Source organism: Pan troglodytes, chromosome 8 (assembly GCF_028858775.2).
Source record: "Pan troglodytes isolate AG18354 chromosome 8, NHGRI_mPanTro3-v2.0_pri, whole genome shotgun sequence".
NCBI lineage: Eukaryota > Metazoa > Chordata > Mammalia > Primates > Hominidae > Pan > Pan troglodytes.
Window position 1 is genome coordinate 55249999 of NC_072406.2, and position 144179 is coordinate 55394177.

The 144179-nt window shown below is 40.3% G+C and overlaps 3 protein-coding genes and 1 pseudogene across 10 annotated transcripts; 2 read left to right on the forward strand and 2 right to left on the reverse strand.

The window, feature by feature from the left end:
- Positions 1–23846: 23846 nt before the first annotated feature.
- On the reverse strand, positions 23847–57093 carry LOC450411 (zinc finger protein 37A-like; annotated as a pseudogene).
- Positions 57094–59615: 2522 nt separating this feature from the next.
- LOC107966912 (FXYD domain-containing ion transport regulator 6-like) lies at positions 59616–60050 on the forward strand. Its single transcript, XM_054659473.2, has one exon. The coding sequence runs from the start codon at positions 59760–59762 to the stop codon at positions 60045–60047; it is 288 nt and encodes a 95-aa protein (XP_054515448.1). The 5' UTR covers positions 59616–59759; the 3' UTR covers positions 60048–60050.
- A 10940-nt stretch (positions 60051–70990) lies between these two features.
- Positions 70991–71888, forward strand: LOC450412 (eukaryotic translation initiation factor 3 subunit L-like). Its single transcript, XM_054660069.2, has one exon. It carries the CDS (start codon positions 71007–71009, stop codon positions 71790–71792), a length of 786 nt encoding a protein of 261 aa, XP_054516044.2. The 5' UTR covers positions 70991–71006; the 3' UTR covers positions 71793–71888.
- Positions 71889–96575: 24687 nt separating this feature from the next.
- On the reverse strand, positions 96576–143322 carry ZNF33B (zinc finger protein 33B). Of its 8 annotated transcripts, none has more exons than XM_063781708.1 (5): positions 142769–143307; positions 141217–141269; positions 136571–136720; positions 136210–136305; positions 96576–99045 (listed from the first exon to the last, which is right to left on the reverse strand). In XM_063781708.1, the coding sequence occupies exon 5, from the start codon at positions 98957–98959 to the stop codon at positions 96959–96961; it is 2001 nt and encodes a 666-aa protein (XP_063637778.1). In that variant the 5' UTR covers positions 98960–99045; positions 136210–136305; positions 136571–136720; positions 141217–141269; positions 142769–143307; the 3' UTR covers positions 96576–96958. The 8 variants fall into 8 exon arrangements, with proteins under 8 accessions (XP_063637778.1, XP_063637774.1, XP_063637775.1 ...); XM_063781704.1 differs by having other exon boundaries at positions 136576–136720; positions 142769–143041; XM_063781705.1 differs by having other exon boundaries at positions 96576–99042; positions 136576–136720; positions 142769–142883.
- Between the last annotated feature and the right edge of the window lie 857 nt (positions 143323–144179).

A 144179-nucleotide genomic window follows, 5' to 3' on the forward strand; every position in this document is an offset into this window, starting at 1 on the left:
CTGCACCCCCTCATTATTATTTTGAAGAAAATGACTTTCAAGATCTTTCTTTTCCAGAGGACACTGGGCGAAAAGTAGTTGCCCCAGTGACTGTTTGAGCAGCACCTCAAGCGACTGCTCTTAGTTCTATTCAGGCAGGAATTCAGCAAGCTAGACGAGAGGGTGATTTAGAGGCTTGGCAGTTCCCTGTTAGAATACACCACCCCCAGATCAACAGGGAAATATTATAGCTACATTTGAGCCTTTTCCTTTTAAATTACTCAAAGAATTTAAACAAGCTATAAATCAGTATGGACCAGGTTCTCCTTTTGTAATGGGACTGTTAAAGAATGTTGCTGTTTCCAGCTGGATGATTCCTACTGACTGGGATGCTCTTACTCGAGCTTGTCTAACTCCTGCTCAGTTCTTACAATTTAAAACTTGGTGGGCAGATGAAACTTCCATTCAGGCTGCTTGCAATGCCCAGGCCCAACCTCAAATTAGTATAACTGCAGACCAACTTTTGGGGGTTGGCAACTGGGCTAGTTTAGATGCCCAAGGGGTCATGCAGGATGATGCCACAGAGCAGCTTAACAGAGTGTGCATTAAAGCTTGGGAAAAAAATCACTACAGGTGTAGAACAATACCCTTCCTTTAGTGCTATAAAACAGGGACCAAGAGAACCATACCTTGATTTTATAGCTCGGTTACAGGAGTCTTCTTAAAAAGATGATTGCAGATTCGGCTGCTCAGGACATAGTGTTGCAGTTATTATATTTCAGCAATGCTAATCCCAATTGCCAGGCTGCTCTGCAACCTGTCAGAGGGAAAGCACATTTAGTTGATTATATCAAGGCCTGTGATGGTATCGGAGGTAATCTGCAAAAAGCTACTTTGTTGGCACAGGCAATGGCAGGACTGAGAGTGGACAAAGGAAATACTCCATTTCCTGGAGCTTGTTTTAACTATGGGAAGCATGGTCATACTAAAAAAGAATATAGAAAAAATCAGCGAGCCAGGCTGCCAGATAGGGGAAAAAAGAAAACTGCTGAGTCTGAAATATGTCCAAAATGTAAAAAAGGAAAACATTGGGTTAATCATTGTCACTCTTAAGTTTGATAAAGTAGGGAACCCGATTTTGGGAAATGCCATGAGGGGCCCTTCCTGGGCCCCATTCTAAACCGGGGCATTTCCAGCTCAGGCCATTCCCTCACCCCTGTACAATGTCTGTCACCCACCACAGCCAGTAGTGCCACAGTAGATTTATATTGCACAAAAGCTGTGAGCCTTCTGCCTGGGGAACCCCCACAAAAGATCCCAACAGAAGTCTGTAGACTCTTGCCAGCGGGGACAATAGGATTACTTTTAGGAAAGTCTAGTTTAAGTTTAAAAGGGGCACAAGGCCGGGCGCGGTGGCTCACGCCTGTAATCCCAGCACTTTGGGAGGCCGAGGCGGGCGAATCACAAGGTCAGGAGATCGAGACCATCCTGGCTAACACAGTGAAACCCCGTCTCTACTAAAAAATACAAAAAATTAACCAGGTGTCGTGGCGGGTGCATGTGGTCCCAGCTACTTGGGAGGCTGAGGCAGGAGAATGGCGTGAACCCGGGAGGTGGAGCTTGCAGTGAGCTGAGATCGCGCCACTGCACTCCAGCCTGGGCGACAGACCGAGACTCTGTCTCAAAAAAAAAGGGGGGGGGGCACAAATACATACAGGAGTCATTGATTCAGATTACAATGGGGAAATCCACATTGTTATATCTACTTCTGTTGCCTGGAAAGCAGAGCTAGGAGAGCGCATAGTACAGCTCATGATTGTGCCGTATGTGGTAATGGGAAAAAGTGAAATTAAATGAACAGGAGGATTTGGAAGCACGAATGAACAAGGCAAAGCAGCTTATTGGGTAAATCAAATTACTGATACACGTCCTACCTGTGACATAACTATTCAGGGAAAGAAATTTAAAGGTTTGGCAGATACAGGAGCGGACATTTCAATCATTTCTCTACAGCAGTGGCCATCCGTGTGGCCAATTCAACCCACTAAATTTAACATAGTTGGAAATGGTAAAGCCCCTGAAGTATATCAGAGTAGTTATATTTTGCATTGTGAAGGGCCCGATGAAAAACATGGGACTATTCAACAAATTATAACTTCTGTACCTATAAATTTATGGGGAAGAGATTTATTACAACAATGGGGAGCACAAGTTCTAATTCCAGAACAGTTATATAGCCTTCAAAGTCAACATATGATGCATGAAATGGCGTATGTCCCTGGTATGGGACTAGAAAAAAATTTGCAAGGTTTGAAAAGTTTCCACCAAAGATTAGGATATCATTTTTGCTGGTGGCCATTGTTAAGCCTCCAGAACCTATACCTTTAAAATGGTTAACAGATAAGCCAATTTGGATAGAACAATGGCTGCTAAGTAAAGAGAAACTGGAGGCTTTAGAGAAATTAGTTACTGAACAATTAGAAAATGGGCACATAGCTCCAACATTTTCCCATGGGAATTCACCAGGGTTTTTTGTTTGTTTGTTTATTTGTTTCATAATTAAGAAAAAATCAGGTAAGTGGAGAATGTTAACTGACTTAAGAGCCATCAATTCAGTTATACAACCTATGGGAGCATTACAGACAGGATTGCCACCTTCTGCTATAATTCCAAAAAATTGGCCTTTAATAGTCATAGATTTAAAAGACTGTTTCTTTACTATCCCTTTAGCTGAGCAAGACTGTGAACGGTTTGCATTTACAATTCCTGCAGTAAACAAACTGCAGCCTGCTAAGTGTTATCATTGCAAAGTGTTGCCACAGGGCATGTTAAACAGTCCCACTATTTGCCTGACGTATGTGGGGCAAGCAATTGAACCTACTCGTAAAAAATTTTCACAGTGTTACATTATTCACTATATGGATGGTATACTTTGTGCTGCCCCCACTGGAGAAATATTACTTCAATGTTATGATCACTTGCAAAAATCGATTCCTTGCACTGGTTTAATTATAGCTCCTGACAAAATTCAGACTACTACTCCTTAATCCTACTAGGAGACCTTAGTAAATGTCACTACCACTGTGTCACAGAAAGTAACCATTCATAGGGATCAACTAAAAACATTAAATGACTTTCAAAAATTACTAGGGGACATTAATTGGATACGACCTGCTCTAGGCATTCCTATCCATGCCATCAGTAACCTGTTTTCTATCCTTAGAGGAAATCCTAGTCTCACTAGCCCTCGGCAATTAATGATGGAGGCTGAGGCAGAGTTACAACTGATTGAGAAGCAAGTCCATAAAGCTCAAATAAATAGAATAGATCCAGAGAAGACTAGATTTGCTAATTTTTTCAACTCTGCATTCACCTACTGGTGTTATTGTCCGAGAACAGGACTTAGTAGAGTGGCTTTTTCTTCCACATACTAATTCATGGACTCTAACTCCTTATTTAGATCAAATCACTACTATGATAGGGATTGGGAGAACTCAGATTGTTAAATTACATGAATATGATCCTGGAAAAATTATTGTCCCTCTCATGAAGGCACAAATAAAGCAAGCTTTTATAAATAGTCTTACTTGGCAAACCCATTTAGCTGACTTTGTGGGTGTTCTCAATAATCATTTTCCTAAAATGAAGCTGTTTCAGTTTTTGAAATTAACTAATTGGATTCTCCCCAAAATAACTAAATTTAAACCAATTAAAAGTGCTGAGAATGTTTTTACAGAAGGGTCTAGTAATGGTAAAGCTTCTTATTTTGGATCAAAATGTAAAGTTTTTCAGACGCTGTATACTTCAGCTCAAAAAGCAGAGTTTGTAGCTGTAATTGAGGTATTGACTGCTTTTGATATGCCTATTAATGTGATTTCTGATTCTTCATACGTGGTTCATTCCACACAGTTAATTGAAAATGCTCAGTTACGATTTCATACAGAAGAAAAACTGATGACTTTATTTACCCAGTTGCAAACAGCAGTTAGAAGTAGAATGCACCGATTTTACATCACTCACATAAGGGCTCATACACATCTTCCAGGATCTTTGACTGAAGGGAATCAAATGGCTGATCGCCTAGTTGCTACTGCAATATCTAATGCTAGACACTTTCACAGTTTAACCCATGTTAATGCCTCTGGTCTCAAACACAGATACAGCATTACCTGGAAAGAAGCTAAAGCTATTATCCAGCGATGCCCAACTTGCCAAGTGGTACATTCCTCATCTTTTACAGGAGGAGTTAATCCTAGAGGACTGGAACCTATCTCTTTTGGCAAATGGATGTCACACATGTTCCCTCGTTTGGGAGACTAGCTTATGTACATGTATGTGTGGACACCTTTTCTCACTTTGTCTGGGCTACATGCCAAACAGGAGAGTCTTCTGCCTGTGTTAAATGTCACCTTTGCAGTGTTTTGCAGTGATGGGCATTCCAGCTTCCATTAAAACAGATAATGCCCCAGGCTATACTAGCCAAGCTCTAGCTACATTTTTCTCTATGTGGAATATTAAGCACATTACTGGCATCCCATACAATTCTCAAGGACAAGCCATAGTGGAAAGAATGAATCTCTCCCTAAAACAGCAGTCACAAAAGCAGAAAGGGGGAGACAGAAAATATGGAACCCTACAGATGCAACTGAACCTAGGATTATTAATTTTAAATTTTTTGAGCCTGTCCAAAGGCCAGATGTTATCAGCAGCTGAACAGCATCTACAGAAACCAGCTGCAAACACAGAAACAGAACAACTGATTTGGTGGAGAGATCCAATAACAAAAAGTTGGGAAATAGGTAAAATAATAAGTTGAGGTAGAGGTTATGCTTGTATTTCTCCAGGCCAAAATCAACAGCTGATTTGGATACCATCAAGACACTTGAAACCTTATCATGAGCCAGATCCCAAGGAAGAGATTCCAGGAGGATCCCAAGGACCACCCCCACCCCCCCACCGCCATTGCAGCCATGTCGAGGCTGATGCTAAGGAGGACCCCAACTGTCATGAGCAACACCTGTCGAGCACAGCCACCCACCTGGGGGCAGATCAAGAAGCTGTCACAGATGGTGGAAGAAAACCTGAGGAAAGCGGGACAACCAGTAACAATGAGTAATTTAGTGGTAGCTGTGATAGTGACAATCACCACTGCCATGAGTATTCTTTCAATAAGGGCTGACAAAGAGAACAGTTATACTTACTGGGCATATTTATCAATCTTGGCTGGCAATAATGCCTGGATGCAATCACTCTGACACAGTTACACACGCTTTCTGATCTCAGTATTTACCATAATAAATCTGCTCCTATAAATGAGGCATACCACCTTCAAAAACCTATTTGTAAACAAAATGGAACCTCACCAGAAATAATGAACATACTTGTTAAGGAAGATAGCACTGCAGAACAGGCAGAGGTGCTGCACAATGATTCCTATGGAATCATTATTGATTGGTCTCCTAAGAGGATGTTTAGCTTGAATTGCATTTCTGAGTCTGTGTGCCACTGCCACAGTATGCTCAGATGATCGGAAAAAAAAAATGGTCAGATGGTAGAAATGATAAGAAGTATGGCAAAAGTTCCTATTATCTGGAACCATGGTGGGATAGTGGCATCTCAACCTCAAATGATATGGCCCGCTCTAGAAGCTAAACATAGGGATGTGTGGAAACTATTAATAGCTCTTAATAAGATCAAAATTTGGGAAAAAATAAAAAAGCATCCAGAAAGACACTCTACAAACTTGTCTTTGGATATTGCAAAATTAAAGACAAATATTTAAAGCATCCCAGGCACACCTGACCTTAATGACAGGAACTGGAGTGCTTGAAGGAGTTACAGACAAATTAGCAGCCAGTAACCCATTAAAATGGATAAAAACACTTGGAAGTGCTGTGATTTCAATGATGATTGTGCTTTTAATCTGTGTTGGTTGTCTTTGTATAGTCAGCAGATGTGGATCCTGACTCCTGCTAGAAGTAGCTCACCGTGACAAAGCTGCCCTTGCTTTTATCAATTTGCAACTCAGAGAAGGGGGACATGTTGGGAGCAGGCCCCCCAAAATCTGGCCATAAACTGGCCACAAAACTGGCCACACACAAAATCTCTGCAGCATTGTAACATGTTCATAATGGCCATTATGCCCACGCTGGAAGTTGGTGGGTTTACAGGAATGAGGGCAAGGAATACCTGGCCCGCTGAGGGCAGAAAACCGCTTAAAGGCATTCTTAAGCCACTGACAGTAGCATGAGTGATCTGTGCCTTAAGGACATGCTCCTGCTGTAGTTAACTAGCCCAACATATTCCTTTAATTTGGCCCATCCCTTCATTTCCCATAAGGGATACTTTCAGTTAATTTAATATCTATAGAAACAATGCTAATGACTGGTTTACTGTTAATAAATACATGTGTAATTCTCTGTTCGGGGCTCTCAGCTCTGAAGGCTGTGAGACCCCTGATTTCCCACTTGGCACCTCTATATTTCTGTGTGTGTGTCTTTAATTCCTCTAGTGCTGCTGGGTTAGGGTCTCCCTGACCGATCTGGTCTTGGCAAGGGCTTAATTTATCCCTAAGTCCAATCTAGCTGTTTATCTATATCCTCATAAACTACTAAAACACCTGTTGTGGGTTGTGCATGGTGGTCATGCCTGTAATCCCAGCACTTTGGGGGGCTGAGGTGGTGAGTTGAGATTGTGCCACTGCACTCCAGCCTGGGCAACAAGAGTGAAATCTGTTTCAAATAAATAAATAAATAAATAAATAAACACCTGTTGTGAAATCTTAGGGAAATGTGCCTGGCTCTGGCTTCTCCCTGCTTGGGTTTTTCAAATTATGACAAGATAAGAGGCAGTGATTTCAAGGAAAGAAAACTATCTCACAGTCTATTTTGTTTCTTTCTTTTTGGTTTTTTTTTTTTTTTTTTTTTTTTGAGACGGAATCACACTCTGTCACCCAGGCTGGAGTGCAATGGTATGATCTTGGCTCACTGCAACCTCTGCTTCCCAGGTTCAAGTGATTCTCCTGCCTCAGCCTCCCGAGTAGCTGGGATTACAGGTGCCCGCTACCACACCTGGCTAATTTTTGTACTTTTAGTAGAGACGAATTTTCACCATAGTTGGCCAAGCTGGTCTTGAGCTCCTGACTTCAGGTGATCTCCCCACCTCAGCCTCCCAAATTGCTGAGATTACAGGCATGAGCCACCGCTCGCCCAGCTCAGTTTTAGTCTCCCCTTGAGAAAAACAGTTTTATAGATATATTCTCACTCAGCTGATCCTTTCTCATTTCTTGAGGAACATTTCTGGTATTAGTTTTTACCACAGTAAATCTGCTACAGTGACTGAGCCCCCAGCCAATATGAACTGTATAGGCACATCCATTGTTTTCCACTGTGCAGTGTCCCATGAACCAAAGGGTGAAAATTGTGCCTGAGTGACAAATTTGAAAGCCTAATCTAGTACTCCAAAAGTTTTATACTCCATTCATGTGATAGAAAAGATCCCTAGTGAGAATGTAGAGATAATATGAAAAATGTAGAGATAATGTGAAAAAAAATAATAACAGGTCCATTGTTAAAAATTTCCCACACAAATTTTAAAGTATAAAATGCCTGGCAAGAAAATGTTTAAAGGGAAATGACACATGTGGAATTCAAATCACTCTCGGAGCACTTACAGCCTCTCTCAGTCGGTACGGTGAGCTAGATACCCTAACAAACAATTTGTTTCCTTCCTAAATTTCAAATGATATTAGTGACTGATTTTATTATAATAGTCACAGGCAGTGTGAGCCAGAATTATTTCCATACGTTCTGTTAAAATTTGTGGCATTCCGATCCTTTTTTCCCCTGGATCTGCTTTTATTGTTGTTCTTTTTGTTTTGGAAATGGGGAGTGTGTGAAAGTCAATAAAGCTGTTGAATTTGTCTCCTGTACGTTTAGCATCCAAGCCGCTCAAAACTGCCCCAGGTGTGAAGGAGTGAGAAGGGATTTGCATTTCTGCCTTTCTTTTTAACTTTCCATGTGTCTGCTGTCAAATCTTCATATGCTATTTCCCACACCTCCCATTTGGAAAATTCCTGTATAAATCCATCATTTTACTAAATGCATTGTTTTAGAACTGAACTGACCCAGCACTACATATGTTGTAGAATCTGGACAACTTCCAGCCACCTTCTTACCTCTGATTCTTGAGTCTGGTATTCAGCTGGGTGGTGCTGCATACAAGACTTGGTTTAAACCATGGGGGGTACTTTAAACCACACCCATGGCATTGGGTTCACTGCTGGAAACATTAAAGAATTTAAGATTCTACTATGCGATTTTTGAATTTTTTCAACTTCATCCAAGCGGACATAGGTAATTGATGTGCAGAAACATTTCAGAAATTAGGTCAGCAGACATTCAGTTGTCCAGGGGTGCCACCCATGTGGGCTGTGCTGGATACTCAAGCCATGTGTATTCATTAGGTCCTTTGGGGCTTGACCCCTTGTTGAGAAGCTGACGCAGCATTAGACAACTATAATGAAAAAGAACTAATGCATAATATACTGTGTCATGAATCTGTGGGTCACATTATTCCAAAATATGTATTTTATAATTGTATTTGACTGTGAGAGAAATTAATGTACCCATGGATGAGTATATACTGATTAAAACAATAAGAAACAGACTATAAGTTTATTTTTTGATTATGTGATTTTTTAAAACGGGAAAGTCACTGGTTACATCATATAATTTTAAACTTTATATCACAGAAGGTAGTAAGAAGTTCTAGTATCATTTGTTTCTCACAGACGCTGAGTTCTTGCTAAATACATTATGATACAACTTTTAACAAAAACATTACTGCAAATACATAGTAATGCAAATCTCAGTTAAAAAATAAATCTCTGAATACTATGATCAAAACACTGACAATTTCAGAGCTGATTCTATACCTCAAAGAGGTTTGATGACTAGAAAACTTAATTGCAATAAAAGACACTTCCATATCCCTGTTGACCTCTGTGTCTCCTCTTTCCCCTATCTCTGCTCAGAGGCGCCATATGGACCATGGTTCTCACGGCAGCCCTAAGGCAGTCACAGGTAGAGGCTCCCTCTAGGGCACTACAATTCCCATCCTTGGAGCGTGTGGCCAGTCTTGGGCAGCTCCAGACCCAAGCTGACCTCACTTACTGTTGCCAGGGAAAGGCCCTGTTTGTGGACTTCTTGCTGCAAGGGGTGGCTCGCAGTGCATGTGATTCCTCCCATCAGGCAAACTGGCCATACTCTGCAGATGGTAAACTGCATGTCCAGGGAGCATAGGCCAAGGGTATTCACATGGAGCTTAAGTTGAAGCCCTGGCCAAGCTCTTAGTGTCTCCCATTCTTGACTGGACAACAGAGCAATGAAGGGCTCCTTCCTGACAGTTCATAAATGTTCCTTCAAACCACAGTGAGATTTTGCTACTAACACTATGTCTTCGTTTTCTGAAAATGACCTGTGTGTTTCTTTTCATAGACTTCACAATCAGGAGAGAACAGATAATTAGGGTGGGTTGGGTCAGGTGCAGTTCTTTCCAGAGATGAGACTGGGGACCAGATATGCCTCCTTACTCTTCAAAATCAACCTCATATAAAACATCAACTTCCTGTCTTTAGATGAACTCAATATGTAGTGTGGAGCTGTTTCTCCCTGGTCCTACTAGCCTCAACTTGGTTTAGCCCTTAAATATTCATTGAAATGATTACCATATCTTTCCAGTGAGTCCCCCAGGCCTTCCAGATTATCCAAAAGATTAATCCTCATAAATACAGACCATCACCTTGAAATAATGGCTTCCATCCAATTCTGTCTGGTTTCAGAAGTGCTGGTGCCTTATCTTTTAGGTCAAGTGCAGACCCCCTGCCACAATTTCAAGACCTCCTACAGCCCATGCCCACCCTGTGTATCCTAGATCCACAGTGCCGGCTGCCAGGGGGACCTGGGACTCAAGGAAGGACACAGCAACCTTTTTAAAGATGTGGCTAAAGGAAATTCCTGATTCAGAAACAAAATGATAAAAGAAGGGAATAACATCAGGGATGAAGAAAAATAGAAATAATAAAAGCATGGATAAATATGATAGGCTAGACTTCTTGAGTTTTTCTAAACTGTGTTTGATGATTGAAGCAAAAATTTCTCCACGGTCTGATATAGTTCTTCATGCATGTAAATTATGTTGTAAATTGAGAAGGAGAAATGGGCCTATATGGAGGTGAGGATCCTGCACATCACATGGCAGAATGTGGACACCAGTGGGCTGCAACAAGTGACGTGCATAAAATGTCACACCTGAAGTAATGGTCTAGAGAAACCCATAGATTCTAAAACAGTATAGATAAACCAAACTGGAATTTAAAAAAATATTATCTTGCTGAGACCAGCAGCCGGGGAAACCCTAACCCAGCAGCACTAGAGGAATTGGAGACACACACACAGAAATATAGAGGTGCCAAGTGGGAAATCAGGGGTCTCACAGCCTTCAGAGCTGAGAATCCTGAACAAATATTTACTCAGGTATTTATTAACAGCAAGCCAGTTATTAGCATTGTTTCTATAGATATTAAATTAACTAAAAGTATCCCTTATGGGAAACGAAGGGATGGGCCACATTAAAGGAATATGTTGGGCTAGTTAACTGAAGCAGGAGCATGTCCTTAAGGCACAGATCGCTCATGCTATTGTTTGTGACTTAAGAATGCCTTTAAGTGGTTTTCTGCCCTGGGTGGGCCAGATGTTCCTTGCCCTCATTCCAGTAAACCCGCCACCTTCCAGCGTGGGCGTTATGGCCATTATGAACATGTTACAGTGCTGCACAGATTTTGTTTATGGTCAGTTTTGGGGCCAGTTTATGGCCATATTTTGGGTGGGGTGGCCTGTTCCCAACATGTCTCCCTTCTTTGATTTGCAAATCAATAAAAGCAAAGGCAGCTGCGTCATGGTGAGCTACTTCTCACAGGAGTCAGGATCTACATCTGCAGACTATACAAAGACAAATGACACAGATTAAAAGCACAATCATCATAAAAATTACAGAGCTTCCAAGTGTTTTTATCCATTTTAATGGGTTAATAGCTGCTAATCTGTCTGCAGCTCCTTTCAGCACTCCAGTTCTTGGCATTAAGGCCAGGCATGCCTGGGATGCTTTAAATATTTGTTCTTTTAATTTTGCAATATCCAAAAACAAGTTTGTAGAGTGTCCTTTTAGATGCTTTTCTATTCTTCCCCCAATTTTGATCTTATTAAGAGCTATTAATAGTTTCCACAAATCCTTAATGTTTAGCTCCTACAGCAGGCCATATCATTTGAGGTTGAGGTGCCACTATACTGCCATGGTTCCAGATAATAAGAACTCTTGCTGTACTTCTTATTATGTCTACCATCTGACCATTTTGTTCAGATTAGCTGAACATAGTGTGGCCGTGGCACACAGACTGAGAGGTGCAATTTATGCTAAATATCCCCTTAGGGGACCAATCAATAATGATTCCATAGGAATCATTGTGCCGCACCTCTGTCTGTTCTGCAATGCAATCTTCCTAAGCAAGTACATTCATTTTTTCTGGCCAGGTTCAATTTTGTTTACAAATAGGTTTTTTAGGGCGATATGCCTCAATTATAGGAGCAGATTTATTATGGTAAATCCAGAGATCAGAAAGCATGTGTAACTGTGTCATAGAGTGATTATATCCAGGCATTATTGCCAGCCAAGATTGATAAATATGCCCAATAAGTATGGTTGTTCCCTGTGTCAGCCCTTACTGAAGGAATACTCATGGCAGTGGTGATCATCACTATCATAGCTACCATTAAATTACTCATTGTGACTGGTTGTTCCACTTTCCTCAGGTTTTCTTTTATCATCAGTGACAGCTTCTTGATCTGTCCCCAGGTGGGTGGCTGTGTTTGACGGGTATTGCTCATGACAGTTGAAGTCCTCCTCAGCATCAGTATCAACCTGGCTGCAATGGGGGGGTGGTCCTCGGGATCCTCCTGGAATCTCTTCCTTGGCATCTGGCTTATGATAAGGTTTCAGGTATTTTGATGGTACCTAAATCAGCTGTTGATTTTGGCCTGGAGAAACAGAAGGATAACCTCTACCCCAAGTTATTATTTTACCTGTTTCCCAACTTTTTGTTATTGAATCTCTCCACCAAATCAGTTGTTCTGCTCCTGTCTTTGCAGCTGGTTTCTGTAGATGCTGTTCAGCTCCTGATAACATCTGGCCTTTGGGCAGGCTCAAAAAATTTAAAGTTAATAATGCTAGATTCAATTGTGTATGGACTGTCCTGTAATCCCTATTTCTCCCCCTTTTTTTTGTCATCAGTTGTTTATCTGTATAATATCATAACTGAGCATTTTCAATTAACTCTGTGGAATGAACCACATATGAAGAATCAGAAATCACATTAATAGGCATAACAAAAGCAGCCAATATCTCGATTACAGCTACAAGCTTTGCTTTTTATAGGGCATCTGAATAACTTTACTTTTTTGAGCCAGAATAAGAAGCTTTACTATTACTAGACCCATCTGTGAAACAATGAAAACACTTAGCAGGCTGCAGGTTGTTTACTGCAGGAATTATACATGCAAACCACTTACAGGCTTGCTCAGCTAAAGGGATAGTAAAGAACTGAACTGATGGCTCTTAAGTCAGTTAACATTCTCCATTTACCTGATTTTTTCTTAATTACAAAAACTGGAGAATTCCAAGGGGAAAATTTTGGAGCAGTGTGCCCATTTTCTAATTGTTCAGTAACTCATTTCTCCAAAACCTCTAGTTTCTCTTAACTTAGCGGCTACTGTTCTATCCAAATTGGCTTATCTGTTAACCATTTTAAAGGTATAGGTTCTGGAGGCTTAACAATGGCCACCAGCAAAAATGATATCCTAATCTTTGGTGGGATCTTTGTCTTTCCACTTGAAGCAGTTCTTTCAAATCTTGCAAATTTTTTTCTAGTCCCATGCCAGGGACATACCCCATTTCATGCATTGTATGTTGACTTTGAGGGCTATATAATTGTTCTGGAATTAGAACTTGTGCTCCCCATTGTTCTAATAAATCTCTCCCACATACATTTATAGGTACAGAAGTTATAATTTGTTGAATAGTCCCAGGTTGTCCATTGGGCCCTTCACAGTGCAAAATATAACTACTTTGATATACTTCAGGGGCTTTACCAACTCCAACTATGTTAAATTTAGTGGGTTGAATTGGTCACGCGGACAGCCAGTGCTGTAGAGAAATGATTGAAATGTCCACTGCTGTATCTACCAAACCTTTAAATTTCTTTCCCTGAATGGTTATTTCACAGGTAGGACATTTATCAGTGATTTTATTTACACAATAAACTGCTTTGCATTGTTTATTTGTGCTTCCAAATCCTCCTGTTCATTTAATTTCACTTTTTCTCATTCCCACATATGGCACAATCAGGAGCTGTGCTATGTGCTCTCCTGGCTCTGCTTTCCAGGGAACAAAAGTAGATATAACAATGTGAATTTCCCCATTGTAATCTGAATCAATGACTCCCGTATGTATTTGTATCCCTTTTAAACTTAGACCTTTCAAAAAGTAATCCTATTGTCCCTGCTGGCAAGGGTACACAGAATCCTGTTGGGACCTTTTGCGGGGGTTCCCCAGGCAGAAGGCTCACAGCTTTTGTGCAGCATAAATCTACTGCGGCACTACCGGCTGTGGTGGGTGACAGACATTGCACAGGGGTGAGGGAATGGCCTGAGCTGGAAATGCCCCAGTTTAGAATGAGGCCCGGGATGGGCCCCTCATGGCATTTCCTGAAATCAGGTTCCCATCTTTATCAAACTTAGAGTGACACTGATTAGCCCAGTGTTTTCCTTTTTTACATTTTGGACATATTTCAGACTCAGCAGTTTTCTTTTTTCCCCTATCTGGTGGCCTGATTTGCTGATTATTTCTCCATTCTTTTTTAGTATGAATAGCTTGTTTAAATTCTTTGAGTAATTTAAAAAGAAAAAGCTCAAATGTAGCGACAATATTTCCCTGTTGAACTAGGGGGTGTATTCTAACAGGGAACTGCCAAGTCTCTAAATCACCCTCTCGCCTAGCTTGCTGAATTTCTCCCTGAATAGAACTAAAAGCCGTCGCTTGAGGCGCTGCTCAGTCACTGGGGCAGCTACTTTTTACCCAGTGTCCTCAGAAAAGAAAGATCTGGAGGGTCATTTTCTTCAAAATAATAATGAGGGGGTGCAGAATGGTGGGGATGAACCTCTCCCTCCTTTGCCACTTTAGCTTTAGCTGGTAAATAAACATGCTTTGTAACCTCTTCTGTTACTTCGTTATACTCTCCTTCCTCCTCCTCATCAGTGTGAAAAAGTTCCAAGGTGGAATGAACCAGACCCCACACTTGTCCCATTGGTACCCTGATGCTTCTGAGCTCCCCTTCTTACTCACCACAGGGATTGCTTAATTCCACATTCTCCAACCATCGCTCCAGCAACCCTTCAACCTGGATTCGAGCCCCCACGATAGACACCACTTGCCAAGACCAGCTCAGTTGGGGAGACCCTAACCCAGCAGCACTAGAGCAATTAAAGACACACACACAGAAATATAGAGGTGTCAAGTGGGAAATCAGGGGTTTCTCAGCCTTCAGAGCTGAGAGCCATGAACAGAGATTTACTCACATATTTATTAACAGCAAACCAGTCATTAGCATTGCTTCTATAGATATTAAATTAACTAAAAGTATCCCTTATGGGAAACGAAGGGATGGGCCAAATTAAAGGAATAGGTTGGGCTAGTTAACTACAGCAGGAGCATGTCCTTAAGGTACAGATCACTCATGCTATTGTTTGTGGCTTAAGACTGCCTTTAAGCAGTTTTCCACCCTGGGCGGGCCAGCTGTTCCTTGCCCTCATTCCGGTAAACCCACAAACTTCCAGCGTGGGCATTATGGCCATCATGAACATGTCACAGTACTGCAGAGATTTTGTTTATGGCCAGTTTTGTGGCCAGTTTATGGCCAGATTTTGGGGGGCCTGTTCCCAACACCCATCATATACCAGCAGTGCACTTAGAGAAATGCACCACCTGAATGAGCTGTGTAACACTAGGAAAGCACATCTTTAGTTGGAACATTACTGGTTTCACTTAAAACCAAGTATCAGACACATTATATACACACTTTGTTTTCTGTTTTTCATGTCTAACATTCGTATATTAGCATTAAAGAGAGAAATACAATTTGAGTGCTTGTCATCAGTGAAGAAAGTGATTGGCGTAATTGAAAAGATGAAAAGAGCAGACATTCTGAGGGTCCTCAATCGATCTTACTGATTTTTAAAGGATTCTAGGGCTTGAATGTCTCAAACTAGTCCAAAAAAAGCCAACAGCAAGACCCATACAACTATAAATCTCACTAGATACATCCCCTATTCCATGAACATGAGAGGAGATGAACATTATCAGCCTTGCCCAATTTCTCAGCTTACATTTATTTGGGGGTCAATCCAATACCGTTATATGAATTATTTGGAAATTGGAATATTTGAGCAAAAATGTTTACTTTTTGCACTTGAAAATACAAAAAGATATAGACATAGAGTTCATCTTTATTAGAGAATACCGAAAATCCCTTCAAGTCCAAGTTTTGAAATCCCCAGTTGACTGTTTGGCAGAATGGCTCATTGTCAGGTAGAACTCTTTTCTAGGGCCCAAACTACATTGCTTAGATACAATGCAAAGAGACATAGGCCAACCCCATCTTTCCAGCTCATTCGTTATCAGCAAAAAGCTTCGGCCTGGGCTCCAGTTATGGTTATAGTTGGCTTCACAGGTGTGCGAACTGTCATCTGGGTGATCACAGGGTGATGACAGGGCTGCTGCATGTTGCTCTGGAGGTTTTTCACTGCACAGTGAACTGCCCGATCACAGCAGCCTTAGACAAAACTGGATAACATAGTTCTTAATGTTTTCTTCCTCATTGAGCATCCCCTGATCTGAGAGGCTGTGAGGCAAGTTTTTACAAGACAAAGATATTAGCTGAGAGGATCAAGTAGAGCAAATGCATTGTTGCTGAACACCAGGGGTTTGGCCTAGGTGTGGTTGCTCACTGCACAGAAAGCCAGTCACTAAGATGAGTATTGCCAGGGAAGAAGAGATTTATTGTGGATGCTGTCAGTCTAACCGTCAAATCCGTCTCTCTCCCAACTAAAGTTAGGAGTTTATATAGACAGGAATTAAGGGGAGTAAGGAATATGATCAACAGGCAGCAGGTGGTTAGATGAGAGGTCTAGCATCTCATTGTAACCACCTGTGGGAAAACAGGAACGGGAGAGAAGGAAGAGGAGTCAACTGGCAACAGCTCTCCTTGTCCAGTTGTGGTGATCTGTAAAGTTTCAGTTCCATGAAACTATGTGGGAGTCCTAATGATCAGTTTATTGAGAAAGAAACTCAGATGACAAATGTTAAATTTCTCAACCTTTAAGACTGGGAGGTCAATCCTATACTTTGGATATTTTTGCCTGCTTAAATCTGATGTTGCATTGTAATTCCCAGTGCTGGAGGTAGGTCCTGGTGGGAGGTGATCATGGGGATGGAACCCTCATATGGCTTAGTGCTGTCTTCCTGATACTGAATTCTCCCAAGATCTGGTCATCTAAAAGAATCTGGCACATCCCCCAACTCCCTCTCTCTTGCTCCTGCTTTGCCTTCTGCTATGACTGAAAGTTGAGGCTTCACCAGAAGCCGAGTAGATGCCAGCACCATGCTTCCTGCAAAGCCTGCAGAACCTGAGCCAATTAAACTTCTTTCCTTTATAACCTCTTTACTTTGTATTACCCAGTCTCAGGTATTTCTTTACAGCAATGCAAGAATGGTTTGACAGTCAATTTCTATGTTTATTCCCCTCAAAAAAGGCCTCCATAAATATCAACTGCATAGGAAAATTGAGCTGGTTTCAAGATCAGAAATTTGGCCCATATTAATAGTGGTTGAGACTTTATGTTTACAATTATTACTTCTGTTCATTTTACCATCTCCTCTTCCTCCATGCAGCAGGGGCATGTTGCAAATCACACACTCCAAAAAATTAAACACAGGACATTCCAAAAATTAGCATTGGTATTGAAAACAATCCCCCAAATCAGGCTTATTTGCCATTCGTATTTTTTCTGTAGTGAACTTTTCATACCAATCTTTCACCAATTTTCTTTTTGGGATTTTTCTTCTATTCTTATCCAAAGCTGTTTTACAAGTACTTTTTTCAGTCCATAACTCACCTTTCCATTTCCTTAATTGTGTGCTTTAAGAACACAAGTTTTGAATTTAACAAAATCTAATTTATCAAAGTTTAAAGTGAGTACATCGTTTTTATTACTTTAAGTGAATTAAATTTGTGTATATTCCATATTTGTATTGTCCATAGAGAAATCATCACCTAACTCAAACCTACAAAAATTTTCTGTTTTTCTTCTATAAGTTTTAACTTTGAGCTCTTGTATTTAGATCTATGATGAGTTGAGGCCTTATATATGCTTTGGGGAGTCAAAGTTAACACCACATTTTGAAGATGTGTCTTTCCCCTTGGATTTCATTGGCACATTTGCTGAAAATGTCCCAAGCACCTCATGGGGTATGGCTGTGGTTCTGGACTCATGTATTCACAATTGTTTTGAATATTCACATAAATTTATAATCCACTGTCAAATTTTAATTCAGGTGGTGTTTAATTAATAGAACAATTTGAGGAAAACTGACATCTCAAAAATAGTTTTCTTGCCTATTTTGGCCCTATTTCTGCCATACACATTTTGGAAAACTTTTTCCAGTACTAAGAATAAATATTGGAAGCTTTATTGAAATTGTATTAAATTTACAGAAACATTTAAAGAAAACTGATATTAATAATGGTCTTCCTAATCATTGAAATTTTTACTTTAATTTTTTTGGATACATACTAGGTGTATACATCTATGGGGTACATGATATATTGATACAGGCTTGCAATGTCTAATAATCACATCAGGGTAAATGGGATATCCATAACCTCAAGCATTTATCCTTTGTGTTACAAACAATTCAATTATACCTTAAAAATGTACAATTATTATTGACTGTAGTAACCTTGTTGTCCTATCAAATACTAGGTCTTAGTCATTCTACCTTTTTGTGCCCATTAACATTCCCCAATTCCCCCTCATCATGCCCCCACTACCTTTCCCAGCCTCTGGTAAACATTCTTCTACTCTCTATCTCTAGAAGTTCAGTTGTTTTCATCTTTAGCTCCAATAAATAAGTCAGAACATGTGATGTCTGTCTTGCTGTGCCTGGCTTATTTCACTTAATGATCTGTAGTTCCATCTATAATGTTGCAAATGACAGGATCTCATTCTTTTTTATGGCTGAATAGTACTCCGTTGTGTATACGTACCATATTTTATTTATCCGTTCATCTGCTGATGGACACTTGGATTGCTTCCAAATCTTGGCTATTGCGAGTAGTGCTACAGTAAACATGGTGCAGATTTATCTTCAATATACTGATTTCCTTTCTTTGGGGTATATACCTACCAGTGGAATTGCTGGATTGTATGGTAGCTCTATTTTTAGTTTTTGAGGTACCTACAAACTGTTCTCCATAGTGGTTGTACTAATATACACTTCCAGAGTGCACGAGGGCTCCCTTTTCTCCACATCCTCTTCAGCATTTGTTGTTACCTGTCTTTTGGACAGAAGATATTTTAACTGGGGTGAGATGATATCTCATTGTAGTTTTGATTTGCATTTCTCTAATGGATCAATGATGTTGAGTACCTTTTCATATGCCTGTTTGCCATTTGTATGTCTTCTTTCGAGAAATGCCTATTCAGATTTTTGTCCAGTTTTCAGATTAATTTTTTTTCTATAGAATTGTTATAGTTCCTGATATAGTTATAGTTACAGCTCCTGATATAGCTAGTGATATAGTTTGGATATTTGTCCCTGCCCAAATCTCATTTTGAGATGTAATCCTCAGCATTAAAGGTGGGTCTTGGTGGAAGGTATTTTCGTCAAGGGGGAGGATCCCTCATTAATTGATGCTGTCCTTTCATCAACGCCCATATTTCTGCCATATGCATTTTGGAAAAGTTTTTCCACTGTTAAGAATAAATATTGGGAGTTTTATTGAAATATTAAATTTATAGAAACTGCTATTATTTTAATAATGAGTCTTCAAACATTGAAATTATTTTTAAATTTTTGTGGGTACAAATAGGTGTATATGTTTATGGGGGTACATGAGATATTTTGATACAGTCATGAAATGTATATGAACACATCAGGGTAAATGGGGTATCCCTGACCTCAAGCAACCCTCACAAGACCTGAGTACTCACAAGATCTGGTTAAGTGTGTGGCACCTCCCTCCCCCTCTCTTTGCCCTTGCTCCTGCCATGTGAGATACTTATTCCCCTTTTGCCTTCCACAATGGTTGGAAGCTTCCTGACGCCTCCCTACAAGCTGATCAGATGTTAGCACCATGCTTCCTGTACAGCCTGCAAAACTGTGAGCCAATTAAACCTCTTCTTTATAAATTACCCAGTCTCACATATTTCTTTATAGTACTTTAAGAATGGCCTAATACAGATGGATAGTTTGCAAATATTCTTTCCCATTCTATGGGTTGTCTCTTCACTTTGTTGTTTCCTTTGCAATACAGGTTTTTAACTTGATGTGATCCCACTTGTCCACTTTTGCTTTGGTTGCCTGTTTGTCAGGTATTACACAAAAAATCTTTGCCCACTCCAATGTCCTGGAGAGATTCCCCAATGTTTTCTTTTAGCTGTTTCATAGTTTGAGGTCTTAGATTTAACTTTTTAATTAATTTTGATTTTTGTATATGTTAAGAGATAGGGGTCTAGTTTCATTCTTCTGCATACGGATATCCAGCTTTCCCAGCACCAGTTATTAAAGACACTATCTTTACCCCAATGTATGTTCTTCATAACTTTGTCAAAAGTGAGTTCACTGTAGATGTATGAATTTGTTTCTGGGTTGTCTATTCTGTTCCTATGTGTCTGTTTTTATGCCAGTATCATGCTGTTTTTGTTACTGTAGCTCTGTAGAATAATTCGAAGTCAGGTAATATGATCCCTCCAGTTTGATTCCTTTTGCTCAGGATAACTCTGACTATTCTAGGTCTTTTGTGGTTTCCATATAAATTTTAGGGTTGTGTTTTCTATTTCTTTGAAGAATGTTAAAGTTTTCTGGATATTGCACAGTTTGTCCATTAACTTGCTGAGCAACATCTTTTTTTTTTTCTTTTTTCCTGAGACAGGGTCTCACTCTGTCTTCCAGGCTGGAGTGCAGTGGCATGATCACAGCTCGATGCAGTCTCAATCTCCCAGGCTCAAGTGATCCTCCCACCTCTCTGCCTCCTGAGTATCTCAGATGACAGGTGCATGCCACCACGCCTGGCTAATTTTTATATTTTTTGTAGAGACAGTTTTGCCATGTTGCCTGGGCTGGTCTCAAACTCCTGGGCTCAAGCAACCCACCCACCTCGACCTCTTAACATGCTAGAATTACAGACATGAGCCACTGAGCCCAGCCAGAGTATTTTCTTTCTGTTAGGTACATGAAATGATTCAGGCTCATCTTCTTTTTCTCCCAATCTCCGACTAGGAATCATCCCTGGTCCCCTTTTTTGTGGATAGTATTTAGGAAATAATAACTTGGCAGTTGGTGTGTTTACTGTTACTGAGCTGTCACTGCATTTATGTCCTCTCGGTAGAATGAATCACAAAATATATGTATATGGGCACACCCAACAATTTCTCTATTGTTCCTATGTATTTAAAAGATATGAGTTCTATTCTAATCCCACACTCCAGGTTTTCTAGCTCTCCTCATTCCTATTTCTACAGATACCTTCTCTAACAGGGAGAAACCTTGCCATCATCATTCTCAACATATTTGCTCAGTGGTACCAATCTCTTAACAATGCTGCCCATCTGCTCCCCGTCCCTTCCACACCTCACCCTCAGCCCTCTTGGTGCCAGCAGACACATAGCCACAACTCCTCTCATCCCACAATGCAGGTCTAACTCCTCCACTCTGGGAAGGGAAGGCAAAAGAGACACATAAAAACTCAAAGAGGGGAATCAAAAGAAAGAGGAAGGGAAGGCCACGTTGATTTTTTAAAAAATAATAAATCATCTTTTGATTGCCCTAATAAACATCTCTTGGTGATGATACAGTTTATGGATATGACTAGACTTTTTTTTTCAATTTTAGGATTTTGCATCTAAATCTATGAGACTTTGGTCTATAGCTTTATGTTTTTTGTTTGTTTGTTTTATTGGTTTTGGTATCAAGGTTGCACTGGCCTGAAAAACTGAATTGGAAAAGTTCCAACTTTTTTCTTCTAGAAGAGTTTATAAAAGCCTGGTATGCTTTATTTATTAAATATTTGGAATAACTTCAGTGAAGCCATCTGTCCTAGACTTTTCTTTCTAAGCAAGTTTTTGAATATTCCACTCAGATATTGTTTGCAGTTGTGACAAGGCACAATGAATCTCTGGTATGACCTTGTTTCCAGGGCTTTTACTGATGGCATATTCATGAAAGGACCAACCCACTGGCACTTCCTAAGGTCTAATCATTTCTCCTCCATATTGCAAAATGCAAAACAAAACAAAAATCCTACTTGTTTTCTTCTCAAATTAGCTTTTCAGCCTCCTGCCCTATGCAGCATGAGATATCTAGAAATTTCTTGAGAAATTATATGTGTTTGAAGCCCCTAATGTATCCATTTTTTTAATTGCAGTCTTGATTGTTCTCCTGGTTTCTGGTCCCCCCCATGCCTTCCCCTGACCGCCAGGGTATGGCCCTCTGCCTGAACCAAGTTCAGTATTCAGGTTCTTCCCTATAGCCAGAAGTGGAAAGGGTCCCCAGAGCAAAGAGCTGCATTCTGTGCATGTGCTTTCTGGGATTTACCACTCTCTAGAATTTTGCTCCTTTAGTTCTCTTTGCTTCTATAGCAATAAGTTGCATTTAAATATTTTTTGTAATTTTATAGTTGTCCTCAATCAGTCCATTCTGCTGCCGACTACTATACCTTACCCAATAGCAAAATCTATTTTTTTTTTTGAAAGTGTCTGTCACTCAGGCTGGAGTGCAGTGGCATGATCTCAGCTCAATGAAACCTCCACCTCCCAGGTTCAAGTGATCCTCCCACCTCAGCCTCTCTAGTAGCCAGGACTACAGATGTGTGCCATCATGCCTGGCTAATTTTTGTATTTTTAGTAGAGACAGGGTTTCATCATGTTGGCCAGGCTGGTCTGGAATTCCTGACCTCAGGTCTTGCCCACCTCAGCCTCCCAAAGTACTGGGATTACAGGTGCAAGCCACCATGCTCAGCCTATTTGTGCTTTTTCAAAGCCCCATATTTAAGTTATATCTCCATATACATTTTAAAAAGTTATATCACCTATGAAAAATGTATTTCACTTTGGAGAGAAATAGAGTTGGGTACAATAAGTCACTCACAGCAGAATGTCCTGGCTTATGTGTTGGACATCTGCTAGGGCAGAAACCACCAGAAATCTGGACCCACTCTCTTCTACTAATCCTCTTAAGCTGCATACAAGGCAAGTTGACTTGCCCCCTTGATCCACCATTCTGAGACGGGTCACCCGAAATTGGTCTGCCCCAGGATTATTCAAAAATCCTGCTGGTGGGCTCCTGTCCTATGGCCCCAGATTAAGGGTCTCTTTCTTCCTGGACATACAAAAGCACTCTTGCTTATGGTTCCCTTTGCTAAAAACTCTTCCCTTATTTTACATATGGCTAAGCAATAAATCTTTGACCTAGTTATAGTCATTGGCTCCAGCGTGGCATCTTTTCAAGTGTCAGAAAACAGCAGTCTTGACAATGAACTGAACTGGATATAAGCAAAGTAAAATGCTATTTCTCAATAAAAACCTTTTTTTGCGTGGTGGCTCACACCTGTAATCCCAGCACTTTAGGAGGCCGAGGCGGGCAGATCACGAGGTCAGGAGATCGAGACCATGGTGAAACCCTGTCTCCACTAAAAATACAAAAAATTAGTCAGGTGTGGTGGCAGGCGCCTGTAGTCCCAGCTACTTGGGAGGCTGAGGAAGGAGAATGGTATGAACCCAGGAGGCGGAGCTTGCAGTGAGCCGAGATCATGCCACTGCACTCCAGCCTGGGTGGCAGAATGAGACTCTGTCTCAAAAAACAAAAAAAACAAAAAAAACCTTTTCTCTACATTTTCTTAAATTGCTAGATATCCTGCAATTCAACACCTCTGGTCTATATTAAATTTAGATTTTAACCTAAAATGTCCACACATTGGATACAGTTAAAAATACTTCCTCTACTATCTGATGTTCACTAAGAAGGTACTTCTTATTACATATACTCTATAAAATATAACCTCATAGTAAATGCTTTCCTATAGTTTGTGCATTTTCTGTGGCCTCTTGACTTCACACAGAATGATTTTCCACATTCATTACATCCATAGGGTTTCTGTCTTATATGAGTTCTGTGGTGAACAATTAGGGCTCACTTCTGGTGAAAGGTTTTCCCACATTCATTACACCCAAAAAGTTTCTCCCCTGTGTGTCTTCTCAGATATTCTGTGAAACTGTGGTAGTAGCAAAAAAAAATGCATCCCTTCTCAACTTAGGGATGCTGAGCCAGGTTTCACCCTGTGTGAACTCTCTGATGTTTACTGAGGTGTGGCATTGAGCAAAATGTTTCCTATATTCATTCACCAATAAGTGTTTTTCACTTTTAGTTTTTAAACATAATCTATGGCCCAAATCCCAGAATAATGTTTTCCTGCATTCCATATCTTCATATTGTTTTTTCCCTCTTTAAGTTCTCTTCTCTACTGTGAGAACTGACTTCAGGGCAAAGGTGTTCTCATTATCATTATATTAACAGATTTCTCTCACCCTTTATGTTCTCTGCTCTACAAAGTTCTGACTTCACCCAGAGTAATTTCCCTCACTTACTACATTTATAGGGTTTCACCTCAAGTGTGTTCTGTGATGTACAGTTAGTTTTGACTCAATAATAATTTTCCACAAACATTACATTCATAGGGTTTCTCCCCTTTGTATGTTCTATGATGTGCAATGAGTTTTGACTTCACACAGAATGATTTTCCATATTCATTACATCCATAGGGTTTCTGTCTTATATGAGTTCTCTGGTGAACAATTAGGGCCGACTTCTGATGGAAGGTTTTCCCACATTCATTACATCCAAAAGGTTTCTCCCCTGTGTGTCTTCTCAGATGTTCTGTGAAACTGTAGTAGCAGCAGAAAAATTTTCCACATTGAATACATTCATAAGATTTCCCATCTGTGTGTTCTTAGATGTTTAGTAAGGGTTGACTTCTCAGAGAATGACTTCCCACATTCATTACATTCATAAGGTTTTTCTCCTGTGTGAATTCTCTGATGTTTAATGAGGTCGGATTTTCCAAGAAAGGTGTTCCCACATGCATAGCATTCATAGGGCTTCTCCCCTGTGTGTTTTCTGATGCACAGTTAGAACTGACTTAAACGAGGTTTTCCCACATTCATGACATTCATATGATTTCTCCCCGCGTGTGTTCTCTGATGTTGAGTAAGGGATGACTTTTCACTGAAGGATTTCTCCATTCATGACATCTGTAAGGTCTCTCCCCTGTGTGAATTCTTTGATTTCTAATGAGGTCTGAATTCTTATAGAAGGTCTTCCCACATCCATGACATTCATAGGGTTTTCCCTGTGTGTGTTCTCTGATGTCTTGTGTGGGCTGACTTCTGGGTGAAGGTTTTTCCACATTCATGATATTCATAAGGTTTTTCCCCTGGATGTGTTCTCTGTTGTAAATGAAGGGCTAATTTTTCACTGAAAAAGGTTCCACATTCATTATATTCAATAATATTGCTAATTGAGTGGGTTCTCGGAATTAGAGTGGGATTTAAATTCTGGCTGAATGGGTAAACATTCTGATGTTCAAAGAGAATGGATTCCTCAAAGATACTTTCTCCACATTCATTACATTCATAGTGGTTCTCTCTTGGATGTGTTTGCTGATGAGTAATAAAAAATGACATATAACAGGTTTTCCCATGTTCAGTATATTTGCATGTTTTCTGTCCTGTGTAAGCTCTCTTATGTACAAGGAAGAGTGAATTCTCAGGGAAAGCTTTCCCACATTCATTGTATTCAAAAGGTTGCTCCCAATTTTTAATCTTCTGATGCCAAATGAGGTCTTCATTCAGCCAGAAGCTGTTCCCATTTTTATTATATTCAGAAGGTTCCTCTTCAAAATGAATTATTTCATGCTTTCATCACAGAAACATTTTCCACCTTTGTTAAACTCATTGAACTTCGTTCTTGAATAGTTTCTACTGGTATTAATTAATTCTGAAATACAGAGTGACAAGAAAGATTAGTTGACAAGGATATGTAAGAGAAATAAAGTTAGCATTATGTTTGAAGGCTCAGTTTAAGCCATTATCTCCTCACACCTACATTATGACAACAATGTGCACACTTCCAGTCTTATACCTCTTTTCAACTCAACACAGCAGCAACAAATCAAATTTCTAAAAGTTCTAATTCATAGATAATCCTATAATCCAGGCTCCAATTCTGTGTGTTGTTGTTGTTTTTGAGACAGAGTCTTCCTCTGTCACCCAGGCTGGAGTGTAGTGGCATGATCTCAGCTCACTGCAACCTCCTCTTCCTGGGTTCAAGCGATTCTCATGCCTCAACCTCCCAAGTAGCTGGGACTACAGGCATGCATCACCACGCTCAGCTAGTTTTTATGTTTTTAGTAGAGACAGGATTTTGCAATGTTAGCCAGGCTGGTCTCAAACTCCTGGCCTCAAGCAATTCACCCACATTGGCCTTCAAAAGGGCTAGGATTACAGACATGAGCCACTGCATCTGGCTTAATTGTTTTTCTAGCTCTGATTCACTAGGAATAAAAATATACAACAATAAGAGTGAAATCAATGAGTGAACAAGTCATCGTTGCCACAGGAACAGGCTTATGGTTCTATTCCGGCTATGGGATTTGCCCTTTATTCCATCAACTGTACTATATTATACTGAGTCCAATGTTCCAAGAACAAACACTTTTTTTTTAACAAGGTATCACTGAAGTAGACATATCTTTACGTTTAGATTCAGATTAGAACCAAGCCATTCCTTTACAAGTCTATAATGAATGTAATTCACTCTAGGTAAATTCATCTGTTTGTCCCTCATAAATTGCTCGTTCCCATCATAATTTTATACTGATTTTTTTTCATTGTCAGCTTACAGTCTAACAATGTTTTTAAAAAGTTGCCTTCCCAAATTTTCCCACCACTTCCAGGTTCATTTACTAAAAAACATGAAAGGACCATTTGTATAATTCATTTAAGCACAAACATCAGCTGGATTGCTATAACAATATTCTTTGTTAAACACTGAATTTTAAAATATTTCATGCAGTTCTGTTTTCGTTCACCAACTATGTTCCTGGCAGCCATTACTTTACCTATGATTTTCTCTCAGTGCCCTACATAGATATTTATATCATGGTACCTAATAAATAATGTTTATCAGAATTACCCAGAGAGCTTTTTCAAACACAAATTTTTTCAGGCTTCACGCTGAAATCATTACTGTTTGAATGTTTAATTTTAATTTTAAATGCCTTTTATATTTTAGAGACAGAATCTTGCTCTGTCACCCAGGCTGCAGTGCAATGGCACAAACACAGCTCACTGCAGCCTCTTCCTGGGTTAAAGCAAGACTCTCAGCTCAGCTCCCCAGTAGCTGAGATCACAAAAATCAGCCAGGCATGGGACTGCATGTGTGTGCCACCATGCCTGGCTAATTTTTTAAGTTTTGACAGAGATAGGGTCTCCCCGTGTTGACCAAGCTGGTCTCAAATTCCTGGGCTCAAGAGATTCTCCCACCTCAGCCTCCCAAATTGCTGGGATTACAGGCATGAACCACTGGGAACAGGCTATTTTAAAATAATTCTGTAAAAAAATGTGAATATGGTAGAATGCTAACGAATGAGCAACTCCAAAAAGCATGTATAGAAAAACATATTTAATATTTTATAGAAGGAGGGATGCTCTTGAATGGGAAGACCACACGAGGGAGCTTTCCAGGGGTGCTGAAAAACACTCTATATATTCATCTCAATGATGGATACATGAGTGTCTCATATATATATATATATATATATATATATATATATATACACATACACATATATATTTAATTTTATTAAGCTGTGACTTAACTATATAATTTATACCACAATTAAAAAAAAAAAAGATGTGTGTATGGAAGTGATACTGGGAGATGCCGGGTGATTCAGAGTCACTGGATATTTGGGTCATGTCAACATGTTACTTCCAAAGGTCTAGAGCCTCTAAAATATGATTCCTGAAGAACATTTCAATGGTCTTATTATCTGAACTTACCCTTTGTGATCTGCCTACCTTTAAATTCCATCTGGCACTAACCCACCCAGATGACTCTGGCTTCGAAATTTTTCCTCTAATATCCATGGCTCCTTGCCTGTCTCCAATTTGAGGATCACTTCTGGTTTAGGAATGCAATACCCTGTGAATGATGCAATACCCTGTGAATGAGAATTATATTACTTCTGACAAACTGGGTGGGTTTCCATGAAGGAGGAAGACAGTATACCCCAAACAGTATACACACACACACACACACACCTCATTTAATCCTGTCATGGGGCAGAGGAAAATATTCTTTCTGGTATCCAAAAGGGATACATTGTCTCTGACCTCTAAATTTCAAAGCTAAATGTTATATTTTACAAAATTTCCACAAGTTTCTATTGATAAGAAAGGACATGCATTCTGGCCTTCTACATGGGAAACAATTCCTACCTACCTACTGAGACAAGGTGGCTGTAGTTCTCCAGCATCACATTCCTGTACAGGGTCCTCTGAGCAGGGTCCAGATGCTGCCACTCCTCTTGAGTGAAGCCCATAGTCACATCCCTAAATGACACTGATCCCTGGAAAATCACAGTTCTGCTCAGTCTGATGCAATAAGAATCAGCTGATGTGAGAAAAGATGTTTAGGGACTAATTCTTACCATTTTTGTTGTTGAAAATTAAATAGAAAATGTTATAAAGGGCCTCCATGATATATGTTGTTTTATGTTACACATTGTGGGTAAAAGATCATAGCAGAAATATCCTGTTGGTGCATTAATTACTTGATGCAAAAGTATTTAGTACCTACGTGTGCCTAGAGCTTTCTTAGTTTCTGAGTATTCCAATTTGAATACAAGAGTCTTCCTTACAAGAGAGGAACATATCTTCTCATAAGGAAACATACATACAGAGACATATCTACCACAGGACTTAAAGGACTCACACCACAGATATGTGCAACACAGATGGATCATAAAAGTGTTCTGGGCAAATTCATGTGAGAGTGTGTCAACATATTAGACTTCACTGAACTGATAAAACTTCAGTTCCTTTGCAAACATATAACAAAAACTTAAGAAAAGGTTAAAAACCTGAAAAAATATGTGGCAAGTCAATGGAATTGCTTAACAGGATAAGAGCATGTCTTACCTGTGATGAGATAAAGGTTGCAGAGGCATGAGAGATGAGGGAGACTAGGAAATACTTTTGGCTTTAATCCTGTTAGTGTTCTCCAAATATTTATCACTCATCTAATCCATAAAAATGTTTAGCAACTACTAGTTTAGTTTATATTTATTTATAAAGTAAATAAAATATAGTCCACATATAAGGAAAGCTTAATTTTGTTCTCATTTTTTAGATAAAAATATAAATAGGCATGCTGATAGTTTCCTCCCATGCCCTAAAGGACTGGCAGTATATGACATAAACACAATAATCTTGCACACTTCCTTTAGGCCATAGGCTCCCTGCTCTCCCAACTCCAAGTCATTGATGCAAATAGCAGAAGTTGATGGTGAACTGAAAATACACACCTGAATCCCTGTAACATAATTCAGTTTTCACTCAGGAAGCAATGCCACCAAAGTACAGTGGAGACTGTGCTGGAGAGCAGCATTAGAGGTAGATTGTCTATATTAAGGGGCAGCAGTGGAGATGTGGAAGAGGGAATTCACTAAGCAAAGGAAGAGAGGAAGGGCTACTTCCAGAGGGCCTGTATAGGGGCCTTAGAAGGTCTGGAAATTAGAACCAGGAGGTTGGGTGTTGGGGGAGGTAGAGTACAGAGTGACAATAAGACACATGCAGGCCATGCAGCTCTTGGAATGTCTTCATGTCATGGAAGTGAGCATGTCCAGTGGAAGGTTACAGAGATGATTCTGAAGCTTGGGAGAGACTTAAGGTCTGGAGTTCAAGACCAGCCTGGCCAACATGGTGAAACCCCGTCTCTACTAAAAATACAAAAAATAGCCATGCATGGCAGGGATGCCTGTAATCCCAGCTACTCAGGAGGCTGAGGCAGGAGAACCTCTTGAATCCGGGAGGTGGAGGTTGCAGTGAGCCAAGATCGTGCCACTGAACTCCAGCCTGGGTAACAGGGTGAGACTCCATCTCAAAAATATATATATGTCAGAGAAGAAAAAAACAGCGTTCCAAAATCAATGTTAATATTTGCCTAACTGTGAAAACAAAACAAATACTCTGTGAACACTACTAGAAAATAAAATAGGCCAGGTGTGGAGGCTCACGCCTGTAATCCCAGCACTTTGGTAGGCCAAGGCGGGAGGCTCACGAGGTTAGGAGTTCAAGACCAGCCTGGTCAACATGGTGAAACCCCTTCTTTACTAAAAATACAAAAATTAGCCAGGCGTGGTGGCAGGTACCTGTAATCCCAGCTACTCAGGAGGCTAAGACAGGAGAATCACTTGAAAATCCAGGAGGCAGATGTTGCAGTGAGTCAAGATCGCACCACTGTACTCCAGCCTGGGCAAAAAGAGTGAAACTCTGACAAAAAAAAAAAAAAAGAAAGAAAGAAAAAAGAAAAAGAAAAAGAAAGAAAGAAAGAAAGAATACAAAATGGATGTAAAATGCAGAATTGTACAAATCTAAATGTATAAAATTGCACAAATTATCAAAATAAAAACTTGAAGAAGAGTTAATAAAAGAATAGTTTCTAAAATATAAATAAATCTAGAAGATAAATTCCATTCTACAATGAATTCTAGAAGAAAAAAAGCTAAAGAGAGACTTTTTGGGGGGGGAATGAGGGCAATCAAGAGCACTGTGTACGTTATAGCCCATTTATGCCTGAGGTTACAATTTTATTAATTTTTGCAATCAGACCTTGAAATGACCTTAAGCAGTAAGATATAAATAACCCCCACAGGCTTAGCGTTCCAATAATGGAACACTAGGTATAAATGGGTTAGGGAATTCAGAATGGCAAGCACAAACCCAGGACAGGAGAAGCTTGGCAAAGACCTGAAAAGACCCTAAGGTTTTACTTCTGGCTAATCTCTATGCTCGGTTCAAGCAAGTAGTGAAGACTAAGATGAAGTTCTTTTTATTATTATTATTATTATTATTATTATTATACTTTAAGTTTAGGGAACATGTGCACAATGTGCAGATTAGTTACATATGTATACATGTGCCATGCTGGTGCACTGCACCCACTAACTCATCATCTAACATTAGGTATATCTCCCAATGCTATCCCTCAACCCTCCCCCAAACCCACAACAGGCCCCAGAGTGTGATGTTCCCCTTCCTGTGTCCATGTGTTCTCATTGTTCAATTCCCACCTATGAGTGAGAATATGCGGTGTTTGGTTTTTTGTTCTTGCGATAGTTTACTGAGAATGAAGATTTCCAATTTCATCCATGTCCCTACAAAGGACATGAACTCATCATTTTTTATGGCTGCATAGTATTCCATGGTGTATATGGGCCACATTTTCTTAATCCAGTCTATTATTGTTGGACATTTGGGTTGGTTCCAAGTCTTTGCTATTGTGAATAATGCCGCAATAAACATACGTGTGCATGTGTCTTTATAGCAGCATGATTTATAATCCTTTGGGTATATACCCAGTAATGGGATGGCTGGGTCAAATGGTATTTCTAGTTCTAGATCCCTGAGGAATCGCCACACTGACTTCCACAATGGTTGAACTAGTTTACAGTCCCACCAACAATGTAAAAGTGTTCCTATTTCTCCACATCCTCTCCAGCACCTGTCGTTTCCTGACTTTTTAATGATTGCCATTCTAACTGGTGTGAGATGGTAACTCACTGTGGTTTTGATTTGCATTTCTCTGATGGCCACTGATGGTGAGCATTTTTTCATGTGTTTTTTGGCTGCATAAATGTCTTCTTTTGAGAAGTGTCTGTTCATGTCCTTCACCCACATTTTGATAGGGTTGTTTGTTTTTTTCTTGTAAATTTGTTTGAGTTCACTGTAGAATCTGGATATTAACCCTTTGTCAGATGACTAGGTTGCGAAAATTTTCTCCATTTTGCAGGTTGCCTGTTCACTCTGATGGTAGTTTCTTTTGCTGTGCAGAAACTCTTTAGTTTAATTAGATCCCATTTGTCAATTTTGGCTTTTGTTGCCATTGCTTTTGGTGTTTTAGACATGAAGTCCTTGCCCATGCCTATGTCCTGAATGGTAATGCCTAGGTTTTCTTCTAGGGTTTTTATGGTTTTAGGTCTAACATGTAAGTCTTTAATCCATCTTGAATTGATTTTTGTATAAGGTGTAAGGAAGGGATCCAGTTTCAGCTTACTACATATGGCTAGCCAGTTTTCCCAGCACCATTTATTAAATAGGGAATCCTTTCCCCATTGCTTGTTTTTCTCAGGTTTTTCAAAGATCAGATAGTTGTAGATATGCAGCGATATTCCTGAGAGCTCTATTCTGTTCCGTTGATCTATATCTGTTTTGGTACCAGTACCATGCTGTTTTGGTTACTGTAGTCTTGTAGTATAGTTTGAAGTCAGGTAGTGTGATGCCTCCAGCTTTGTTCTTTGGCTTAGGATTGACTTGGCAATGCGGGCTCTTTTTTGGTTCCATATGAACTTTAAAGTAGTTTTTTCCAATTCTGTGAAGAAAGTCATTGGTAGCTTGATGGGGATGGCATTGAATCTGTAAATTACCTTGGGCAGTATGGCCATTTTCATGATATTGATTCTTCCTACCCATGAGCATGGAATGTTCTTCCATTTGTTTGTATCCTGTTTTATTTCACTGAGCAGTGGTTTGTAGTTCTCCTTGAAGAGGTCCTTCACATCCCTTGTAAGTTGGATTCCTAGGTATTTTATTCTCTTTGAAGCAATTGTGAATGGGAGTTCACTCATGATTTGGCTCTCTGTTTGTCTGTTGTTGGTGTATAAGAATGCTTGTGATTTTTGTACATTGATTTTGTATCCTGAGACTTGGCTGAAGTTGCTTATCAGCTTAAGGAGATTTTGGGCTGCAACGATGGGGTTTTCTGGATATACAATCATGTCGTCTGCCAACAGGGACAATTTGACTTCTTCTTTTCCTAATTGAATACACTTTATTTCCTTCTCCTGCCTAATTGCCCTGGCCAGAACTTCCAATACTATGTTGAATAGGAGTGGTGAGAGAGGGCATCCTTGTCTTGTGCTGATTTTCAAAGGGAATGCTTCCAGTTTTTGCCCATTCAGTATGATATTGGCTGTGGGTTTGTCATAGATAGCTCTTATTATTTTGAGATACGTCCCATCAATACCTAATTTATTGAGAGTTTTTAGCATGAAGCATTGTTGAATTTTGTCAAAGGCCTTTTCTGCATCTATTGAGATAATCATGTGGTTTTTGTCTTTGGTTCTGTTTATATGCTGGATTACATTTATTGATTTGCATATATTGAACCAACCTTGCATCCCAGGGATGAAGCCCACTTGATCATGGTGGATAAGCTTTTTGATGTGCTGCTGGATTTGGTTTGCCAGTATTTTATTGAGGATTTTTGCATCATTGTTCATCAAGGATATTGGTCTAAAATGCTCTTTTTTTGTTGTGTCTCTGCCAGGCTTTGGTATCAGGATGAGGATGGCCTCATAAAATGAGTTAGGGAGGATTCCTTCTTTTTCTATTGATTGGAATAGTTTCAGAAGGAATGGTACCAGCTCCTCCTTGTACCTCTGGTAGAATTTGGCTGTGAATCCATCTGGTCCTGGACTCTTTTTCGTTGGTAAGCTATTGATTATTGCCACATTTTCAGCTCCTGTTATTGGTATATTCAGAGATTCAACTTCTTCCTGGTTTAGTCTTGGGAAAGTGTATGTGTTGAGGAATTTATCCATTTCTTCTAGATTTTCTAGTTTATTTGCGTAGAGGTGTTTTTAGTATTCTTTGATGGTAGTTTGTATTTCTGTGGGATCTCTGGTGATATCCCCTTTACCATTTTTTATTGTGTCTATTTGATTCTTCTCTTTTTCTTTATTAGTCTTGCTGGTGGTTTATCAATTTTGTTGACCCTTTCAAAAAACCAGCTCCTGGATCCATTAATTTTTTGAAGGGTTTTTTGTGTCTCTATTTCCTTCAGTTCTGCTCTGATTTTAGTTATTTCTTGCCTTCTGCTAGCTTTTGAATGTGTTTGCTCTTGCTTTCCTACTTCTTTTAATTGTGATGTTAGGGTGTCAATTTTAGATCTTTCCTGCTTTCTCTTGTGGGCATGTAGTGCTATAAATTTCCCTCTACACACTGCTTTGAATGCGTCCCAGAGATTCTGGTGTGTGGTGTCTTTGTTCTCATTGGTTTCAAAGAACATCTTTATTTCTGCCTTCATTTTGTTATGTACCCAGTAGTCATTCAGGGGCAGGTTGTTCAGTTTCCATGTAGTTGAGCGGTTTTGAGTGGGATTCTTAACCCTGAGTTCTAGTTTGATTGCACTGTGGTCTGAGAGATAGTCTGTTATAATTTCTGTTCTTTTACGTTTGCTGAGGAGAGCTTTACTTCCAAGTATGTGGTCAATTTTGGAATAGGTGTGGTGTGGTGCTGAAAAAAATGTATATTCTGTTGATTTGGGGTGGAGAGTTCTGTAGATGTGTATTAGGTCCGCTTGGTGCAGAGCTGAGTTCAATTCCTGGGTATCCTTGTTGACTTTCTGTCTCATTGATCTGTCTAATGTTGACAGTGGGGTGTTAAAGTCTCCCATTATTAATGTGTGGGAGTCTAAGTCTCTTTGTAGGTCACTCAGGACTTGCTTTATGAATCTTGGTGCTCCTGTATTGGGTGCATATATATTTAGGATAGTTAGCTCTTCTTGTTGAATTGATCCCTTTACCATTATGTAATGGCCTTCTTTGTCTCTTTTGATCTTTGTTGGTTTAAAGTCTGTTTGATCCGAGACTAGGATTGCAACCCATCTTTTTTTGCTTTTCATTTGCTTGGTAGATCTTCCTCCATCCTTTTATTTTGAGCCTATGTGTGTCTCTGCATGTGAGATGGGTTTCCTGAATACAGCACACTGATGGGTCTTGACTCTTTATCCAATTTGACAGTCTGTGTCTTTTAATTGGAGCATTTAGTCCATTTACATTTAAAGTTAATATTGTTATGTGTGAATTTGATCCTGTCATTATGATGTTAGCTGGTGATTTTGATCGTTAGTTGATGCAGTTCCTTCTTAGTCTCGATGGTCTTTATATTTTGGCATGATTTTGCAGTGGCTGGTACCGGTTGTTCCTTTCCATGTTTAGCACTTCCTTCAGGAGCTCTTGTAGGGCATGCCTGGTGGTGACAAAATCTCTGAGCATTTGCTTGTCTGTAAAGTATTTTATTTCTCCTTCACTTATGAAGTTTAGTTTGGCTGGATATGAAATTCTGGGTTGAAAATTCTTTTCTTTAAGAATGTTGAATATTGGCCCCCACTCTCTTCTAGCTTGTAGGGTTTCTGCCGAGAGATCTGCTGTTAGTCTGATGGGCTTCCCTTTGAGGGTAACCTGACCTTTCTCTCTGGCTGCCCTTAACATTTTTTCCTTCATTTCAACTTTGGTGAATCTGACAATTATGTGTCTTGGAGTTGCTCTTCTCGAGGAGTATCTTTGTGGTGTTCTCTGTATTTCCTGAATCTGAATGTTGGCCTGCCTTGCTAGATTGGGGAAGTTCTCCTGGATAATATCCTGCAGAGTGTTTTCCAACTTGGTTCCATTCTCCCCGTCACTTTCAGGTACACCAGTCAGACGTAGATTTGGTCTTTTCACATAGTCCCATATTTCTTGGAGGCTTTGCTCATTTCTTTTTATTCTTTTTTCTCTAAACTTCCCTTCTCACTTCATTTCATTCATTTCATCTTCCATCGCTGATACCCTTTCTTCCAGTTGATCGCATCAGCTCCTGAGGCTTCTGCATTCTTCACGTAGTTCCCCAGGCTTGGTTTCCAGCTCCATCAGCTCCTTTAAGCACTTCTCTGTATTGGTTATTCTAGTTATACATTCTTCTAATTTTTTTTCAAAGTTTTCAACTTCTTTGCCTTTGGTTTGAATGTCCTCCCATAGCTTGGAGTAATTTGATCGTGTGAAGTCTTCTTCTCTCAGCTCATCAAAGTCATTCTCCGTCCAGCTTTGTTCCGTTGCTGGTGAAGAACTGCGTTCCTTTGGAGGAGAAGAGGCGCTCTGCTTTTTAGAGTTTCCAGTTTTTCTGCTCTGTTTTTTCCCCATGTTTGTGGTTTTATCTACTTTTGGTCTTTGATGATGGTGATGTACAGATGGGTTTTTGGTGTGGATGTCCTTTCTGTTTGTTAGTTTTTCTTCTAACAGACAGGACCCTCATCTGCAGGTCTGTTGGAGTACCTGGCCGTGTGAGGTGTCAGTCTGCCCCTGCTGGGGGGTGCCTCCCAGTTAGGCTGCTCAGGGGTCAGGGGTCAGGGACGCACTTGAGGAGGCAGTCTGCCCATTCTCAGATCTCCAGCTGCATGCTGGGAGAACCACTGCTCTCTTCAAAGCTGTCAGACAGGGACATTTAAGTCTGCAGATGTTACTGCTGTCCTTTTGTCTGTGCCCTGACCCAGAGGTGAAGCCTACAGAGGCAGGCAGGCCTCCTTGAGCTGTGGTGGGCTCCACCCAGTTCGAGCTTCCCAGCTGCTTTGCCCCTCCCCCAGCCTCGCTGCTGCCTTGCAGTTTGATCTCAGACCGCTGTGCTAGCAATCAGTGAGACTCCGTGGGCATAGGACCCTCCGAGCCAGGTGTAGGATACAGTTTCCTCATGCGCAGTTTTTTAAGCCCGTCGGAAAAGCGCAGTATTCGGTTGGGAGTGACCCGATTTTCCAGGTGCCATCTGCCACCCCTTTCTTTGACTAGGAAAGGGAACTCCCTGACCCCTTATGCTTCCCAAGTGAGGCAATGCCTCGCCCTGCTTCGGCTCACGCACGGTGTATGCACCCACTGACCTGCACCCACTGTCTGGCACTCCCTAGTGAGATGAACCCGGTACCTCAGATGGAAATGCAGAAATCACCCATCTTCTGCCTTGCTCACACTGGGAGCTGTAGACCGGAGCTGTTCCTATTCAGCCATCTTGGCTCCTCCCCTCAGTACAGTGGACTAAGATGAAGTTCTAAATGGACCAGGCTAAGTGCTTAAAAAGTGCCCCAGGACAGAGCCAATTTGCAAATAATAAGAAAGGGGTTTTGTTGTATTTTTGTTTTAGTTTTTTGTTTTTTCTTTTTCTTTTCCTTTTTCTTTTTTGTTTGGTGGTGGTTGTTTGAAACCTGGTCTTCCAGGAAAAATGCCTGTTAAAACACTACCTGAACACAAGCTAAAGAGAGAGAATTCAGTGACCACACATAAGACTGCAAAAAAAAGTTTGAAAAATTCATAAAAACAAATGGATACTGAAGACTTCAGTAATTAAGAACAGCAAAGTCTAGAGAAGAATGAGAAAGTGATTTCTAAAGTTACTAAATTATAATATTAAAATACCCAGTTTCAACAGGAACAAGAAAATCACAAAGCATACAAAGAAACTGGAAGTGTTGTCCAATCAAAGGAAAAATAGAAATTGACAGATATATCCCAGAGGCAAACCAAACATAACACTTCTTAAACAAAGACTTTAAATCAACTGTCTTAAATATGCTCAAAAGCTAAAAGAAAACATACGAGCACCAGAGAGAACCATGAAACAACTTATAAACCAAATATCAATAAAGAGATTGAAATTATAAAAAAGCACCAAATAGACATTCTAAAACTAAAAAGTACCATAATTGAAATAATGAATTCACCAGAGGAGTTCAACAGCAGATTTGGGAATGCCAAAAATAATCTGTGAATTTAAGTATAAGACTATTGAAATTATCAAGTCTGAGAATCAGAGCAAAAAAGAATTAAGAAAAATAAATGGAACCCAAAGCACCTATGGGACACCATCAAGCTGACCAGCAAAAACATTATGGGAAATGTAGAAGAATACAAGAGAGAGAAGGAAATAGAGTATTTGCCGAAAAGCCAAAATTAAACTCCCTAAATTTGGTGAAAGACACAAATCTACACATCCAGGAAGCACAATAAACTCAAAATAAACTCAAATACATCCACCAAGTCATGTTATAAGCAAACAGTCATAAAAAAAAATGACAGAGAATCAAATGCAAAGGAGAAGCAATTTGTCATATACAAAAGAACCTCAAAAAGATCATCAGCAGAAACCTTGGAGGTTAGAAGGCACTGGATTGATATATTCAAAGTGCTGAAAGAAAAAGCTGTCAGCTGAGAATTCTATGCATGGGAAACATGCTTGTCAATAATGAGGACATTCCCAGATGAATACAAGCTAAGGGAGTGTGTTTTTTACCAGATCTACTCTGCAAGGAATGCTAAAGGGAATCCTTTGGGTTGAAATGTGATTCACGACAAACAAGGGAACTGTCAAAAGATTATAAGCCAAGTTTTCATCTGGATTTGGTCTTAAAAGAGAAATTAGGATTAAATAAATAAGAAAAATGGCAGAGATTGGCAGAGTGGATAAATTTCTTCAAATAATGCATACAAAAATGTAATTAGAATGAATAAGATCAAGTATTTGATAGTACAACAGGGTGACTATAGTCAACAATTTTTTTTATTATACTTTAAGTTCTGGGGTACACTTGCAGAACATGCAGGTTTGTTACATAGGTATACATGTGCCATGGTGGTTTGCTGCACCCATCAACCCATCATCTACATAAGGTATTTCTGCTAATGTTATCTCTCCCCTACCCCACCACCCTCCAACAGGCCCTGGTGTGAGATGTTCCCCTCCCTGTGTCCATGTGTTCTCATTGTCCCACTTATGAATGAGAACATGCAATGTTTGGTTTTCTGTTCTTGTGTTAGTTTGCTGAGAATGATGGTTTCCACCATCATCCATGTCCCGGCAAAAAACATGAACTCATCCTTTTTTATGGCTGCATAGTATTCCATGGTGTATATGTACCACATTTTCTTTATCCAGTCTATCATTGATGAGCATTTAGGTTCGTTCCAAGTCTTTGCTATTGTGAATAGTGCCACAAAAAAATACATATGCAAGTGTCCTTATAGTAGAATGATTTATAATCCTTTGGGTATATTCCTAGTAATGGGATTGCTGGGTCAAATGGTATTTCTGGTTCTAGATTCTTGAGGAATCACCACACTGTCTTCCACAATGGTTGAACTAATTTACACTCCCACCAACAGTATAAAATCATTCTTATTTCTCCACATCCTCTCCAGCATCTGTTGTTTCCTGACTTTTTAATGCTTGCCATTCTAAATGGTGGGAGGTGGTATCTCATTGTGGTTTTGATTTGCATTTCTCTAATGACCAGCGATGATGAGCTTTTTTTCATATATTTGTTGGCCACATAAATGTCTTCTTTTGAGAAGCGTCTGTTCATATCCTTCACCCACTTTTTGATGGGGTTGTTTTTTTCTTGTAAATTTGTTTAAGTTCTTTGTAGATTCTGGATATTAAACCTATGTCAGATGGATAGATTGCAAAAATTTTCTCTCATTCTGTAGGTTACCTGTTCACTCTGATGATAGTTTCTTTTGCTGTGCAGAAGCTCTTTAGTTTAATTAGATCCCATTTGTCAATTTTGGCTCTTGTTGCCATTGCTTTTGGTGTTTTAGTCATGAAGTCTTTGCCCACACCTATGTCCTGAATGATATTGTCTGGGTTTTCTTCTAGGGTTTTTATGGTTTTAGGTCTTACATTTAAGTCTTTAATCCATCTTGAATTAATTTTTGTATACGGTGTAAGGAGAGGGTCCAGTTTCAGTTTTCTGCATATGGCTAGCCAGTTTTCCCAACACCATTTATTAAATAGGGAATCAATTTCCCATTGCTTGTTTTTGTCAGGTCTGCCAAAGATCAGATGGTTGTAGACGTGTGGTGTTATTCCTGAGGCCTCTGTTCTATTCCATTGATCTATATATCTGTTTTGGTACCAGTACCATGCTGTTTTGGTTACTGTAGCATTGTAGTATAGTTTGAAGTCAGGTAGTGTGATGCCTCCAGCTTTGTTCTTTTTGCTTAGAATTGTCTTGGCTATCTGGGCTCTTTTTTGGTTCCATATGAAATTTAAAGTAGTTTTTTCTAATTCTGTGAAGGATGTTAATGGTAACTTGATGGGGATAGCATTGAACCTATAAATTACTTTGCAGTATGCCCATTTTCATGATACTGATTCTTCCTATCCATAAGCATGGAATGTTTTTCCATTTGTGTGTGTCCTCTCTTATTTCCTTGAGCAGTGTTTTGTAGTTCTCCTTGAAGAGGTCCTTCACATCCTGTGTAAGCTGTATTTCAAGGTATTTAATTTTGTTTGTAGAAATTGTGAATGGGAGTTCACTCATGATTTGGCTCTCTGTTTGTCTATTATTGGTGTATAGGAATGGTTGTGATTTTTGCACAATGATTTTGTATCCTGAGAGTTTTCTGAAGTTGCTTATCAGCTTTAGGAGATTTTAGGCTGATACGATGGAGTTTTCTATATATACAGTCATGTCATCTGCAAACAGAGACAATTTGACTTCCTCTTTTCCTATCTGAATACCCTTTATTTCTTTCTGTTGCCTGAATGCCCTGGCCAGAACTTCCAATATCATGTTGAATAGGAGTGGTAAGAGAGGGCATCCTTGTCTTGTGCTGATTTTCAAAGGGAATGCTTCCAGTTTTTGCCCATTCAGTATATTGGCTGTGGATTTGTCATAAATAGCTCTTATTATTTTGAGATACATTCCATCAATACCTAGTTTTTTTGAGAGTTTTTAGCATGAAGGGGTGTTTAATTTTGTCAAAGGCCTTTTCTGCACCTATTGAGATATTCATGTGGTTTTTTTCATTGGTTCTGTGTATGTGATGGATTATGTTTATTGATTTGCCTATATTGAACCAGCCTTGCATCCAAGGGATGAAGCCAACTTGATTGTGGTGGATAAGCTTTTTGATGTGCTGCTGGATTTGGTTTGACAGTATTTTATTGAGGATTTTTGCATAGATGTTCTTCAGGGATATTGGTCTGAAATTTTCTTTTTTTGTTGTGTCCCTGCAAGGTTTTGTATCAGGACGATGCTAGCCTCATAAAATGAGTTAGAGAGGATTCCCTCTTTTTCTATTACTTGGAATAGTTTCAGAGGGAATGGTATCAGCTCCTCTTTGTACCTCTGGTAGTATCTGGCTGTGAATCCGTCTGGTCCTAGACCTTTTTTGGTTGGTAGGCTATTACTGCCTCAATTTCAGAATTTGTTATTGGTCTATTCAGGGATTTGACTTCTTCCTGCTTTAGACTTGGGAGGGTGTATGTGTCCAAGAATCTATCCATTTCTTCTAGATTTTCTAGTTTATTTGCATAGAGGTGTTTATAGTATTATCTGACGGTAGTTTGTATTTCTGTGGGATCAGTACTGATAGCCCATTTATCATTTTTTTATTGCATCTATTTGAGATTCTTCTCTCTTTTCTTCTTTATTCTTCTGGCTATTCTATTTTGTTGATCTTTTCAAAAAACCAGCTCCTGGATTCATTGATTTTTTTAAGGGTTTTTCGTATCTCTATCTCCATCAGTTCTGCTCTGATCTTAGTTATTTCCTGTCTTCTGCTAGCTTTTGAATTTGTTTGCTCTTGCTTCTCTAGTTCTTTTAATTATGATTTTAGGGTGTCTATTTTACGTCTTTCCTGCTTTCTGTTGTGGGCATTTAGTGCTACAAATTTCCCTCTAGACACTACTTTAAATGTGTCCCAGAGATTCTGGTACGTTGTGTCTTTGTTCTCATTGGTTTCAAATAACTTCTTTATTTCTGCCTTAATTTCATTATTTACCCAGCAGTCATTCAGGAGCAGGTAGTTCAGTTTTCATGTAATTGTGCAGTTTTGAGTGAGATTCTTAATCCTGATTTCTAATTTGATTGCACTGTGTTCTGAGAGACTGTTATGATTTCCATTCTTTTGCATTTGCTGAGGAGTGTTTTACTTCCAATTATGTGGTCAATTTTAGAATAAATATGTTGTGGTGCTGAGAATAATATATATTCTGTTGATTTGGGTGGGAGAGTTCTGTAGATGTCTCTTAGGTCTGCTTGGTCCAGAGCTGAGTTAACATTCTGAATATCCTTGTTAATTTTCTGTCTTGTTGAACTGTCTAATATTGACAGTGGGCTAAGTCTCCCACTATTATTGTGTGGGAGTCTAAGTGTCTTTGTAGGTCTCTAAGAACTTGCTTTATGAATCTGGGTGCTCCTGTATTGAGTGCATATATATTTAGGATAGTTAGCTCTTCTTGTTGCATTGATCCCTTTACCATTATGTAATGCCCTTCTTTGTCTCTTTTGATCTTCATTGTTTTAAAGCCTGTTTTATCAGAGACTAAGATTGTAACCCCTGCTTTTTTTGCTTTCCATTTGCTTGGTAAATATTCCTCCATCCCTTTATTTTGATGTGTGTCTTTGCACATGAGATGGGTCTCCTGAATACAGCACACTGATGGGTGTTGACTCTTTATCCAATTTGCCAGTCTGTGTCTTTTAATTGGGGCATTTAGCCCATTTACATTTAAGGTTAATATTGTTATATGTGAATTTGATCCTGTCATTATGATGCTAGCTGGTTATTTTGCCCATTAGTAGATGCAGGTTTTTCATAGTGTCAATGGTCTTTACAATTTGGTATGTTGTTGCAGTGGCTGGTACTGGTTGTTCCTTTTCACGGTTAGTGCTTCCTTCAGGAACTCTTGTAAGGCAGGCCTGGTGGTGACAAAATCTCTCAGAATTTGCTTGTCTGTAAAGGATTTTATTTCTCCTTCGCTTATGAAGCTTAGTTTGGCTGGAAATGAAATTCTGGGTTGAAAATTCTTTTAAGAATGTTGAATATTGGCACCCACTCTTTTCTGGCTTGTAGGGTTTCTGCAGGGAGATCTGCTGTTAGTCTGCTGGGCTTCTCTTTGTGGGTGACCTGACCTTTCTCTTTTGCTGCCCTTAAAATTTTTTCCGTCATTTCAACTTTGCTGAATCTGACGATTATGTGTCTTGGGGTTGCTCTTTTCAAGGAGTATCTTTGTGGTATTCTCTGTATTTCCTGAATTTGAATGTTGGCCTCTCTTGCTAGGTTGGGAAAGTTCTCCTCGATAATATCCTGAAGGGTGTTTTCCAACTTGGTTCAATTCTCCCCATCACTTTCAGGTACACCAATCAAACATAGATTTGGTCTTTTCACATAGTCCCATATTTCTTGGAAGCTTTGTTCATTCCTTTTTGTTCTTTTTTCTGTAATCTTGTCTTCTCACTTTATTTCATTAATCTGATCTTCAATCTCTTATATCCTTTCTTCTGCTTGATCGAGTCAGCTATTGATACTTGTGTATGCTTCATGAAGTTCTCGTGCTGTGTTTTTCAGCTCCATCAGGTGATCTATGTTCTTCTCTAAACTGGTTATTCTAGTTAGCAATATGTCTAATCTTTTTTCAATGTTCTTAGCTTCCTTGCATTGGGATAGAACATGCTCCTTTAGCTTGGAGTAGTTAGTTATTACCTACCTTCTGAAGCCTACTTCTGTCAATTTGTCAAACTCATTCTCCATCCTGTTTTCTTCCCTTGCTGGCAAGGAGTTGTGATCCTTTGGAGGAGAATAGGCATTCTGGTTTTTGGAATTTTCAGCCTTTTGCAGTGGTTTCTCCCCATCTTCATGGATTTCCTTACCTTTGGTGTTTGATGTTGGTGACCTTCAGATGGGGTCTCTGAGTGGATGTCCTTTTTGTTGATGTTGATGTTATTCCTTTCTGTTTGTTAGTTTTCCTTCTAACAGTCAGGCCCCTCTGCTGCAAGTCTGCTGGAGTTTGCTGGAGTTTCACTCCAGACCCTCTTTGCCTGGGTATCACCAGCAGAGGCTGCCGAACAGCAAAGATTGCTGCCTGTTCCTTCCTCTAGAAGCTTTGTCCCAGAGGGTCACCTGCCAGAGGCCAGCTGGAGCTCTCCTGTATGAGGTGTCTGTTGGCCCCTACTGGAAGGTGTCTCCCAGTCCGGAGACACGGGACTCCATTTGAGGAGGCAGTCTGACCTTTAGCAGAGCTTGAACGCTGTGCTAGGAGATCTGCTGCTCTCTTCAGAGCCATCAGGAAGCAACCTTTAAGTCTGCTGAAACTGTGCCCACAGCCGCCCCTTCCCCCAGGTGCTCTATCCCAGGGAGATGGGGCTTTTATCTATAAGCCCCTGACTGGGGATGCTGCCTTTTTTGTCAGAGATGCCCTGCCCAGAGAGGAGGAATCTAGAGAGGCAGTCTCAGCCTTGCTGAGCTGTGGTGTGTTCCACCCAGTTCAATCTTCCAGGCAGCTTTGTTTACACTGTGAGGTTAAAACTGCCTACTCAAGCCTCAGCCATGGCAGACGGCCCTCCTCCCACCAGGTTCGAGTATCCCAGGTTGAGCTCAGACTGCTGGGCTGGCAGTGAGAATTTCAAGCCAGTGGATCTTAGCTTGCTGGGCTCCGTGGGGGTAGGACCTGCCGAGCCAGGCCACTGGCTCCTGGCTTCAGCCCCCTTTCCAGGGGAGTGAATGGTTCTGTCTCACTGGTGTTCCAGGCACCACTGGGGTATGAAAAAAAAGCTCCTGCAGCTAGCTTGGTGTCTGCCCAAACGGCTGCCCAGTTTTGTGCTTGAAACCCAGGCCCTGGTGGCATAGGCACCAGAGGGAATCTCCTGGTCTGCAGGTTGTGAAGAGTGTGTGAAAAGTGCAGTATCTGGGCCAGAGTGCACCATTCCTCATGGCTCAGTCCCTAATGGCTTCCCTTGGCTAGGAGAGGGAGTTCCCAGACCCGTTGCACTTCCTGGGTGAGACGACGCCCCATCCTGCTTCGGCTCACCCTCCATGGGCTGCACTGACTGTCCCACTGGTCCCAGTGAGATGACCCAAGTACCTCAGTTGAAAATGCAGAAATCACCCGCATTCTGCGTCAATCTCTCTGGGAGCTGCAGACCAGAGCTGTTCCTATTCGGCCATCTTGACACAAATCCCAAAAATAATTTATTGTACATTTTAAAATAAGAGTATAATTTGATTGTAACATAAAGAAAGGATAAGTGCTGTAGGTGATGGATACCCCACTCACTCTGATGTGATTTTACACATTGTAGGCCTATATCAAAATATCTCATGTATATAAATCACATAAATATATATACTCACTATGTATCCATAAAAATTAAAAACAGAAAATAAGGGGAACAAAAGAAAAAGATCTAACCATAAGCTGTCTCCAAGAAACTCATAGTAGATCCAAAGCCAGTAAGCTGAATGTGAAAAGATGAAGAAAGATATTTATGCAAATAATAACCAAAAGAGTGCTGGGTAGCTACACTAATACTAGAAAAACAAAAAACAACAACAACAAAAAACAGACTTTAAGTAAAAAACTGTTATAAGAGACAAAGAAGGACATTATACAACTGGAAAAGTGTTAATAAAAAAATCAATTGCAAACATACGTAGATCAAAGAAAATAGAACCAAACATATAAAGCAAACACTGACAGATTTAAATGAAGAAATGCAGAGTTCGGTAATAATAGTTGGACACTTCATTGCTGTGCTTTCATTAATGGATAGAATATCCAGACAGAAGATCAGTAAGAAAACAGAGTATTTGAATAATGGTATAAACCAAGTAGGCCTAAGAGAAGTATGTGGAATACTCTACCTACCAATAGCAAAATATGCATTATTCTCAAGTGCACAAGAAACATTCTACAGGGAAGCCCACAGATTAGGGCACAAAATAAATCTCAGTAAATTTAAAAAGACTGAAATAATAAAAAAAATATATATTTTCTGACCATAATAGGATAAAGCTAGAAATCAGTAATAGAAAAAAATTTTTAACGTGGATATTAAAGTTTAATGATCAAATAAGAAAGCACAAAGGAAATTTAAAAATACTTAGAAACAGGTGAAAAAGTAAAGAGACTGTATCACAACTTATGGGATGCAGCCAAGAATATGCCTATAAGGAGATTTATAGCAATAAATGCCTATTTTCAAAAAGAAAGAAATCAATAACTTTACACCTTCAGCAACTAGCAAAGAAGGATCAAACTAAACCCAAAGCTAGCAGAAGGAAGGATATAATACATATTACAGCAAAGATAAGTGAACAGAAAATAGAAAACTACAGAGAACCAAAAAATCCAAAAGCTGATTCCTTAAATAGAACAAAATTCATAAGCTTTTAGCTAGATTGACTAAAGAAAAAAAATTCAAAGGACTAAAATCAGCAATGAAAGTGACATTACAAAAAAAATGGGTTATAAGAGAATACTATGAACAACTGTACACTAATAAATTAAGTAACTCAATGAAATAGACACATTTCCTAGAAGCACACACATTACTAAAACTGACTCAAGAAGAAATAGAAAATCTCAACATACTTATAACAAGTAAAGAGATATATCAGCAATTTTTTTAAAAAACTGCCCAAGGGAAAAAAATCCAGCGTAAGATGGCTTCACTGGTCAATTCTATCAAATTAAAGAAGTAATACTAATCTTCCTCAAACATTTCCAAAAATTAGAAGGGAATACTTCCTAACTAATTCCCATGAGTTTTATAATGCCGGCCAGCATTATCTTGATACCAAAGCCAAAAAAAGACTTCACAGGAAAATAAAATTACAGGCTAATATCCCTTATGAATACAGATGTAAAAAATTATAAAATACTAGCAAACAAAATTTGGCAGCATATTAAAAACATTACATACTATGACCAAGTTGGATCTATCCCAGGAATGCAAGAGTGGTTCAATATAAGAAAATTAATCAGTGTAAGACACCACATTAATAAAACAAATGAATAAACACGTGATCATATCAATGATGCAGAAAAAAATACAAAACCTAATACCATTCAAGGATAATAAAACTCAGAAAACAGAGGAAAGGAAGCAAAGTTCTTCAACATAATAAAGTGCATATATAAAAAACTCACAGGTAACATACTCCATAGTGAAAGACTGAAACATCCCCTCTAAGATCATGAACAGGCAAAGGATAGTGCTTTCACCACTGCAATTCAACACTGTATTAAAAGTTCTAGCCAGAGCAAATAGGCAAGAAAAAGAAATAAAAGACATTCAAATTGAAAGGCAGAAGTAAAACTACTCTATTTGCAGATAACATTATTTAGCAAATAATCCACAAAAAAACTATGAGCTAACAAATGGTTTCGGCGAAGTTGCAGAGTACAAAATCAACACATAACAATTAGGTTTTTTGTAAAAAAAAATACTCCAACGATGAACCATCCAAAAGGAAATTCAGAAAATAATCCCATTTATGATAGTATCCAGTAGAATAAAATACTTAGTGTTATGGTCTGAATGTTTGTGCCCTTCACAACTTCATATGTTGAAATCTAATACCATTGCAATAGTATGAAGAGGCATGGCCTTTAGGAGGTGATTAGGAAGCTCTGCCTTCCTTCATGAATGAGATAAGTGTCCTTATAACTTAATGGACAAAGTAGTGGCTTCACAACCTGGAGAGACAGGTTTAGATACTGTGCTGCCAATAAGCAGAAATTTTATTTTTGATAAGCTTACATAAAGTAATAATGTTTTTCCAAAAATAAGACTTTGTCAAATGGCCCCTTTTAACTTCTAAAATTTTTTAATACATCAAATCTGATTTGAATATTTAATATAGCAAGTATGGATAATTCCAGGAGGATGGTGATCTAAGGGATCAAACCAGAGCTGAGGAGACAGGTAGCACTGGCAGGTTTAAGAGATTAGATACAGGCTGGGCGCAGTGGCTCATGCCTGTAATCCCAACACTTTGGGAGGCCAAGGCGGGCAGATCACCTAAGGTTGGGAGTTCGAGAACAGCCTGACCAACATGGAGAAACCCCATCTCTACTAAAAATACAAAAGTATCCAGTCATGGTGGCACATGCCTCTAATCCCAGCTACTTCAGAGGCTGAGGTAGGAGAATCACTTGAACCCAGAAGGTGGAGGTTGCAGTGAGCTGAGATCATGCCATTGCACTCTGGCCTGGGCACCAAGAGTGAAACTCCATCTCAAAAAAAAAAAAAAAAAAAAAAAGACTGGATACAAACAGGGAGAAGGAGCAAATAAATATTGTGGATAATGATATAGCCTGGTTTCTCACTATTGGAGAAAGAAGTTACAAAGATGGAAAACAGAAAGGCTATGGGGTTAAGATTGAAACTGGGAAATGTCTATGTAAACTCATTGTTTAAAAAATATGTATAGACAGACCAATACAAAAATAAGTGTACACATGTGTATTTCTATGTATGTGTATGTACACATACATACATGTATTTCCTATCTCTGTCAATTGAGAGGGTCTGAGGCAGTGACAGCCTCTAGCAATGAGCACCCAGATCTTGGTTTTTAAATTCCATCCTCCGCTAGAAAGAACAATGTCCTTTGGAGAAATGGCTGATGGCAAAGGTAGTGCAGGAAAAGGACAAGATGGGCCAGGCATATCTGTTGTGCCACAGAGTAATTACTCAAAAATTGATGTGGGAAGCAGGCTGAAAATGGAATAGGTAATTCCAAAATTCCATCCCAAACTAAAGCAACAGTTAAGCTGGAAAAACAAAAAAAACCCTCTCAGCATCAAGCTTTTCAGAATTCTCCAATCTAATTAAAAACCTAGTAAACCCAGAACATTTCTGGTGTGGCTTGCTGATGCCTGTGCCAAAGTGGACAGTATGCACTTTGTTTTCAGAGAACTGTAGTTGTGTGTTTTGATCTGTCTATGCGGGCTCTCTGAAGAAGTGGCTCACAGGCTTGTCTTTGTTTTGCCTGCCTTGGAACTTTCTCAGGGCTAGTCTTCCAGGAAGTGCTAGTTGAAAGCATTTAAAGGCAATTATCTGGCCTCAGCAGCCAGATGAGAAAAGCAGCAGATGGACTGATAAAACTGGGAGTGGAAAAACTGGGAAGGAAATACATGGGGGCCGGGGTGGGGATAAGGGGTTTGAAAAGCTCCTGCATAAACCAGGGAATTGAGGTCATGTGCAAGGCCAGGGCAATATGCACGCTCACAAAAAACCTGAGAGGAACCTAAGCTTTCAGTCTGGTTGACCTTCAGGCTCAGTGTAAGCAGGAAGTAAAGCTTTACACAGAGATGTAAATGGCCTGGCAAACCATTACAAGAGCGCCCTAAAACAGGGCCAATATGCAAAGACCAGAATAGTTTTTGTTTTGTTTTGGCTTTGGGCAATTAAAGAAATCTCTGTCAGATCACAAACTGACCACTAAACTAAGGGAACAGAGGTTTCTGTGACCATGTACAACAAAGAACTTTACAAAAATAGTTTTGAAAAGTCACAAAATAAACAAACAATGCAAAATAAACAGCAACAACAAATTCTGGGGAAAAGAATATGATTTCTAGAATTAACACATTTTAATATTCAAAATGTTCAGTTTTCAATAAAAAATTATGAGGAATGCAAAGAAGATAATATGACCCACAGACACACAGAAAAAAGAAATGAATAAAAGCTGTCCTCAAAGACACCTTTGTTATTGGTCTTACTAGATAAAGAATTTAAATCAACTGTTCTAAATGTGCACAAAAAGCTAAATGAAACCAGACAAAGAACTAACAGAAAACAGGTGAGTGATGCCCTGCCAAATATAAAATATTAATATACAGAACAAAATTACAAAAATGTAATTAGGAATGTCTGGAGCTGACAAGTACAAAAACTAAATTTTTTTAAAATCAGTCAAAGGATTTAATAAAAGATTGCAGCTCAAAGAGAACAAAGAATCAGCAAAATTGAAGACACTGATGGAGATTACTCATTCTGTGGAGCAGAGAAAAAGAATGGTGAAAAATGGACAGTGCCTAAGAGATCCATGAGACAACATCAAGCATACCAACAAGTTAATAACAAGAGTTGCTAATGAAGAGGAGAAAAGGGAACCAAAAAATATCTGAAGAAATAATGTCTGAAGACCTTCCAAACTGATGAAAGACATGAATCTCTATGCCCAAGACTCTCAAGAAACTATAATTAGGATAAGCTCAAAGAACTTCAAACTGAGAGAAATAATAAATTGTCACAAGACAAAGAATCTCAAAAGTAGCAAGAGATAAGGGACTAACCATGTACAAAGGATCTGAAATAAGATTAACAGCCAGACTTTTATTAGGAACCATGAAGGCCAGAGGCAGTAGGATAATGGCACCTTTCAAGTGCCAAAAGAAAAAATATATATATCAAAAATTCTACATTTGGCAAAACTGCCTTTCAAAAATGAAAGAGAAATTAAAACATTCCTAGATCAACAGAATCTGAGAGAATTTATTAGTACTAGATCTGTCCTACAAGAAATGCAAAAGGAAGTCCTTAAAGTTGAAACCAAAGGACATTAGACAGTAACTCCAATCGAAACACACAAAAAATTCAAATGGTAAAAGTAACTACTGTAAGTAAATGCAAAAGCCAGTCTTATTGTATTCTTGGCTTTTATGTTCTCTCTTTTTTCTATATGATTTAAAAGACAAATACATAAAACAATAATTATAAATCTATGGTAATGTGCACGCTATTTATGAAGGCATAAAATGAGACAATAAGAAGACAAAGGACAGGGACAAAGCCGTATAGGAGGAGAGTTTTTACATAATATTAAGGCTTAGTTAGTATTAATGCAAGCTAGATTGTTATAAATTCAAGATGCTAATTGCAATTCCAAGTATTAACACTAGGTAAATAATGACTACAAAGAAATACAAAAGGAATTAAAATGGCACATTAGAAAAAAACAAACACAAAAGAAGGCATACACAGAAAAACTGAAAACAAAAAAGATGTAATACGTATGGAAAACAAATAGCAAAATGGTATAAGTCCTTTATCAGTTTATAATTTACTCTAAATGTAAATAAACTAAACTCCCAACTAAAAGACAGAAATTGGCAAAATAGGCTGGGCATGGTGGCTCACACCTGTAATCCCAGCACTTTGGGAGGCTGAGGTGGGCGGATCACGAGGTCAGGAGTTTGAGACCAGCCTGACCAATACAGTGAAACCCCGTCTCTACTAAAAAAAAAAAAAAAAAAAAAAAAAAAAAAAAAAAAAATTAGCCAGGTGTAGTGGTGTACACCTGTAATCCCAGCTACTCGGGAGGCTGAGGCAGAAGAATTACTTGAACACTGGAGGCGGAGGTTGCAGACAGTCAAGATCGCACCACTGCACTCCAGCCTGGGTGATGCAGTAAGACTCTGTCTCAAAAAAAAATAAAATAAAATAAAAATAAAAATAAAAATAAATTGGCAAAATAAATACAAATATATGATCCAGGTATATACTGTCTACAAGACACTCTCTTTAGATACAAACACACAACACAATAGGTTGAAATTGAAATGACAGAAGAGGATAGTAACCTAAAGAATGCCAGGGTGGCTATACTGAGACAAAAGAGACTTTAAATCAAAAATTGTTACAAGAGAAAAACACTACATATTGATTAAAAAAAAAAAAAACTCAGTCTACAAAGAAGACATAGTAACAGAAATAGAAATAAATCATCCTGAAGTTTACATAGAATTTCAAGGGATCTCAACTAGCCAAAATAATCTTGAAAACCCATGCATGTATGGTAAAATGATTTTCAACAAAGTTGTCAAGAACAGTCAATAGGGAAAGGACAATTTTTCTAACAAATAGTGTTGGTAAAACTGGATAGCCACATGCAAAACAAAACAAAAACAAAAAAATTAACTCAAAATGAATCAAAGACCTAAATCTAAGAACTAAAGGTACAAAACTCATGGCAGAACACATAGGAGAATGGATTCGTGTGGCAATGTTTTCTTGGATATAATACCAAAAACCACAGGCAACAGAAATAAAAATAAATTGGACTACATCAAACTTAAAAATTGTGCATCAAAGGACACAGTTAACTGAATGAAAAGACAACCAACACAACAGGAGGAAATATTTGCAATTCATGTATCTGATGAGGAATTAATATAAAAAATATATAAAGAACCCCTACAACTCAAAACAAACAAAATAACCTGATTCAAAGATGGACAAAGGATTTGAACAGACATTTCTCCATTAAAGATATATAAATGGTCAGCAAGCTTATGAAAATATGCTCAACATCACTGATCATTAGGGAAATACAAATCAAAACCACAGTGAAAAATTACCATACACCCATTACAATGGCTGCTATCAAAACAACAAAAGAAAATAACGAGTGTTGGCAAGGATATGGAGAAATCAGAATCCTGTGTACTGAGGATGGGACTGTAAAATGGTGCACCTTCTGTAGAAAACAGGTCGGTGTTTCCTCAAGAAATTAAAAATAGAATTACCATAGGTTCCAGCCATACCACTTCTGAGTATATAACCAAAAGAACTGAAAGAAGGATCTCAAAGAATAGTTGTACCCCATGTTCACAGTAGCATTATTCACAACAGTTAAAAGGAGGAAGGAACCCAAATGTCCACTGACAGATGAATGAATAAACAAAACATGGGTACAATGAAATATCATTCAACATCAGAAAGGAGATAAATTCTGACACATGCTACAACACTGAGGAAGCTTGAGGACATTACGCTAGGTGAAATAAGCCGGTCACAATAAGACAAATACTGTATGATTTCACTTATATGAGATATAGCAAAAATAGTGAAACTCATAGAAACAGAAAGTAGGATGGTGGTTGCCAGGGGCAAGGAGGAGGGGAAAATGGGGAGTTATTGTTTAATGGGTAGAGAATTTCAATTTCCCAAGGTGAAAAAATTCTGGTGATTAGATGTACAATATGAATATACTTAACACTGCTTCTGAACTGTACATCCAAAAATAGTTAAGATTGCTAAAGCAAAAAACTAACAATAAATAAAGATGCCTGCTTTGGCCACATATATTCAACACTGTACTAAAAATTTCAGCCAGAGCAATTAGGCCAAGTAAATAAATAAATAAACCCAAATTAGAAAGAAAGAAATGAAATAGTTTTGTTTGCAGATGACATGATCTTATATGCAGAAAATACTAAAGAATCCACAAAGAAACTACTAGAAGTAGGAAACAAATTCAGCAAAATTACAAGATACAAGATCAACACTCAAAAATTATTTGTGTACTCATTACAATGAGCAGTCAAAAAGCAAATTAACAATTCCACTTACAATAGCATTTAAACAAAAGAAATTTTAGGCTTGTGGGCCATCACAGTCTCTACTGCAACCAGTCAACTCTGCCCTCGTAGTGTGAAAGTACCCACAGGCTACACATAAATACATGAGTATGGCTGAGTCCCGATAAAACTTTATAGACACTGAAGTCTGAATTTCATATAATTTACGATAGCATTTAAATGAATAACTATTTAATAAATTTAAGCAAGGATATGCAACACTTGTACACTGAAAACTACAAAATATTAATGAAGGAAAGAAGACCTAGGGAAAAAAAATCTTATGTTCATTGATTATAAGATTTAATATTAAGATAACACTCCCCAAAGTGTTATCACCCACTCTAATACTTACCCAATCCAATACTTATCAAAAACTCAACATACTTTTTTGCAGAAATAGAAAAGCTAACTAAAAATTCCTATGGATTGCAAAGCACCCTGCTGTGGAAAACTGTCGGTTTCACAATAAATTAAATGTAAAATTACCATATCACCCAGCAATTTCACTTGTAGGTATATACCCAAAACAATTGAAAGCATGTATTCAAACAAATATTTGTACATGAATGCTCATAGGAGCACTCTCCACAATAGCGAAACACAGGATGACCCCCAATGTCCATCAACAGATGAATGGATAAACAAAAGGTGATATATCCATATAATAGAATATTGTTCAGTCATAAAAAGGGACAAAGTACTGATATACAACTACAACATAAATGGGTCTTGAAAACATTATTCTAAGTGAGAGATCAGACACAAATTGTATGATTCCATTCATATGCCATATCCAAAATAGGCCAATCTATAAAGACAGAAAGGAGATTATTGGTTGTTAGGGGCTGGGAGCACAGGGGGGAAAAGGGAGCAACTGCTTATTAAGTTACAATACTGCTTATTAAGGGTGCTGTGTTTCCTTTTGGTGTGATGAAAATATTCCAGAAATAAATGGTGGTTATGGTTGTACAACATTGTGAATGTACTAAAGTCACTGAATTCTATACTTTAAAATGGCTTGTGAATTTCATGTGATGTGTGTTTTACCACAATTTTTTTTTTTAGGTAGAATCCCTCGAAAGTTATTGCAAATATTCCAGTTCTGCCCAGTCTCTAAGGCTGTCACAAAGCCTGCCACATCCTAACAACCCATGATCACCCTAGCCTACCAGGACGGTTTCTTTAAACAACCATGAGTCCTAATGCTACACAATTCATTGGATTTTTTTTTTTTTTTTTTTTTTTTTCCTAAGACGGAGTCTCACTCTGTTGCCCAGGCTGGAGCGCAGTGGCACAATCTCGGCTCACTGCAACCTCCGCCTCCTGGGTTCAAGTGATACTCCTGCCTCAGCCTCCTGACTAGCTGGGATTACAGGCACGCACCACCATGCCCAGCTAATTTTTGTAATTTTAGTAGAGACAGGGTTTCACCATGTTGGTCAGGCTGGTCTCGAACTCCTGACCTCATGATCCACCCGCCTCAGCCTTCCAAAGTGCTGGGATTACAGGCGTGAGCCAATGTGCCCGACCTATTTGAATTTTTTAATCATATACTTTCTTTTGCTATCTGTTAAGTTTTCCCCTGGACTGCACATGAATTACTCACTTTGTTGTACTACTTTTTTAAGTACCTGCAAGACTGTCATCAGAAGTTTCACAATGTCACCTAATAAAGCCCACCAACAAACTGTTTTATGTTCCAGTTTCACAACTGTAAGATCACAAGATCTGCATTCACCTATATGACATTTTTGTCTTACTCTTCATCAACTCTCTATCAGAAATCAGCAAACATTTTCTGTAAAGAGTCACACAGTAAATATTTTAGGCTTGTAGGCCATTACAGTCTCTGCTGCAACCAGTCAACTCTGCCTTTGTAGTGTGAAAGTACCAACAGGCAATACATAAATACATGAGTATAGCTGAGTCCCAATAAAACTTCATAGACAGTGAAGTCTGAATTTCATACAATTTCCAAGCAAAATAATACTCTTGGTTTTTTTCCCTCAGCCACCTAAAAGTATAAAAACCATCCTTCATTTGTGGACCATAAAAAAACAGACAGTAGGCTGCATTTGACCCATGAACTGTAATGTGACCTCTCCTCTATATTTTCCAGGATGTTATTTCTACTTTTATATGAATGTATAGACATTTTTTAAACCTCAATAATTACTTTTAAGTAAAACTGTGAAAAAATAAACAACTTACCTGGGATGTGATCATATTCCACTAGTGTTGGCAGAGCAGAGAAAACCGAGAGGGTGTAGCTTACAAATAAGAAAAGAACATGAGAAATGTCACTTGCCTAAAAAGGTCCACCTCCCAGCTGGCAAAACATCTCTAAAAGGGAGATACTCACACGTCCATGCATGACTCTGGCATGGTTATGTACTGCTTGGACACATTAGTTTTCAAATGTGAAAACATTTGGTTTTCTACTGACTTATAAACAACTTATGCTGTACTCTAACAGAGTATGCAAACCAATATATTAAACTAATTAAGCAAGTTAGGAAAAGCCAAAGAATGGAACATAATACTTTCATTAAAACTGATGCTAAACAAAAATACTCAGGTTTTAATCTTTATTATAAACCAGAGAATCCCAACAAGGTTTTGAAAAAAGTGATGTATTTTTCAGCCCAGTTTTTTTTTGTTTGCTTTTTTGAGACAGAGTCCTGCCCTGTCACCCAGGCTGGAGTGCAATGGCACAGTCTTGGCTCACTGCAACCTCTGCCTCCTGGGTTCAGGTGATTCTCCTGCCTCAGCCTCCCAAGTAGCTGGGACTACAGGTGCGCACCACCACGTCGGGCTAATTTTTTGTATTTTTAGTAAAGACGGGGTTTCACCATGTTGGTCAGGCTGGTCTCGAACTCCTGACCTCGTGATCGGCCGGCCTCAGCCTCCCAAAGTGCTGTGATTACAGGCGTGAGCCACTGCGCCCGGCAGAGCCCAGTTTTTTTGGAAGGAAAACGAACTTGCTCTAACTTGGTTTCAGGTTCTCAAAACCATCTTTGGATTTTAAAAAGCAAACGGATTTTTTCTTACTCTGTTGTCAATGCAGCAAACACCTGCCTGAGTCCTCAAGCGACTCAGTGTCTGTTCTTGACTCTGCCACAACAAAATGTGTCAATGTCAACAGTCACCCCACCCCATCTTTTAAATAAAGCCGAAATAGATAACTTACAGACCTTTCTTGCGGCTGCACCTCTGATTCTGTAACATCAAGATGGGGGCATCCGTACATCTCTAGTTGTGCTGCAATATGCCAGCAGCTCAATATCTAGAACGAGCGAGTAACGAATCCAGGCATGGAGGGTGCTGTCCTCCACTTGGCTGCTAAGCTCGGCCCTCCGCATGATGCCTTCACAACTCCCCAAGAAGCGGTGCTGTCTGCTCCTTCGGCCTTGCCCTCCTCTGCCGCCACATCTGAATGGGCACAAATCTCCCACCATCACCCAGCCTGTGGGAGTCTGGACAGGACACAAATCGAGCCTCTGCTCCTCCCATCCGTGCTCTAGATCTCTAATGAGGTCTCGGCCCAACAGGTCCGATGTCCTCCTAGGAGGGCCCCTGCACCTTCACCCCCCCTTTCCCTTCTCACCCCACAACAGATGTTTTGCTCCAAGACAGCTGGGCCTAAGCCCTTCAGTTCGAATCCTCATCCAAGACTGAAAGCTCCTACATCTTCCTGTCACTTTAGCCACAAGCTGCACCGTCTGGAAATGCCCACTGCTACTAGGGACACAGGCGAGGCCGGACAGTGCCGGAGGACCCGGGGTGCCTCCCTCCACGTGCGCGGCCTCACAGGTCAGTGGAAACAAGAAATCCCCCAATCCACAGCCACGATGACTTCAAAATACTTCCTGACGGCATCAGGCCATGAAGCTGCGACCTGCGAGGACACAGCAAGCGGGGTGACGCTGAGCAGAGGCTTGGTGTGGAGTCCGCGCCCGCAGGGTCCCTCCCCGCCCCGCGGGTGCTTCCCGCCCCCTCGCTCGCCTCTGCGTCGCAGTGACAACGCGGGGATGCCGACCACAGGTGGTTGGAAGGAGACAGCGAGATTCTGAGGGGAAAGAATAAGGAGAGAAGCAGCATCTTTTGGGCAGAAGGCCCGTTTCCGCGCGGTCCTGCCGAGGCCTCCGGGCATCCTTCACCTCAGGGGAGAGAAAATCCAACCTTACTTGTCACAGGCGCGGGACCTGCGTTCCCTTCGGGAGCAGAAGAACCAGGGCAGGATTAGGACGCAGGCCAGGCGGCAAAGCCGCTCCCTCTCTCCCACCTCCAGGACAAGCGGCACCTCCAGTCCACCCTCGCTCCAGCCCTCCGGTACTCTACCCTCGGCATCCTCTGCCCCGACGCAGGGAGATGCCGGGAGCCCTCCCTACCAGGCTGCACCGGAGAAAAACAAACCTGGAGCCACACCGCGCACATGCGCAGAAAGCCCAAAGCGGCTCCCGCGACCGGGGCCAAAAAGTGCACATTACATTTCCTACAAGTCCTCGCGCCGCTCCCTTAGAAAGTGCACGCTACATTTCCCACAAGCCCTCGCGCCGCTCCCTGAGAAAGTGAAGACTACATTTCCCAGAAGTCCTCGCGCCGCTCCTTTAGAAACGGCCTGAGGTTTCAGCCCCGTTCGGTAGTTAGTTCCCAGATGCACCGAGTGCAATACTGCAATTTTATTCGTTAGCTGAAATAAATTATGAGTATTTAAATTACACAGGTTTCTTATGAATTACATCTCCCTGATTTGGCTGTCCTCAACACTTCCTCGTTTGGCAGAATTCAGGAGTGGAATTTCTCCAGACACGGTCGGTTCCTGTGGCCCCGCTGCGCCGCGGCGGCACCACCTCCACTTGCACCTGTGGCTCCACTTGCTTGGTTCTGGTCCACTGGACGCTCACCCTGAGAAAACACGCTGGACATGAGCATTACAGCCTGTACACTGTTGTAAAGATAACTCGGAATTGCTCTTCAAATTTTATTTGTTAAACCACGTAATACCATCTTTTATGACAAACCTGCATTTTCCATTCTTCAGGAGTATGTTGGATCTCTTGATCAAAATAACTTTTTGTTCACTGACAGAGGTAACACAGGAGTGGAAAACTAAAAAACGTAGGTTCTCACTTATAAGTGGGAGCTAAGCTATGAGTACGCAGAGGCATACAGAGTGATACAATGGACTTTAGAGACTCAGAAGGGGGCTGGTGGGAAGGAGGCCGGAGATTTAAAAAACTACACATGGCCAGGCGCAGTGGCTCATGCCTGTAATCTCAGCACTTTGGGAGGCGGAGGCGGGAGTCAGGAGTTCAAGACAAGCCTAGCCAACATGGTGAAACCACGTCTCTACTAAAAATACAAAATTAGCTGGGCGTGGTGGCACACATTTGCAGTCTCAGCTATTTGGGAGGCTGAGGCAGGGGAATTGCTTGAACCCGAGAGGTGGAGGTTGCAGTGAGCCGAAATCGCGTCATTGCACTCCGGCCTGGGCAACAAGAGTGAAACTCAGTTTCAAAAAAACAAAACAAAACAAAAAACTACACATTAGGTACAGTGTACACTACTCGGGTGACAGGTGCACTAAGATCTCAAAATTCACCATTTTATAATTCATCCATAACCAAAAACCAATTGTACTCCAACAGCTATTGAAGTTTAAGTTAAAAATAAAAAATAAATGTCCACTGACCAAAACAGAAGCATTTTTCTCCATTTCTATTCCTTTTTTTTTTTTTTTTTTTTTTTTGAGACGGAGTCTCACTCTGTTACCCAGGCTGGAGTGCAGTGGCACAATCTCAACTCCCTGCAAACTCTGCCTCCTGGGTTCAAGCGAATCTCCTGCCTCAGTCTCCCGAGTACCTGGGACTACAGACGTACACCACCAAGCCTGGCTAATTTTTTTGTATTTTTAGTAGAAACGGGGTTTCACCATGTTGGCCAGGATGGTCTCGATCTCTTGACCTCGTGATCCGCCCGCCTCGGCCTCCCAAAGTGCTGGGATTAGAGGAGTGAGCCACCGCGCCCGGCTTCTATTCCCTTCTTTACCACTACTGATGATAATCCCACTTGTTCCCATGCTGGAAAAGCATTTAGTACCATCCACGTAAAAGAGTCAGTTTATTCAAGGGATGAGATGTATTTCAGAAGACATCATGGCAAGTACAGTAATGATTATCATTTCAAGTCACAATTTATTTTCCTGCTCATGATTTTTTTTCTTTCTTTTCCTTTTTCTTTTCTTTTCTTTCTTTTTTTTTTTTTTTTTTTTTTTTTTTTGAGGGAGTCTCACTGTCACCCAGGCTGGAGTGCAGTAGCATGGTCTTGGCTCACTGCAACCTCCGCCTCCTGGGTTCAAGCGATTCTCCTGCCTCAGCGTCCCAAGTAGCTGGTACTACAGGCTTGTACCACCACACCTGGCTAATTTTTGTAATTTTAGTAGAGACAGGGCTTCACTATGTTGGCCAGGCTGGTTGTGAACTCCTGACCTCGTGATCTGCCCGCCTTGGCCTCCCAAAGTGCTGGGATTACAGACATGAGCCACGGCACCCGGCCTAATGTTTTTCCATTTTAAGAACAGTCTTGACACTTGTGAATATTCCATTTTTTTTTTTTTTCAGACCAGGTCTCATTCTGTCTCCCAGGCTGGAGTGCAGTGGCATGATCTCGGGTCACTGCAACCTCCGCCTCCAAGATTCAAGTGATTCTCCTGCCTCAGCCTCCCCAGTAGCTGGGATTACAGGCACATGCCACCATGTCTGGCTAATTTTTCATATTTTCAGTAGAGACAAGTTTTCACCATATTGGCCAGGCTGGTCTCGAATTCCTGACCTCAAGTGATCCACCCGCCTCAGCCTCCCAAAGTGCTGGGATTACAGGTGTGAGCCACCTTGCCCAGCCTCCATTATTTCTTTAATGGTTCAGGTTCCATTATGCCATGGATTATTTCAGTAACATTGTTTTCTCTTTCAATTTGTATAATCCTATCCCTAAAGAGATTGAAAACTATGAACATGCCACTCCCAGCCTCCTTGGGACTTGACACATCCTCCTGGGATCATCTCAGAGGGGACTGACTGTGCCGGCACCATGGAGGCGGTGCTGATCTTTCTATGCAGCCTGTTGGCCCACATTGTCCTGGCCGATGCAGTTGAGAGGGAGAAGCAAATTGACCCTTTTCATTATGACTACCAGACCCTGAGGATTAGGGGGTTGGCATGTGCTGTGGTCCTCTTCTCCATTGGGATCCTCCTTATCCTAGGTTGCAGATGCAAGTGCAGTTTCAATCAGAACCCCAGGACCCCAGGAGAGGAGGAAGCCCAGGTGGAGAACCTCATCACTGCAAATGCAACAAAGCTCCAGAAAGCAGAGAGCTGAATGAAGTGCAGCCTTCCAGTGGGAAGCCTCTGGAACCTGAAGGCAGCTGCTTGAACTTTTAGATGCAAATGTTGATGCTTAAGAAAACAGCCACTTCAGCAACAAATCTTTCCCGAAGAGAAGCCAATAACTTGTGTGTCCCCCAACGCCCTTCCCTGTCCCTTCTAACACCATTCCTCCACCTGATGATCCAACGAATCTCTTGCCTCACCACTGCAGCCTGCAGGCTCCTCCAACTCCTGTGATGTGTCTGTGTGTGTGTTTGCTGACTGTAATGTTCATGGCTACTTGTTCATGGTTATTACTGTTAGTGAACTGTGGACTCACTTTCCTGGGCAGAGGCTGAGCCATGCGGCCATCTGCTCCTATCTGCCCCCCATCACCTCTCACTCCTGGGGGTCTGCTTTTTTCCCTGGAGAGTCTAGCTCCTTCCCTTTAGAGCATGGGAAGGAGTCTCCAGTTGTCTTGGGACCTGGGAAGGTTTGCATCACTTTCATCATCTTTCTTTATGGAGTCTCTTCACTCCTTTTACAAGAACCTCGCTTCCTTATCCCACTCCAACCTCAGTCTGTTCTGAAGATCAGCAATTAGAGATACAAAGCAAAGCAAGGAGTTTGTGAGCCCAGCATTGCCTTCAGGAGGCTACTATACCCTTCCACGGTTATTTTTCTCCCTGGGGAAGCCCCAGGGGGCTCCATCTGCCCTGCCCTTCACATAGCACCCAGGGATTCCAGGTCCGGGGCTGCTGCTTTTTTTCTTTTTTTTTCCAGAGTCCCACTCTGTCACCCAAACCAGAATGCAGTGGCACGATCTCAGCTCACTGCAACCTGGGTTCAAGGGATTCTCATGCTTGGGTCTCCCGAGTAGCTGGGATTATAGGCAGGCAGCACCACACTCAGCTAATTTTTGTATTTTTAGTAGAGATGGGGTTTTTCCTGGCCTCAAGCAATCCACCTACCTTGGCCTCCCAAAATTCTGGGATTACAGGTGTCAGCCACCATGCCCAGCCCAGGCGCAGGGCTTCTAATCTGCCCTTGGGGAATGTAGCCCTTACATATCTTATCAGCAATAACCACAGGGGCTCTGGTATCCCACCCATCTCCAACCTTCCTGCTTCTGAGACTTCAACCTACAGCCGAGTTTTTGTGGACACAGGCTTCCGTCCTTGAAGTTGAGTCTCCAGCAGGTGATGACTGAAGGATTCCCATTCTGTTGCTGCCAGCACACTGGAATGGACAGAGGGAGAGTAAGGGGCCTTTGCTTCTCTGCCCATGTCCCCTTGGTCAGCAGAGAACTCCTGCATCCTTTGCGCTGCCTGTCAGTGGTCAGAGAGGTGAGTGAGGTAGGTTAGAGACCCAGTAGGCTCCATGCAGCACTGCTGCAGAGGGTAGAGGAAGAGGCCAAAGGTGATAATGACAGCGGGAGCTCAAACAAGATCCCACACTTCCTGTCCTCCATGTGCCTGTGGAAATCAACCAACCGAGCCTCTGTGCCAGACTGCTGTTTTCTGTATCACGATCTGTCTGAACAACAGAAAAAAGGAATAAAATATTTGTTTCCTAGTGAAAAAAAAAAAAACCATGAACAAAAAACAACTAAACTTCAATCAATGGATTTTTTTAAAGTAAACAAAAATTTTGGAATCTTTTCTTGAGAATTAAAATATTATTTCAAGACTTTACATAAACTAACAACTTTCTCAACTGTGTTAGTTACAGGAGCCAATGAGTTTCTAACTACAAAGGAAATGAAGAATATCGAATGCCAAAAAAAATCAAACAATCCTTTAATCACTCAATTCTAATCGTGTAAATGCTGAAGTAAGAGAACAATTTTATGACAGTTACTTCAATGAAAATGCAAAGAACATCAGATGCTATTTGGACCTCATGATGCAGAATGTGGGTCGGACGGCCCACAAGTTGGAATCATTCATGCTGTACTTCAGCTTGGACAAAGCATGTCTGTGCCTTTATGCAAACATCAACCACAATTTGTATTTGTGTTATCGCCACCAAAAGCAGTTCAGAAGCAAAGGGAAAATATCTTCTGCCTTGTGCTTACTTGTATCCATGGCTCTGCTGTAAATAGGTGAGGCATTTAGATCATTGATCATCTCTGTGATCATAGTGAAGCTATTACTTTTGTTGTTGTTGCAGTAGATTTCATCCTGGCTCTTCAAAATTTGATTGCATCTTTGGAATCAGAAAATACTTCTAGCAGTAGTACTTTCAAATTGTCATTTGAGCTGAAAGACTGCTGCTGTTATATAGTGTGGCAGATAGTTACAACTTCCACTACAATTACTATATCTCAATCTGAATTCTTTTTATTTTTTATTTTTTATTTTTTTTGAGGCAGTCTCGCTCTGTTGCCCAGTTGACACCATCATACAGTGGTGCAATCTCAGCTCACTGCAACCTCCACCTCCCAAGTTCAAGCAATTCTCTTGCCTCAGCCTCCCGAGTAGCTGGAATTACAGGTGCTCGCCACCATGCCACGCTAATTTTTTGTAATTTTAGTAGAGACAAGGTTTCACCATGTTGCCTAGGCTGGTCTTGAACTACTGAGCTCAGGCAATCCACCCACCTAGGCCTCCCAAAGTGCAAGGATTACAAGTGTGTGTCACCACACTCGGCCTTGAATTCTTTTTAATAAAAAAATTTGTTTACCACTTTATATAGTATTAGTTGAGGAAATCATACATCTTCCACGTTTAGCTGTTACTATGTGCTGGTGCCTTTCTCTATTTTTGCATACTGCACAAAAAGCTTCAAAAGGAATCTTTCCTCATTTAATAAATCTCCACTTTTCAAACAATTCATCACAAAGTATATGCTTGAATTTTGGTATTTGGCATTCAAATATACACAAATAAAAATAGGTAATAGCAACCATGACAAAAATTGAGCTGAGTGAATTTGATAATCTCACAGCTGCCTTAGTGTGTCTGTCACTCATAAGTCTGAACTCAGAACTAACATCAAACAGGGGTTGAACCATTGAAAGCATTACAAACTTGCAAACTAATAATCAGTTGAAGTGGCCAGGCATGGTGGCTCACACCTGTAATCCCAGCACTTTGGAAGGCTGAGGCTGGTGAATCACAAGGTCAGGAGATTGAGACCATCCTGGCCAACACGGTGACACTCTGTCTGTACTAAAAAAAATACAAAAATTAGCTGGACGTGGTGGCACATGCTTGTAACCCTAGCTACTCTGGAGGCTGAGGCATGAGAATCGCTTGAACCCGAGAGTTAGAGGTTGCAGTGAGCCAAAATTGCGCCACTACACTCCAGCCTGGTGATAGAGTGAGATTCCTTCTCAAAAAAAAAAAAAAAAGAAAAGAAAAAAAATCAATTGAAGTAGAGTTGCCTTTGAAGTGGCCTGAGACGGCTATCCTATCCTTGTCTGGTATCTGGGAATGTGAATTTTGGGAAGGTTTGGGAACCTGGATTTCAGAAGGGTTCCCTCCTCCCTCACTGATCAAATGGCTCACTGTACCTAAACAGTATGGTTTCTGCGGAACACCTGCTTTTTTTCTGGGAATCTGGAATCTTGATTTGTGCACAATAGACAGTGTCTACACGAGCAGCCCCCCAATAAAAAGCCCAGGCACTGAGTCTCTAAGGAGCTTCTGTGACAACATTTTGCATTTGTTGTCACAGCGTGTTGCTGGAGGAATTCAGCACATCCTATGTGGCTCCACTAGGAGAGGATGCTTGGAAGCTGGTACCAGGTTTCCTCTGGACATGGCCCTGTGACCTCTCCCCTTTGCTGACCTTGCTGTAATAAGTTGTAGCCATACTGTGACTATATGCCAAGTACTGTCAGTCCTCCTAGCAATTTGTTTAGCCCAGAAGTGTTCTTGGGAATCCCCAATACAGTTGGCATCAGAAGCAATTTTTTTTTTACTTCTGACTCTGTCACCCAGGCTGGAGTGCAGTGGCACAATCATAGCTCACTGCAGCCTTAAGCTCCTGGGCACAAGTGATCCTCCTGCCTCAGCTGGGACTACAGGTATGTATCCTCCTGAATAGCTGGGACTACAAGCACGTGCCACCATCCCGGGCTCTTTTTTTTTTTTTTTTCCTGTAAAGATGGGGTCCTGCTATGTTGCCCAGGTTTATCTTGAGCTCCTGGCCTTAAGTGATCCTCCTGCCTCAGCCTCTCTAAGTGCTGAGATTACAGGTGTGAGTCATTGCACCTGGCCCAGAAGTGGAATTTGCTAGAACAGTCCTGATTCACTAAGATTTGGCTCCATCACTGTTTGGGAAAAGGAAGAATGAAGGGGAATGGTGATAAGCCTTTGATAACTGGGTGTCTATCGAGCCCTCCATGGTTTGAGAGCAGCAGCTGAACTGCCATCTGCTGTTAGAAGCCACAGTGACCTTTGGGGTTAGAAATGGATCCAACCCTGGCTTCTTTGAGCTGTGCTGGATGAAGTGAGGGGGAAAGTATACATCTGGGGATTGGCTTTGTTTTTTATTCTCTTCTCCAGGTGGGAGGGAAAAAAAACAACAGTGACAAATTATAAAGGTGAGTGTTAGGTGGCCCCAAAAATGTTAGAAGTTCTCAGGGCTGGAGCAAAGCTGGGGTGGGAGGGTGGGAGGGTGGGGAGGGCACCAAGACTCCATCCAGCCTCTTCTTCAGCCCAGCTGCTGCCCTGTTGCAAGAGCTGCCTCCTTCTTTACCATCCCCTGTACCCTCCCCCATCTGCTTTCCAACCTGAATCTTTCCCACAGCAGTAATGCTAACCTAACTGCAAATGCTGGATTTACTGCTATGGATTTAGTTTGCAACAGAAAAAAAAATTTAATGGCTTTGTGTTTTGTGGCTATTACATCTAGATGTATTAATATGATAAAATTGATATAAAATGTTAAATGCTTTCAATTTCATAAATTCTAGAGGGAACACACTTATCAGGAAAAGCTGCAGTGGAAAGTGAAGGTGATACAACTTCCTTGCTTTTTGCAGCTAGTGGGCAGCTTGGAATTTAAATTCTCAATACTGGAAACAGAACAAGTCCCCAAAATTAACAATTTTTGCTACAGTTTTTGTCTATTGGAGCCACTGGAAAAAAGGAGACAATATGAAGAGAGGCAATCTTGAGCTAGAGATACGCTTTGGAATTTACAAGGCAGTTTTTCATCTCTAATGAGCTCTTGTAAGATCATATAGCTGACCCTCAGAGGCTGATGATTTTCTGGCCCCATGTGTATAGTTTTGAGTTGCTCAGCTTGGACTCTAAGGTGAATAATGTAAAAAGAGCCCAACAAAGCCTTGCTTGTCACTTGGCTAAGAACACAGCTGTCTGGCCCTGCAGCATCTCAGTCTCCAGTTACTGGAAGAATATATATTAGATGTTGGGGAAACTATAAGGCTACATGATGCTGCATGTTGGCAGGGAGAATTGTTCAAGGTAGAAACTGTGGGGAACAAAGAAAGAGATTCTCATCTGTGTAGCTGCTGCTACATGCTAATTTGGGAGTAAGAAAACTGTTAAGGAATAAAAAAGCCAAGACCTCTGTCTTCACAGGGCTTTCAGGCTAGAAGGGAAACTGGCCACCATACAAATTGTATACAACTCCATTAGTACTTAAGAGGTCTAATTTATTGCTTTGAAACACAAGTGCAGGAAGTTTAAGGTTTATCAGCAGCCTTTCCCTTTGCAGAAATTGTAAACTAAAAATGAAATCCTAAGCCCCCACCAACTGAAGGACACTCCCCCTAGCCAAGGGGACCCCAGAAAAATCTTACAACTGAGTTCCTGGCCATGATGGGATGGGAGGTCAGACATGTCTCATTATACCCCCTCATGTTTGTGGTTTAGACACAGCGACTGACCAGCATTAATGTTAAAATAGAGATCATAAGACTGGCAGAACAGACTTTTTGTGGCAATGAGATACCAATTATAAACAAGACCTAAGGCCATGCCAGGCAAGGGTTAGGTCAAGCACTCTAAACTTAAAGATTAACTATGGTCTAACTGCCACAAGGTTTTTCTTTTTTCTCTAGCAGCTAAATAAACACTGGCCTTGACATAAGCAAAATAAAAACAATTGTAGCTCATCACCAGACACTAATTGGCTCCCAACTCCTGTCCCAAGCACCATAACTACAGCTTTGATTAGACAAGAGACTGATTTCAGTAACTTTCTCCTGATAAGAAGACCACCCACCATGAACTGGTTCTGGCTGGTTTTACAGAGATTGCACACTTGAGTGCCTTCGTGTCCTGTAAAGACCTTTTGACTGATAGGACCTAATTATAATACATTCAAGTGTTAGGACTCCACCCCAAAGTGAACATGGGTCATGTGTTACATGCATGTTGGTTCAATACATGTGCCTCAGGACCACCTTCATGCATATTCATAGCTCCTCCTATAACCTGTTGAAGATGTATGTTTAGCTAACTTGTCCAGCATAATGCTCCTACCCCAACCTATATTCCTTCAAAGTGGCTGTCCCTAGTCCCTGGTCTTAGCCAGAGGCATTCTTCTCAGCCTGTTGCAGGCTGTAACCCCTTATAAGAAATAAAGCCTCCTCTCCATTCCAAATAGTTAAATCTTGTGAATTGTTTTTGTTTTGTTTTGTTTTGTTTTGAGATGGAGTTTCACTCTTGTCACCCAGGCTGGAATGCAATGGCATGATCTTGTGTCACTGCAACTTCTGCCTCCCAGGTTCAAGCGATTCTCTTGCCTCAGTCTCCTGAGTAGCTGGGAATACAAGCACCTGCCACCATGCCAGGCTAATTTTTGTATTTTTAGTAGAGGTGGGGTTTCATCATGTTGGCCAGGCTGGTCTCGAAATCCTGACTTCAGGTGATCCACCTCTCTCCGCCTCCCAAAGTGCTGGGATTACAGCTGTGAGCCACCGCACCTGGCCTAAATCTTGTGATTTTTAAATTCAACAGAGTCAATTAAATGGTTCCTTGATAGAGAAACATTTAAGGCAGACATTAGCTTTTATTGCCCCATAACGCTTCAGTAAGTTTCCCTGAATATTTGCATTTACTTGTCAATCAACTCACAGGGACTGAGGCAGAAGTAAAACCCACAATTACCTTACCCCTGGCCTGTGTGACAAAGTAACAAATCTTTTATCACATATTTGAGAGGCATCTCAGCTACCAAGAACTTTTTTTTTAACCTTTTATTTTAGGTTCAGGGGGATATGTGCAGGTTTGTTAGGTAGGTAAACTCGTATCACAGGGGTTTGTTGTACAGATTATTTCATCACCCAGGTACTAGGCCTAGTCCCCAATAATTATTTTTTCTGATCCTCTCCCTCCTCCTACTCCACCCTCATGTAGGCCCAGTGTCTGCTGTTCCCCTTTGTGTCCATGGGTTCTCATTATTTAGCTCCCACTTATAAGTGAGACTGGGCGATTGCTGACCTGCATCTCTCTTGGGTGGATCTCCCAGGACATAAGTAAAAGACTCTTGGCCACAACCACTACCAAAGTCCCTTTTTCTGCTGCCTCCAAGTTGGGGAGGAAACATAAGCCCTAAGATCACCCCAGAGCTGTGGTGGGAAGCCCAGGAGAGAAAAAAACCTGAGTAGTTTTAAACTAGAATATGCATGTGGCTTTTTAAAGATGTTTGCAATTTTTTTGCTATTCTCCCTTTGAGATATGGGGGTCTATGCCCACCCTTACCAGACTGGACACTAGTGCTCACTTGTCACTGACACATGACATGAAAGTGATGCTGTGTAACTTCCAGAGTTATGTTTAAAAAGGCCATGAGCATCTGCCTGGTTCACTCAGGTCACTCACCTATGGTGCCCTTGATCACCAAGTCAAAGCTCTGAATGTCCTGAGACTGCTCTGCTACCTGGAATCCCAGGGTAACTGGGAGGTCTCCTATAGGTCCTGAAGCCAAGCCCCATGTCCTCTGCAGACATGTGAGTGAAGTCACCTCCAGATGATGCCAACCCTTTGCTGTGGATTCAACTCCGGCCAATGAGTCTTCTCTGCAGTCCCCAAACACCAATAAGCAGCAATAAGCCATCTTTTCTGTGTCTTCCTAGCCCTGTGAACCATGAACAAAATAAAATGGTTGTTTCATGCATTATTTTACGGTGGTGGTTCTTTCTTTTAAAAAAATTCATGGTAAAAGCGCCAAGAATAACACACTTGTAGGACATTCACAAGGCACAAAATAACATACATTGAAATCTAGGTTTCCTTCTTTCCTTCTTCCACAGCCTATCAGGTTCTGCCTCTGGAAGTAATAATGGTTAAGTTTCTGCACATCTTTCCAGATTTATTAATTAAACAATCATACAGCACTGACACTGTGAGGAAGCTTTTTAAGGGCTTTGCTTATATTTATTCATTTACTCTTCACTCACTGTGGACACTCAGGTGGCAGCAGGAAGGAAAGTGTTTTGCTCAACCAAATGAAAGTTTGATCTGCTCTTTGAATGCTGTTCCTTCAATCAGATAATTCTATTTTCTTCATATATTACCAAATCTTTTTATTTTCTCCCCTAATTGAGCATTCAGAGATGTGACTCTGTTTTCTAGTTTTTCTTACGTTTCACCACTAAATCTTAAATTTCATATGAGACAGACAGTGATGAAATTCCTGTCACTGGACATATATATGTATGTTTATGATGGTGCCTTACACATACACATTTTTCTATCTAGCGATTAACCATTAAAACTCTATACTCAGAGTGAGGAAACATTACACGTTCCTTCCCAAACCCTGTCAACTACCCTGTCAATTAAATAATCCCTGAAAAAATGGCAACATCTATATTCATGCGGTTTTTATATCTCATCAATGACCCATTTGATAAAATAGTTCTAGAAACTTGTAATGAACCAGCAGTGATGGAAATTTGTACTGAACTATTTCATATCTAAAAGGGTATCTACTTTGTTTTAGACATGACAACTCTCTCATGTTTTAGAATTTTCCATTGTTGCATGTTTAAAGGGCTTGTCAATTCCCTTCCCTTTCCTAATTCTCATGACCAGATCATAAGAATGTGTGTGATCAGGCTGATTGATGTGCCACAACACATATTTAATCCTGGAATTTAGGGTTATCAGAAGTCTCCATTTAAAAAAGTATCATATGCTTTCAAACAACCCACTGTTGAACATATAGTGCTTCATTTTTCTTAATGTCTCAGTGAATAGCCAGCCTTTTATGCATACATGAATAGAGGATCTCTCAACAAATTCAAAGAGATTCAGAAATAAGTACATAAACTTAGTTGCATAGAGAGAAAAAATAGGTAATATACATAAGTGATAAAAGAAGGTTTTATATAATTACTTTTTCAAACTAAATTTATAATAGTGCTTTTTAAACTAAATCTGGAACAAATTTTAAATTATTTAATCTAGAAATGTCCAGTGATTCAGGAACAGTAGAAATGGGTGAGGACAGCATTTCAACTCAAGCAAGGAACTCCTTTTATTCTCAACACATTAGCTTTTTCCCTCTTCACTCTAAAATGTTCACTATCAAATATATTTGAGAGGTCTTTTTTCCTCATTTAACATTTATTTCATACACAGAGAATAATACTGTGGGTCTGAGATTCAGTTTTTGAAATGCAACATATACTCTAAGTGACCCTTTTACCCATGTCAAAATAGCAGCAGTTGGACCCCATAATGTGGCATGTATTCATTTGAAAATTCTACAGTGACCTATCACTGTGATCATGTGATGAAGCATATCTTGCCTTCCATTCTAACCGTCACTCTGTGAGCTTCGAGGTTCAAGTTTGACAGTATTTGTCAATTTCGGAATGTCATACAAAGAACGCTCAAATATGGGGAATTTTATGTACTGTTGCTGAGATATGTTCACTTTCATCTTCCGATCATGGTTTCTTCAAATAGGCCAGTTCACTTGTACTCAAAATCTCTTCCTCATTTTTTTGTTTCCCCCACTCCAATTCATCTATGGATTTATGAACATATTTTATAGTATTATTACTGATTTGTACTTTTGATTCTTCCACCAAGCGTTTTGTCTTAAATATTTTCCTATTTTTAGAAAAATGTACTGTTTCTAAACACTTTTGTACACAATGTTTCATAGGATACAGAAAAAACACAACCACACTGCCTTCATCAGATGAGGAGAATCTTGATACCAAATACAGTATGAGACATTCCATGAAAGGGAAATTATAGACCAAAGTCTTCTGAGTATAAAAGTCAAAATCTGAAACCAAATATTAGAGTGGTCTAAATCTGGAGATTTTTAGGAAAAGAAACTGAAATTTCATGGTGGGAAACATAATTTTGCTTAGCTTAGAGGTTTTGAGGGATTGTTTTAAAGAAAAATTTAAAAGATAAATAACATTAAATGGATATAAAAGTTATAAAATAAAAATATAAAGTTATAAAAATTAAAATAAAAATATATTCATATATTCATATAAAATTGTAAAAATATTATAAAAGGTTATAAAAATATTATAAAAGGTTGCAAAATTCTTTTGCTGTCAGGATTGACTGGGATTAGATTTGTTTATAAGGTCTTATTAAAATTAGCCATAATATTAAAAATACGGCTGGGTGCGGTGGCTCACGCCTGTAATCCCAGCACTTTGGGAGGCCGAGGTGGGCAGATCACCAGGTCAGGAGAAAGAGACCATCCTGGCTAACAAAGTGAAACCCCGTCTCTATTAAAAATATAAACATTAGCCGGGCATGGTGGCGGGCGCCTGTAGTCCCAGCTACTTGGGAGGCTGAGGCAGGAGAATGGCGTGAACCCAGGAGGCGGAGCTTGCAGTGAGCCGAGATTGCGTTACTGCATTCCAGCCTGAGCAACAGAGCAAGACTCTGTCTCAAAAAAATAAAAATAAATAAATAAATAAAAATATTAAAAATACATTAATATCCAACTAAATTTTTTTTAAAAAAAATAAGCGTAAGATTTTTTCCCCATCGAACTTAACAAAAAGAGTATGTATTCCCGTGTGCCAGAGTGCCAGATCACCACATACTATTATGTTGGGTTTGCATATTTGATGATGTGTCGCTACCAGGATGCCATCCGGGTCTTTGCCAACAGCCTCCTCTACATCCAGAGGACCAAGAGCATGTTCCAGAGGACCACATACAAGTATGAGATGATTAACAAGCAGAATGAGCAGATGCATGCACTGCTGGCCATTGCCCTCACGGTGTACCCCATGAGTATCCATGAGAGCATTCACCTCCAGCTGCAGAAGAAACACAGGGACAAGATGCTGCGCATGCAGAAAGGTGACCCACAAGTCTATGAAGAACTTTTCAGTTACTTCTGCCCCAAGTTCCTGTCGCCTGTAGTGCCCAACTATGATAATGTGCACCCCAACTACCACAAAGAGCCCTTCCTGCAGCAGCTGAAGGTGTTTTCTGATGAAGTACAGCAGCAGGCCCAGCTTTCAACCATCCACAGCTTCCTCAAGCTCTACACCACCATGCCTGTGGCCACGCTGGCTGGCTTCCTGGACCTCACAGAGGAGGAGTTCAGGATCCAGCTTCTTGTCTTCAAACACAAGATGAAGAACCTGGTGTGGACCAGCGGCATCTCAATCCTGGATGGTGAATTTCAGTCAGCCTCAGAGGTTGACTTCTACGTTGATAAGGACATGATCCACATCGCGGACACCAAGGTCTCCAGGCGCTATGGGGATTTCTTCATCCGTCGGATCCAAAAATTGGAGGAGCTTAATCGAACCCTGAAGAAGATGGGACAGAGACCCTGATGACATTCACACACATTATTCAGGAACCTGTTTTGATATATTACAGGCAGGAAGTGTTTTTGCTACCGTGAAACCTTTACCTAGATCAGCCATCAGCCTGTCTACTCAGTTAACAAGTTAAGGACCGACGTGTTTCAAGTGGATATCAGTAAAGGATCTTTGGAGCCAGAAAAAAAAAAAAAAGATTTGTTCTCAATGAGATTACACACAGTAATAATTTTTAATTCTCAAATCTGTTTCTTTTTAAAACTTCTGAGATTTGTATCTCAGAAGTTCAACCTTTACTATATTTTTTTACACATTATTTACAGATCACACATCATTACCCTTTGTTTCTTTTCCCCTTCAAAAGGTAAATCTTTTTACTTGGCTAGAATGGTAACTTTGTACTTCAACTTTTCCATCAGCTCTTTTAACTTTTCCCTTATATTCTATTTCTGCTGTTATAATACCAAAATATTGATCCCAAAGGTAAAAATAAATTTTTTCTCAGGGGTAACATGATTTTTTACTCTTAACTTTTTGATATGTCTGAATTGCTGCATGTAATCAGGAAACTTCCCATGCTATTAGGTTGGTGCACAAGTAATTGTGGGTTTTGCCATTACTTTCAATGGCAAAAACTGCAATTACCGCACCAACCTAATACTAGGAGCCATATATCCACCTGCTCAAGGTGCTAGCTTTCATGTTTACATTCTTCTATAATACAATGTTCACTCATGACCTTGAATACATTGTGCCTGTGTCTAATTAAATTCAAGTATCTTTTTCATCAGGTTTGACTTCCAAGTTATTTAAACCGACTTTACTTAGGCACTTCCCATTCTCAAGTATGCCTTAGTCCAGGTTGTTCAGATAGTTGCTCAGATTAAGCCAGTGAGATGGTTGGGGTCACAGATTTAATTCATTAAGCCACTAAAGCATCAGCCCAGATAGCCATATTTTCAGTTAATTTCAATTAGCTGCTCATGAAGGGTTGGCCAGTTGAATGGAAGTTGATTCTTGGCACAGCCTTCAAGTGGCAATTGGTTTAAAATGTCCTGAGTTCTGAGCCAGCCTGGGGGCTGATACAGTTTGGATATGTGTCCCTGCCCAAATCTTATGGTGGATTGTAATCCTCAATATTGGAGACAACTGGTTGAGAGGTGCCTGGGTCATGAGAGTGTATGTCTCATAAATGGTTTAGCATCATCCCCTTGTTGCTGCTCTTGCAACAGTGAGATTTGGTTGTTTAAAAGTGTGTGACACCTCCTCCTACCTTGCTCCTACTCTGGCCTTCTGATGTGCATGCTCCCACTTAGCCTTCTGTAACGATTCTAAGTTTCCTGAGGCCTCCCCAGAAGCCACGCAGATGTCCGTATCATGCTTCCTGTAAAGCTTTCAGAACGCTGAGCCAATTAAATCTCTTTTCTATATAAATTACCCAGTCTCAGGAATTTGTTGTTGTTGTTTTATTTGGGGGGTTTTTTGTTTGTTTTGAGACAGAGTCTCACTCTGTCACCCAGGCTGGAGTGCAGTGGCATGATCTCGGCTCACTGCAACCTCCATCTTCTGAGTTCAAGCGATTCTCCTGCCTTGGCCTCCTGAGTAGCTGGGATTACAGACGCATGCCACCATGCCCAGCTAATTTTTGTATTTTTAGTAGAGACAGGGTTTCACTATGTTGGTCAGGCTGGTCTCAAACTTTTGACCTCGTGATCTGCCCACCTTGGCTTCCCAAAGTGCTGGGATTACAGGCGTGAGCCACCGTGCCCAGCCAGGAATTTCTTTACAGCAATGTGAGAATGGCCGAATACAGAAAATTGGTACCAAGGAGTGGGGCATTAGTATAAAGGTACCTGAAAATGTGGAAGCACCTTTGGAACTGGGTAATGGGCAGAGGCTGAAAGAGTCTGAAGAACTTGGAAGAAGACAGGAAGATGAGGGAAAGTTTAGAACTTCTTAGAAATTGGTTAAATGGTTGTGACCAAAATGCTGATAGTGATATAGAAAGTGAAGTCCAGGCTGATGAGGTCTCAGATGGAAACGAGGAACTTATTGGAAACTAGAGCAAAGGTCACGCATGTTATGCCTTAGCAAAGAGCTTGGCTGGATTCCATCCAAGTCCTAGGGATCTATGGAAGTTTAAACTTGAGAGTGATGTCCTAGAGTATCTGGCAAAAAAAAATTTCTAAGCAACAAAGTGTTCAAGAAGTGGCATGGGCCAAGCATGGTGGCTCATGCCAGTAATCCTAGCACTTTGAGAGGCCAAGGCAGGCAGATAGCTTGAGCCCAAGAGTTCAAGACCAGCCTGGGAAACATGGCAAAATCCCATCTCTGACTAAAAATATAAAAAAAAATACCTGGCCTAGTGGCATGAGCCCATAGTCCCAGCTACTCAGGAGGCTGAGATGGGACAATTACCTAAGCCTGGGAAGTCTAGGGTGCAGTGATCCATGTTTATGCCATGGCACTTCAGCCTGGGTGACAGAGTGAGACCTTGTCTCAAAAACAAAACAAAACAAACAAAACAAAACAAAACAAAAAAACTGGTGTGACTGCTTCTAACAGCCTATGCTGGGATGTGGAAGCAAAGAAATAAGTTGGAACTTCTATTTAAAAGGTAACCAGCAAATAAAAGTTTGGAAAATTTGCATCCTGGAGCCTGGCCATGCAGTAGGAAAAAAAAAAAAAAACCCAAAAACCCAAAGCCCATCGTCAGAAGAATTCAAGTGGGCTGCTGAGTAACCACCTGCTAGAGAAATTTGATAACTAAAAAGAAGGCAAGTGCTGATAGCCCAGACAATAAAAAGCCTTGAAGGCATTTTAGAGATCTCAGAGGCAGCCCATCCAAACACAGGATCAGAGGCCCAGGGAAGAATGGTTTTGGAGGCCAGGCCCAGACCTACACTGTCCTGCACATCCTCAGGACACTGCTCCCTGCCTCTTGGCAACTCCAGATCCAGCTGTGGCTTAAAGGGGCCAGGGGTAGCTCGGGCTGCTGCTCTGACAAGTGTAAATCATAAGCCTTGGTGGCTTCCACATGGTGTTAAGTCTGCTGGTGCACAGAATGCAAGAGTGAATGAGGCTTGGCACCTCTACCTAGACTTCAGAGGATGTGTGGAAAAGCTTGGGTGTCCAGTCAGAAGCTTGCTGCAGGGGTGGAGCCCTCACAGAGAACCTCTACTAGGGTGGTGTAGAGGGAAAATGTGGGGTTGGAGCCCCCACACAGAGTCTGTACTGGGGCATTTGCTAGTGGAGCCACCATCCTCCAGACCCCAAAATGGAAGATCTACTGGCAGTTTGCACCTTGCACATGGAAAAACTGCAAGCACTAAACTCCAGCCCATGAGAACAGCTTTGGGGGCTGAACCTTGCAAAGCCACAGAGGCAGAGCTGCCCAAGACCTCAGGAGCCCATTGCTTGCACCAATGGCCTGGATGTGGGACATGGAGTCAAAGAAAATTATTATTGAGCTTTAAGATTTAATGATTGCACTGCTGAGTTTTGAATATGCGTGGAGCCTGTAGCCCCCTTTTTTTGGCCTATTTATCCCTTTTGGAATGGGGTTTGTAACCCAATGCTTGTAATCCTATTGTATTTTGGAAGTAACTCTAACTTGTTTTTTATTTTACAGGTGGAAGAGATTTACCTTGTCTCAGATGAGACTTTGGACTTCAGACTTTTAAGACAATGCTGGAATGGGCTAAGACTTTGGGAGACTGTTGGGAAGGCATAACTGTATTCTGAAATGTGAGAAGGACATGAGATTTGGGAGTGGCAAGGGGTGGAATAATATAGTTTGGATATGTGTCCCTTCCCAAATCTCATGTTAAACTGTCATCCCCAGCATTGGAGGTGGGGCCTGATGGGAGGTGATTGGCTCATGGGGGTAGTTTTCTCATGAATGGTTTAGCACCAGCCCCTTGGTGTTGTCCTTGCAAAACTGAGTTCTCATGAGATCTGGTTGCATAAAAGTGTGGGGCATCTTGCTCTCACTCTCTCTTGCTTCTGCTGCTGCTATATGGGATGCCTATTTCCCCTTCACATTCCACCATGATTGGAAGATTCTGGAAGTCTCCCAAGAAGCAGATGCCACTATGCTTCCTCTACATCCTGCAGAATGATGAACCAATTAAACCTCTTTTCTTTATGAATTACCCAGTTTCAAGTATTTCTTTATATCAATGCAAGGATGGACTAATACGGGGCCAAGCAGACCATGGTCCCTTAGGATGGTCAACTGATTATAAGGTGGCCTATACTGCAAGGTGAGGTCAGGGATTAAAACCTAGAGGTTGAAAGATTCTTTTTTTTATTATTGTTTCAGCTCTTCTTTTGACTTAGCCACCTCTTCCAGGGCATCAGATTCCTGAAGCAACTTTGGGGTAGGAGCAGTTGAGAAAGCAAGTGAAAATAGCCCTTTGTTCAGGGTTCAGGGAATTATTTCAAGGTCTTGGGTCTTCAGAGACCTCAGTCCCCAGAAAACCAATTACCTTCTTGTGCCAGATCCATCACTCATCAGTGCTGTGACTCTGGGCAGACCACTTCAAATCTCTCCATTTCACTTCCCTGAGCTGTCAAATATGGGTTGTAGCCCCTGCTCTGTGCATTCCTCCAGGCTGAAGTAAGCATCACAAGAAATAACAGATATTCTCCATGAGCTGTAAAGCATCATACCTATGGAAAAAAAGAAGAAAATCCCATCCTCCACTCCCCTGGAGCCACCCACGTTTCTTCTCTGTATTCAACAACTACCAAGGTTCTGGCATATTCTTCTAGACATATAATGATTGAACACTTTAGGTCACTTATGAATTGCCAGTCTTCTAAAGGCTTTACCTCCATTTCACCATTTTTAGCCTTATAACATACGCCATATTAACATTTCAATACCTCAGAACAGGGAACTGAGGCACAGAGAGGTCTCTATAACTTTGTCAGGTTTGTGCATCTTCTAAGTAGGACTTGAACCCACACCTTTATGCACCAGGCCCAGTGTTCTTGGTCACTCCAATATTTCTATATTGTCTCATCTCAATACAGGTATTTGCCTACATAGTCAGTCTGTTGGTTATGAGTGCAACTCACACTGCAGGTTCTTGTTAAAATCCAACTGAGATTCAGGGGGTTTCGCTATGGAGATGGTGAACAATGGGTCAAACATTTAAACTGTCAATAAATGATTACTCATTTCTCTATGGTCTTTGGCAGGAAGATGTCAAAAACTGTCTTTTTCATAGTACATTTCCCAGCATCTTGCCTCCAGGATATGACAGTAGATCTTCAGGGATCAAGGGAATCTACTGTCCACACCAAGCTGAGGAAGAGAATACTCTGCCACTGGCCTCATAACTAGGCGCACCCCGGAAAGCAGTCAACTGAAAGTACTGTGGAAATTAAATTGTTAAGTTCATTCAAGGATAACAATTCTAGATTATTCAGCGTCCCATATTTCAGACAACTCTAAAATTGCTATGCCATATTCTTTATTTCATGTGTGCAAATTTAAGTTTATTAAGTCAATCACTAGTGCTACAACTACAGAAGATATATTTACAACTTCAAAATTGTTTCAGTTTTAATAGCATAGAATATCTCTATGTAATATTTAGATATTTAGCTGCTTGTTAAACATTAACTAAAATGAAACACTTCTTGAACAATGCTGCCATATTTTTTAAATTAATGGACATTATATGAAACTGTTTTGAATTAACATAAAAACTGATGAAGTAGTACAGAAAGTTCTCATACACCCTTCCCCCACCTCAGCATCCTTTTTGTAATCACATCTTACATGAGTGTGGTAAATGTTACAATGACTGAAATAATATTGATACATTCTTATTAATGAAAGTCTAGAGTTTGGCACAGAGGTAGAGATGGACAATCTTGATGTCCAGTTTTTTCATAGCTGTATGTATCCAGTGATTAATTTCCCATTTGGTAGGAGGGCAACAGTTTTATCAATATTTGTATCGTATGTTAGTGTAGGCGACGTTACTTCTCCATTAAATGCTGGCTTCATTTCTTGTTGTACTTGAAATTAGACTTCTCACAGACCAGCAAGGGGCCTGCAACCATTCACATACTACTGAGGGTTGCCATGGTTATGTTGGCCCTTCAGGAGCTTGACAAACTGTAGGTGGTCTTCTTATCGGGAGAAAGTTACTGAAATCAGTCTCTTGTCCAATCAAAGCTGCAGTTGTGGTTTGTGGAACAGGGGTTGGAGGTTAGTCTGTATCTGGTGTTGAGCTACAATTATTTTAATATTGCTTATCTTGAGGGTCAGTGCTTATTTAGCTGCTAGAGAAAAATTAACTTGTGGCAGTTAGAACACAGTTTATTCTTTAAGTTTAGGGTGCGTGACTTAACCCTTACCTGTTGTGGCCTTCAGTCCTGTTTATAATTCGGTATCTCATTGCCACAAATAGTCCATTATGTCAGTCTTATGATCTCTAATTTCACAGTAATGCTGGGCAGTTGTGTCTAAACCATAAACATGAGGGAGTATAATGAGATGTGTCTGAACCTCCTCCCATCTCATCATGGCCAGAAACTCAGTTTTAAGGTTTTTCTGGGGTCTCTTTGACCAAGGGAGGGCCTGTTCAGTCAGTGGCAGGTTAGAATTTTATTTTTAGTTTACAACTCCCACAAAGGCAAAGGCTGCTGCTAAGCATCTGCACTTGTGTTTCAAAGCAACATACTTTTTTTTTTTTTTTTTTTTTTTGAGACAGAGTCAAAAGACGGGGCACACAGAAAAGTCATGCAACATGGTGGTCCTACCACCACCTACAGCCTCTCCTCCTCATTAAAGTGGCCTGTGGAGGGCTTAGCCCAGCAGGCTTAGAGCTTCTGCAGAATGGGTATCTGCTCCCTGGGAGGATGTTCTCGGGACATCCTTCAATTGCCTGCAGGGATTTGGGGGGTTGTTTTCAAAGCACAAGTGTGGTCCCGGCTAAGAGCAGCCTATCAGCACTCTCCTCGGATGTGTTGGTCTCCTTGATGGGCCAAAAGAAAGTGAGAAGCCGCTGAAAACACATACACTTATTTGCCTTCCCTTTTTTATGTTACCCACTCCACCATCACATTTCCTCTTCCTCTTTTTCTCCATCCTTCATATCTTCCATATCTTCTCTGAGATGGAGGACAAGAAGTCAGCAAGTTTGTGTCTCGGTGAGTTATTTCAAGGTACATACCACTCTCTCCTGAGGCTGATGACATCTGCAATCATATTTTAAAAGCACTGTGAGGATTATATTATGCTGTGCACTTCACACAGGTCTGTTTTTTCTCTTGACTTTAGGAACCTAGAAGGGGTACAGTGGTTACGTCAAAAATCAAAGTTCCCCAAAACTAGCACAGAGGATACCTGTGGAAAAGATAACACCTTTTCCTGCCACATTTATCTTTCAAATTGATTTAGATTAGCAGTGGCACAGTCCTTAATTCAAAAGGGAAAAGTGGTGCTGAGGGAGATGCCTCTACATTACAGTTTATCATGGAAACTGTCAGTTGGTAAGAGATGCCCACCTAATACCACCTCAACCAAGGGTATTACATGTCTCCCATAATGTACATTTTCAGATTTTTATCTCTAAATTTCACTGGTAAAGAAATAAACCAGGAAAGCAAAATTTCTATATAAGAAAGAAGCATGGTCTTACATTGACAAGGTCTTCTTTATTTGGAGATAACTTGTCCAAAAGTTTCTCCAAAAGCTAGGAGGACACAGAGTGACTATCAGTGCCCTGGAGGTTGGTGATTATGGATCACTCAGGGAGCTGTGCTTAATGTGGCGCGTGGAGGTGGTTGGTTCACATGCATGGACTGAGTTGACACAGGGCCATCCTCCAGGGTAGAGGAAGGATGGCAAAGAGGAGCAGCAGGAAAGAAATGAGAAACCACCAGGAGCCTGGAAGAAGGACAGGTTTCCCCTAGAAGCATCAGAGGGAACCTGGCCCTGCCTATGGATTTTGCACTACTAGCTCCGAGAACTGAGACATTTCTGTTTTTTTAACCCCCCAGTTTATGGTCCATGTGATTTCAGGCCTAGGAAGCTAATACACTAAGACAAATCAATATACCTCTATTTTGAATTTGCATTCATTTCTTTCATGTATGCCCCTAATATTTCCACAATTATGATGATTTTTGTGTTTATCTTTCTATATTTTATATACCACTAGTGTCATTTTAGGTTAATTTAATTTCCCTGGTCATGAAGATATTATAAGTTTATAATGACTGCATAATTATATATATATATATATTTTTTTTTTTTTTTTTTTGAGACAGAGTCTCACTGTGTAGCCCAAGCTGGAGTGTACTAGAGCAATCTCAGCTCACCACGACATCTGCTTCAGGGCTCAAGCGATTCTCGTGCCTCAGCCTCACCACTAGCTGGGACTACAGACAAGCGCCACCACGCCTGGCTAATTTTTTTTTTTTTGAGATGAAGTCTCGCTCTTGTCCCCCAGACTGGAGTGCAATGACACGATCTCAGCTCATGCAACTTCCGCCTCCGGGTTCAAGCGATTCTCCTGCCTCAGCCTTCTGAGTAGCTGGGATTACAGGTGCCTGCCACCATGCCCAGCTAATTTTTGTATTTTTAGTAGAGACAGGGTTTCACCATGTTGGCCAGGCTGGTCTCGAACTCCTGACCTCACGTGATCTGCCCGCCTTGGCCTCCCAATAATTTTTTGTATTTTAGTAGAGACAGGATTTCACCATGTTTCCCAGGGTGGTCTCGAACTCCTGAGCTCAGGCGATCTGCCCGCCTCAGCCTCCCAAAATGCTGAGATTACAGGTGTGAGCCACTGCGCCCGGCCACAATATTATTTTTATCATAGGTACTAATACATATTGATTTTTAGCTAATTCTAATTGCTTATTAATATCAATAAAAATATGCAGATCTTGTTATTGAAGCTCTATGGATCTGTGAGCTCAGGGGAGATGCCTCCGTGTGCAGTGGGAAGCCTCAAGTGCAACATGCCTGGCATCTCCTGCTCAAGATAGAGTGCAGGCAGGGAGCTTGCTGGGCATGTTTGCAGGAGGGAGACTAGACTGAGGCAAGAGAAACAATCTGTCACCCACACCCACCAGTGCTTTCATGCCTGAGTCAGACCAGAGCTTTTCAGATGTTACTGTGCGCACACATCATCTGAGATCCTGTAAAGTGTGAATTCTGATTCCGTGGGTCTGGAATAGGACCTGACTTTGCATTTCTAAGGGGTCCTTTCCCCCAATTTTTCCCATACATATTTTAATATCCTCAAATTCTTAAGAAAGGTGGAAAACAAGAAGGAAAGCTATGAGCAGACAGAAACCAAAGAGTAATCTCTTGCAGAGAGAACTAAAGACTTTTGACTTAAAAATTTCCCAGTCCAGGGCCGGGCGCCGTGGCTCATGCCTATAATCCCAGCACTTTGGGAGGCCAAGGCGGCTGGATCACCTGAGGTTAGGAGTTTGAGACCAGCCTGACCAACAAGGTGAAACCCTGTCTCTACTAAGAATACAAAAACTAGCCAGCTGTGGTGGCAGGCGCCTGTAGTCCTAGCTACTCAGGAGGCTGAGACAGGAGAATTGCTTGAACCCGGGAGGTGGTGGTTGCAGTGAGCTGAGATCATGCCATTGCACTCCAGTCTGGGTGATGGAGCAAGACTCCATCTCAAAAAAAAAAAAAAAAAAAATTTCCCAGTCCAGGCTGGAAGATGGCTAGAGAGGACAGCTGAGATGCTGACAGAGGTGCCACTTTAAGAAACAAACCAGAAATGAAAGTAAACACACCCCAAACCTTGACCTCCCCTCTGACTCCTGTTCAATCTCCCCACTGGTGCCTCCTCCAGTCTTTGATAAAGTGTGGAACATCCTCACCCTCTCCCATTCCTTATCTCTGATTCACAATTTCCTGTCTTGATTCTCCAGTCTCTCTTTCCTACCATCTCCTTCTCCCCTGTGACCTCCTCACTTAGTCAGCAAGTTCTCTATGTCCAAACAGCCATGGGAAGTTTTTCAGATCTTGTAAGTTGTCACTTGCATCCCCTTCCTTTAGTGAATCTCTCTAACCCTTCACTTCAGAAAAAGCCCCAAGGCTTCTGATTCTCCAGTACTTTCTCCTTCTACTCCCGGGGTTCTCCTCACTTGACAGAGAATTCAGTGGATCTATCAATCAGGTGAATTTGTCCTCCCCAGCACTCACCAGACTGCTTACTATGTGCTGATCTCCTGAGCAATCAAGAGGGGAGAGAGAAACCTGGCTTCATGAGTACCCTGGCAAGTGGATTCAGGGCTGAATCGCCCCTGCTTGTAGATAATGTATGCTTATTTCAGCTGCAATTTGTATATGAGATAACCCTTCCCTTAAGAACTCCCTATAAAGTGAGAATTGTGCACCCTGTTCCCACTGAGGAGGCCTACATAGAAAACTAAAGACTGAGACATCAGGCGGCTGCCCTGAGGAAGAACCTCACTGTGTCATTAGGCAGTGAGTGGGCAGGGGTCCTGGCCTAGGTGGAAGCAGGAGCCTCTGTGAAAACCACCCCTCCTCTAGTCACAGAGAGGATAGCCGGTGGGCCTGCCCTGAGGGGACCTCTGGGGCTCTCAGCTGGGGAAATGAGGAAACAGACACTGAACCTGGCCTCCGCTCAGGACTCATTGGGCTAGCAGCTTGAGTCCTCCCTGGGACCCTGCAGAGCCTCAAGCCAGGCTGAGCACAGGCCCACGCCTCCCAGAAATGACACCCAGCCACAGGGCTGCAGGAAAGACCCAGCGAGGCTTTGGTTGGCCAAAAATTTGCATGAAGGGCCCCTGTTTCTCCACGGTCTGGAGGGTGGATAAGAGGCCTGCAGCATGGCTGCCTCGGCACAGCACTGGGGTATCTGGACAGTGGCATACACCCTACTCCTCCTCTTCATCCTCCTCCTTCATGGGACAGGCCAACATGGTCCTCGGCATCCTGATCCCTGGCTCACTCATGATGGAATTGTCCCCTCTTCTCCTTCCTCCAGGATGTAATGAGTTTGTTTTCAGGTTCCCTCTCCCAGCCAGGGAGTCTCAGCCAAGCTCACCTGCACACTGAGCAGTAAGCATAGGACCTACACCACTGCATGGTAGCATGGCCAGGGAAGCCCCTTGGTGTGTGATGTGGCTTAAGAGTGATGGAAACCATGGCAAGAGGGATGGGATCCCTGATCACTACTCAGGCTCCAGGTCTGAGGCTGACCACTCCTTAACCATCTCTAACATCCAGTCCCAGGACAAAGCTGACTGTATCTGTGGTGTATCTCACAGCACTGCAATGCCATGTGAATGAAGCACAGTGACCCAGATGAATGGAGATGTGGGACAAAAACTGTTTTCTCCACTACGAAGGCTGCCACACAGCTCTCAGAAAATGTCTGGTGTCATAAATTCTAGGAAATGTTGGCGGATTTTTTGTTGTTCCTGTTGTTTCCTTTTCAATTTTACAAGGAGTAACATAGATGCATTCTGATTCCTGCCAAGAGTTCCCTGGGAACCAGTTTGCTACACAGATCTTCAGTAATGCTGCAAATATTACAACAGATCTTGACACCCCTGCTGGTCATTGTCTCTGCACGGGGGATGCAAGGCCATTCACTCTCCTCTTCAGATATAAACACTGGGACTCAGCTACATGCCACCCTCCTACCACATCATGGTTCATCCTAATGACCACCCTTTGAAGACAACACCTTTATCTTTTTTTGACAATTTTAAAAACAATTTCTATTTTTATCTTAAGATTCAGGGGGTACATGTGCAGTTTTGTTACGTGGGTATACTGTGTGATGCTGAGGCTTGGGGAATGATTGATTCTGTTATTCATGTAGTGAGCATAGAGCGCAACAGGTAGTTTTTCAACCCTTGCCCTATGTATGTTTAACCCAGAAAGTCCAAATTTGGTTTTCACATTTTGAAACTAATGTTTCATTCAATGTCCCCTTTTTCAACTGGTTTCTGAGTTGTTTGTGTGTAATGTTATGAATGGCATGAGATTCAGTTTTTGGTGTGGATCTCTGGATGAAGGCTATCACCCTTTCTAATCTGTGCAATGCCCTGCGCCCAGTTAATCATGGAGTGTGCATCCAAAAAGTACAAACACAGAGTGACCACTGGGACTCAACACCTTCAACCTGGTATCAATAGAAGGTCTGTATCTGCAACACAGATGTGAATCCACAACAAATCCTTCCCATGGCTTTGACCCATTTCTCTAAACCAGGCTGTCTCCCAAGAGAATTTCAACAAAGAATTGTTTTGAACTCAAGTCAAAAAGATGCCCTTCAAGCATCGTTTAAGCAGAACTCCTACCCTGGCATACCAACCAGAGAGCAACTGGCCAAAGAAATTGGCAGTCTGGAGTCTAGGATACAGGTGGGCTTGTATTTCCATTTCATTTCCTTGGAGTCAAAGAAAAAAGACAAGCTGGGCTAAGCAGTCTCCAATCATACCATGTTAAGAATGAACTGAAAACTAAGACCCCTATCTCTGCCTTTTACCAATCATGGAAAATGTGGTCTGGTGTATTCACTGATGGAGGAAGGAAGTTAAATTGGGCCTTTCTCCTGGTAGGAGGAAATTAAATCATATTTGCATGCTCTAGAGAATATAGGTAATATGGTCACCATGATCATGATAAGTTGTCATTGATACCTGGCACCAATATTATAGAATGCTCAGATAATAGGTAATATTGAGGACAGTGAGGTCAGGGCTGCCATAAAGTCCCGTTTCTCATCCCATGGTTTTTGTTTCTTTTCTACTGTTTTGTTTTGAGACAGAGTCTCACTCTGTCACCCAGGCTGGAGTGCAGTGATGCAATCTCAGCTCACTGCAACCTCCACTTCCCAGGTTCAAGCCATTCTCATCCCCTACCCTCCCAAGTAGCTGGGATTACAGGTATGTGCCACATCTGGCTAATTTTTGTATTTTTAGTAGAGATGCGGTTTTGCCATGTTGGCCAGGCTGGTCTTGAACTCCTGGCCTCAAGTGATCCCCCCACCTTGGCCTCCCAAAGTGCTGGGGTTACAGGAGTGAGCCACTGTGCCTGGCCTCTACTAAGTGTTTTTATGTGGGCTTTACACACTGGAGAGTTTAGTGCCTGATCCCATTTTGGAATATTTTCAGTGGAAAAATGGATATAAAAATAAAAGTGTCTGGGCGCGGTGGCTCATGCCTGTAATCCCAGCACTTTGGGAGGCTAAGGTGGGTGGATCATGAGGCCAGGAGTTCAAGACCAGCCTGGCCAAGATGGTGAGACCCCGTCTCTACTAAAAATACAAAAATTACCCAGGTATGGTAGTGGGACCCTGTGGCAGAGAATTGCTTGAACCCAGGAGGCAGAGGTTGCAGTGAGCTAAGATCGCACCACTGCACTCCAGCCTGGGTAACAGAGCGAGACTGTCTCAATAAATAAATAAATAAATAAATAAATAAATAAATAAATAAATAAATAAAACCATTCTGTTTCTCCAGTTAAGAAATAGCTGGAAAGATCACAATCACACCAGGAGAAGTGTATCCAGACTGTCAACAACTAAGTAAAAGGGACTCTGTTGAAGAAAAGCCTACGGTCAGGGTTTTATATCAAATGCTATAATCCTGAGTAAGCTCTGGGATACAGGGATCTGAGTTTCAGGCAGGCCAAGTGAAGACGTATTTCCTTTTCTTTATGCACCCAGTCCAGGTGTCAGAGTGCTACATCAAATCCAAGAATGAAAGTGTGGCCCGGGCTGGGGGCAGTGGCTCATGTTGGTAATCCCAGCGATTCTGGAGGTTGAGGCAGGAGTTCGAGACCAGCCTGGCCAACATGGTGAAACCTCGTTACTAAAAATACAAAAATTAGCCAGGCGTGGTGGCATCTGCATGTAATCCCAGCTACTCGGGAGGCTGAGACAGGAGAATCACTTGAACCCAGGAGGTGGAGGCTGCAGTGAGCCCAGATCGCACCATTGCACTCCAGCCTGGGCAATAAGAGTGAAAATCTGTCTCAAAAAAAACAAAAAACAAAAAAGTGTGTCCACAGGAAGACATGGAGATTGGCTGGAGCACTGGCAACCAGCCCACTGGAATTGATGGTGCCGAAGGAAAGCACAAGAAACCATGTAGAATGAGGTTGGATCCGCCAGGGTGTTCACTAATGTATTTGTTGCCCCCACATTTCCAGCCATGTTTAAGACTTCTTTCCTGATCGTATTTGAAGTGACATATTGAGAGAATAGATGAAACAGTTTTACAAACTGCCTGGGACATAAGAGCAGGTCAACAGGTATTGCTTGTCTTTTAGGATGGAATCCTTATTGTGAGTTATCAAGTCCCCACATGAAACACTAAGAAATGATTAAAAGCACATTCCTGGCTGAGCATGGTGGCTCACGCCTGTAATCTCAGCACTTTAGGAGGCCGAGGCAGGTGGATCACCCAAGGTCAGGAGTTCAAGACCAGCCTGGCCAACAGAGTGAAACCCCGTCTCTACACAAAATACAAAAATTAGCCAGGGCATGATGGTGCGTGCCTGTAATCCCAGCTACTCGGGAGGCTAAGGCAGGAGAATTGCTTGAACCCGGGAGGCAGAGGTTGCAGTGAGCCGAGACCGCACCATTGTACTTCAGCCTGGGCATTGCAGCGACACTCTGTCTCAAAACAAACAAATAAACAAACAAAAATCTGCATTCCTCTATGCCCTCCAGTAAGAAGGAGGCAGCCACAGGGTTTGATTATGACAGTCACAGTCTATTCAGAGTTAGGTTTTTGGCTCATAGGAGTCTCCTTATCTAGTACTGCGTCTGGAATGAATGAACTCTGGGGTATATACGAATGATTCCAGGCTCAGCAGTAAGTACTGGTAATTAGTGAGCTCCTCTTTAAGTGAATTTTGATCAGAGGTCCCTTCACATGGATTGTGTGTTATGAAATGCCTTTGATTATGGGGAGATGACAGATAGCCAAGGAAAGTCAGTCAGTCCTTGACCAAAGCCTTTGTGAGACCTAAAGAGTGAGAGGGAGGCAGAAAGAGCAAGTGAGCATGAGACAAAAACAACTGTAGGGTGGGGAAGAGGTGAAGGAAGAGTGGACACACACCCGTCGGCCAGCTCTGGCTTTAGGATGCTAGCCAGTGTCTCCTAACCCAGGGACCTTTCCTTTGGAGACCACAGATGGGACAGAGAAGGAAGTGATTCTTGGTGTTGAGCTCAAATAGATACTTAAAATTATGTAGACTAAATCGGATAAAACTTGAATCTTCTTTTCCCACTTAGATTTGGTTTCAAAACCAGATAGGACACCTGAAGCTGAGCTGGCGGCAGTGTGGACGCTCCTCGGGAGGACAGCAGCTCCAAGGACATGAGAAGCCTGAGCCCTGGGCCCCAGGTGAGTCCCCAGCAGTGCCAGTGCACTTCCTCAGTGCATCTCTTTGAAGTAGAAACGTCTCTTCAGGCTGTTTCCAAATTTGTTGCAGAGAATGCTGATGTCTCTTCCACAGCACGCCAGTGTTGGAGATGTGACCACCATCCCCACCTCATGGGAAGGTAGTTTGGAAGAAGGGAAGGCCATGGATCTTCCAGTCCTGGTGTGGCAGGCAGTGCAGAGTCCTCTTCTTCCAGCACTGCAGGGGTTTAATCCAAGGTCCAGGATCAGTGCATGAACACCTCAGGGGCCTGGGAGGGAGTAAGCATGGTGAGAACAATATTTGAAAATGTCTGTCTTAGGGTTGATGTGAAGATGGCCTGAAAGCCCTCTTTTCTTGTGTTTTCCTACAGAATGCTTAACCAAAGGAGGGAGACAAAAGTGATGCCATCACTAAACCACAGACAGGTGTCCTCCTTCAAGCTTTTCAGAGGAACCGATTCCCTGGAACTGCCATCAAGGAAGAGCTGGCAAAACAAACAGGCATTCCAGAATCCAGAATCTAGGTAAGTTTTCTGTCTGTGGTGCACAACTTGTCCCATAAATTTGGAAGTGGTATTGCCCGCTGAGATGGTACTAGATAAATGGGAGCTGGTATCTTCAAAGAAGTTGAGAGTTCTTTGTTATGAGGGTGCTGTCATGTGTCTTATTTGTCTTATGTCATATGTGCCTTATGTCTTATGTGACCTTTATCTCCATCCCAGGCTTCTAGGCACTAGACACCAGTATAGACCTTGCCCCTCAACTAACCCCCAGGTGTGATAATCTAATAGTCTAGGGTCTTCACTTTTGTGGGAAAATCTTGCCATTCTAGCAAATCAATGTGGCATCCATTCACGGGCCAGTGCAATACTTCCCTTAACTCGTCCATATTTTGCAGACTAAACGTTATGTACAGACAGAATCACCGAGATAAAGCCCAACAGATGTCACTTCTGCCTCACAGATGAGGGAATGAAGCTGGAACCTCTTACGTCTTCTGACATCCTTGTTTCCCTTTCTCTTAGATGTGGGCTCAGAACTGAAGAGCTCGGCCCCCAGGCCAGAGCAGAGGCAGCCCCGTGAATTCCCTGGCAGCCCCAGCCACAGAACTCACCCTACTGCTCAGCTGCAGCACAGCAACCTGTGCATTGCCCAAGCAGCTCTGCGCACAGGCCTCCCTCCAACTCCCCCAGCAGCCATTGGTCATCTGTACCAGCCCTTCCTCCACTAAGCAGGTCTGTGGAGGCTGTGTGAGCCAGGCACCAAGGGCCATCCTGCACCAGTCCACCTGAGTTGTGCCAGGAGATCTCTCCTCTCAGGACCCATGTGTCAACAGGACCAACTCTTGGAGGGGTACTCTCACCCACTTAGTCTCGTTTCTGGAATGTGTACCAAGGAAATTGCCAGAATGACAAGGACAGTGACAGCACTAGCCTGGGAGTTCTCCCCTTCAAGGACACTACTCAGCCTCCTTCTCGTCATCCTGAGCAAGGATCGCAACAACAAGGTCTGCAAGACACAGCCCACCTTAGGCAATGGTGGCCATGAGCAGCCCCAGGGTGTGGTGGTCAAATTGCCACCTGGGGACAGGGTGCTGCTCCACAACATGCTCACATGGACACACCTGCAGCAGCCTAGGGCATGGCCAAGCAAGGGGCCACCCCTTTCCTTTGAGCTTTTTTTTTTTTTGAGACAGAGTTTCGCTCGTCTCCCAGGCTGGAGTGCAATGGCACCATCTCGGCTCACTGCAACCTCCACCTCCTGGGTTCAACTGATTCTCCTGCCTCAGCCTCCCGAGTAGCTGGGATTACAGGCACCCACCACCATGTCCTGCTAAATTTTGTATTTTTAGTAGAGACGGGGTTTTACCATGTTGGCCAAGCTGGTCTCGAACTCCTGACCTCAGGTGATCCACCCACCTTGGCCTCCCAAAGTGCTGGGACTACAGGCGTGAGCCATTGTGCCTGGCCTCACCTCATCCCTTTTAGATGAACTCCTGACAACCTCAGAGTTTCAGAAATCACCATCATCAGTTAGGATTAGGACAGGAGAACCCTCCATGGCCTGCAGCCAGGAAGAGTTTCAGGCTCTGCTCGATGCCCTGCAGAGCTCACTAGGGCTTCGGGTTTAGGAGGGAGAAGGAGTCTTTCTCACCATCCCATCTGGCTCCTCCTCACGATGAAGTAGTAGTGTGACCCACAGGAGGATAAACGAGGGGAGACACCATGTCCTGGGACAAGACTAATGCAAGAGGAAACTGACCACTTGGAAACCCAAAAGGAGCATCTTTTCTCTGCCTTGTGGACACCACTTTAGTCTCTGGCCTCACTTCATGGCCTACGTGATTGTTTCTAAGCTCCACACTGTCCTGCAGGCACCACGGACACCAGGCAGTGGATACCTTTGCTGAATCCTAAGGAGCCAAAGTGTTTTTATAATGAACACGACCTCCTTCCTGTGATCGTCACATCCTGGGCAGTCTGGACAATGCACAAACTAGAACTGAACCAAGGTGAAAATAGGTAAAAGAGACACATCCACACTTCACTACCTTTGATGAGTTCACAGGGTGAGCCTGAAGACAGGCTGATGCAGAGAAAACGGGGGTGCTATATTTCATCTTGATGTGGGTTCACCACAAAGGGTTTGCATCTTAGTTCTTACTGGAGGAGATGGGAACTAGAAGTTATCTCACTATCTACCTACCAATGATTGATAACACCAGCTTAGATGCATAATACTGATAATGAATAGTGTTCACATGTAATCCTCCCTTTAAACATGTAGACAGAGAACATGACAAGGAAATGCAAAACAGCAACTCCATGAAATCACTGAACAAAGCAGGATGTTCATCTTCTGACACTGTTAGCATTATGTATATATTTACATGTACCTTGCTGCCCTTTTTGTTATAAATAAATTTTTTGGCAAGTTTAAGCCTCTTGGTTGTCTTTGTCTGTGTCTCCTCTCTTCCATTCAAGTGGTACCCATGGATTACCAAGCTATGTCTGCTTCCACTGGTGCCTTAAAACTATCCTTAAAAAGGAAATGTGATTTATCAAGATGGCTGTCTTTCCCACAATTATTTCATTCATTTGTGCTGTCTCTTTCCATGTGAACCTGTGGGACCAGAGTCAGGATGCCTTGCTCTAGTTCATAGCTTGAATCTGCAGATGCCAGTCTGTTATTACTACACACAGACACAGATGCATTTTGCTTTACGGTTTCTCTAGGGTGTGCATACTCCAAACCCACTGTTTACTTCCAGATGATCGGCACAGGATAATTTTCCTCAGATTTTTTTTTTTTTTTTGAGACGGAGTCTCGCTCTGTCATCCAGGCTGGAGTGCAGTGGCACCATCTCAGCTCACTGCAAGCTCCACCTCCCAGGTTCACGCCATTCTCCTGCCTCAGCCTCCCGAGTAGCTCGGGCTACAGGTGCCTGCCCCCACGCCTGGCTTTTTGTATTTTTAGTAGAGACGGGGTTTCACCGTGTTAGCCAGGATGGTCTCGATCTCCTGACCTCATGATCTGCCTGCCTCATCCTCCCAGAGTGCTGGGATTACAGGCATGAGCCACAGCACCCGGCCTTTTGTTTTTCAAAGAGACGAAGTCTCACTCTGTCACCCAGGCTGGAGTGCAGTGGCACCACCGTAGCTCACTGCAGCCTTGAATTCCCGGGCTCAATCCAACCTTCAGATTAACTATTAACTGGGGTATTATAAATCTCTCTCCCAGTCCCACCTCACATACACACAGGCTGCATGCACACACACACACAGTCATAATAGTCTCACAGTTTCCCCTGAAAATAATCTGACAAATGTCTTAAGCAGCATTGGGACCATGCCATTAGGTGTTGAGTTTGATTTTTTCAGTAGCGTCCCAACATATTCCTCATGTGCAGAGATGAGAGTGTAGCATGGCCAAATGCCAAATTTCCAAGAGACATTTTGTCTTCATCCATTTGTGTGAACCATGTACTATAACAAACCGCCTGAGACTAGGTCGTTTATAAGCAATAGAAATTTACCTCTCACATCTCTGGAGGCAGGGAAGTCCAAGATGAAAGTGCCAAGATGAAAGGTGAGTATCCAGTGGGGACAAGGTCTCGGCTTCCAAGGCAGCCCCTCCTTGCTGTTTCCTCTTGAGGGGAGTGACACTGGGCCCTCACATGTCAGAAAGGAGAGGGGCAAAAAGGGCCTAGTGTGTTCTCTCCAGCTGGCTCCTAAGATCACTAATCATTCATGAGGTGGAGTTCTCATGACCTTACCACCTCCCAAAGGCCAAACCTTTGCAAGCTGTTGCACTGAGGATTCAGTTTCAACATGACTTGCTTTTTGTTTTGTTTTGTTTTGAGATGGAGTCTTGCTCTCTTGCCCAAGCTGGAGTGCAATGGCGCCAACTTGGCTCACTGCAACATCCGCCTCCTGGATTCAAGTGATTCTCCTGCCTTAGCCTCCTGAGTAGCTGGGATTACAGGTGCCCACAACACCCAGCTAATTTTTGTATTTTTAGTAGAGACGGGGTTTCACCATATTGGCCAGGCTGATCTTGAACTCCTGACCTCAAGTGATCCTCCCGCCCCAGCCTCCCAAAATGCTGGGACTTGTGCTTGGCCTCCCAAAGTGCTGGGATTTGTTCTTGGCTTCTCAAAGTGCTTCGATTTGTTGAGCCACTGCACCTGGCCTCAACATGACTTTTGGAGGGGACACAAACACTCAAAGCACAGTGGATGTCACAGTCACTCTCCCTATGATAATGGTAATGTCATATATTCTGTGGCTCAGGTGCAGGCCATCAGGCCCCGTGATTCCAAAATTCACCCTGTGGCATGTTGGCAAGTATCAGTGCCAGACCATGCTCAGGCACACTGGCGAGGGTTTTGTATTGGGAGAGCAGGAGAGTTACTTCCTCTGGTAATCTGGGGAGAACTGGTACCTTTTTCTCTTCTCATCAGCACCTGGACCATGGGCCACCATGCATGTGCATCTTGACATTCTTAGCGGTCAGGAAATCATGTGTAGTGGCAGCAAGTGAAGGCGCAGCACAGGGTGCAGGTACTACCCCTCCTGAATGCCTCCTTAGGCAACTGGAGTGCCACACTCACCTCTCTCAGTTGTCTCCTGCCTTTCCACAAACCTCACAATAGTCCATCTGCATGCACAACCCAGGGGTGTGCAATAACAAACAATAGTCTATAGGGATGTTCCATGCAGCCAGTGATGATAATCAGAGAGCTCCAGCCAGTCCTTTGGAAAGTGGGGCTCAAGTGCTGATCAGTTTGTGTGCAGTGTGGTCACTACCTTTACAGGTGGGAGCCTCAGAGACCACCTGCCAAACAGGCTGAGCCCAAGTCAAGTCATGCAGGGATACAGCCAATGGGAGAGCACTCTTGTCCTGCACACAAGAGCATTTTAGGATGGGAAGAGATGTGACACTCACCTCCCCTAAGAAAAGTGCATTACAGCACAGGCCAAGTGCAAACCTGCCAGCAACTGGTGGTTCTGTCCAAGAAGCCTTTGCCATAATATGGAACCTGTCAGTTAGCCAAGAGCAGTTAGTTAAAATTGGACTAGACGACCCTGGCTTTGGATGGGCCATCCTGTTTATGCCAGTGGTTGTAACTGCTTCCTTTTCACCCTGATGGTGAAGGAGGGATTCCCCACTCTGATGCTATAGAAAGGTTGAACACTGAATACCCGACACTGGACAGATAAGATCTAGGTGAGTTTGTCAGTCGCACCAACTCTCAGAAAGGTGAGGAGGACACCACATGCCGGGCAGAGCCACAAAGGGTTCCACTTGGGAGCAAAGTGGAAAAGAAGGGGGTGTAGTGAGCAGCTGTACTATCCAGAGAGTACAGTGACCACTGTGTGCTGTGGGAGGATGTGAGGGGTTTGGTGAATAATTCCAAGAGCTGGTAGGGAAGCAGATCTTACTGCTTAGGAATAAGCAGGAACTGTGCCTGGCCCCCCTGACAGGGAGGACTGTCTGCTAAGGTACCTCACCTGTGGAAGCAGAGTGGGGATGGAAACGAGTTTAGGTCATTTGAGGTCCTTTTGGCTTCAGATGTCAAGAGAACCAAGAATACTAGTCCTTAATTTCAGGTCACAGTTACCATAATTTAAAATATATCAAGGATGTATAAAAGCAATTCAAATGTTCATTAACGGTGATTTACAGGTTCAGTCAGAAACACACGACTAACAAAAGAACACCTTAGTACAGAAACAAGATGTTCCTCAGGGTTGGTTGGTTATTTACTTATTTATTTACTTAATACACTTCATTTTTTAGAGCAGCTTTAGGGTTACAGAAAAATTGAGCAAAAAGTACAGAGAATTCTCATATAAACCTTTACCCCTCCCATCCTCCACAGGCTCCCCAATTATTAACATCTTGCATCATTATGGTTCATTTGTTACAATTGATGAGCCAATAGTGGTACACTGTTATTAACTGAAGCCCAGAGTTGACACTAGGGTTTACTCTGTGTTTTCCGTTCACTGTTTTCCATTCTCTGCATTTTGACAAATTACAATACCCTACAGAGTACTTTCACTGTCCTAAAAATCACCTACCTGCCATCCCTCCTTTCCCCTCAACTCTCAGCAACCACTGGTCCTTTGACTGGCTCGACAGTTTTGCCTCTCCCAGAATGTCATATAATTGCAATCATACAACATAGAAAGCCTTTTCAGATTGGTTTTCACTTAACAATAAGCATTTAGGGTTCCTATATGTCTTTTAATGACTTGATGTCTAATTCTTTTTTATCATATACCTGAGGACTACATTCTACAACCCTACTATAATTGCTTATTAATGTCAGCAGGTTTTTGTTGTTTATTTAGAATTTTCTACAAAGACAATCATGTTATTTGAGAACAAAGACAGTTGTATTTCCTCCTTCCAAATTTATGTGCATTTTATTTCCTTTTTTTTGGTATCACTGCATTAGATAGCACTTTCCGTACAATGCTGAAAAGCAGTGGTGTTCCTTGCCATGTTCCTGATCTTAGTAGGAAAGCATTTAGTTGGAAACATCAAGGATGATGCTAGCTGTAGGGTTTTTTGTAGTAGTTCTTTATCAAATTGAGTAAGTTCTCCTGTATTCCTTCTGTGTTGAGAGGTTTTATCATGAATGGATATTGGATTTTGTCAAATGCTTTTTCTGTACCTATTGATATGATCATATTTAATCTTTGAACTGCTAATGCATGCAATGGATTGCACTGAATATCAAATGTTGAACAAGGCTTGCATTCCTGATTTGCTAACATTTTAAGGATTTCTGCATCTGTGTTCACTGGAAATACTGATCTGTAGTTTTCCTTTCTTGTAATGTTTTTGCCTGGTTTTGGTATTAGGGTAATCCTGGCCTCACAAAATGATTTGGGAAGTGTTATCCCTGCTTTTATTTTCTGAAAGAGACAGTACAGACTTGGTATCATTTCTACCTTAAGTATCTCGAAAAATGCATATCAGGGAATCCATTTGGTCCCGGCACTTTTTTTGGAAGGTTTTATTATTATTAATTTTATTGAGATGGAGTCTCACTCTGTCACCCAGGCTGGAGTACAGTGGCACAATCTTGGCTCACTGCAACCTCCACCTCCCAGGTTCAAGTGATTCTTCTGCCTCAGCCTCCTGAGTAGCTTGGACTATACACGCATGCCACCAGGCCCGGCTAACTTTTTGTATTTTTAGCCACCGCGCCTGGTCTTGGAAGGTTATTAATTACTGCTTCAATTTATTTAATAGATATATATGCCTATTGAGATCTACCTTTTATGAGCTTTGAGAGAATGTATCTTGCAAGGAATTGATCCATTTTAGCTAAGTTATCAAATTTATGGACAGAGTTGTCCATATTTCTTTCTAATCCTTTTGGTGACCATAGGATCAGCTATGATGGCCTCTTTCACTTTTGATATTAGCAGTATTTGTCTTCTGTTTTTTCTTAATCTAGCTAGAGGTTTATCAATTTTACCCACCTTTTCAAAGAACAGTTTTGGGTTTTATTGATTTTCTCTTTTCAATTTCACTGATTTTTACTCTAATTTTTTTCCAGGTTACTTTGGATTTAATTTGCTCTTCTTTTTCTAGTTTTCCAAAGTGGAAGCTTAGATTACTTGTGTAATCTAGGGTCACCAGACTGTAAAATCTTAGATTATTTGTATGATCTGATCATGTAATGTAGTGTACAATCTTCACACTGTCAATAAAAGCCCCATGCCAGCTTGATTCTGGCTCTTCTCCAGCCTCAACCCTCCTCTTCATATTCTCAAAAGTCTCTGAAGGCCCAGATCCCTGTCTGGGTACAATGAGCAATGAAATGACAGTCCAACAGCCCTGGGCAGCAACTGGGCTGTATGTGTGGGCCTCTTTCCAGGGCCCTGTCTTGGAGAGCAGCTGCTTAAATAAAATTTGGACTATCACTTACGCTGAAGGCTGGAGTGTTCACATATGTACCCCAGGCAGTTCATGGCATGGGATGAGCCACAGGTAGTAAGAGAAAGGGAGTAACATGGAGGCAGGCCTAGATCTTCACACGTACAGGATAGATTTTTTTTTTCAGATAATTTGTTATTTTGATTTATAACTTTTAAATGGATAAACATTAGCTCTGTGGGTCTCTATTTAAATTGTTTCAGGACACGACAAACACCTGGGATGGGCCTGATGAAGTAACCACTACTAAATTAGGATACCTACTTCCTATTCACAATTACGTTAAATACCATTATGCATATGAAACACACGATTTATATCACATACCACTTGTACATATGTAAGTCCTATGAACTTCAGGGATAATTCACAGATGTGCTTAATGCTATTGCCCTGATTACTCAATTTATCTATGCTTTACAAAAAGCTTCATAGTCAAGTGGATGCCAGGGATAGGGATGCAGAAAGGGTGTGGTTATTAATACAACAAGGGAACTACTTGAGGCTAAATCCTGATTCCTTTGTAATCCTGAAACAATACAGATCTCAGACTCCTTTTCCATTATGTAAACTAATTGTGTTGATGGTTACTCAAATGTAAAAGTGGTAAAAGTTTGTTATAACCACACACACACACATACACGTACACACACACACAGAGTGCACCCAAACCATAGCAAAATCTGAGTAAGTCTGCATCTACTAGCAAGGTAACATCGATTTCTTGGACTTGACCATATACTATGATTATATATTATCCTTAGAGGAAGCTTGGTGAAGGGTACATGGGAATTCTCTGTACTTATTACAACTTCTTGTGAGGTTATTTTAATTATTACTTTTTAAAAAATTCTTAAAGCTTTATATTCCACAATGTACATCTATAAATTATTGTTAGGTACCTTAAAAACTATTATGGCATCAAACTCAAAACAGAACTTGTCATATTTTATTTCTAAGCAAAATTTTCACTTTAGATTTCTTAAATTGACAATTTTCTCCTCAGTGTAAACGCCAACATAATCCTATTTGTAGTTTTGCCAAAAACTTTCACAAATTCAAAAAAATCTGTGAGGTTCTATGCCAGTATTAACCATCTGATATTCAACAGAATATCACTTCCTAACAAAAGCCATCCTATAGTTGTTGTAGTCTATGGGTTTATCCCCTACTGTTACTTTGGGGTAACATAAGGCGAGTTTGTGGATAGTTATTGAACATTCAGGATGTCAACAGGCCTTTCTCCACAGTGTGAAGACTCTGAGGCATTATGGAGGCTGACTTGTGGCTGGAAATTTCTAATATCCAATTCATTCATAAGGTTTTTCTCCTATGTGTGTTCTCTGATGTACAATGAGATTTGACTTTTGAGAGAAAGTTTTCCTGCATGTGTTACATTCATAGGGCTTTTCCCCTGTATGTGATCTCTGATGTTTAGCAAGGTCTGATTTACGGTAAAAGATTTTTCCACATTCATTACACTGACAAGATTTCTCTCCTGTGTGAGCCCTGTGATGTACTGTGAGTGATGATTTGTGACTAAAGGATTTCCCACATTCATTGCATTCATAGGGTTTCTCCCCCGTGTGCTTTCTCTCATGTAAAATAAGTCCTGACTTCACACAGAAAGATTTTCCACATTCGTTACATTTATAAGGCTTTTCTTGTGTATGGGTTCTCTGATGTACAATTAGAGCTGACTTATGGCAGAAAGCTTTTCCACACTCATTACATTCATAGGGTTTCTCCCCTATGTGAATTCTCTGATGCTGAGTGAGTTGTGACTTCTGGCAGAAGGTTTTTCCACATTCATTACATTCATAGGGTTTCTCCCCTGTATGTGTTCTATTATGTTTCGTTAGGTATGATTTATTGTAAAAGATTTTTCCACATTCATGACATTCATAGGGTTTCTCCCCTGTGTGTGTTCTATAATGTTGAGAGAGGGTTGACTTATGGCTAAAGAATTTCCCACATTCAGGACATGCAAAGGGTTTCTCCCCTGTGTGCGTTCTCTGATGTACTGTGAGGTCTGACTTCAAGCAGAAGGTTTTCCCACATTCATAACATTCATAAGGTTTCAACCCTGTATGAATTATCTGATGCCTGGTGAGTACTGACTTGTGGTAGAAAGTTTTCCCACATGCATTACATTCATAAGGTTTATCTCCTATGTGAGTTCTCTGATGCTGTGTAAGATGTGACTTTTGACAAAAGGATTTCCCACACTCAAGACATTCAAAAGGTTTCTCACCTGTGTGAGTTCTCTGGTGTACTGTAAGGTGTGAATTCATACAGAAGGATTTTCCACATTCATAACACTCATAGGGTTTCTGCCCTGTGTGTGTTCTCTGATGTTTAGTGAGGTCAGATTTCTGGTAAAAAGTTTTCCCACATGCATTACATTGATAGGGTTTCTCCCCTGTATGTGTTCTCTGGTGTAATGTGAGGGCTGACTTATGGCTAAAGGCTTTCCCACATTCATTGCATTCAAAAGGTTTCTCCCCTGTGTGTGATCTCTGATGTTTAGTGAGGTTTGACTTCTCCCAGAAAGTTTTTCCACATTGATTACATTGAAAGCGTTTCTCTCCTGTGTGCACCCTCTGATGTCGAGTGAGATGTGACTTCTCCCAGAAAGCTTTCCCACATTCATTACATTCAAAGTGTTTCTCTCCTTTATCATCTCTCTGAAGCTGTGACAGACACAATTTCCTCCTGAAATTATTCCCACTTTCACCACAATCATAGTGTTTCACAGGTACCCCATCATGTTTAGAAAGGGTGGACTTCACACATAAGAACTTCTCACAATCACTAAATTCACAGTGACTGTCCTTTGATGGAGGTATCTGATGGAACAAGAGGGATGAACTATCACAGAAAGTTCTCCCAAATTCATTATAGTCACAGTTATTCTCTTCTGCATTCTCTCTCTTCCGTGTATTGAATACTGCCTTTTCAAGGAGGGTTTCCTGACATATACTGTATTCAAAATTGTGCTCTAAAGTTTGAATCTTCTCATGCTGCAAAGTGTTCTCACGATGACTCAGAGTGTTCCTATTTTTCAAAACTTCATTTTTCTCTCGAGTATGAGTTTCATCATGCTTAATATTGAGTAACAATTTCCCACACGCATTAAATTCGTCAGACTTTTTTCCTAAATAGTTTATCTTACTGATAACCAATTCTGAAACAGTGTTGAAACTCATTCCACATGAGTCATACTGACAGAACATTTTTCTGGAAGGAAAAGAACTTATGTCCATGTTAAATGGTATTCCTATTACATTACCTTGTTCCTTAGTCAGCATTTCATTATTGATGAATACAACTTCCCACAAATGTTTAGATTGATTTTCTTGGCTCCTCTCTTTCAGGTGATCAGCTGTCCAGACTTCTACAAACAAAAAAAATTAATCTTACCATATAAATACCAAAACATCTCTTAGGGAATGAAATCTCTACACAAATGCCCTATGTTGTAGCTGACTCTGGTTTTTTGGCCAATTTCCAGAGATGAACATAATTGCAAGTGCAAATTTTTTTGTATTTCATGAGTTTGGAGTGAAAAAACAAAAACAAAAACCAGAAACAAAAGGCCTAGGCTAGTGGAAAAACAGAGAGGAAATTAACTATTTGAATGCACACACTTGGTTTCTAATGTAAGAAGAATAATAGCAACTGCTTACATCTGCATTTCCCCATGCATCTCCCCAAGAACTATAAAGGTCAGCATAAGTGGAGCAAATAATATTATCTATAACAACCCATGACTTTAGCATAACTAGGAGATGGAGAATATTACTCATTTCAAATCACCACTATCCAATAGATATTCAAATACAGCAAAAAGTGACAGCCCATGCCTACAAAGAGAGTCAGCCAGAGACTGTGGTGATCACATGGAATAGAGGAGACAGACAGCCCAGAGAGGATGAAACACAAAACTACTCCCAGAAAGGGAAAGTTTTACTATGAGTGAGAAAATGCTCAGAAGATGTCTGAATTCACATAGATTAAAGCTCAAGCTACTGGGAAATCCAAGAGAAGAGACTTGGATTGTATGTAAACTAAAGAGGCAAAGGGTAATCAAACTCAGGAATGAAGTTGTAAAGAGGACAGAGTAATCACAGAAAATAAGACTTGTAATTCAAGTCTTATTAAAGACTTATTAAAGACATTCCTTATTAAGGAATCTGTCATGGACTAAACTGTGCCCCCCAAAAATGTGTATGTTAAAACCCCAACCTCCAGTGTGACTGTATTTGAAGATGAGGACTTTAAGGAGATTAACTAAGGTTTAATGGGGTCATAAGGGTAAGACTAATACAATGGCATTCATGTCCTTATAAGAAGAGGAGGAGACTGGAAAGCACATGCATGAGCTCTCTTTCTCCCCCTGCCCACCACACCCGACCACTGGTCATATGCACAGAGAAAAGGCTGTGTGAGGACACCAGAAGAAAATGCCATCTGCAAACCAAGGAGTGAGAACTCACCAGAAACCAACGCTGTTGTCACCTTGACTTTAGACTTACAGCTTCCACAATTGTGAGAAAATTTATTTAAGCTACCCAGTCTGTTGAATTTTGTTACAGCAGCCTGAGTAAAGTAAAAAAGAGCCAAAGGGGAAACTACACTTGACTGAAACTTGAATAAACAGCATTGTAAAGGAGAATGAAACAGAAAAAAGAGAAGAAACAATAATTTTAAAAGAGTAAGAAAAAAGAAAATTGGATCAGAAAGAAAGTTCTGGATAAAGCTGGTCTACAATTAAATAAATAAAATTATAATATAGTATATATGTTATTGCAGTCCTTAAAGAAGAAAAAAGAAAACAATGGAATAAATCTAATATTAGAAAGTATAATCTAAGAAAACTGTCCAAAAATAAAAGACCTGATCCATGATGGTTCCTATTCAAAAGAACCATCATGAACCTGGGAAAACTGTTGAGCAACAGTTTTCTCTAAAACATATCTTAATAAAACTACTAGATGTTAAAATTGAAGAAAAAGTACTCTGGACAAAAAGACCAAGTCTCAGCAAACTTTTACTTTGATAATGAGTCTTGAAATCAGGTAATATTATACATATGTCTCAGCTTTTATTTTTCAAAGTTTTAGTTATTGTAGTTCCTGTGTATTTCCACATAAGGTTTAGAATTACATACTCAATTACTACAAGAAATCCTGCTAATTACTACATGGAATTATATTATTTTAAATCTATAAGTCATTTTAATGACAAAACATGTCAGCAATATTGAGCTTTCTGACATAAGCAGGGAGTTCCACTTGTTTAGGTCTTCAATTTCTCTCTGCAGTGGATTATTGTTTCTAGTGTGGTCTTTCACATCTTTTGCCAGACATAGCTGTAAAAAAAATTTTTTGATACTATTGCAAATAGAACTTAAAAATTGCAATTTCCAATTGATCATTTCTTATAGAAGATTCATTTTTACATATTTTTCTCCTGTCACCTAGCTACACTTAATAATTCTAGTCATTCTTTTTCCCATATCTTGGGAGACTCCATTAGATTTCCTACGTAGATAATCATATCTTTTGTGAATAAAGACATTTCTACTTCTTTTCCACTCTAGTCTCCTTTCTTTTTCTTCCTTGGTTATACTAGATAGCATATATTATACTATCAAGTATGAGTGTACATCCTTGTCATGTTTCTGATATTGGAAAGAAATCATTCCATTTTTCACAATTATATACAATGTCAATTGTACATTTTCTATAGATGACTTTTATTAAAGAAAGTTATCTTCTATTCTTCATTTGAGAGTTTTAATCAGAAATGGATGCTAAATTTTGTCAAATGCTTTCTCGCATATGTTGAAATGGTCATACGGGTTTGACTTTTTTTCTCTTTTTTTCATTTTAATACAGGGCAGAGATGACTACATAATTGATGGGGCCAGTGCAAAATAAAAATGTGAGGTCAGTTACTCAGAATGTATAAAAAGAAGTATAGTAAAAGGTAAAATAAATTATGCTTTTTTCCTTTAACATATTTTACTACTTGTAAAATGTAATAGGTATAATAGTAACATAAAACAACATAAATTTACAAATCACAAAAAACAGTTTTGTTGTAATAAACTTTAAATAATACAATAATTACTAATAGTTTGTTAATATGATACCTTGATTGATCATAAGATTTTCTGGCACTCTTTTTGCAAATTCATTTATTAAGTCATCGAAATTTATATTTTTAGCAACTTCATTTTCAATATATAATTGAAAGTAACATGTATTCTTGGCAAATGCAAGATAAGTAATTTTTGCTAATTTTTAATTTTGAGAAGGTTGATTTTTCAGCTGATGCAATCATTAGGGACCTGTTGGTTCTTTATACGTTGTGACAATATGGGCTAAATTTCTGATTTCTGATATATTACTGCACAATAAAAGTTAAAAAAATACAAGTTTTGGTATATATAGACAAAGACTGGAGTAGCAGTTCTCTGCAATTAATTCTTCGTGAATGTTAGTTTTGTACAAAACTGAATTCAATTTTACATGTAAATTTATACAATGGCATTTTAATGTTTCCTCTGACATTTCCTACATCTTGTACAAGAAACCAAAAATGGCTTCATGATTTGCATATAATTGGAAACATCTGTTTATGCAGTATATTGCTGTATTTTCAAATGCAAAAAAAAAAACTATTTTTAAAGTTGACTTCTTTGTTAATACTTGATTCATCCAAAATTTTAAATGAAAATAATGTTCTCTCCCATCAAATGAAATTCCTATTTCTAAGCCTGTGGATATTTGCTTTGCAATGTTGCAGCAGTTCTTAACACCAGAGAATCTACACTCCAAAGAATTCTAGTAACTGCCTAGTGTGCCTTAACACAATGTCCACAAGTATGCTTTTATTTTCTAATACTTTACTGACCATGATGACTGCCTGAAAGCTGGAGGTTACTGTCCCAGTACTCAGCCCAGAAAATTAGTATTTCCTAAGAATGTCAGAGGGACAGACTTAGGGGAGAGACAAACCAGCCTCACGCTGTGGGTCCTCTCTGGGTTGCAAATGTTCATGAGTTTGCTGCTGCTGCAACCAATGCAGACAAAGGTCATGGCCTTGGCCACCCACACACAATTCCAGAACACTCCCAGGCCATACTACACAGACCAACAGCTGAGTAGGGCACTGCCTCTCAAGTATCCTGTCTACTTGCACACATAGTCCAGTGTCCATCAGACTTCACATACAAATCACGAGTTCAAAGATAAAACTGTGAAGAACTTCAAGATGGCAACAGCAGGGCATTAAGTGAAGTACAGGATCCCTTCTTACAAGAGTGTAGCAACGTGTGACTGCACAGGTCACCTAGCCATGAAGTTGGCCGAGATACAGGGAATTACACTGACTGCTTTTCAAATGTTGAAAAAGCCTGCCAGGGATTAACCACACTTGGTCATGAGGTATTAATAACCTTGTTATATACCACTGGTTTCTAATCACTAGTGTTTTTGAATTTATGTTCATGAAGGACACTGGTCTACAGCTTTCTTTCCTTGCAATGTCTCTGTCTGGTTTTGTTATTAGGGCAATGCTGGACTCAAAGAATGATTTAGGAAGTATTCCCTCTTCTTGAATTTTCTGGAAAAGTCTTTATAAATTGGTACTATTAATTGTTTGCTGGAATTCACTACTGAAGCATCTAGGGACCTGGGGTTTTCTTTGTGGAAAGGTTATCTATTTGTTTTGGAGCAAGCCGTAATAGCTGTTTATTTGAATGAAACTGTTCATTTCATCAAAATCGTCAAACTGATAACTTACAGGTATAGTATTCCCTCACTTCCTTCATAATATCTATAGAATCTTCAGTGATACATCATTCTTATTTTTGATATTGATAATCTGTTCCACCTAGAAGTTTATCCATTTTATCGATCTTCTCAATGAAACAGCTTTTGGTTTCACCGATTTTCTCAACTGTTTTTCTGGTTCTACAGATTATATTGTTCTCCATTTTGATTTTTATTATTTCCTTTCTTCTACTATTATATGGATTTGTCTTCTTTTCTACATTCTCAAAGTGGAATTAGCTAAGACCATTGATTTAGACCTTTCTTCTTATCCAACACAAGTTAAACTTCATACATGTGTATATTACATATATACATTTGTATAAATGCATACACATGAAATTCCCTCTATGTGAAATTTACACATTATATATTTAATATATATTACACATAATACATTATATCCCATATATGACAAACGTCATATATGCATTTACATATTGTGGAAACTTCATATATGCATTTACATATGGTGGATATATATGCACACAATACAAACACACACAATGCTTATTTGTGTCGCATAAGAAAGATCTCAAATCAATGACCTCAGGTGCTTCCACCTTAAAAAGCTACAAAAAAGCAAATTAAACCCAAAAGTAGCAAAAAGGACTAAGGATCAAAATGGAAAACAATGAAATCAATGAGTATTGTATGTATTTTATATTTCCTATAAATTTCCTATATGTAAATTTCCCATAAATTCCATTTTCATTAACCCAAAGTTCAAAACACTTTCTAATTTCCTCTTCGAATTCTTCTTTGAAGCATCCATTACATAGACTTATATTCAGTTTCCAACTATTAGGGATTTAATAGATACTTCTGTTATTGATTTTTAATTTAACTAAATTTAAACCCCTTATGGTGGGAGAAAATACTCTATATGACTTCAATCCTTTTATATTTATTAAGATTTGCTTTATAATCAGGATGTGATTTACCTTTGTTAATATATTCGTTCATCTGCCCTTGAAAAGAATGTATATTCCACTGTTTTATTTGGGGAGGAGTGTGCAGAAGAATATTTTATAAATGTCAATTAAGTTATTTAGGGTTAAGTCTATTATATCTTTGCTCCTTTTCCATTTCCTGTTTTATCAATTATTAAAAGGATGCTAAAGCCTCTGATTATAACTGTGGATCTATTTCTCCTTCCAGATCTATCAGATTTTGCTTCAAATATTTTGCAAATCTGTTACTAAGTTTAGGATTGTTAAATCCTCTTGATGAAATGATCTCTATCAATATGAAAAAAAATCTTTATCACTGGTATTCCTGGCTCTGAAAGCTACTTCATCTGGCTGTCACAGCACTGCAGCCTTGTGAATAATTTTACCATTCTACATCTTTTCCCATTCTTTTTGTTTATCTATTTGTCTTTGAATCTAACATGTTTCCTTTATAGGCAGCATGATTGGATCTTATTTTTATTTATCTTATCCAGAAATCTCTGCCTTTAAATGGGGTGTTATATACCATTTATATTTTCTGTGATCATCAGTTTATAAAAGCTTTAATCAGTGTACTTTTCAGTAACAGTATATATATGAATCTTCCAATAGTATATACTTTACTTCTTTTTCATAGCCTTTTCAGGCTGTGATTGTCATGTATTTTCAATATATGTTATAAACCCCACAATACATTTGATGTTATTTTTGTATAAAGTCAATATCCTTTTTAGAGACTTACATAAAGAAAAATATCTTGTATACATATCCAAGTAGTCAACATTTCCTGTTCTTCATCCCCCTGAGTAGATCCAGATTTCCATCAGACATCAGAACATGTCTTGCGATGCAGGTCTGCTGGAGAGGAAATCTTTCAGCTTTGTTTAACTGGAATGTCCTTATTTCTTCACTGTTTCTTATAGCTATTTTTACCAAGTATATAACTCTACATTGAGTTTTTTTGCTTTTAAAACTAAAAATAATGTTCTACTATTTTCTCTGTTGCCTCATTTAAGGAGAAATCTGTTCTCATCCTTGCCTTTGTTCCTCCATAAAACATGTCCTTTATCTCTGGCTGCTTTGAGGACTTCATTTTAACACTGATTTAGAGCATTCTGGTTATGATTCATGTGGCTTGGTGTAGTTTTCTTCATGCCTCTTGTGCTCAGGGTTTGATGAGCTTCTTAGATTGGTAGGCTCCCAACACATTTGGAAATTTTTTCATTATTCTCAAAATACTGTTTTCTGTTCTTTTCCCACTTTCCTTTTAGAGACTCCAATTCCATGTGTGTTAAGAGACTACCTGAAGTTCTCCTAAAGCTCACACGGGCTTGCTTTTTTTTTTTTTTTTTTTTTTTTTTTGAGACACAGTCTCACTCTGTCACCAGGCTGGAGTGCAGTGGTGCAATCTCAGCCTCACTGCAACTTCTGCCTCCCATGTTCAGGTGATTCTCCTGCCTCAGCCTCCCGAGTAGCTGGGACTACAGGTGCCTGCCACCACACCCGGCTAATTTTTGTATTTTTAGTAGAGACAGGGTTTTGCCACGTTCGCCAAGATAGTCTGGATCCCTTGATCTCGTGATCCACCCACCTTGGCTTCTCAAAGTGCTGGGATTACAGGCATGAGCCACTGCAACTGGCCCAAGGGCTTATTTTTCAAATATGCTTTTTCTCTGTTTCATTTGGATGGCTTCTATTACTGTGTTTTTAAGTTCAATAATCTTATTCTTCTGCAATCTTTAAACTGCCATTAATTCTTGCTCTATGTAATATTCTTTTTTTTTTTTTTTTTGGGGGGGGGAGACAGGGTCTCACTCCGTCACCCAGGCTGCAGTGCAGAGGTGCAATCTTGGCTCACTGAAACACCCACCTCCCAAGGCTCAAGTGATCCTCCCACCTCAGCCTCCCAAGTAGCTAGGACCACAGGCATGCACCACCACACCCAGCTAATTTTTTTGTTGTTTCATTTTTGGTACAGATGAGGTTTCATCATGCTGCCCAGGCTGGTCTCGAACTCCTGAGCTCAGGAGATCCACCTGCCTTGGCCTCCCAAAGTGCTGGCATTACAGGTGTGAGACACCAATGACTGGCCATGTATTTTTCATCTCAAGAATTATAGTTTTCATTTCTGGAAATCTGATTTCTATCTTTTCTGTTACACTGAATTTTGATTTGTTTTTTTTTTTAATCTTCCGTGTCTCTACTTAAGTTTTAGAACATACGGAACCAAATTATAGCACTGTTTTCAATGAACCTGTCAGTTAATTCTAATATCTATGGCAATTCTGAGTCCATTTCAATTTCCTGGTTAGTCTCTTTGAGAAAGCTCATGTTTTCCCATATGTCTGTAAGTCTGGAAATATTTCAATGGATGGAAGACTGAGAGTTTTACTTGGTTGGATGCTGGGTACTTTTGGCTTCCTGTAAGTATTTTTGTGCTTTGTTCTAGGATGCACTTAAGTCACTTGGAAACAATGTGACACTTTCAGGTCTTGCTTTTATGATTTCTTAGGCAAATCTGGAGCAGTGCTCAGTTTGGGGCACATTACTCCTCACCACGGAGAAAAGACCTTTCTGAACACTCTACCCAATACTCTGAATTATGAGTTTTTCCACGCTGGCTGGCAGGATCAGTCCTTCTCCAGGCCCTATGTGAGTACTGTGTACTGTTCCCTCTGATTCTTTTCAAAAGTTATTTCACGCATTTCCTCATATACATGAGCTGATTAGTACTTTGCTGAACATTCATGGAGGCCCCTTTACAGATCTCCAGACCTCTCTCTGTGTGCATCTATCTCCTGCAAGCCACCAGTGCTCCTCAACCCCCACAGCTTCAAATTCTAGGAAAGAACTGCCAAAAGGCCTTGAGCCAGCTTACTCCACCACCCCAATTAAAATATCCAGCCCAGTCATGGCAGTCTGAGAATAGTGGAGTACAATGCCTACCTAGGTCATTGAGAAGAGATTCCAAAAGAAACCAAGAAGACCAGAGACTACTGCCCCAATCCAGATCCCTGATCATAAAGCACAGTATCACCCACCCAGAGAAAAGCAAAACACTGCTGTAGCCTCCAGATCCCGAATAATGGAGCAGGACTCTCACCTAGGGCCAGCTGTAAGGACAGAGAGTTCTAAAACATTCCTCCAGAAAACTCACTTTGTTCAGAACAGAGTTTGGGTGAGTGCAAGCCTAAGATCACCCTCAAAAAGAATGGAAATTCAATGATAACCAATTAAGAAGAGGGTAGCAGTTCTATGACAGCAACAAGCTAAACCACAGACCAACTGAAAGTTTACTGGAGAGAGCAAGGGAAAGAGATGCCTAAGAAGAGACATCCAGGGCAATTAGATGTCTTCCTATCTACCAGAAACACTCATACAAATACATACACAGATTTTCCACAGTCATGATTTTTAAATTTATGTTTTCTAGGAGGTGACTTTCAGAATGGCAACATAAAAAGCAAACTCAAAGCCTCAAAGACAACCCTCTAGAAGGAACCCAAATTTAACAAGAACAAACTAAGAGCAACATACGGTCCAGGACAGTGTTGAACAATAGAGCAATATGTCAGCAATCAGTAGCGGCTATCAGCAAAGTGTAACAGCAACAGAGGCAGACAGGCTAACACAGCAATCACAGAAAGATTCACTCAAAGAGATCACTGTTAACACCACTGCCATCCTAAAGATAGTGTGCATTTCTAAGGCAGGGCCCTCTGACAAGCATCATCAGTGAGAACCCAATGGGAGTGAAAAAGCTTCTCTCAAATAGTAGTCAAGTTGCCTAAATAAATAAGAAACAACAACAAGCCCTAGAGAGAATAGAGGAATCAGTATCTAGAGAAAGTACAAAGTATTCTCTAAAATGTCTATTCTTCAACAAAAAAATTACAACACATACAAAGAAACAGGAGACTGTCATCTATATACAGGAAAAATGGCAGGCAACAGCAACTGTCCTTGAGAAGATCCAGATATCAGACTTAGCTGACCTCAAAGCACTTATTTTAAATATGTTCAGGCCAGGTGCAGTGGCTCACGCCTGTAATCCCAGTACTTTGGGAGGTTGAGGCAGGTGGATCACCTGAGGTCAGGAGTTCAAGACCAACCTGGCCAACATGGTAAAACCCTGTCTCTACTAAAAATACAAAAATTAGCTGGGTGTGGTGGCCAGCACTTGTAATCCCAGCTACTCTGGAGGCTGAGGCAAGAGAATGGCTTGAACCTGGGAGGCGGAGGTTGCAGTGAGCTGACATCATGCCTCTGAACTCCAGCCTGGGTGACAGAGCAAGACTGTATCAAAATTAAAAATAAAAATAAATATGTTCATAAGGAAACACTATTTAGAAAAGGGAGGTATGATGATGTCTCATCAAACAGAAAAATATTAGTAAGAAGACAGAAAAGAATACAATGAAAATTCTGGATTCAAAAATTATAACTGCAATGGAAAACTCACTAGAATGACTCAACAAAAGACTTGGCCAGGTGGGGTGGCTCACGCCTGTAATCCCAGCACTTTGGGAGGCCAAGGCAAGCAAATCACCTGAGGTCTAGGAGTTCGAGACCAGCCTGATCAACATGGTGAAACCCCGGGGTCTCTACTAAAAATACAAAAAAGTTAGCTGAGTGTGGTAGTGCATGTACCTATAATCCCAGCTACTCTGGAGGCTGAGGCAGGAGAATCGCTTGACCCCATGAGGCAGAGGTTGCAGTGAGATGCGATAGTGCCATTGCACTCCAGCCTGGGCAACAAGAGTGAAATTTCATCTCAAAAAAAAAAAAAAAAAAAAAAGAAAGAAAAGAAAGGTTGTAGCTGGCAAAATAATCAGTAAACTTGAAGATGGATCAATAGAGATTAAGTAATCTAAAGAACAGAGAGAAATAAGAGTGAGGAAAAATGAAGAAACCCTCAAAAAATGAGGAATACCATTAACTACACCAATATATTCATAATAGAAGTACCAGAAGGAGGGGAAAAATATCAAGTAGCAGAAAAAATATTCAAACGAATGGCTATGCTCACCTTGCAACACATACACTAAAACTGGAACAATACCAAGATTAGCACAGTAGCTACACAAGAAAGACAGAGAAGTTCATGAAGTGCTGCATTAAATTAAAAAAAAAAAAAAAAGAGTCCAAAAACTTGCAAATCTGTTGACGAAGAGAAAATCCTGAAAGCATCAAGAGAAATACAACTCCTCACATGAAGGGAATGTCCTAAGATTAACATATGACTTCTCTTCAGAGACAGTAGAGGCCAGAAGGAGGCAGGATGACATATTCAGTGTACTGAAAAAAAATTTTTGTTAATAACTTGTCACCTAAAATAGCAGAACTATTTGCAAAACAGAGGGTGAAAATTTAAAATCCTCAAATTAAAAAACAAATAGAAACCAAAAAAACTTGAGAATCCATTGCTAGTAGACTAACAATAAAAGAAAGAAAAGAAGTTCTTTAGGGTGAAAACAAGTGATTCCAAACACTAGTTCAAATCCACAATTATTGTGGGTAAAGGCAATGATACGAGAGAGTAAAAAAGGCACACTTTTTCTCCTTTCTTTTCCTACCCAATTTAATAAGCAAATATGTATAAGTCAATGTTTGTATTGTTGGACCTATAACATATAGAAATGCAATATATTTAACAATAAGGCAGGCTAGGCATGGTGGCTCACGCCAGTAATCCCAACACTTTGGGAGGCTGAAGCAGGAGAATCACTTAAGCCCAGGAGTTCAAGATCAGCTTAGGCAACATACTGAGACCCTATCTCTAAAAAAAAATGTGTTTAATTACCCGGGCATAGTGGCGCACACCTATAGTCTCAGCTACTCAGGAGGCTGAGGTGGGAGTATTGTTTGAGTCCAGGAGGTTGAGGCTGCAATGAGCTGCGATTCTATCACTGCACTCCAGCCTCAAGGACTCAGAGAGACCCTGTTTCAAAAAAAAGAAATACATTGATAAACAAGGAAACAAATAATAAAGCAAAAAAAAAAAAAAAAGAATAAAGCAAAAAAATAAGCAGAGCAGCTGGGTGTGGTGGCTCATGCCTGTAATCCCAGCACTTTGGGAGGCCAAGGCGGGCAGATCATCTGTGGTCAGGAGTTCGTGACCAGCCTAGCTAACATGATGAAACCCCGTCTCTACTAAAAACACAAAAATTAGCTGGGTGTGGTGGCGCATGCCTGTAATCCTAGCAACTCGGGAGGCTGAGACAGAAGAATCACTTGAACCCAGGAGACAGGGGTTACAGTGAGCCCAGATCGTGCCACTGCACTCCAGCCTGGGCAACAAAGCGAGACTCCATCTCAGGGGGAAAAAAAATAGGTACAGATCTGTACTGGAGTAAGGAAATTACACTAGATGTTAAGTCTGAATCCACACAAACAAATGAATTAAAGCAGAAATGAAGAATAAGAAAGTTAGTATACCAAACTCTACAAATAGATACTTCCTATCTTTTTTTCAGCTTCTTTAAAAGACATCAACACATGAACACAGGGAGGGGAACAACACACACTGGGGCCTACTGAGGGGTTGGGGGCGAGGGGAAGAAACTTAAGAGGATGGGTCAACCACCATGGCACACATATACCTATGTAACAAACCTCCATGTTCTGCACATGTATCACAGAACTTAAAGTAAAAAAAAAAAAAAAAAAGACATCAAATGACATAAAGTTACAATTACAGGTTGAGTATCTCTTATCTGAAATGCTTGGCATCAAAAGTGTTTCTGACTTTAGAGTTTTTTCCAAATTTTGGAATATTTACATTATACTTACTGGTTGAGCTTCCCAAATCCAGAAATCTAAAATCTGAAATGCTCCAACAAGCATTTCCTTTGAGCATGTTGAGCATGCTGGCACTCAGTTTCAGATTTTGGAGCATTTGAGATTTTCAGATTTGGGATGCTCAGCCTGTATAACAATGTATTGTTGGGTTTTAAATATATATGCAATATATATAAAAATAACAAATGGAGAAGAGGAAATAGAGCTATATATAGGTAATGTTTCTGTATTTTACTAGAGTTAAGGTAGTAGAAATCTGAAGTAGATTTTGATAAGGTAAGATTTATTAGGTAAGTTCTAGAGCAACCACTAGGTAAATAAATTTTCAAAGAGACATAGTAATTTTAAAAATTAAAACGTTATACTAAAATATATTCATTTCACGTTGTGTACACATAAACATAGAGAGTGGAATGAGAGACACTGGAGACTTGGAGGGGTGGGGAGGTGGGTGAAGGATAAGAAATTACCTGATGGGTGCAATGTATACTATTATGCTGATGGCCACACTAAAAGCCCAGACTTCATCTCTATGTGATATGTCTGGGTAACAAAACTGCACTTGTACCCTCAAAACCTATAAAAATAATAAAATATATTCATGTCATGTAAAAGAAAGCAGAAATAAAAGGAATAGAGTATCAAAAAAGCATGAGACCAAAAACAAAAATGGCAGAGGTAAATCCAACTACAGATGCTCCTTGACTTATGATCAAGTTACATCCTGATAATAGTCAAATTAGTTGAAAATATTGTTTTTCCACTTAAAATGGGAACACATTCTAGTAAAGTCAGAAAAAATAGTTAAGTTGAACCTTTGTAAATCCTGAAAATACAAAGGGGTTTCAAACCCAATAAACCCATTGAAAAGTTAAAAAATCATAAGTCAAACCATTGTAAGTCAGGAACCATCTGTATAGCAATAACGACAGGAAAAAGGGAATGATTTGAAAATCCAATCAAAAAGCAACAATTCTCAGGTTGTTGAAAGTGTGAAAGTCCAAACGTGTGCTATCTATAAGAGATAGATACAAACAGGTTGAAAATTTGAAAACAGAAAAAGATATATCAGGCACATGGCACCTATAAGGCTGGAGTAGCTATCCTAATATCACACAAAATACACTTTAACACAAAAATTTTACTAAGGATAAAGAGGGGAATTTTATTAATATAACAATAAAAGGGTCAATCGATAAAGGAGACATAACAATTCTAAGCATATGTACTACTAACAGAGCCTCAAAGTACGCGTAGCAAAAACTGACAGAATTAAAAGAAAAAATACACAAGTCTATGATACTAATTGCAAACTGTAATAACCCATTTTCAATAATGGTTAGGACAACTGGGCACAATATAAACATGGAAACAGAAGATATAGATGACACTCTAAAGCAACCAGATCTAAGAGATATAGACAGAACATTCCACTTGAAAACAGTGGAATAGGTATTCTTAAAAAGTACACATGAAACATTCCCCAGAATAAATTTAAAATGATTCTCTGACCACAGTGGAAATTACAAATCATTAAGACAAAGGAATTTTGAGAATGCACAAACATGTGCAAATTATATAATACATTCCAAAATTTAAAAAAAAGTCAAAGAAGCAACAAGAAGGCAAATTAGAAAAAATGCTATGAGGTAAAAATGAAGACATACTCAAACTTATGGAACACAGATAAAGCAATGCTTAGAGAGAGATTTGTAGCTGTAATAACCATATTAAAAAAGATCTCAAATCAATAAACTAATTTTCCACCTTAAAACACTGGAGAGGAGCAGCAATACAAACTCAAAGCAAGAAGAAGGCAGGAAGGAAAGCAGAAAGATTATAGAGTAAAAATTAGTGAACTAGAGAACAGAAAAATAGCAGATTCCTGGAAAAGATCAACAAAATATACAAACCTCTAATTAGACTGACATTGAAAAAAAAAAAAAAGAAGATTCAAATTACTAAATGTAGGGATTAACGATGTATTACTAGTACTGTTACAGAAATAAAAATAATTACAAAGAATGGTATGAACAATGTATGTCAACAAATTATTTAACTTCAACAAAATGGAAAAATCCATAAAACAAAAACGACTAAAACCAACTCAAGAAGAAAAAGAAAAATCTGAAATGACCTACACAAGTAAAAAGATTGAAGTTGTAAATTTAAAACTCGCCATTACAGGTGGGATGCAGTGGCTCATGCCTGTAATCCTACAACTTTGGGAGGCCAAGGCAGGCAGATCACTTGAACTCAGGAGTTTGAGACCAGCCCAGGCAACATGGTGAAACCCCCTCTCTACAAAAAAATTACAAAAAATTAGCTGCATGTAGTGGCATATGCCTGTAGTCCCAGCTACTTGGGAGGCTGAGGTGGGAAAATTGCCTGAGCCTGGGAAGTCAGGCTGCAGTGAGCCATGACTGCACCACTGCACTCCAGCCTGGGCAATATAGTGAGGCTCTGTCTCAAAAAAGACAAAAAACAGACAAGAAAACTTCCCACTACAAAAACAAAAACAAAACCCAGGTCCATATGGTTCACTGGAGAATTTTATCAAACATTTAAAAAGAAGTATCAATTACTCAAAAACTCCAAGAAAATAAGAAGAAACACTTGCCAGCTCATTCTATGATCCCATTACTACCCTGGTACCAAAATCAGACATGAAAAAACTACAAATGCATGTGTCATGATTACAGACCTATAAATCCTCAACAAAATACTAGCAAATTTCATCTAGTAGTATATAAAAAGGATTACATACAATGATCAAATGGGATTTATACTAGTAAGGCAAGTTTGGTTTATCATTTCAAAATCAATTAATACATCACATAAGCAGAAAAGAAACAATAACCACATGATCATCTCCGTATACAGAGAAAAAGCATTTAACACAATCCAATGCCCATCTTCTCTATAAAAACAATCAACAAACCAGGAATAGAGTTAAACTTCCTGAGCCTGATTAAAGGCATCTACAAAAAGTCCACCACTAACATCATACTAAATAATGAAAGGTACAATGATTTTACTCTAAGAACAAAAACAAGATAAGAATGCCTTCTTGCCAGTTACACATCACACAGGAGATTCTAGTCAATACAAGCAAGGGGAAGGGGAATTCAGATTGAAAAAAAAAAGTGGAACTATATGTATTTGCAGTTGACTGCTCATGCATATAGAGAATCTTAAAGAATCTACTAAAACACTATTAAAACTAATAAAAGAGTTCAACAATGTTGTAGGGTGCAAGTTCACTAACAACAAACAAATCATAAATGAAATTTTAAAAAGAATTCCGGCCAGGCATAATGGCTCAAGCCTGTAATCCCAGCACTTTGGAATGCCGAGGTGGCTGGATCACCTGACGTCAGGAGGTTGAGACCAGCCCGGCCAACATGGTGAAACCCTGTCTCTACTAAAAATACAAAAAAGTTAGCCAGGCATGATGGCATGTGCCTGTAGTCCTAGCTACTTGGGAGGCTGAGACAGCAGAATCGCTTGAATCCCAGAAGCAGAGGTTGCAGTGAGCCAAGACCGTGCCATTGCATTCCACCCTGGGCAATAAGAGCAAAACTCTGTTTCAATAAATAAATAAATAAGTAAATTCCATTTACAATAGCATCAAAAAGAATAAAATACTTGTAACTTTAATCAAGGAAATACAGAGCTTGTAGTCTGAAAACCACAAAACAATGATGGAAGTAATTAAAGACAGCCTAAATAAATGGAAAGGCACTGAATTGCATTCATATGGTTAAGATGGCAATAACTGCCAAATTAATATCTAAATTCAACACAATCCTTACCAAAATCCCATCTGCCTTTTTGAGGAAACTAACAAGCTGGTCTAAAATTTCATGTGGAAATTTAGGGAACTGAATATAATCAAAACAATCTTTAAAAAGAAGTAGAAAGTTAGAAGACATACACTTCTCAATTTGAAAATTTGCTACAAAATTACAATAATCAAGATGGCATGATAGTGGCATAGAAGTAAACATGTGAAATAAAATTGAGAATTCATAAATAAACACTACAATATATTATGTTCAGTTAATTTTCAACAATGATGCCAAGAAAATTTAATGCTGAAAAATCACCTTTTCGGCTGGTCGTGGTAGCTCACGCCTGTAATCCTAGCAATTTGGGAGGCTGAGGCAGGCAGATCACAAGGTCAGGAGTTCGAGCCTGGCCAATATGGTGAAATCCCATCTCTACTAAAAATACAAAAAAAATTAGCCAAGTGTGGTGGCGCATGCCTGTAATCCTAGCTACTTGGGAGGCTGAGGCAGGAGAAATGCTTGAACCTGGGGGGCAGAAGTTGCAGTGAGCCAAGATCATGCCACTGCACTCCAGCCTGGGTGATGGAGTGAGACTCCGTCTCAAAAAAAAAAAAGAGAAAAAAGAAAAATCACCTTTTCAAGAAATGATGCTGAGACAACTGAATATTTGTATGAAAAACAACCAAAATTATTCCTTTCCTCACACCATATACAAAAACTAACTGAAAATGGAAACAGGTCTACATTCAAAAGCCATTACTTAAAGAAAATATAGGAGTGGATCTTCATGCCCTAGGGATAGACAAAGCCCTTTTAGATAAAGTACCAAAAATACAAGCAACAAAAGAAAAAACAAATTAGACTTCATGGAATGAAAAACTCTTTTGCTACCAAGTACAAAGTAAAGACAACAAAATGCCAACCCACAAATGGGAGAAAAATACTGGCTAATAATATATGTAATTAGCAACTTGTACACAGAATATGTAAAACACTCTTACAACTCAACAATAAAAGGACACATAACACAACTACATAATGAAAAAAGGAATTGATTTTTCTCTATTAAGCTTCTATCCTCCAACTTGGCTATAAAGACTTAATAGTTTTGGGAGTTCTTTAGAATTTTCTCCTTAGGCAATCATGCCTGTACAAACACAGAAAGTTTTATTTCTTCCTTTCCCATCTGTATGCCTCTTATTTTGTTGTCTTATGGCATTACCTACAATTTCCAATGAGATGTTGTGTAAGAGTGAAGAGACAGGACATCTTGTTTCCTTATCTTAGGGAGAAAGTATCCAGTGTCTCACCACTAAGTATGATCTTAGCAGTAGGTTTCCTGCAGATTTTTTTTTTTTTAATCAAGTTGAGGAAGTTCTTCTCTATTCCTAGTTTGCTCAGTTTTATCATGAATGGGTGTTGAATGCTTCTTGTCCATCAATTGACATGATACAGTTTTCTTCTGTAGCCTGTTGATGTGGCAGGTTACAGAAATTGATTTTTTTTTTTTTTTTTTGAGACATAGTCTTGCTCTGTCACCAAGTCTGAAGTGCAGTGATGCAATCTCAGCTCACTGCAACCTCTGCGTTCTAGGTTCTAAGCGATTCTCCTGCCTCAGCCTTCAGAGGAGCTGGGAATACAGGCGTGCTTCACCACGCCCAGCTTATTTGGTATTTTTAATAGAGACAGGGTTTTACCACGTTGGCCAGGCTGGTCTCGAACTCCTCACATCAGGTGATCCATTCACCTCAGCATCCCAAAGTGCTGGGATTACAGGCGTAATCCACTGCACCCAGCCAGATTAATTGATTTTCAAACTCTGACCAGCCTTGAGTGGTCATGGCATCTAATTATTTTTATAAGATGTTGGATTCTACTTGGATTTTTGCATCTATATTCATAAGGGATATTAGTGTGCAGTTTTTCTTCTTCACAAGGTCTTCATATGCTTTTAGGATTAGAGAAAAAATAGCCTTTTAAAAAAGTGTTAGGAAGGTTCCCTTTGCATGTCTTTTCTGAAAGACACTGTAGAGAACTGGTATATTTCTTCCTTAAATATTGCACAGAAATCACCAATGAAACCAAGAGAGTCGGATAATTTATTTTCTTTCTTTCTTTTCTGAAAGCTTTATGGATTCAATTTATTTAACTGATATTGGTCCATTTGAATGGTTTATTTCTTCTGTGTAAGTCTTGGCAGTTTGTGTATTTCAAGGAATTACCCATTTCACCTAAGTCATGGGTTAAGAAGAAGCCAGGAATAAAGGCATCCTGTACCAAAACCATCTAATTGCATTACAAATGCAAAAAATAGTATCAATGAAGGACCCCCTTCAATGCAGGAAGTCTTGACCTTAATTGCTTTGGAAAGAGATAGAAGTCTGTGAGACTAAAGGCAGGTCTGCACATAAGTACTATATTTTAGTTGATAAAATTATAAAATTATTTTCCACATGGGTATGATTAACAATTCTGGCAGTGCTATACATGTATACAGGGAAAGAATAATGAAGGTAAATGGAAGGCCAGGCATGGTGGCTCTCACCTTTAATCCCAGCACTTTGGGAGGCCGAGGTGGGTGGACTACCTAAAAGATCAGGAGTTCATGACCAGCCTGTACAACATGGCAAAATCCCATCTCTACTAAAAACACAAAAATTGGCTGGGCATGGTGGTAAGCACCTGTAGCCCCAGCTACTTGGGAAGCTGAAGCAGGAGAAATACCTGAACCCAGGAGGCAGAGGTTGCCATGAGCCAAGATCACACCACTGCACTCCAACCTGGGTGACAGAGCGAGACTCTCTCTCAAAAAAAAAAAAAATAGGAAGAAACTAAATAGATTATGGATAGTTAGAGCCAGATTTCTTACTGTTGGGTATGGCAATTTACACTGAAGCAAGGGAAGAAAGCTAAAATGATCCATGTGGTAATAAAGAGTTGAAGGTTTAAGTATAAACACATGTTTAGCTTAAGAGAGATACAGATGGTTACATGTAGAACTATATAAGTAAGTATATTACATGGTTTATGCACATGTGTGTTTCCCTGTTCTGTCAGCTGAGACAGCCACACCCTACTGCTGTAAGCACACCATTAGCCCCTATCTTGGTTTCCAATACCATTCTCAAATAAAAGGAATCAGGGTTACCTGAAGAAATGGTGACTGATTTCAGAAAGGAAATATATAAGATAAGCCTGGACCATCTTGCAGCGACAGAAAGAAAGTGCTCTAAAAAACAACAGCAACAAAATTCATAAATCTCCACTTCTTACGTGTGAGCTGTGCAGAGTAACATTGTTCCGATGTGTACAATATGGAAAATAGGAAGAAGATGTAACTTTATAGTGGACAAACTGTATGTTTGCCAAGACATTTAAGGCCAACATCAAAAGTCATAAAACATGGTGACAGTATGCATGCTTGATATAATGTGACAAAAAAGGTACTTTACCACTGTGGCCTTTTTCCCCAAAATCTATAATTCCAGTCTTATCTTGAGAAAAACATTAGATACATTCCAATAAGTGGAATTTATATATACCTCACCAGGACTCCTCCAAACTGTCAAGGTCATCCAAAACAAGGAAAGTCTGGGAAACCACCATAGCCAAGAGGAGCCTAAAGAGACATAACAACTAAATGTAATATGGTGCCCTGGAAGGGATCCTGGAACAAAGAAGGACATTAGGTAAAAATCAGCAGACACTAAATAAAAATATGGACTTTAGTCAATAATCATGTACCAATGTTGGTTCAACAGCTGTTGCAAACATACCACCCTAATATGTTAATAACAGCAGAAACTGGGTTAATGGCAATTCTCTCTACTACCTCCCCAATTTTTCTGTAAGTCATGAAATAAAGTGAATGTTTTAAATAGACAAAGGAGATACATAAATAGCCAACGGGTGCATAAAAAGATGTTCAACACCAGTCCGGAAGCAGTGGCTCACACCTGTAATCCCAGCACTTTGGGAGGCCAAGGCGGGTGGATCATGAGGTCAGGAGTTCAAGACCAGCCTGGCCAACATGGTGAAACCCCATCTCCACAAAAAATACAAAAATTAGCCAGGCGTGGTGGTGGGCACCTGTAATCCCAGCTACTCAGGAGGCTGAGGCAGAGAATTGCTTGAACCCAGGAGACAGAGGCTGCAGTGAGCTGAGATCGTGCCACTGTACCCCAGCCTGGGCAACAGAGCGAGATTCCATATCAAAAAGAAAAAAAAAAAGACATTCAACATCATTAGCCATTAGGAAATGCAAAAAACCACAATGAGATACCTCTTTACAACTACTGGATTGGAATAATAAATAATAACAATAATATTAATAAAAAGTGTTGGCAAACTGGAGAAACTGGAAAATTCATGCATTGCTGGCAGGACTGTAAAGTATTGTGGCCACTATGAGAAACAATCAGGCAGTTCCCAAGAAAGTTAAACACAGAGACACCATATAACCAGCATTCTACTTCTAAGTATATATCTGAAATGACTGAAAATACATGTCCATGTGAAAACTTATACATGAACAATTACAGCAGAATTATTCATAATAGTCAAGAAGTAGAACTAAAACCAAATGTCCATCCACTGACAAATGGATACATAAAATGTAGTATACCTATATACCATGTTATATGGTAATAAAAAACAAGTGAAATATTGATACATGCTACAACATGGATGAACCTTGAATATGTTATGCTAAGAAAAAGCAGCCAGGCAGAAAAGGTCACATGCAGTCCCATTTTTATGAAACATCCAGATTAGGCAAATCCACACAGACAGAAAATTCAATTTTGGTTGCCAAGGGCTACAGGAAAGGGGAAAGAGAAAGTAATTGCTAATGGATATTGGCTTTGTTTCAGGGATGATGACAATGTTCTAAGAAACATTGTCGGCTGGGTGCAGTGCCTCACGCCTATAATCCTGGCACTTTGAGAGGCCTATGCAGGCAGATCACTTGAGGTCAGGAGTTCCAGACCAGCCTGGCCAACACAGTGAAACCCTGTCTCTATTAAAAATACAAAAAATTATCTGGGCATAGTGGTGCACGCCTGCAATCCCAGCTACTCGGGAGGCTGTGGCAGGAGAATCGCTTGAACCCAGGAGGTGGAAGTTGCAGTGAGCCGAGATCGCGCCACTGCACTCCAGCCTGAGAGACAGAGTAAGATTCTGCCTCAAAAAAACAATTGTCGGCTGGGTGCGGTGGCTCACGCCTGTAATCTCAGCACTTTGGGAGGCTGAGGTGCGTGGATAATCTGAGGTCAGGAGTTTTGAGACCAGCCTGGCCAACATGGTGAAAATATAAAATCAGCTGCGTGTGGGGGCATGCAACTGTAATCCCAGCTACTCAGGAGGCTGTGTAATCCCAGCTACTCAGGAGACTAAGGCAGGAGAATTGGCTTGAATCCGGGAGGCAGAGGTTGCAGTGAGCTGAGACCATGCCACTGCACTCCAGCCTGGGTGACAGAGTGAGACTCCATATTAAAAAAAATAAAAGAATTTGTCAGGAAGGTTGCACAATCCTGCAAATACACTAACAGTGATTGATTTATACACATAAAATTGGTGAAGAGTACAGTATGTGAATTATATCTCATATAATTCTCAAGAAAATTGTTTCTTATATACCTGTTTTGTGGTGTATAAATAACACAACTGATATGCATTGTTCTTACAGCCAACCACCTCACTAATTTTTTTAGTAATTTAAATCACTTCTATGTAACGTTTACTTTTGCTTGTACAGATAATCAAATCATCTGCACACAAAATGAAAATTTGACTTCCCAACCTTTATGTTTTATTATTTTTTTCTTGTCTGTGTAATGGACAGTCGATCCTCTATGTGATTCTGTAAAACTGGTGATACAAGAGATCCAGCATCTCTCATATAGAAAGTGTGCTGTGATTTTTCAACAAATAGTGTACAATATGTTTTTGTCCATTACATTTATTTTATTTTTTGAGATGGAGTCTCGCTCTGTCGCCAGGCTGGAGTGTCGTGGCACCATTTCGGCTCACTGCAACCTCCGCCTCCCGGGTTCAAGCAATTCTCCTGCCTCAGCCTCCCGAGTAGCTGGGACTACAGGTGCGCACCATCATGCCCGGCTAATTTTTTGTATTTTAGTAGAGACAGGGTTTCACCATGTTGGCCAGGATGGTCTCCATCTCCTGACCTCGTGATCTGCACACCTCAGCCTCCCAAAGTGCTGGGATTACAGGCATGAACCAACGCACCCAGCCTGTCTATTATCTTTATTAAAGATTAAGAAGCTGAATTATTTATAGTTGGTAAGCAATTTACAAAACTCTTTATTTGAAGAAAATTGTTCTTTCTCTTTTTTTTTTTTTTTTTTTTTTTTTTTGAGGCAAGGTCTCACTCTGTCACCCAGGCTGGAGTCAAATGGTGCCATCACAGCTTACTGCAGCCTTGACCTCCTGGGCTTAAGCGATCCTCCCACCTCAGCTTCCCAAGTAGCTGGGACCACAGGCACGCACCACCACACCTGGCTAATGTCTTTACTTTTTGTAGAGATGGGGTTTCACCATGTTGCCCAGGTTGGTCTCAAACTCCTGAGCTCAAGTGATCCACCCACCTTGGCCTCCCAAACTGTTGAAATTACAGGCATTTGCCACCGCGCCCAGCCTGGAGGCAATTCTTAAATTGACATGCAGCTGGAAGAAATAATGAGAAGATTCTGTATACCCCTCACCCAGTTTTCTCCATGGTAACAATTTGCAGAACTATAGTCCAATATCAACCAAAAACTGACATTGATTCATTCAATCAATCTTATTCAGATTTCACAAGTTTCACATGCATTAGTTGTGTATATTTAGTTCTATGAATTTTGCCACAGGTATAGATTTTTGTGAAAATCACAACATTGGGGATACAGAACAGTCCCATCACCAGGATCCCACACATGGTAACTACAGCCATCTCCCACCCTCTCTGCCTTCCTAACGCTGGCAACCACGAATCTGTTCTCCATCTCTATGCTGTCATTTCAAAACTGTTACACAAATAACAGATCATGAGGTATTATGATAAACAGCCTAACTGCATTTGTGATAATTGGCTGCTAATAGATTTCAAATCCCACCCATCTCCCCTCTTACCCTACATTTGGGCAAGCCAATAATAAAGCCTAGGTGGTCCCTCCCTCAATGCCAGTAGGAAACTGAAAACACACAAACTCCATCCTTTTTGTGTGTGCTCGCCCTACCCCAAATTCCTAATGACAAGCAGCCATTCTTCTCCCTTCTTTCTCAATCCACATTTAGACCTGCTTAGGAGCCTTCTCTGGTCTCCCTAGAAACCTGTGTGTATAAGTAATAAACTCTTTTTTACACTCTTGATATCATTACCAGTTTTGATACCTAAACCAAGCGTAGGGGGCAGGAGGGTTCATCCCAACTCTATGGGGTGGACCAGAACAAACATGTAAATTTTTGAGATTGGGTTTTTTAAAACTCAGCTTAATCTCTTGAGATTCATCCATAATGTTACATGTATTAGTCATTCATTCCATTTTAATACTGGGTAACACTTCATGGTATGGACACACTACACATTATTTATCCATTCAAGAACATCTGGATTATTCGGGTTTGGGCTATGACCCATAAAACTGCTATAAAATTTTTTTGATGGAACATTAAGTTTTTATTTCTCAAGGATAAATGTCTAACAGTGTAACTAGTGGTTCACATGCTAAGTTTGTTTTTAGTTTTAAATGGAACTGACAAACTATTTTCTAGAATGACTGTAGCATTTTACATACCATCAAAAATGTATGAATAATTCAGTTTCTCTAAATCTTCACCAGCACTTGTATTATCACTTTTATAAGGCAGGTCAAATAAGAGCATGATAAAAACATCTTTCATTATGACATGTCTGGGTATAAGTCTCTTTGCATTTATCCTCCTATGAGTTTGCTGAGCTTCTTGGATGAATATATTAGTTTTCTTCAACAAATTATGGGTGTTTCTGCAAATTCTTCAAAAAATTTTTCTTTCCCTTTCTATTCTCTCATATTGATACTCCCATTTGTGTATGCTGGTGCACCTAATGATATCCGTTTCCCAAGGTTTTGTTCATTTTTCATTATTTTACTGGCTCTTCCTCAAATTACACAATATACATTGATCTGCACCAGACAACCCAGTTTCTGCCAACTAAAATGGCAGTTATTATTGTGTTGCCTATTGATAGTCCTGTGCATGGGTCACATTTTTCCTGTTTCTTTGCATATCTCATTTTGTTGTTGTTCTCGAATGGACAACTGGTCCATTCACTTAACAGTGTTGAGTGACATAATCAAATGGTGGAGTACACAGCTCCAAACTGTCTCCACACAGAAACACCAAAAAAAAAAAAAGAACTATAAAAACCAACCTTGTTAGAACTCTGGAAAATAATTAAAGGTTTACAGTAACCAAGTGAATGCTAAATCAGGAAAAAGGCGACTTCAAATGGTGGGAAAGTTTTGTGGCATTTTTACTTTACAAGAGACCCTCATTAATATTAGGAGCTCATATCTCCACAGAAATCAATTGAAGGCCTGAAGACAGATGGATGACATATATAAATTCCTGAAAGAAAAACACTATCATCTGAGAATTCTCTAGCTGGTAAAACTGTCCTTCAAAATGAAAGAGAAATGAAGATAATCCCAGATAAACAAATGCTGAGTTTGTTACTACTAGGCCTGCTATACAGGGAACACTAAAAGGTGCCTTTCAAGATGAAATAAAAAGAAACTAGACTCAAATCTGGAGGAAAAAATAAAGACTTCCAATAAAGTTAACTATATAGACAAATATAAAAGCCAGGGTCATTATGTTTGCTTTGTAACTCCATTTTTTTACTTCCTGCAGGACTTAAAAGACAAATGGATAAGAACTAAATATAAATTTACATTATGGGCACACAATGTATAAAGACATAATCTGTGACAACATAAAGGGGATGAGTAAGGTGCTAGGTAGAAGCAAGGTTTTCATATGACATTGAAGTTATGAGTGAATCAATTTAAACTAGATTGTCATGAATTTAGAAAGTGAAAGTAATCCTCATGTTTAATTACAAAGACAATATCTTAAAAATGTACACAGAAGGAAATGAGAACGGAATAAATATAAAAATCAGGCCAGGTGTGGTCGGCTCATGCCTGTAATCTCAAGCACTTTGGGAGGTCGAAACGGGTGGATCACTTGAAGCCAGGAGTTCAAGACGAGCCTGGCCAACATGGCAAAACACCATCTCTACTAAAGACACAAAAATTAGCTGGGTGTGGTGGCACGCGCCTGTAGTCCCAGCTACTTGGGAGGCTGCGGCATGAGAATTGCTTGAACCCAGGAGGAGGAGGTTGCAGTGAACCAAGATCATACCACTACACTCTGGCCTGGGCAACAGAGCAAGACTTTGGTCTTGAAAAAAAAAAAAAAAACACGAAACACAAAGAAGGCAGTAATAAAGGGAATATGGGACCAAAGAAGGTATACAATATACAGAAAACAGAATGCAATATGACAGAAGTGTTTCCTTGTTGGTGATTACTTTAAATGATAATTGCTTGAACTCACCAATCAGAAGACAGAGGCTGGCAGAATGGATTTGATTGATTTATTTATTTTTTAGACAGGGTCTTGCTCTGTCACCCAGGCTGGAGTGCAGTGACACAAACAGGACTCAATGCACCCTTGACTTCCTGGGCTCAAGGGATCCTCCTGCCTCAGCCTCCCAAGTAGCTGGAACCACAAGCGCACACCACCACACCCAACTTTTTTTTTTTTTTTTTAATTTTTTTTGTAGAAACGGAGTCTCACTTTGTAGACCAGGCTGGTCTCCAAGGCCTGGGCTCAAGAGATCCTCCCAAAGTGCTGGGATTACAGGTGTCAACCACCCAGCTTCAGAATAGATTTTTTTAAAACATGATCAAACTACACATTGTCTAAAACAAACTGACTTAAAATCCAAAGACACAAATAAATTAAAACTGTAAGGCTGATAAAAGATATTCCATGAAAATAGCCACCAAAAGAGAACTGGGGTGGCTATACTAATTTCACTCAAAATAGATTAAGTCATAAAAGCTGTTACAAGAGACAAAGAAGGATACTATATATGAATAAAGGGTCGTTCCATCAATAAGATATAAAAATTATAACTATATATGTACCAAGCAGCTTCGTGAAACATGTAAAGCAAACACTGACAGAATGCAAGGGAGAAACTGACAGTTCTTACAGTTAATAGTTTTAGACTGAGGCTGGGCATGGTAGATAGCACCTGTAATCCCAGAGGTTTGGGAAGCCAAGGTGGATCACTTGATGCCAGGAGTCCAAGACCAGCATGAGCAACATAGTGAGACCCTGTTTCCACCAAAAAAAAAAAAAAAAAGATAGCTGGGCATAGTGGGCATGGTGGTATACAGCTATAGCCCCCTCAGGAGGATGAGTGGGGAGGATCACTTGAGCCTGGGAGTTCGAGGCTACAGTGAGCCATAATTGTGCCACTGCACTCCAGTCTGGGCAACAGAGTGAGACTCTTTTAAAAAAAAAATACAAATGCAAATGAATAAATCAATGAATGAATGATGCGTATGAATACAGATACAAAGCTACACAAACACATACACACACACATGAATACCAGTAAAATATATTTAATGGTATATTAAGAGGAGTATACACCATGACCAAGTGACCAAGGGGGACTTATCCTGGAAATGCCTGTGTGGTTCAACATAAGAAAATCAATGTTTTAAAAAAAAAAAAGAAAAGAAAATGAATGTAATACACTTCATTAATAAAACAAGTAAAAAAAGGACACGATCATCTCAGTTGATGCAGTAAAGGCAGTTGACAAAATCCAACCCCCTTTCAGGATAAATACATTCAGAAAACACAAAACAGAATAGAACTTCTTCAACATGATAAAGGGCACATATAGAAAATTCACAGCTTTACATCATATTCACTGATGAAAGAAAGCTTTCCTCTTAACATCAGGAAGAAGACAAAAATACCCACCTTTGCCAGTGCTATTTAACACTGCAGTAGAAGTTCCAGCCAAACAAGAAAAAGAAAGAGAGGCATCCATTGCAAAGGAAGACATAAAACTATGTCTACTCACAGGTGACATAATCCTAAAGATAGATCATAAAGAAACTACAAGAAAGATACTATAGCTAATGAATGAATTCTGCAAAGTTGCAGGATACATCAACACACAAAAATCAGTTGTGTTGCTACACACCTGCAAAGAACAATCTGAAAAGAAAATTAAGAAAACAATTCTACCTATAGCACCATCTAAAAGAATAAAATACTATCTAGAAATAAAGTTAACCAAGAAGGTGCAAGACTTGTATACTAAAAACTACAAAATACTGATGAAAAATATTAAAGAAGGCATAAATAAAGGAAACAGTATCTCATGTTCACAGTTTGAGAGATGTCATATTTTAAAAAGGCTAATACCATCCAAAATGATCTACAGATTTAACACAATCCCCATCAAAATTCCATCAGCATTTTTACCAAAATAAAAAGCTGATCCTTAAAGTCACATGGAATTATAAGGGCCCTGAATAGCCAAAACAATTTTTAAAAAGAAGAACAAAGTCAGAGGACTCAAAACGTCCAATTTCACAACTTCTTAGAAAGCTACAATAATCCAAACAGTGGGTCATGTCATAGGTGTAGACATACAGACAAACGGAATACAAGTGAGAGCCCAAAAATACACTGCCTATGGTCAACTGATTTTTGACAAGGGCGTCAATTCTATTCACTGGGAGAAAGAAAAGCCTTTTCTTTCAGTTAATGCAGGCCAAATATTGTCATGCTACTGACATGAAATACAACAGTCATACTCACAGACAAAATAGATTAGAGGTTACCACAGGCTGGTGGGAATGGGAATGAGTAGTTACTGCTTAATGGCGATAGAGTTTCTGTTTGAAATGATGACAAATGACCAAAAAAATGATGCTGGGTTAACTGGATTTCCACATGAAAATAAAGTTAGAAAATAAAGTTAGATCCCTACTTTGACTATACACAAAAATGAACTGAAAATAAGAGCTAAAACAATAAAATGTTTAGAAGAAATGTTCAGAAGAAAACATAAGGAAAACTTTGGGTTTGGTGATGGATTCTTAACTATGACATAAAATGGATAAGCAACAAAAGAAAGAGTAGGTAAGGCCAGGTGCGGTGGCTCACGCCTGTAATCCCAGCACTTTGGGAGGTCAAGGTGGGTGATCACCTGAGGTCAGGAGTTCAAGACAAGCCTGGCCAACATGGTGAAACCCCGTCTCTACTAAAGCCACAAAAATTAGATGGGCATTGTGGCATGCGCCTGTAGTGCCAGCTACTCGGGAAGCTGAGGCAGGAGAATCACTTGAACACAGGAGGCAGAGGCTGTGGTGAGCCGAGATCGTGCCACTGCACTCCAGCCTGGGTGACGGTGAGACTCTGTCTCAAAAACAAATATCTGTGTATATATACACATTAAAAATAATTCAGTGGTACCCCGAAAAGCTAAAAGAAATACACTTTGATAAAACAATTCTACTCCTAGGTTTATATCCAAAAGAAATGAAAACAGGAACTTTGAGCAGATAATGATATGCCAGTGTTCACTGAAGCATTATTCCCAACAACCAAAAGGTGTACGACCCAAGTGTACATCAACAGATGAATGGATTAAACAGCCAGAAAAGAGTCTTGATACTTGTTACAATACAGATGAAAGCTGAAAGCATCATGCTAAGTGAAATAACGCAGACACAAAAGGCCAAATGTTGTCACACTACTGACATGAAATATTCACAACATTCAAAACTCACAGAGACAAACTAGATAAGAGGTTACCATAGGCTGTTGGGAGGGGGGAATGAGTAGTTACTGCTTAATGGCAATACAGTTTCTGTTTGAAATAATGCAAATGTTTTAGAAATTGTGGTTATGGCTATACAACATTGTGAGTGTAATGCCACTAGACTGTACACTTAAAAACTGTTAAAATGGCAAATTTCATGTTATATATATTTTACTACACACAAAACAATATATTGTCAAAATGCTCCAGCATCATTTGCTGAATACCTGACTGAATTTCTTTTGCATTTTTGTCAACAGTTTGTCAAATGTCTTAGCTTCAGCTGCCATAACAAAATACCACAGACAGTATGGCTTAAACAACAGTTTATTTCCTCACGGTTCCAAATGCTGGAAGTCTGAGATCAGGATGCCAGCATGGCCAGGGCCTGGTGAGGGCCTCTTCCCAGCTTGCAGTTGGCCACTGCATGTTCACATCGCCTTTCCTCTACGCACATGGAGAGTGAGGAAGCTCTCACTTCCTCTTCCTGTAAGGCACTAACCTCATCGTGAGGGCCCCACCCTCATGACCTAATCTAACCCTAATTACCTCCCAAGGGCTCCACATCTCCAAACACCACCACACTAGGGTTGAGGGCTCCAACATATGAATTTTGGGGAGACATGAACATACAGTCTATAACAGCATAATCAATGTTGAAGTTTTCTATTCTTTTCCATTGTTCTATGTGTATGTTCTATCAATGTGTATATTCAACCAACATCCTGTCCTCTTGATTATTATAGCTATTAATATATACATACAGTAGTCACTCCTTATCCAAGGGGGATACATTCCAAGACGCCCAGTGGAAGCCTGAAGCCTCAGATAGTATTGAGCCCTATAAATACTGTTTTTTCCTAAATACACAAACCTATGATAAAGTTTAATTTATAACTTAGGGACAGGGAGAGATTAACAACATCATAAAATAGAAAAGTTATAACAATATGCTGGCATCGCTACTCTTGCACTTTAGGGCCATTATTAAGTAAAATAAGGGTTACTTGGACACATATAGTGACAGTAAATAAGACAATTACTAAGTAATTAACTCATGGGTAGCATATACAGCCTGGGTATGCTGGACATAGGGTTGATTCATGTCCTGGAACAGGACAGTGCAAAATTTCATCATGCTACTCACAACAGTGTGCAATTTAAAACTTAGGCATTACTTATTTCTGAAGTTTCCTATTTAATATTTTTGAACCACAGTTGACCTCAGGTAACAGAAACTGCAGAAAGCAAAACCACAGAAAAGGGGAGACTAATGTAATAAGCCTTAACACTGGATACAATAATTCCTCCTACTATTCTTTTTCTCAAAACTTCTGAGAAAAAATTTCTCAAAATTGTTTCATATTTTATATATATATATATATATATATATATATATATATATATATATATATAGTTCCTTTGACCGTTTATGGAAATTTTGGAATAAGCTTATTTAAAGCTGAGAAAAACCTTACTGGAATCTTGACAGGAATGCCATTAAACTGTAGGTCAATTTGGAGAGAACTGGCCTACTTACAAAGTTGAGTTTCCCAATCTATCAAGAGACCACGTATCTTCATTTATTTCAGTGTTCTTTTATTTCTTTCATCAGAATTTTGTAATTTTCAGCACAAAGGTCCTATACATATTTTGTTCAATTTATAACAAAGTATTTAATTTTCTATGGAATAAGTGGTATTATGTTTTTAATTTAGATTTGCATATGTTCATTGTTAGTGGAGAGAAATTGATTATATGTGTTCATCTTGGATCCTGAAACTTTTTGGAAATCATTCATTCATTCTGGGAGGTTTTCATTTTGTTTTCTTTTCTTTTTTTTTGTTTTTGAGACGGAGTTTCACTCTTGTTGCCCAGGCTGGCGTGCAATGGTGTGATCTCGGCTCATCACAATCTCCGCCTCCTGGGTTCAAGCAATTCTCCTGCCTCCCAAGTAGCTGGGATTACTGGCATGTGCCACCACACCCAGCTAATTTTGTATTTTTAGTAGAGATGGGGTTTCTCCATATTGGTCAGGCTGCTCTTAAACTCCTGACCTCAGGTGATCCACTCGCCACGGCCTCCCAAAGTACTGGGATTATAGGCATGAGCCACCACGCCTGGCCTGAGGTTTTTATTTTCTAAGATTCCTTGTAATATTCTACATATACAGTCATGTCATGTGTAAATGTAAACAGTTTTATTTCTTCTCTATGTGTATGCCTTCTCTTTCATTTTCTTGCCTCATTGTGCTTGAAAGAAGTTACAGTACTACAATGAATAAGAGTGGTGAGAGCAAACATCCTTGCCTTGTTCCCAGTTTTACAGAGAAAACATTTCATCTTACCAGCAAATATATCGGCTATAGATATTTTGTGCATGTTCATTTATCAAACTGAGGAAGATCCTCTTAATGTCTTGTATGGAGATTTTTTATCATGGATGCATACTGCATTTTGTCAAATGCTTTCTCTATATTAACTGATGTTATATCATTTTTCTTCTTTAGCCTATGGTGGGTTAATTACATTGATTGATTTCTGAATGTTGAACCAGCCTTGCTTGTATAACTCAAGTAAATCCCACTTGTTTATAGTGTATACTTTTTACATGACTATTTTCTATTTGCTAGTATTTTGGTAAAGATTTTTGCTACTAAATGTATGGGGAGTATAGGTCTGTAGTTTTATTATTTTTGTACTGTCTGTATGGTTTTGACATCAAAATAATTTTTTAAATGTGTTAAGAAATGTTCCCCTTGGCCAGGCGCAGTGGCTCATGCCTGTAATCCCAGCACTTCGGGAGGCTGAGGTGGGTGGACCACAAGGTCAGGAGTTTGAGACCAGCCTGGCCAATAAGGTGAAACACCGTCTTTACTAAAAATACAAAAATTAGACGAGCATGGTCGCATGCGCCTGTAGTCACAGCTACTCAGGAAGCTGAAGCAGGAGAATCACTTGAACCTGGGAGGCAGAGGTTGCAGTGAGCCGAGATTGCACCACTGCACTCCAGCCTGGGTGACAAAACAAGACTCCATCTAAATAAATAAATAAATAAATAAAATAAAGAAATGTTCCTGCTTCTATTTTTTGAAGACATTGTGTAAAATCATCATTAATTCTTGTGTAAATGTTTGGTAGAATTCTCTAGTGAGAACAACTCTCTAGTACTCAGAAATTGGTTTTTTGGAGGTTTTTTATTTAAAATTTAAATTATTTGATTCAAATTAAGTCAACTTTTATGAAAACCTATGGGTCATTCAAATTATCTATATCACCCTAATTGAGTTGCAATAGTTTGTGGTTTCTGAAAAACTGCTACATTTCTTCTATGTTGTCATTTTTCTTTCTTTTTTTTTTTTTTTTTTTGGAGACAGAGTTTTGCTCTGTTGCCCAGGCTAGAATGCAATGGTGCAATCTCAGCTCACTGCAACCTCCCACTCCCTGGGTTCAAGCCATTCTCCTGCCTCAGCCTGCTGAGTAGCTGGGATTACAGGCGTGCACCACCACACCAGGCTAATTTTTGTATTTTTAGTAGAGACGGAGTTTCACCATGTTGGCCAGGGTGGTTGCGAACTCTTGACCTCAGGTGATCCGCCCACCTTGGCCTCCCAAAGCCCTGGGATAACAGGCATGAGCCACCACACCTGGCCTATGTTGTCATATTTATGAACATAAAGTTGTTGACAAGATTCCCTTATTATACTGTTAAATGGATGGTGGAGTGATATTCCCTGTTTCATTCCAGATATTGATGATTTGTCATCTCATTTTATATTTTTAATCAATATTGCTAGATGTTTACCAATTTTATTCTTTTCCACAGAACCCTATGTTTCATTAGTTTTCTCTACTTTTTCCTCTTTTCAATTTTACTGCTTTCTGCTTCCAGTGTTATTTTCTTCCTTCTACTTAACAGAGGTTTTATTTTGCTCTTTGCTAGTTTCTTAAGGTAGAAAGTCAATTATGGGTTTGCAACCTATCATCTTCTCTAATGTTAGCATTTGGCACTATAAATTTCTCTATCAGCACTGCTTTAGCTACCTCCCACATATATTGATATGGTATGGTCTCATTTTCATTAAGTCTATGCATTTCTACTATTAAATTTGAGGCCCCTTCTTCACTCCAGATGTTATTTAGAAGTCTGATGTTTAATTTCTAAATGATTAGATATTTTCCTATTGTCATTCTATTACTGATTTGTAGTTTGGTTTCATTATGGCCAGAAAACATACACACTCAGAATGATTTCAATTCTTTTAAATCTGCCAAGGCTTATTTATGGCCCAGGATATGGTCTATCTTTCTGAATATTCCATGGACACTTGAGAAAAAAATTGTATTTTGCTGTTGTTGGGCACTACTCTTTTTCCTTTTTTTCTGAGACAGAATCTCACTCTGTAACCCAAGTTACAGTGTAGTAGCACAATCCTGGCTCACTGGAACCTTTGCCTCCCAGTTCAAGAGATTCTCCTGCCTCAGTTTCCTAAGTAGGTGGGACTACAGGCATGCGCCCACCATGCCTGGCTAATTTTTGTATTTTTAGTAGAGACAGGATTTCACCATGTTATCCAGGCTACTCTTGAACTCCTGACCTCAAGCAATCTGCCCGCCTCGGCTTCCCAAAGTGCTGGAATTACAGGCGTGAGACACCGCACCTGGCCTTGTTGAGCACTATTCTATAATGATGCTTCAGTCCTGTTGGCTGATGTTGCTGTCCTGTTCTATATCTGCTAGTAATCATATGGCTAGTAATTCTATCAATTGCTAAGAGGGAAGTGATGAATTTTCCAACTACAATTAAAATGTGCTTTTCTCTTTTCAACTCAATCAGTTTTGTTTTGTGTACTTTGAGGTTTGCTAGAGACACATTTAGGATCATTGCATTTTTGTTGGATTGATCCTTTTATCATTATATAATGTTCTTTTTGTCTAATAGTTTTCTTTGCTCTAGAGTCTACTGTATTTTGTTTTTGATTAATGTTTGTACAGTTTATCTTTTTATATACTTTATCAACCTATGTTGTTCACTATGAGTTTCCTAAGAAAACATTTTTAGGATGGGTGGAGCAAGATGGTGGAATAGAGAACGCCACCGATCATACACACTCTCCCGCAGGAAGACTAACATTGGCAACTATCTACACAAAATAAGCAGTTTCACAGGAACCAAAAGTCAGGTGAGCACTTACAGAGCATGGTTTTCACTTCATATGGCTGAAAGAGAACAGTTTGGAAGTTCCTGAAAAAACTAAAAGTAGAGCTATCATATAATCCAGCAATCCCACTCCTAGATATATACCCAAAAGAAAAGAAATCAGAACATCAATGAGATATCTCTGCTCCCATGTTTACTGCAGCACTGTTCACAAGAGCTAAGATTTGGAATCAACCGAAGTGTCCATTCACAGATAAATAGATAAAGAAAATGTGGTACATATACACAATGGAGTACCATTCACCCATAAAAAAGAATGAGAGATCCTGTCATATGCAACAACCTAGACAGAAATGGAGGCACAGAATGTTAAAATTTTGCATGTTCTCACTTATTTGTGAAAGGTAAAAATTAAAACAACTGAACTCATGGAGATGAGGTAGAAAGTAAAAGGACAGTAACTAGAGGCTGGGAAAGGTGGTGGGGTGGGGTTGGGGGAAGGTGAGGATGGTTAAAGGGTACAAAAAAATAGAAAGAATGAATAAGACCTAATATTTGCTAGCCCAACAGGGTGACTACAGTCAAAAATAATTTAATTGTACATTTTAAAGTGACTAAAAGAGTGTAACTGGATTGTTTATAACACAAAAGATAAATACTTGAGGGAATAGATACCCAATTTACCCTAATGTGATTATTACACGTTGTGTGCCTGTATCAAAACATCTCCTGTACCCCAAAAATAAATACACCTACTATGTACTCACAAAAATTAAAAATTTTAGATCATGTTTTATGTTTTTTCCACTCTGCCAATTTATATTTTAATCAGTGTACTTTGATTATTTACATTTAAGGTAAATATTGCTCTGTTAGGCTGCTATTTGTTTTCTTTTCTGTTTTCCATTCATCTGTTCCTTTTTTCTTATTTTCTGATTAGTTACCTAAATATTATTTTAGATTCCATCTGGGTTTATTTATAGTGTTTCTAAGTGTACCACATTTTATAGTTTTCTCAGTAGTTGTTCTAGGTATTAAAATGTACATATGTAAGTTATCACAGTCTATCAAGCATTTTACCACTTCAAGTGAAATGTACCAAGTTTCATTCCACTTAGGCCCCTTTACCCTCCCCACTTTTAAAATATAATTGTCTTAAGTGTTTCCCCTACATACAGAGCATTTTGCTCCAACCATCAAAAATGATTCTAGAAACTCACGAGAAAAATATATTTATCCCCATTTTTGCCAACCTCCATTCTTCTTTCTTTCCTGCATCCCAAGCCTTCTTGTTATTTCCTTTCTATTTAGAGAACTTTTAGTCAATTTTTAAAGGTAGGTTTGCTAGCAACATTTTCTCTTAGCTTCCCTGTCTAATAATGCCTTTAGTTCCCCTTTATTCATGAATATAGTTTCAAAAGATACAGAATTTTTATTTGATAGTGCTTTCCCCTCAGTACTTGAGAAAATATACTACTTCCTGCCTGCCACCACAGTTTCAGAAGAGAAACCCACAGTCATTCCCTGCAGGGAATGTGTTGTTTCTCTCTGGCTACTTTGAAATTTTTTTTGTCTTTAGTTTTCAAAAATTTAATTATAGTGTGAGTTTGCCATGGACTTAACTTATTTGATGTTACTTCAGACTCGGGAATGTGCAGTTTTATATCTTTTGCTAAATTTGAGAAGGACCAGCCATTACTTCTTCATACACTTTAAACACCTCCTTCACTTCCTTCTGATGTTACAAATGTTAGTTCTTTTGTTATTGCCCCACTTTCCAAATACTGAAAGAATCAAACCTCATCCCATTCCCTCCTGCCTTCCGGCTTTGTCTAAGCTACCACAATCACTCATAAGGAAAACTACCACAGGACTTTAATGAGCTCTCTATGCCCTATGCCCTACCCAATATTTTCTCTACAGAGGTGAGAAAGATCTTACAGAAATATAAATCAGATGTTGCTCATCTGCTGAAAATCTACCACTAAACAGATTTCAACCAAATAAGGCTTATGATAGGCTCACCTTTGGACTCTAGCTGCCTCCCTCACCTCACCTCCTGCTCTTCCTCCAATCAAGCCCTCCCTTCAGCCACTGTGACTTTTTGGTTATTCCTGAAAACCACCAAGCACATTCCTGTCCAAGGCTAGCAGGTGCTATTACCCCTGCTGAAAAGAGGCAGAATCCTCATGGCTCACACAGTCATTTCATTCAAATTTCTACTCTAATGTTGACCTCAGTAAGGTTTCCCCTGACTGTTCCTTAAAGTAATCTAAACTTGCTTTAATTTCTTTCATAGTCTTTAAAACCACAGAACACTTAATATACATAAACATAAGTACACATAATATACTTAGAGACATAATTTTATTATTTTTTTATATTTATTTACTTATTTTTGAGACAGAGTCTCGCTCTGTCGCCCAGGCTAGAGTGCAGTGGTGCAATCTCAGCTCACTGCAACCTCTGCCTTCTGGGTTCAAGTGATTCTCCTGCCTCAGCCTCCCAAGTAGCTGGGATTACAGGCACCTGCCACCACGCCCAGCTAATTTTGTATTTTTAGTACAGATGGGGTTTCATCATGTTGGCTAGGCTGTTCTCAAACTCCTGACCTCAAGTGATCTGCTCACCTCGACCTGTGCTGGGATTACAGGTGTGAGCTACCATGCCTGGCCTAATTTTTTTCATTATCATATCCTCAGCACACACCAAGTGCTCAAAAATTATTTGCTGAGTTTAAAAATGAGTGAATAAAAAATTCTGACAGAAGAATAAACACAAAACAATGGAGGTTAAGGTGGGACACTGAAAGTGCTTTGAGAAAAATAACCAAGAAAAACAACAGTAAAGTTGAGGTGGGCAAAGACTGAACTATTGGCAGGTGTAAGAATGGTAAACCTTCAAAAAATGATTCTAAAAGGAAAAATTTTTTGTGAGTAGTATCTGGAGGTTTGATTTAGGAATCAGCATTCTCCATCACTTCCAGAGGTTAGGACCCCTATGGAGATGTTCTTGAAAAATGTTCCAAAGTTGCCAAACCCTGAATTAACTACTGGGAAACAACAAATCCCCTGATGTGAATCTGTGCAGTACATATTAACGCACCTGGAAAGCTCTGGCTTGGGAATTCTTCCTCCAGTCTCCATGGTTCTTCTCCTTGTTCCAGCCTGAAGATCACCTCTGGTTTGTGAGCACAATACCCTGTTAACAGGAAATAATTTAGGATTTGGACCAAGCAGTCTAGACTTCAGGCCTTTGAAGCAGGAAGAAGCTTCTGGGGCTGCTTCAAGTTGCCAGTGGAACATTTTCACTGGAGAGGTGAACACAAGTATCTTCTGGTGCTCAATCAACACTGACTCCTGAAGCCTAACCTAAGCCTAAATAATGTCATTAAACTAGACAGACTGCATATATGTTTTATAATCAAAATAAACGAATGCTATTTAGAATGATACAGTGAACAGACCTTACCCACTGAGACAAGGTTGCTGTAGTTCTCCAGCATCACATCTCTATACAGAGCCCTCTGACTAGGGTCCAGGTGCTGCCACTCCTCCTGGGTGAAGCCCACAGTCACATCTTTAAATGATACTGACCCCTGGAACTTCTGATCTACCTGAAATGTTCAGAATTAGGTGGCATGAAAAAAGAAGTATGGGCTAATCCTTACCATGATTATTATTCACAGAATATTTGTTTTGCTTTATACTTTTAGGGAAAAAAGAAATCATAACAGAAATATTCTGCCATTAATGCATTAAGATATTAATTCATGCAAGAAAATTATCAAGTTCCCACAATGTACCTGGAACTATCATCACTCCTGGCAACACTAAGATTAATAAAAATCTTCCTGTGTTCAAAGCACACACAGAGTGGTAAGAAAATATACATGGTAACATGTTGCAAGTACTAAGGTGAAAGTACAAACCCAACAGACTAACGTTAGGAGCAAAGTTAGCTCTGCTTTGAGTTTCACTGAGGAAGTATAGCTGTTGGTTGAATTATGAAGAACACTCTATTACATCCTTCATAAGCACGGGGCCATGATACAAGCAAAGGTGAGGGCCTCCAACACACTGCAGACATCAACAAAAGGGCAGACAGCACAGGAAATGGCCTGGTGCTGTCTTGAGAAGAAAAGCCAAGGAAATGGGTTACAGAGTAATTTTACACCAATGGTCTCTAAACTATTTGATCATTTACCATTTTCAAGAATATTACTGAGAACTACAGATTTATATTTACAAATCACAGAAATAAATTGTCAGTACATTTATTATGAATTCTAATTTAATTCTCATTTAGATTTAAAAATGTAGAAAGCCTGACATTTTCTTCATCGCAGTACATATTCTGGGTTCTAATCCTTTAATTCAAAGACAATAATAGGGATGTGTAGAAAATGGAAAGATCTTGGAACTATTATACTTGAAACCTCTGTGGAGTACATAGGAGAAGACATCCAGTTGGATTGTTCTGGATATCCTCTAGGGCACATCTTTTAGGGATCACTGCTGTGAAAAAGGGAGAGCCAAAGATGAGATGTGAGCATATACTGCAATTATGTGACCAGGTTTTGTTTACAGAACCAATTCTATTGAGAGCGGCAAAGGACAAAACAACATTTACATAAACTACTGTAGAAGAAACCAGGATGCAAATAGGGCACGGATAATAGGAGACAGAGCAACAAAATGAGGTCACTAATTCATTAAGAAAAAAAATGTTTCCTCTGGCTATCCCCATGAACAGCTGCTCAGATACTAGGGCCACAATGTAAACCAGGAAAGTTAGGGCAAAATAGGTTGGACACGGTATTCTAGCAAGAAATGTCCTAAATATATTAAATTTGAAGCACAGGCTGGGTGCAGTGCCTCACGCCTGTAATCTCAGCACTTTGGGAGGCCGAGGCGGGTGGATCACCTGAGGACAGGAGTTCGAGACCAGCCTGACCAAAATGGTGAAACCTCATCTCTACTAAAAATACAAAAAATTAGCCAGGCGTGGTGGCAGGTACCTGTAATCCCAGCTACTCAGGAGGCTGAGACAGGAGAATCCCTTTAACCTGGGAGGCAGACATTGCAGTCAGCCGAGGTCAGCACCACTGTACTCCAGCCTGGGTAACAAGAGCAAAACTCCATCTCAAAAAAAAAAAAATGAAGCATAATATGAAGATCAAGAATGAAACAACGACTACAGAGACATTTATAATATAGTGGTGCTCAAAGCCATCAAGAGAAAATCAGAAGGATGTCAGAAAACTGGGGAAAGAAAATAATCAAGAATGGAATCGGAGGCTAAGCACAGTGGCTCACATCTGTAATCCTAGTACTTTGGGAGGTAAAGGCAGGCAGCTCACTTGAGGTCAGGAGTTCAAGACTAGCCTGGCCAACATGGAGAAACCCTGTCTCTACTAAAAATACAAAAAAATTAGCCAGGCGTGGGGGCGGGTGCCTGTAATCCCAGTTGCTGGAGAGGCTGAGACAGGAGAATCACTTGAACCCAGGAGGTGGAAGTTGCAGTGAGCTAAGATCGCACCACTGCACTGCAGCCTGGGCAACTCTGTCTCAAAAAAAAAAGGTAAGAAATTCCTCCCAAATTTATATATAGGTTCAATTCAACCCCAAAGAAAGTCTCAGCAAGTTATTTTAAGAATACTAACAATATTTGTATGGAAATGCAAGGAACTAGGAAGAGCCAGGATTTGCTGAAGAAAAAATGTGTTAAACCCACTACTAGACACTAAGATGTTTCACCAAGTGAGGTACTGGCACAACCAACCAACAGAACACAGTCCAAAAAAACACACAGACATATATGTACACATAATTGATGACAAATATCACAATGTAAAACAGTGGGGAAAGGATGGTGTTTTCAAAAATAATTCTACACTAACTGTATGAAAAACAGGAATCTGACATCCACCTCATACAAAAGTAGGCACCCATTCCAATGAAAGAGAGGTAAATGTGAATGCCAAAACAATAAATATTTTAAAAGATAACAAAAGAGATTATCTTCATGACCTCAAAGTAGGTAAAGTCATCTAAAATAGCACACACCATCAACAAATAAACTTAATAAACTAATCTAGGGTTGGTAAACTTTTTCTGTAAAAAATCAGACATTAAATATTTAGCCAGGCATGGTGGCTCACACCTGTAATCCCAGCATTTTGGGAAGCCAAGGCAGGCGGATCACTTGAGGCCAGGAGTTTGAGACCAGCCTGGCCAAGTGAAACCCCATCTCTATTAAAATACAAAATTAGCCAGGTGTGATGGCATGTGCCTGTAATTTCAGCTACTGGGGAGGCTTAGCCAGGAGAATCCCTGGAGCCCTGAAGGCAGAGGCTACAGTGAGCCAAGATCGCACCACTGCACTCTAGCCTGAGTGACAGAGTGAGACATTCTCCAAAAAAAAAAAAAAAAAAAAAAATCAGACATCATTATATTTGGGGCTTTGCAGGCCAAAAGGTTCCTGTCACAATTAGTCAACTCTGCCACTGAAGCCACAGATTAAATGTAAATGAGTGAATGAGCAGGGAGATGTCAGGATTGTGAGGGGGACAAGAGGGCAGCTGCAGGAGGGCTGGCAATGTTTGTTTTGACGTATGTATTCATTATTTGCGCCATGGATTTGTAATAATTCATTAAGTTCTATATTTAAAGTGTAGGGGTTTTTCTATCTATCTGCTACACATGTAGAAATAAGATTCATTAAAAATTAAAATATGTAATCCCAGCACTTTGGGAGGCCGAGGCAGGCAGATCACAAAGTCAGGAGACTGAGACCAGCCTGGCCAACATGGTGAAACCCTGTCTCTACTAAAAATACAAAAATTAGCTGGGCATGGTGGCGCATGCCTATAATCCCAGCTACTTGGGAGGCTGAGGCAGGAGAATCACTTGAACCAGGGAGTCGGAGGTTGCAGTGAGCCGAGATTGCATCACTGTGCTACAGCCTGGCGACAGAGCAAGACTCTGTATCCAAAAAAAAAAAAAAAAAAAAAAAAATTAAAATACACTTTAATTTATTGGCGGGGCACAGTGGCTCACGCCTGTAATCCCAGCACTTTGGGAGGCCGAGGAGGGCAGATCACGATGTCAAGATATCGAGACCATCCTGGCCAACATGGTGAAACCCCGTCTCTACTAAATCTACAAAAATTAGCCAGGTATGGTGGTGCACGCCTGTAGTCCCAGCTACTCGGGAGGCTGAGGCAAGAGAATCGCTTGAACCCAGGAGGCAGAAGTTTCAATGAGCCAAGATCGTGCCACTGTACTCCAGCCAGGCAACAGAGCGAGACTCTGTCTCAAAAAAATAAAAAAATAAAAAATTTAAAATTAAAATACATTTTAACTTACTGATCAAACAGTACATCCAAAAGAAAATTGGAACCTGTGTAAAATAAAAATTAAAAAAGCAGTTTGACTCAATAGGCTGCACTCATTTCAGGGCTAACACTGGAAGGTTATTCACTATGGGTCCCTATGTTATAACCAAAAAAGGTATCTGCCAGGAAGTCTTTGTGTCTTCAGAGGAGTCAGTTTGTCTGTATCCATATCCAGTGTCTTCCTTTCTGCCATGGTTGTTGGAAACATAAGAAACACATGAAGCTCAACTTATTGACTCTAACTTGGCCCTGCTATTGATCTGTTACTTTATATTTTCTGGGAAGTTCAATTTTTATCTATTACTAATTTCTCATCTTAACATATTGACTCTTGGCCAGGCACGGTGGCTCACGCTTGTAATCCCAGCACTTTGGGAGGCCGAGGCGGGCGGATTGCCTGAGCTCAGGAGTTTGCGACCAGCCAGGGCAACACGGTGAACACATCTCTATTAAAATGCAAAAAATTAGCCAGGCGTGGCGGCCTGTGCCTGTAGTCCCAGCTAATCGGGAGGCTGAGGCAGGTGAATTGCTTGAACCCAGGAGGCAGAGGTTGCAAGGTTACAGTGAACGGAGATGGGGACACTGCGCTCCAGCCCGGGCGACAGAGCGAGACTCCATGTCACAAACAAAACAAAACAAAAAAACCATACTGACTCTTACAAATCTCACAAAGTCCACCGCAAAATAAAGTAGGGAATTAATAAACAACTTACCTTGTTCATTTTGTTCTGTTCTTGGAAAGACGGAGACAACTCTGAAGATACAGCTGAGTTAGAAAAAGAGGAATGGGGTCATGAAAGATTTGGCCTGCCTGGCAACTCCGGGATTCTTCTGCCCTAAGAAGCCATACACACCCACTAGGTAAAATGCTCCCTCTGGGAGAATATCAGTGTCCTCTGACACTTCGGAATAGGGGGTAGAAATGGTGAAAGAACACCCTAATACAACTCCAACATAACCATGTAGCTCTTGGGCACAAGATTTTTCATCAGGTGAAAGTAAATATTTGCTTCCTAAGGATTTCAATCTCCCTCGGTCTTCACAAAAAATGTATAATGACAATATTGGCCAAACAAGTTAACAATACATTTAATGAAAAAACATTAACACTAAAACCATTGTAAAGAATAGGACTAGGCTATCGATTTTCCCAGTAATGTTATTTAACCTCTGATGAGTTAGTCCACAGAAAACCATAAGCGTCAGTGCTTCAAAGAAAAAATCCGTTTTAATTTCTTCATCTAACCTTGTTGCTATTTCTCAAAAGGATGTTTTAAACTTGCTTTGATGTGTGTAGAAAAGTAGTACTAGCTTAGGGGTCAGGAGAAGTGACTTTTAGTTCTCCCTACTAACAAACTTTGATCCTGAACAAGTCAGTAACCTTGACAAACAAAAAACAAAAAAATTATTTTTTCTTCTAACAAATGAGGCAAAATTAGGTAATTCTGTTTTTTTGTTTGTTTGTTTGTTTTTGAGACGGAGTTTCGTTCTTGTTGCCCAGTCTGGAGTGCAATGGTGCAATCTCGGCTACCTGCAACCTCCGCCTCCCGGGTTCAAGCATTTCTCTGCCTCAGTAGCTGGGATAACAGTCATACGCCACCACGCATGGCTACTTTTAGTATTTTTAGTAGAGACGGGGATTTGCCATGTTGGTCAGGCTGGTCTCGAATTCCTGACCTCAGGTGATCCACCCTCCTCGGCCTCCCAAAGTGCAGGATTACAGTAGAGAGCCACCGCGCTAGGCCAAAATTATGTAATTCTTGAAGATCCTTCCTGAGTGCAAGATCAAGTTACGACAGGGGAACAGCAAATAACAAGATGGGGTGATGGACATGACTGGACGGCAGTTCGAAACCTAAAGAGGATGAACGCAGAACGGGAAACAAGAGTCCGTAGGTCGGGCGGGCGACTGCACCCGCCCTTCCCTACCCAGGTAGGGCCACGCCCTAGCACATGGGCAACACGCTCAACCAGAGAACTGCCCCTCCCGCAAGGCTCAGCGCTGGGACCGCGCAAGCGCACATGCCCTCCTCCGCGGCCCCTACAAACAGGGCAACGCACACGGCGTAACCCGCTCCCTACAGAGGCTGCGCCTTTGAGGAACTGGCGTAGCGTCCTGGCAGACATGCTGCAGCCCCGCCGTCCCCGGCTTCTGCGTGAGGTCCCCAGGACTCCTCGCCACCACCTGGCACTGGCCCCCGGCTGCCTGCTCCTGGAGTCGCGCGGGGCCCCCTCTCCGTCCCTGCCCAACCCGCGGAGGCTTACCTCACTCTCTCTTCGGGTTGCATTCGCCATGAGAGCCCGTAGACCCCTGAAATCCCGGGACCGCCTCCCACGCAAAACGTGAGACAAACAAAAGGAAAGGCGGAAACGCAGAAACGCAGAGGTAGCCAGTGGATGAGGCATGCGCAGAGCCCACGCTCAAAGCCTGGCGCTGTCGGCGCCCAACCTGGAAACTACCTTTCCCGTGAGGACGCGAGAGCAGCCCTTCGGGATTGGCAGAGAGGTGCCCCGCTAGGCAGTGGACAGATGCGGTCTGAGTTGGTGTGGGAACTGCCTGCAGCCCTGGCTCTCCCGGGGCGACCCAAAGGGATGCACTGCAGGGGAGGTCTGTGTGCAGCAAGCGTGCAGGTTAGACACAGACGCCTCAAGGAAAGGACAGCTGCGTGTCAGTTTCACTTTAAATGTTAGGAAGTAGATCTCATTGATACAGTTTAAAAGACTTTGACACTATCAGCGATTCTTTGAGAGCAGGGATGGGGGGGATGGGGGAGGTGCCACAGGAAAGCTACTTCATCAAAATCGTTAACGCAATAAACGGAAATTGAAAAGTCAGAAAATAGACATCAGCCCTGGCTCTCCCGGGGCGACCCAAAGGGATGCACTGCAGGGGAGGTCTGTGTGCAGCAAGTGTGCAGGTTAGACACAGATGCCTCAAGGAAAGGACAGCTGCGTGTCAGTTTCACTTTAAATGTTAGGAAGTAGATCTCATTGATACACTTTAAAAGACTTTGACACTATCAGCGATTCTTTGAGAGCGGGGATGGGGGAGGTGCCACAGGAAAGCTACTTCATCAAAATCGTTAACGCAATAAACGGAAATTGAAAAGTCAGAAAATAGACATAATCCGAAAGAAGAAAATAAATGTCACATGATTTCCCCTGTGACATTAAAATTGCTTGACTAAATGGAAATACATTTAGTCTATCTGTACCTTTCTTAGGAAGACAAAATTCCTAAAAGAATATCAACAAATTTTTTTATGTATTTTTTCTCTTTGATCTTTAGTGTATTGTGTACTTTACAAAAGCATTCTCACTTTATCCAGAGTAAAAAACTAAATGAACAGCCATTATACGTTTTAAAAAGCTTGAAAAAATGCCTGAGAAATATCTATATCTATCTATATACATAATATTGCTCTATTCAAAGTAGTTTGGCACCTGCTCCATGGAAATAAGACACCATGATTGAGAGTATTATTTAATGTGTAGTAAATACAGCATTTCAAAACAGTGAGGGAAAGAATGGAGTATTCCAAAGAGCATGTCATTCCTAACAATTTGGAATATAGAGATATATATAGATCACACGTGATAAAATTCACATGTATACAGTATTGAAACATTTAAACGAGTATAAATTTTTGAAAATTGACATGTGGGCCAGGCACAG

Excerpts from the sequence above, each read along its gene's own strand:
- LOC107966912 (XM_054659473.2), top strand. The coding sequence starts at position 59,760 with ATGGAGGCGGTGCTGATCTTTCTATGCAGCCTGTTGGCCCACATTGTC.
- LOC450412 (XM_054660069.2), top strand. The coding sequence starts at position 71,007 with ATGTATTCCCGTGTGCCAGAGTGCCAGATCACCACATACTATTATGTT.
- ZNF33B (XM_009458359.5), bottom strand. The coding sequence starts at position 142,909 with ATGCCTCATCCACTGGCTACCTCTGCGTTTCTGCGTTTCCGCCTTTCC. Across the intron at positions 136,721-142,768 it reads CAACCCGAAGAGAGAGTGAG|GTAGATCAGAAGTTCCAGGG; the intron begins GTAAGCCTCCGC and ends TGAACATTTCAG. Across the intron at positions 136,306-136,575 it reads CAGCAACCTTGTCTCAGTGG|GGTATTGTGCTCACAAACCA; the intron begins GTAAGGTCTGTT and ends TCCTGTTAACAG.